The sequence below is a fragment of the Tiliqua scincoides genome, chromosome 1, assembly GCF_035046505.1.
Source record: "Tiliqua scincoides isolate rTilSci1 chromosome 1, rTilSci1.hap2, whole genome shotgun sequence".
Taxonomy (NCBI): Eukaryota; Metazoa; Chordata; class Lepidosauria; order Squamata; family Scincidae; genus Tiliqua; species Tiliqua scincoides.
In genome coordinates this window covers 163,452,346-163,596,524 of record NC_089821.1, presented here as the reverse complement: position 1 = coordinate 163,596,524, position 144,179 = coordinate 163,452,346, and the positions used below count along the sequence as shown (strand labels likewise).

The window sequence follows — 144,179 nt, the reverse complement described above, 5'->3', positions numbered from 1 at the left end:
CCTGTCTAGTGGAATAATTAATCTGACAATCACAAGACCAGGCACCCCCCCTCCCCCTGCAAATGTCAGCTAGTTGATAACAGTCAGGAAGACTGATCCAAGGGGTAATGCGTTTGGCATGTGTGGTTTCAGAATGTCGGGATGAGTATTTGGTATAATCTCTGCCTTCACACTCCGAGAACCTGCCAGTTGGCAGAGCATGGCAGTAGTCTGTTGCTCATTCTGTTACACCTTCTGCAGTCTGCCACCTTATTTCCTTTAAGCTTGCTTGCAGCAATAGTTTTGCAGCCCCGGGATTTATTCTTAAAAAAAAAAAAATCATTATTTTCTGTGGAGGAGCTATAGATAAACTACTTGCATTGGGCAGCACCACCAAAAACGTGATTTTTCTGCTCCTCTGTCTTGGCTAGAAACACATTTCACCACTTCAGAAACAGTTTAGTACTAGAAAGCCAGTGCTCAGTACTGGGTTAAGAAGATGACGTAATGGTCTGATAGCACCCTTTCAGATACCAAATGGAAATATCCTGCACTGGGAAATTCATGTTTTCTTCATTTTAGCTGCTTACCTTTTCTGAAGAAGGCATTGCATGGTTTTGAGGTGAGGGGCAACCCAATCCTAACCTGCACTGGAACAGGCAGTATCCTGTATCCAGCACAGGGTTTGAGGGGATCCCACACAACTTGGAGTTAGGGGAATTATTTTCCCTTACCCCTTGTCACGCAGCAGCCACCTCAATGAGTCTACTTGGATCTGCACCAGCTAAATCGCTGGCACAGATCTGAGCAGTTGGTATACGCCTACCTGGAATACACCCCAAACACTCTCCTCCAAACCACCACGAACCCCCGCACTGGCCTCCCCAGGCCAGTGCTTCCTTATCCCCTCCACCACTGGATCTGGAGGGAGCAGGCTGGCACGCATCCTTCTGCTGGTGTGGCCTGCTCCCAAGTCATCACAGACATGCCTTACAGCACATCTGCAACACTCCCAGGCCAGCATAAGGTACTTACACTGGTCCAGCACAATCTTAGGAATGCGCTCTTAGTGCAACAGTGTTTGTCAGTTTGTGTGTTTGTACTCCATGAGTGGCGTTCTGTCTAGAGCATCCACCATCAGAAAGCTCCCTCCAAGGACAAGGTCCTGGAGTGCTCCTTCCATTCACCAATGAAGCCTCTGTTTGCAGAGTGAGAACTTTTGATGGCAGAAGTTCTAGTCAGAATGTCACCCACAGGGAAATTCATGTCAATGTAACAAATCTCTCATTTGGAAGCAGCAGACCTATATCTTCCAATGGTCCTGCCCCAGTCATGTGCAAAGTGTGTTTAAGAGAGTTCAGTGTGCACATGTACTTTTAGTTTATGTGGATGCTATTTTTCTCTTCTGTAAATCATTCCTTCAGGCAACTTTACACTAGCTCAAATTTCTCCTTTGACAATTTTGATGTTGAATATTCCCCAGATAGCCTATGAATATTCAATTATTTTCTGAATATTTTAATCCAATATTATATATCTGTATTTGACTTGGAATGATATTTTGAAATCAAATATTTATTTGATATACTGGTCATGGTATTTAGCATGTGACAGATATTGCTAATTGACATGCAATAATGTTTGGTACAAGAAGCCCCCATATCTGCAGATCCCAGTACCTGTGGATTCAGTTACCTGTGGATCGGGTCCACCCTGCATGCCCCTCTGCTCCCCTCGCCTCTGGAGGGGCTTCTGAGCTCAACAGAAGCAGGAGCTTCTGAGCTCAGCAGAGGCCGTGGACATTTGGCTTTGACTGAGCTTTAGAGCTCAAATCCTGTCTTTTGGTTTCACACAGAAACTGGAAGTCACATTTTTAATGCCTTACAAGCTCCCCTCACCTCCGGGAAGGCCAGACCGTTGAGACGGGCATTCACCTATATCCATTATTTCAGCTGTTGCTATTATTTCAACTCTCTGCAGGGGGTTCTACAACAGAACACCTGTGGATAAGGGGGCACACCGGTATTGAAACAAACTGACAACTTATGAACGTTCATATTTGGTACTTGCCAAAATCGAAGCAAGAGATACCAAGAAGGCTAATGCATGTGGATTTTGAAATGGAAGGAATTACCTTAAATTTTAATTTTAAATTCAAAATCTGACCTTCAAATTGAAATGTTCGGGAAAGGTGCAATTTTCGTTCCATTTCTGAAAATCAGAGAGCAAGTTTGCTGAGCTCAAGTGCTTTTCAGCCCAAAGGCTGTGACCCTGGGATGACATGTCTGTAAAGTGAACTCAAGCGTCATCGTGAAGCTCCTTGTTCTATCACCGACAATGAGATCACTGTGCTATACACGGCTCTCTATCTTAGCTTAGAGTCTCTTCTTTGGGGCACTGCAAGTGACAGCTGTTTTTCAGTGAAGAGCAAAATAAAGATGTACTGCATGTATAGGATAATATTTAATGTCGTTACGAGTTCAATGCTGTTGAACTCTTTTTCCAGCTAAAGATGGAAAGAGAAGCCATATTGGATTAGAATCGTGTGGGTTTTTTTACCCTAATATTTCTTTTAAGTATTGTTTTTTCTCTGCTCATCAACTTTATTGAACTATAAAAACAGTGAAAAGAAAGATTAACAAAGAAACCCTTATATAAATTCTAGTATTAGGTAACAATTCTAGTATCATGTGGCAGTATATGCTCTCTAATTCCATTAGAGAAATCATTTGTAGCTGCAAAGAAAGAGGCCTGTGACCAGCTAACAGTGATGGCTTTTGCTCTCCTGGAAGGGACTGCTAGAACCAAGGATGGGCCAAGACTCGAGTCACAAAAACATGTGGGTTTTTTTAGACTCGTATAGACTTGAGTGATGTGTGTCAAAAATTTGGGCATTGATTCAGGACTCGGGGTTTTACCCTAAAAATGAAAGAAAACTTGAATAGACTTGAGTCAAAACTCATTTTTGTGTGAACTTGTGACACTGTTTTGTGTGTGTACTTGCTTACTTGTCCCCTTCTCCCCATTTCCAGGGCTTGACTCTCTCTTCAAAAAACCTTCGACTTGAGTCAAACAAGTCTTCTAAAAACATCTCTGGACAAGCTGCAATGGCTGCCGTTGTGACTTGTGAGCAACTTGAGTCAGGAGGGGTAGAGACTCAGAGCTTTCGCTCTGGCACATTCTTAGCTGAAACAGAGAGCTTATCTTGTCTCATTTCCTCAAGGGTTCTGATTGTCATCATCTATTTTCCTTCATAAATAACTTTGTTTCTGAGACAGAACTGAGTGTGCACTTTGCACTTATGGCAGCTCTCACATTGAAAGAGATGGTGTTGCTTATGTATTGCGAGATGTGAAATAGCCTCTGACAGTCATAGGACACCTCCAAAGTCTTGACAAACCCATTGTAGCAACCACATAGGAGCTTGGATTCCACTAGGTGCTGAACAAATTTGGAAGCAGAGTTCTTTGAGTGTATCTCACGTTGGATGGTGAATTTTGCACACAAGCATATGCTCCATGCGTATTTTCCTTCTTGATCCAACATCTTGTGTTTCATGCATGCAGTTCTTAAAGGTGACTAGCAATTGGCTGTTGGGAAGAAGGCAAGAACACTGGGTTTAATCTTTCTGCTTCCCCATTCCCATCAAACAGCTGGTCAATGGCATTTCAGCTATTTAAAAAACTCTACATTTAGTCCCATTGTCCCAGAGTCCCTTCACTCAGGTGGATCAGAATCCAAATCATAGCTAAGGTGTGTCTGGCAATGGAGGTGGTGGCTATGGTACCCTGGTGTTCAAGCTAAATCCTGGTGATGACATCATTGGCCACTCTTAGGTTTCATCTATGACCACATATGATGGCATAGTTAGGTAGTCTATAACTTGAATGAAAGCGCAATCCTATACTTACTGCAGGGAACTGGCCGATGCCAGTTTCCCCCTTGTAATGGTGCTGATGGCTGTAAAGCGTTTAGCGCCTATCACAAAAGGTGCTCCAACAGTGTATGATTCAGTGTTCTCTTGGGAGTGCTGGTACTGGGAATGCTGGCAGGAAGATCTGTTCCTTCCCATCCACACCATTCTCCCACTCACTAGAGCAGGTAAGATGAAGGGAGAGGTGGGAGGGAGTGGTGAAAGGGGTGGAACAGAGGCAGGGAGGGGCAAAACATGGTAGGAAAGGGTGGGGATGGGTGGATTGGGTCTCAGAGGGTGGGATTGGTGGTGCCAGCACTGCCAACATCCTAACCCTCATCCCTGGGCCTATCCTGTGGCACAGGTCAACATGCATCTACACCAGAAAAATAGCTGTCATAGGTCTGAGTAGACCCACCCGTGCTACAGAGGCTTACCACTGTGAAAGCAATGATTGTTCCATTACCAAGATGGCCCCCACCATCGTAGGATGCAGCAGTCACCCTTTCGGCACCACTGCATCAGCAGGTGGTGGAAGGGATAGGATTGGGCCCATAGATACTTTAAATAAGCATGTGCAATTTTTTATTTCATTATTCCATTCATTGTCAAGCTTCATTTGTTTAGTCCTTCATTGAACTCCCACTGATTGAAACAGAAAATGGTGCCCCCTGGCAGTAACAGTTCCCCCCTCCCTAAACTGGAACTATCTCTGCTGCTACCAGTAATAAGTATAGGAGCTATCTCAGGCACTCGTTTTGTAATGGAAGGATTGGGTCTTACTTAGTTCCTTTCTTCAGTCATTACAAATGGATGCATACCTTATCACTCCTATCATTTTGTTTCCAGGTATCTACTTTACAACAGGTAGTAGTAAGAAGTAACTTATATCATGGGTAAATAAATAAGGAAAGTGAAGAGCAAGTAGTTAGCTGGGTTGGTTTACCTTTGACCACACAAGATGTCGGTAGCAAACAGGGTAATAATGCCAGGGTCTCCTATATCAATTAGTCGTAAAGCGTCTAAGCAAATCAAATTACATTCTGGAACTATACCCAGCTCCATTTCAGATAGTATTGATTGACACTTTTCAGTATGCAACCTCAGAAAATAGAGGTTGCAAGAAATGGAGGGTATAAGAAATGGACTGAGGGGAAGTGTTTCCACAGCATGTCTCCTTGCATGCCCTTAGGATCTCCTGTAAAATAAAACCAAATATGTTTTGTTCGTTGCCCTGGATATTATCTGAAATACTATAACGGCAGTGTGACAGCTTTACAATTTGAATACATCACAGATAAACAAATATATACTTGCAACTGATTCACTGAAATGCAGTCTCCTAAAGCTGTGATTGTAAAGTGTAGCGCTGATTTGGTGCACCGGTTTGCTTGAAGGACTTGGCTGGAAATACTGAAGCATTTTGCCTGGGCAGATGGACAATGTGGCCATTTTTAAAATGGCAACACATATACGAATGTCATTTAAAAATGATTTGACAAGCACTTGTTCCATTGTTCAAATGATTCTGAAAAAAACAAAAACTGGAACAATAATTTGTGCTAGAAATAATGTTACTCTTAGCATTTCTTAAAAAAAATAACACAGAACTCATGTTTATATAATCTGATATGGAAAATAGTGCAAGGACCTAGTGCAGTCTGCATTAATTCTGTTTTCAGTTATTGATTTCTCTGATTAGTGTTCTACTTTTTGTTTCCCTTGAGTCAAAGTTAGGGCGCAATCCTAACTCCTTATGCCAGTGCTTTCTAGCACTGGCATAGCAGTGCCAATGGGACATGTGCTGCATCCTGCGGTTGGGTGTCACTCACAGATGCTTCCTCAAAGTAAGGGAATGTTTGTTCCCTTACCCCAGAGCTGCATTGCCCTTATGTCAGTGCTGGAAAGTACTGATATAAGGGGTTAGGATTGCGCCCTTAGTGCATCAAATAATTGTCCTAACTTTTCTTCAATTAGCTTGGACAAATGCAGTGTTCCTACTGCAGGTTGTTCTTACTTCATTATCAGAACCTATTTCCCCTAAAAAAATTAAGATAAATTTATGTATATACAGCCTCGCTCCATAGACAAGTTAGTGACTGTGATGGATTTTTGGTCCTAGCCTGTATTCCAGATGACTCAGTGTGTAGGTTAATCCATTTCAGGTCTTCTACTGCATTAGTAAGCAGAAGCTATGTTGAAGAAGCAGCAGAAAAACTTTAGGTATGTACCTGTCCTGATCTATACAGTTGAGGGGGAAAGAAAACAACAAAAACAATTGTTTAGTGTCTGTTGTTGGTTTGTACCATTTTATAGAATAGTGATGTCATGGGGTGCATGACATCATTACTGGCTTGCAACAATATAGTCACTGCACTGACATTCGCACCTTCCTGTAATGCAGATTGTATGGACTGAGTGGGGATCAAGCGGGCAACTGATCCACAGTACAGTGCAGACTGCATCGCTGAGTGGCACATCCCTTGTGCAGTCAGCCCCCAGGTTTATGTCCATGCAGAGCCAGTCAACGCCACAACAGACAGGGCTCTGCATTAAGATGCTTCCTGAGATGAAAGGAAGACTTCTCAAAGGCATTTAATTTCCACTGTTCATCTTTGCCCTGATCATGTTAGAACAAGGGCCAGATGGTCATGCATAGATTTGCTGCAAAAAGAAGTTGTGACTCACATTTTAATGAGGCAAATTTTTGTTTGGATTCATGTCTATTGAAACAAAAGGCACTGGACAGGTTTATTTACCAGTTTTAATAAACGAAACAGATAATTTTGAATAACAGACCTGTTTGCACATCACAAAGAACAGTAATAGTTTCTGCTTCTCAGTTCCTGCTCTGGTGAAGAAACTGTTATAGCTTTGAATTCATTGGTTCTTCAACATCAAGAGTTCAGTGATGCCAAGTATCCAACCACGTGGAAGAAAAACACATTAAGGGAACAATCTCCCTGAAATCCTGGAGAGTGAGGACTCCTAGGATACACAGTGGAATTCAACTCTGCCGTTAAAACCTGAAAATCTATCTACTTAGTATATACCTTCATATATACTTCATATACCTGAGAAAATTGTGAAGTTTATGAACACAGAGAACCTATTCCCATATACATGTACTGTATGTTTTTGCATCTGTAACAGTACAATCTTGATAGGCTTACTCAGAAATCCCATTGTGTACAATGGGATTTACTCACAGGGAAATGTGTATAGGATACCAACCTAAGAAAGGAAACAGAGAATAGCTGTTAAATATACTATTTAACTATATACACACATATAAACACATATGTACGTGTGTGCATGCAAATATAGGAGCTATCAATACACAGACTTTAGTTGATTAATCACATGCCTTTTAACCTATCATCAATCAGATTGAAATACACTTGCATATTACCAAGGAAGTGTGAGATAATTTGTGTTTTAATAAACATATTTAGTTGATTATCTGTTAAACCAAAACCATCTCCTTGTCCTGGGTAAAGCCTCAGCAGCCTGTATGGAGCTACTCAGATCCATGCCAGTGATATTGCTGCCGTGGATCTGAGCTGCCCTGTGTTGGATTTTCAGGCCCAGGTGGGTGAATAGGTTGCAGCAGTAGCCACGCCATCCCCATCCCCTCCCAAGTCTGAACCACATCTCACCCTCCCCCTGCCCAGCAGAAAGCCTACCTGCTTCAGAGGACACAGGCCACTGAGTGGCGGCAGCTGCCCTGCACCAGCCTTGCCACTAGTGCCACAGGCCTCACATTGCCACAACATGTCTTATTGCACATTTACGACAGTGGCTGTGCCCGTTCTGCTGGCACTAGCAAGCTTAGAATTGGGCTGTTAATCTTACATCTCCCACATGCCTATATAAACTTTCCTATGAGTAAGTCTCATTGAACACAATACGACTCACTTTTGAGTATACACGCATAGGTTTGTGCTGTTGGAGATGCATCCGGAACCTATAGTAAGTCACTCAAGAGATGTTCAGCATTCACTGGTATATCCAAAAGGTGAGGAAATAGATAACTATCTTGAGGCAGCATCAAAATTCATCTGGGATCTCAACACTCATTTGCAAATGTTGACATATTCTCTGTAATAGGACAGTATCGGCATGGAGTACATGCTATTACAATAATAGGATAAATGATATTATTTAATCAAGTACTTGGTTAATGGGCAGCATGAGAGATGTATGTCATGCACCTTTTGGAAAGACTGTTAATATGGGATTATTAGGTGAGCTAACAAGAAAAAAAACATTCTGGAGAAATAGGAGTCAGTGAAATGCTTCAGGAGTGACCTCATATGATGCAGGTCCCTGGTTTGCAAGCTGAACATGCATTTTACAAGTTCTGTTTTTGCTTTTGTTTTTTGGTCACACGTGCATGTTGCCCAGAATGTCATCAATGAAACATGAGACAAGGAGTTTGGATTATATGGCCCACAACTTGATTAAGATTAAACTGAATTACCCTGCACTGGGTCATCACTCCCCTCACACTCCACTCCCCATTCAGTGCAAGATCCTACCCTGGAAGACACACAAGTAACAGTCTATTTCCTCTTTCAGGCATTATCTCCCTGACTCAAAGCTGGAGAAATCCAGCTTATCCTATGACAACTCTATGCCGACTATTCAGATCTCTATGCTGACTATTCCAGGTTATCCATGACAACTCATGTCAAGGGATAAGGAAGCTTTGACTCGCATTTCCCACTCACCCCGACTTCTGTGATGGACTTGCTCATGGAGGTCCCAGCCAGCACCACTGGACCGAGAGCCTGATCCTGGACCTCCTTTGCCCAATCTGATGGCCTCAGGGCACACACCAATCCCTACTTTTAACCCCACAAACTGCAAACTGTAGCCAACTAACTAATACACTGCACCCATTCAACAAGCTGGGGTAGGCGGGGGAAAAAAACCCCACTAAATGCTGAGCAGGAGGACAGCAAGACATTCTTAACCACATCAACTGTAGCCAGCTTAACCTCAGGCTGTTTTCAAGGAAGGAGGGAGCAACTGCCTTTCCCTGTAAATGATGCACTGTCTCACATTAGTGGAGGAAAAACCCAACAGCTGCCAGGGCACTACCCCTCATACTATCCCACAAATCTGCTGTCATTTTGCTTCTGCCTTGTCTCTTGCAGGCATCTTGGCTGCCCACAATATCTTCGAAGGTGGTGGCCATATCCTTCCCTGCCCTGGCACTACAGAAATGGTGTCATCCAACCTTAGATGACAGAATAAAAGTTATTTATACCTGCAGTGCATGAAAATAACTTTGAGGAGGAAGAGGCGAATACAGTGCAGTAAAATACTCATTTAGTACTTTGACTTGCTCTGTCAGACCACCCTGATGTCTAAACATTGCTGTTTAACATAATAACTATGTTAAAGCAACACAGCATCCTTCTAAGACTGGTTTATAGGATAGTTTATCTTGTGCAAAATTTGGTGAGTCACCCCCCTTCCTAGAGAGAGAGAGAGAGAGAGAGAGAGAGAGAGAGAGAGAGAGAGAGACTCCTTTTAGCCATGTTCTTGAGAGGTGTGTTTTAGAGTATCTCTAGTAGCATCTATTTTCTATTTTTGAACTTAAGTAATTCTGTTTATGAAACCAAAAAGCCATTCCTGAAATTGCCATGCACATTTTTCCCCAATCACTCCTCACCCCCCCACCTCTCTTCATTTTGAAAGAAGCCATTTAAGTTAACTTGAGGCTCACCTGTCGGAGAACAGATTCTATCAGTAGTGCTACGTATATGTGAGAACACTGGAATGTATTAAGTTCGCCAGACTGAAAAAGAGAAGCTCTTGCACATATAATCCATTTTGGAGACACAGGTCTCCACCATTGTTTGACAGGAAAGCCCTCAGGCATTCAGAGCACAGAGCTCTCTGTTGTGCTTGATATCCTGCAAACAGTCTGTTGAACATGAAGCCCCAACCATGCTATCAGATTAAGAAGTGCTTTTCCCGTCGTCTGGAAGAAACATAAAATTGTCAGGTGATTCCAAGTTGGTCATTCCTCTGTGGAACCACCTGCATGATTCCTCTTCATTGTAGGTGGTTCCGAAGTAGACCTGGTACAGTAGCCTGGTCAGTCTTTTCAGCATATGGGCCACTAATTAGCCCCACAACATGAGGTAGTGCCACTCCCACATGCCCCATAAATCCTTTCCCATTCCACAAGGTGGCTGTCAAGAAACTGGTCCAATCCCTGCACTGGGTAAGAACCTCCAAACCCAGTCCATCTCTATTGAGATGGGGGAACAACTGCAGGAACAGGCAAAGACTCAGAGGGACTGAGGCATATCAATTCCACAGGGGCTTTAAGTAGCAGCACTGTTGTTCTCACATCTCATAAAAATAGGAAGTCACAGTGTATATTGTAGGGCAAGAAACATAAAATTTGCTAAATCAAAACCTCCAAAGGGGAAGTTGTTTCAATCCCCCACACAGGTCAGACATGTTTCATGTGTGGAATGAAATATATCAATGCTTTTTAAAATTGTCACGTTGATGTTTAGGTAGACTTTACTGCAAATAGTTAGCAGGTACCAAAACCAGGTCTTGCAAGTCTAGCCCTTTCCCCCCCATCTAGAAATTACCTTGTGTTGTAATGTTACCATATTCAGCTTTCCAAGTAGGCAGTGCAGGTAAGAAAAAGGGATGACAAAAAGGGGGACAAACAGAAGCTTTATGGAACTGCAGCCTGATAACCCATAGATGAACTAGACCTAGTTGTGTCATTGAGGTAGTAAATCTCTATGCCAGTTGTACAACTTTGGCCTGCAGGTGGGGCTATTATGATTGGATTTTCTTTCATACAATACATCTTTCTTTACAGGAAGCTAATATTCAGGAAAGAGTTGGCCTTGGGTTCTTTCTGATATGCCAGTGTTCTGGGTGCTGGGCTTGCAGTGGCTTTTTGTAGGTGTTTTAGTTTGGAAGTAATAGAAGGGTGTGAAGCTGCACAATCCCAATGAGCTAAATTATATCCTATCCCCTGCCAAAAAAGGTACATGCTGTATCCAACCAGAGGGGATCAGGAGGTTTTGGGTGTGGGTGGGGGGGGAAGCCTACTGCTTCACAATGGGTCTCCTCAGCCCTGCACCAGCCCTGTAGCTGGCACAAGTCCAAGGAAAGAAAGGGGTAGGGAGGCTTGAAAAAGAGGAGATCGGACCAGCACGTGCCATTGCCATCAGATCCACCCCTCCCCCGCCCCATTCCCTGCCCACCACTCTGCCCTCGCAGCTGCCTCACCTGGTCACATGGTTGCAGTGGGGTTCCACAGTGGAGTTGGAGCGGTGTCACATATTGTCACAGCGCTCGCAAAGAGAGCATTTTATGACAGTGGAATACTCTTCCGTGGTCATAAAGTCCTGCTCCCAACAGCCCAATCGATAGGATTGGCTTGTAAGTCTGACATGTGAAAACCCTACTTAAGGTATGATTTAGCACAAGCCCACCATTCTTTATGCAAGTTAACACCTGATTTGCATATGGAAAGCTATGGCAATCTTGAGTGAGTCTTGTTGCATCTAAAACTTGTGAATTTAGAGAAAACATGCAAATTTAAGTGTACTCATATCTACTATACTCCACTTATAGGTGTAAGTGTATTCAATTCTAGTTATTATTGCCCTGGCAGTGATGTCATGTCACATGTCACTTCTGGGTTCTCTCAGAGGAGGAGGCGCTTGTTGCAGCCACTATGCGTGCCCTGTTGCTTCTCCTAGGAAGGCTCCCAACCTCACCGGTAGAGGGAATGAGGGTCATGAAGTCTCCTCCATAAGTAGGGTGGAGCCTGGGATTGGTCATGTGCCCCTGCTTGGCAGAGCACCCAGGTGGGTACCCCTCAGGCTCCACCCTAATTATGGCTCTGATTACTGCACACTTTTATAAGCCTTTTTTATCACCACATTTTGAGTTGATGGCCACTGTGGCAGCCACAAATGTGCAGAGGAACCTCAGGTTAGAGGTAAACTAGGTGGTACATGAAGCACATGATTGGGGCTAGCATGCTTGTTTTTGATTCTGTGAATATCAGGTGGCTTGTCCCTCTCTCATGGGATAGAATTGTGGTATGGAAGTAAAGGGGTAAATCCTCTGTCCTCACTACAGTCCTGATCTCATTCAGCCTCCCCCCCCCCCACAGTTGCCTTGCTGTGGGGCAAAAAGCTGCTGTCAGCCCTCAACAGGAAATGGAAGTTGAAAACTAACCCAATCAGTACCACTGGGAGAGCCAATCCCTCTCCCCACACTGTGATCCTACTCTACGGAGGCTCCTGATTTTTTTTTTTTAAATCGTATTGGCTCAAATCATGCACTTAAAATGCTGCCTTGATTGATTCTAGCTACAGAACCTTTGCTAAAAGAATAAACAGGATCAACAGAAGACAACCACTTTTGGAGGCAAATAAGAGGCAATGAAACAATTTACAGATTTAAAAAATGGTTACAGCTTTATTGAAATGCATCAATAAACTAAAGACCAGTGCAGAGGCTATTTCCTCCACATTTCACATTTTCACACAAGAGCTATTGCACTTGTATGCTGAAGGGGGCACTGACCTGACACACTAGCCACAAATGCCCCATCTTCTCCCAACCCAGCTCATCTGAACTACCTTTCTTGCCAATGATCAACCATGACTATTGGGCTTAGCTCTGCTCTTAGCAACTGCACCAGTCTGTTGTAAACCCTCCCTCCCTCCGATCGTGTAGCTGCCAATTCTCCAAGTCGAACTCAACATGGAGGCATTAAATCATTAAGGGCACAATCCGAACCAGGTCTGCTCAGAAGTCCTATTTTGTTCAATGGGGCTTACTCTCAGGAAAGTGTGGTTAGGATTGCAGCCAATTACTCCTATCCCAATTTACCTTTCACACTGATAAAAAACCATGCAAGTGTGATAATTAACAGATAAAATGACACCAATCAATAGCCCAATGATAAAGTTAGGAAACACAGAAACCAGTTATCCAGATGGCTGTACCAAAGTTCTTCCGTGATTTCCAGAGCAAGGTGAGCAAATTAAAGTGCCACTATCACACTTCAATGGTGGGAGAGCAGGGCATTGGACAACCCTCAAATAATTGTTGCCCCTTTTGAATCCCAATATACAGTATATCCTGTTTTCCTGCCTCTTACAACTTCAGATGAAATCTGAGGAAAACCCTAACCATTTTTCTATAAAACACCCAAGTCAACAAGCTGATCACTCACCCCTACTGAATCTATTCCATGTCTCAGCTTAACTTGCTTCAACTCACCCTGCAAAACAAACAAACAAAAAAACAAAAACAAAAAACAAACAAACAAAACACACACACACACACACACACACACACACACACACACACACACACCAAAAAACAACCCCAACCCACCATTAGCCATGAGAGAGTCTGGTCTTTATTCTTTGACCATCACTGGAATGAATTGCCTCACTGGTTGCCTTTTCTATGAAGCACAATTGTGAGAGTTGGTCCCAAAACCAAGAACCAACAATGGTATCTTCTTGTTTATCTTTGCATTGACTTCAGGAGTGCTGAAGTAGCATGCTAAGTATTTTTGCTCAATGGGTCCAAGTGTAGTTTTAGTAGCACTGGCTCCTGAAATAGCGATTAAAATTGAAATCCTGTAGAATGTTATAATTGCTTTGGACCTTTGTGTCATCAGCAGAAATATTTTTTAATGATCAATAGAGCATAAAGCACAGTACTTTCATTTGATGTCCCTCATCAACAAATTGATTTTGCATTTCCATATGATTAAAGAAACAGGGTCTTCCCATCAGGGGAATTGTTTTAAATCTTAGGGAAAAAGAGAGTGGGCAAGCGAAAGAGAGATCACAATTGTTATGGAAAAACAGCTTGAACTGGAGGTATAAGGAGAGTACAAGCACCTTGCTTTGTTGATACATTACATACAACAGAAAAAACTACCCCACTACCTTGTCACAAGCACTCTTGCTCCAGTTACTGTTTCCGTTAAAGTTTGACTGAGAAGAGATAGAAGATGGTAAAGGCAATGATGACACAAGCTCCATCTCAATGCTTTCTAGAGGAGGGTAAGAAATCATGGTTTGTTTTGTTGTATTTGTTATTTTAAAAAAATCTACATTTGTTAAGGTTCCTTTCATTCTGCAATTTGTTTTGTAATGGGGTAAGTGTCTGTCCTGTTCAAATATTCCAACTCCCTTCTAATGCCCACTTTTTGGCTAATTAACACCCTCTTTTTATCTCTAGAAAAAACAGCTGTGGGGTACAAAGGAATGAACACAGAACACTTATCTATAGCAATTAACCAAATTTATTGCTACACATACTCCCTGCAAGTCCTCTTGTCCAGAGGCTTTCCCTCCCCAGAATTCCACTTAACTTAGTGCGTAAAGGACCAAAGCCTCCAGTCCAACTCCAATGCAGTCTCCGAAGCACAGTCCAGTCTTCCCAGCCCAGTCTTCTGCAGCAGAGTTCCTCCTCTGTATTCTCCCCAGTAGAGTGTCTCCTCCAGCAGGGTCCTGGCAGTCCTCTCTTATGTGTCCTCCAGCAGGGTCCTGGCAGTCCCCTTCTCCCATAGGTCTTGGTCTGTTCGTGTCCTGTAGGTCTGGATCAGGGCATAGCTCTTTGTGTCAGGTAGCTCTGTTGGGCAGATCTGGGGCTGCCTTTTATTCCTGTATGTCACATTATCCAAATGCAGCTCAGCTGTGAGCTAGCTTGTTAGCCCATTCAAAGTCCCATCAAGGTCAAATGAAGCTCAGGTGTCCATCCAGGTCTCCATTGGCCTTGATTGATTACAGCTGTGGAGCCAGCCCTGCCCTTCCCAGAGCTGTCAACCAGCTGTCAAAACATGGGATCACTGTCAACACCACATCATCCACCTAATGATGTTCTTATCTTCCATTACAGTGTCACCATGGGCTTCACCCAGGGATGTGCAGTGTGAGGGCAGCAGGTGAGGCAGAACTGCTCCGACATTGTCTGTAGAGCACCACAGCTGCCCTGCCTGCTTACACCTGAGGAGGTTCTCCTTATACCTGAGGAAGTTCTTGCTCCTGCTTTCTTGGGTATAAGGAGAGACTCCCTGAGTATAAGTGGGCAGAGAGGCTGCAGTGCTTTTACATGGATTATGACAGGGTGGTTCTACCTCACCTGCTGCCCCTACACTGCATGTCCCTGGCTCCACCCAATCCTAGGGCGTAGTTCCATGTCACAAGGGCCCAGAAGTTCACCTCACAAAGTGAAGTTCTAGTCAAGTATAATGCAGGTATATTTATTTTTCAATATACTAGAGGGGCAAGATAGGAGGGTGTCCCCTCTCCCATGTCACTTTGGTCACAGTATCCCTGGATCCCAGATGAGTTTGTCTTGTGTTTTATAAAGGCCGTCCAGCTATCTCTATCCCCCAGATGGAGTCTACATAGATATCTAAGTGCCCAAGCAAGCTCCCATTGCAAGGTTAATCAGTGGCATAGCTAAGGGGGTGCAGGGGGCAGCCGTTGCACTGGACATCAAGCTTTAGGGTGGCAACAAGCTGAGCTTGACACAAGTGACCAAAATTGTGAAAAACTTGGTATGTATGAATAATATCATCATGTTATGTATCATTGGAAAGGCAATTTAATGCAGAATGCAATGAAACAAACCGCACTGGAATATCTATTTACTGTCAAAAGTTATGGCCAATTAACTAGAAAATGAAAACACAACTGCCTTATGGAACAAAAAGTGGATTTTATTAATTCAAAACTGACCTATGAGTCTGATTGTTCTGAGAGCCAATGACATGTTATTATGTTATTGACATGTTGCGATGACATGTTATCATGACAGTGTCTTGAACCAATCAGGGGCACACTTTTTATTTATTTACTTAATTAAATTTGATTTTGTATGGGGGGGCTACAAATCTTCTTTGACCCCCAGGTAGCAGATAGATGCCTTAGCTATGCCACTAACTGGGGGGAGGCAGCAGAGCAAGTGCGTGGCAAATTGCTGGGGATAAGAGGTGGGTTCCTCCCAATTTTCACTTTTTTAAAAGCCTAGGCATGACGTCACTTCCGGTTGTGACATCACTTCCAGGGCAATGTTTTGAGCTTGGCACCGGGCTACACGATCATTAGCTACACCACTGGGGTTAATCCTTCTTCCCACTTCTTAGGGGAAGGTGAGGTTCATCCCAGCCTCTCCTGCTACTGGAGATACTGGAGGGCCTTCTCTCTCTGTTGGATGTCACTCTGGGGGGTCCATTTGCAGTTTCCTCTCTCCTTCTCTTCCCCTTTGTCCTTTCTCCACCCTCTTCCTCCACTCACTCTTTCCCCTTTGCCTCCACTTGCCGACCTGTAATAAGCTGACCCTGCTTCCTGCAACTGGATTCACCCTTCGCTGTGTTGTCTCTCTTTCATCAAAAACAGACATGCTTCACTGTCTAATTGAAGTGAATGATTTCACTGATGAGGGGGTGCTGTGGCTTAGTGGTACAACTCATGCTTTGCATATGGACAATCCCACGTTCAATCTCTGACGTCCTCCAGGTAGGGCAGAGAAATGTTCCTGCCTGAAACTCTGGAGATCCAGTACCTGTTGGTGGTGACCATACTGAGCTGGCTGGACCAGCGGTCTGACTCTGAGAAGAGCAGCTTCCGAGGTTTTAAGTGCTCAATGTTATCAGAACTGTGCCCTGTGTTCTAATGCACACCTGCATTTGAATGCCGCATGCATAAGAGACTCAAGTACGTGCCACGCTATTAATAATAGTTATGATGAATAATAATTCCAGCAGGGCTCCCAGGAGAGTACTCTGAAATAAGTGGCTTCTGACTGCTGCCAATGCTCACCCAACGTTGTCTAACACCAGGGATACAGACTATATATAATTATAATTCAGAAACAACATTCATTTCTTAAAATAACTGGCAAAGTGAGCGGCAACACTTGTGCCTGCCTTCCTGACCTGCCGGGGATAAGTATGCCGGTCTCCATGCATGTAATTTCGCTACCTGATTCATTAACATTTAAACAGACTGTTAGGCTATGACCACCAATTAGATGGTTTGACGGAGCCTCCGCAGAAGTGTGTTTAACAGCGACTGACATCGTAGCACCTTGTCAGGGAGAATAATATCACCAATGTTCGGGTTTAGGGTATTTACAATTTGCATTCATGAAGGGATGCCATCAAAATTTACCGGTGCTTGCACTACAGCACTACTCAGATGTGCGGCTTCTAAGAATCACAAACAGATTGTTAGCAAATAAAGCAGCATTGTTAACAGTGGAAGTGGACATTAACTATGGGCTTAAAATTGAGCCAGCATGATTGTGCTAACTAAGCATATTTCCAGGCATTGGTATTACACAGGAGACACCCAAGACAACTTGAAGTGGGTGCCTGATGAAGCAATTGGATGTCCAGTTCAATAGTCATTACGAACCGTCTTGCCACCTTAAAAGTATCAGGGGAAGAAGGGAAGATGAAAGATGTGTAAACGAAAGTGGACACCTCTGCATTTAAAGATTTGATATCTTCTCTAAGAACCAAGAATATAGTGACAGGAAGATTGACTCAAGGGGGCAAGTATTCTCAACTGACTGAGGAACAAGATGGAACTGTGGTTTTTTCCCAATTAAATAAGGAAGTAAACAACAGCTGAGAAGACCAACAAGGAAGAAATTAAAACTGCACTCCTGTATGCATTTTTCCTGGGAGCATGTTCTATTGACCTCAGTGGCACTTAATTCTGAGCAGGCATGCTTAAGGTTATGTTGTAAGTGACATATGCACTTCATTGTCTTGATACACTAGTTCAAGTGTTTACATTTGTAGTAAGGGTGGTTAGACAATTAGACAGTGTAATTGGGGGGAGAGGACAAATAATGTTGGCTAGATCATGGACAACTGGTACCTCAATAGTTAGTCTCAAATGAGTTATGCTTAGACTTCTTGCCCAATTCTATGGGCCGGTTATGACAGCGGATATTGTCTTCCTCTGTCATAAATGCAGCAGCGACACTCCAAAAGGCAGCGTGGGAAAAGACAACAGACGCTCCTGGCACTCGCCAAAAGATTGCCCATACATCACTAAGGTAAGTACAATGGCAAGGAGGGAGCATTCCTTGGCAGACTGGGGGAGGAAGGAGGCTTGTCACGGAGAGAAGGGGCATATCCTGGCACAAGTGATTTTTGCTGGGCTTCTATGCCCCTTTTCTCTCCTCAGGTTTGAAGAGACCCATAAGCGATCAGGGACCTTACAGAGAGGTAAGGGAAAATAGTTCCCCTTCCCTCTCCTAAGCCTCCCCCCATCATACCACACAGAGCTGCCTGTTTTGGTTTGCCTGCATGCTATGGCATGGAGGACGATAGGATTGGGCAGTCTTCAATACATTTATATCCTTCCTTTCTTCCATCATGGAACTCAAAGCACCATACATGGTGTTCCCAGGCAGGAACATACCTAGGCATTGACCAGAACTTAGCTTCAGAAAAAGGGCTGTACTATCTACTCACAGACCAAACCCGCATCCCATTAAACCATGAATGGTTTATGGAATGGGAAACATATGGCTATTAGGTAGGAAACATAGTCCCACTTCACCTTCCATGTGTTGTTTATACTTGTATAGACAAATATGAGGAGATGCTACCGAGGGCCCAATCCTATCCAATTTTCCAGTGCGGGTGCAGGAGTGACAATGGGATGTGCACTGCATCCTGTGGTGGGGAGGCATTCACAGAGGCCTCCTCAAGGTATGGGAACATTTGTTCCCTTACCTCGAGGCTGCATTGCAGTTGCACTGGTGCTGGAAATTTGGATAGGATTGAGCCCTAAGTCCACAAGCTATATTGGTATGCCAAGAATGTTCTTTAGCACCAGATTAGGTGGATCCTAAATAATCCATGTTATACTCCAGAAATTGTTATTGGTCCATACAAAGATATACATGTTTTCTGTCACAACTTGATGTTTTGGTTTTGAATCAAATGGCTCAGACTTTGATTTGCGTGTTTGATTTGTTGTGTCATTTGTGTATTCTAAATCTGGAATGATTAGTTATCATTATTAACTAATGACTTCTCCCTTTCCCATGCTATATTAATTTGTGGGTGTGCCAAAGACTTGGTTCAAACTTTTTCAGATTCTTGTGTGAAAACCTTTATAGTGAGCAGGGAAGGGAGGAAGAGTCACCATTACTTTCCTAAGTGCTCAAGAGTGGCAAAAACAAGTTTAAACTAAATTATTAGGATTTCCGATACCTCTTCTATATTGTAATTACAATATTGATTACTGCTTTAAAATTAGTTCATGACCAAATGAATGTAACCCATTTTGACTGGTTAAATCAGCGAACGAGAACACCATATTGATTGCTAGCATTTTGTACCAATTAGTAATTAGGAACTAACCTACAGAAAGATCCCTGAGTACTTCTGGATTTATGAGTACTGTGTTCAGATACTGATTCTCACCTCCTCAAGAGTAATTCTTATACAGTATTTTCAAAGGAGAATGAATTTGATTCTTCTGACAATTGAAGAATCTAATAGAGAGGTGATAAATCAGAAAGAAGATTCTCATTTAAGCTGCTTTGGATGTGCCATGTTATTCCAAATCTGGAATGATTAATTATTATTATAAATGAATGACTTGTAGTGCAATCCTCACTTGCACTGGAACAGGCAGGCCAGCGTGCCCAAGTTTCAGGCGACCAGAGGCTTGCCCCATGCAAGGGGAAACATTTTCTCTTACACTGGGGAGAGCCACTGCAGTCCCAATGGGGCTATTCAGATCTGTGCCACTTCAATTGGCAGCACAAATCTGAGCAGCCCGGGACTGCCCAGGCTGCCCGGAAGCGGGGCTAGGATCTGGCATAGCTGCCAGGTCCCGGTCCCACATCCTGCTCCCCATCCGCCCACCCCTGGAAACACACGCTGCCCTCCTATCCCCTGCCCTGAAACACCTCCCTACCTCCCACCTCCTCCCTGTCCTCCCCATGCCACCTACAGATCGCACCTCCCTGGGTCCCACGTTGGTGCGGGGAGGCCAGTGCAAGTCCCTTGTGCCAGCTGAAGTGCAGTTGTGATGGCACGAAAGAGCTTTATGGGACTTGCGCTGGCCCAGCTGCACCTTAAATATTAATTTGCACTGTTATTTGACCATTAGGAACGATTCTTAGAGACAGCTCAGTTGAATTGTATTTAAGGGCGCAATCCTAACCTTGTGTTAGGCTGGCACAAGTCCCTTGCACCAGCCTTAGATGGTCATAAACATGCCACAAAGCACATTTGTGCCTCCTTGGGAGCAAGCTGTTCCAGCGCATGAAGGTGTGCTGGAACATGGAGGCTGCATCCAGCCTCCGTGGCGGCTTGTGCCAGGAAGGCTGTGTTGGCCGAGCTCAGTAGACGCAGGGGTCTGGGAAGGGCGGGGAGGCGGCAGGATCTGGGAGGCATTCTGGGGCAGAGGGCAGGCGGGCGGAGGGTGTTCCGGGCAGAGGGTGTTCCAGGGGGAGGGTGTTCCAGGGGGAGGGTGGGTGGGGACCCGGAGGTGGGGTTGGGTTCCAGCAGTTATGTTGGATCCCAACCCCATTCACTGAGCAGCACAGAGTGGCTCCAAGCTGCTCCTGAGATGGCGCAGGTCTGAGGAGACCAATTGGGGCTTTAGTGGCTTACCCCGGGCTAAGGGGAAGTTTCTCCCCTTGCCTCTGGCTGAGCCAATTCTGGTTCCAATCTTGCACTGGATACAGCACAGGCCTCCTGGCCTGCCTATTTCAGTGCAAGATAGGATTGGGCTGTAAGTCAGTTCATGTTGACCTCACAGTGTTTACAGCCGGGCACAGGGGTAGTGATCTGGATGTAGAGGAGGTTAAGATCACTCCATTGTCATGGACAGATCACTTCTTGGTAAGGTTTAGGCTTGTTGCAGCTTCTTACCTTCGCAGAGGCAGGGGACCACATTCTATGGTCCACCCTCAGAGGCTAATGGATCCTGAAGGTTTCCTGAGGGCTCTGGGGGACTTTCCCACTGCCAAGACTGGCGTCTCACCTGAGGCCTTGGTTGACCTCTGGAATGGGGAAATGACCAGGGCAATGGATGAGATTGCTCCGGAGCGACCTCTGCCACGTTGCAGACTCAGAGCAGCTCCTTGGTTCACTGAGGAGCTGCGAATGATGAAGCGGCAGGGCAGGCGTCTAGTGATGGTGGCAGAAAACTTGTGATGAATTCGATCGGACACGGACTAGAGCTCATTACAGAGCCTATTCTGTGGCGGTGGTAGCAGTGAAGAGATCTTTCTTCTCCGCTACCATTGTGTCTGCTGAGAACCGTCTGGCAGAGCTGTTCCATGTGGTGTGGGGCCTCCTCCATCAGGCCCCTCCAGTAGACCAGGAGGAACACACGGTCAGCCGCTGTGACATGTTTGCACAACATTTCGCAGATAAAATCGATCATATTCATCACGACTTGGATGCCACATTGACAATGTCTGATGATGTCCCCTTGGCAACTGCTTGTCCAGTGTTGTGGGATTCTTTTCAGCTTGTACAGCTTGAAGATGTGGACAGACTCCTTTGGAGTCTGTGTGGAGTATATCTGCCTGCCTGCTTGACCCTTGCCTAGCTTGGCTGATAAGAGCTGCCCGGGGTGGACTGTCTGAGCAGGGTGGTCAACTCTTCCTTGATGGAGGGGACATTACCACATGCTTTGAAACAGGCGGTGGTTCACCCCCTCCTGAAGAGGCCCTCCCTGGATTCCACTGTATTAGACAACTACCGGCCAGTCTCCAACATCCCGTTTCTGGGCAAGGTAATTGAGTGGGTGGTGGCGTCTCAACTCCAGAGGGTCTTGGATGAAGCGGATTATCTGGATCCTTTTCAATCTGGTTTGAGGCCGGGCTTTGGGACAGAAACCACCGTAGTTGCCTTGGTGGATGACCTACGCTGGGGACTAGACAGGGGGAGTGCGTCCCTGTTGGTCCTGCTGGACCTCTCAGCGGCTTTCGATACCATCGACCATGGTATCCTTCTGGGCCGATTGGCTGAGTTGGGAGTTGGAGGCACTGTTTTGGGGTGGTTCCCCCCTACTTGGAGGATCGGTCCTAGATGATGGTGCTGGGGGATGCCTGTTCGACACCCTGGCCCTTGAGGTGCAGGGTGCCACAGGGTTCAATTCTGTCCCCCATGCTATTTCACATCTACATGAAACCGCTGGGAGAGGTCATCCGGGGGTTTGGAGTGGGGTACCATCAATATGCTGACAGCACCCAGCTCTATCTCTCCTTTCCTCCAGACTCCAGGGTGGCGGTTGAGGTCCTGGAGCGCTGTCTGGAGGCAGTGAGGATCTGGATGGGGGCTAACAAGCTGAAATTAAATCCGGATAAGACAGAGGCTCTCCTGGTTCGGAAATCCTCGATGCAGGTGCTGGAGTATTGACTTGCACTGAATGGGGCTGCACTCTCCCTGAAGGAGCAGGTCTGCAACTTGGGGGTCCACCTGGACTTGCAGCTGCTCCTGGATTCCCAGGTGGCGGCTGTGGCTAGGTGGCCCTTTGCTCAGCTTCGGCTGGTGTGCCAGCTGCAGCCATACTTGGATCGTGCAGACCTGGCCACGGTGATCCATGCCACGGTGACATCGAGGCTAGATTATTGTAACGCACTCTATGTGGGGCTGCCCTTGAAGATGGTTCGGAAACTGCAACTAGTGCAGAATGCGGCGGCCCGTGTAGTTACTGGAGGTAGGCGGTTTGACTCTGTCAGTCCGTTTCTCCAGCGGCTGCACTGGCTGCCTATTTGTTTCCGGGCCCAATTCAAAGTGCTGGTTTTGACCTTTAAAGCCCTATACTGCTCTGGGCCAGGGTATCTTAGAGACCGCCTACTCCCGTACAATCCAGCTTGTCTTCTTAGGTCATCAGAGAAGGCCTTTTTACAAGTGCCGCCGCCTAGGGCGGTATGTGGGGCGGCGGCTAGAAATAGGGCCTTCTCAGTAGTGGCACCAACGCTATGTAATTCCCTTCCCCTTAAGAACGGCTCCCTCTCTTGAAACTTTTCGGTGAAGCCTGAAGACCCTTCTGTTTAGACAAGCCGTCTGTGTTCCTGGCCTTTTAAACATCTTTTTAACATCTTTTAATATCTTTTTTAACATCTGGTTACAGGCCTGATCCTTTTATAATTTGCTGCGCTATGCTCTTTTTACCTGACTACTTTTTTATCTGACTACTGTTTTTATGATATCTCGTTATGTTTTTATCTGTTTTTAAATTATGTTTTTTTAATTTGTTTTAACCTTGTTTGTAAGCCGCCTTGAGTCCCTCCGGGGAGAAAGTCGGGAGATCACAAATCACAAGAAGACTTGTGGAGATCTTTTACCACTTACCTGTACCCAATCAAACATTCAGTTGGTTGGGCCTTCATTTCAGGTTTCAGTTGCTGGGTGGCACATCTCTGTGTGCATTGATTAGATAGTCATAACAGAATTCAAGAGCTGGGAGGGGTTATATCTCAGTGAGAGAGGACTTGCAATACATGTAAAGGTTCCAGGTTCAATCCCTGTTATCACTAGGTAGGGGTAGGGCTGCAAAGGACCTCCCATCTGCTCCCTTGGGGAGCAGCTAAACACTTACTGTAGACCAGTGGTTCTCAATGGGGACAGTATACTGCAGTACACTGGTGGAGTGTGGGATTACCTAGGGTGGTGCTAAGAGGCAAGGGGGACAGCAGGGCAACAGCTGGAGATGGTGGGATGATGGCACCATCCTGGGAAATGGCACTCTAGTTTCTGCCACTGCATAGTGCTAAAAGTTGGTAGAAATTATTGGTTTTAGTAATTTTTAGTAAATATGCCTCCAGATTTCCAATCACAAAGAGGATTTACAATCAGGACGAGGAGTTGACCACTATTGTGGTATTACCGCAGCCTACTGTTATAACCCTGCCTAACTCGATAGCTGGCAGTCCTTGGTGCTGGTTATAATACCAATTGCAGATGACTGAAAACTGGAGATGCTCAACATGCATAGCTTAACGTGAGTATTCTGCAGAAGTGCCAATTGAAGTGTTGAAGCTGGACACACCAGGCATGTTTCTTCCTCCATGTAGCATCATCAGACTTCAGTCACTTGCACTGGATTTTGGTGATTGAGAATTAAATGGAAGACCTCATAAGTGGCAATGGAGAGAGAGAAAGAGAGAGAGAAGGCACAGTACACTGGCTGTCAGCTTGTTTTCTTCAAGGTATTGGTTTTGACCTATAGTATGCTAAAAAGCTTAGGACCAGCATACCTTAGGACAGTGGTTCTCAAACTTTTAAACTCAGGACCCGCTTTTTAGAATGATAATCTGTTGGGACCCACTGGAAGTGATGTCATTAAGCTGGAAATGATGTCATGGCTGGAAGTGACATCATCAAGCAGGAAATTTTTTTTTAACAATCTTAAGGCCAAATCCTATCCAACTTTCCAGCCCTGGTGTAGCCATGCCAATGGGGTGTGCGCTGCATCCTTTGGTGAGAGGGTAGTTATGGAGGCCTCCACAAGGTAAGGGAACATTTGTTCCCTTGCCTCAGGGCTGCATTGCAGCTGCACCAGTGCTGGAAAGTTGGATAGGATTGGGACCTTAGGCTGCAATTCAATCCACACTTACCCAGGAGTAAGCCCCATTGATTATCATTGTTTAAAGCGTATACATTATAGCCTGTTAAAAGTACAGATCTCCCCAAATGCAGTCACATACCATGCTGGCATCAAGTCTAATATACTAAAAATACAATATTGAAATGAATGGGGATCCACCTGAAATTGTCTCGTGACCCACCTAGTGGGTCCTGATCCACAGTTTGAGAAATACTTCCTTAGGGAGCTCCTTGTTTATGATCTTTCTCAAGCTTTTCAGAAGAGACTGCTCCTAGTCCCATCTGTAATCGCATTGTGAGTCATGGGAGTGCAAAGCTGGGCACTTTGCTTTGATGGCACCATCATTCTCTAATGCTGTGCCATGTATTGTCTTCGCTCAAAGAGGTTAGTTTAAAAAAAAATAACCTGTTTTTCAAGCATCTGAGAACATGTGAAAGAATCTGAAGCTGCTGCTGGTTTGAAGTTGGTTTTAGTTGTTATATGGACTTGGTTTTAATTGTAATATTGACTTGGTTTTAATTTGATAATTTAATTATTGGATTGGAATTTGTAATTTTAGACAGGGTGGTTATCACTTTAATTGTTAGTGGACAAACAACTCATCAACAAAATAAATATGTTTAGTCTACTGATTATGGTCCTGCTATTTTTGAATTTCCTACTGAATATATAGGAATAAGGGTAAGAATTTTTTTTAAAAAAACCCTCCTCGAGTGGACAGTGAAATGAAATGTCCTAAGGAGGTGAACCTAATTTTTCTTTTTCAGTCCGTCTCTGCAAAGATGACCTGACAATCGGGAACCAGGAAGGAAAGACCAGCTGTTACATTTGAAAATAGAGGGATAAATAATAAATCAAGACACTAAGGTGATGTGAATACCATTTAGAAAACAAATAGCTGCCAGTAGTGAATTTAGAATGAAGAAAGATGGAAACCAGAGCCAGTGTCTCTCTGCTGCAGCCAATGTAGCCCAAGGGGCCTGGGGAAAAGATAGGACTGAACTTGTCCCACACTGGGGAGCAAATCAAATTGCGGTGCATTTTCATCAGCTGTCAGTAGCAGACGGATATTTCTACAGTCCAGGCAGGAAATTAGGCTATTAAATTACAGGTTTTATTTCTCTCTCTCTCTCCCTCTCTCTCTCTCTCTGAGCTCTTGTCATTCTCTTCCTTTACTACAGATGTTCTATCAAAGCAAGTCATTGTAACCATTTATCTTTCCAAACTTAAAATACCTTCTCCAGAACTAATTTTTTTCCCCTCAGCACTTGAGGTCTTTGTACTCTTTGTCTTGCTTCCCTGATCTTGTATGGATCTAAGATTAATTTGCACCAGCTTGGAGTTCAACAACAAAATCAATTTCAATTGGGTCAGGTGGGGTCACCAGCAGCTCAGTAGTGTGAGAAGAGAAATAGATTATTATCATTCTGGGAACATACTACTGTGCTTCAGTATGTGTGTGTGTGTACACACAAGGATGGGTAAAAATAAGGATAGGAAATGCTCATAGTGGGATTAATAATTATTTGTGGAAAAACTGGACAACATGGTTGTTACCAGTAATATTCACATAAACTCCAACAATCAGCTTTCATGTTCCCAGAAAATGATGGAATAGGATTTGTTATTGGACTGGTAGCATTTCTCTAGTAAAAACATGGCACTGTCAAACCGATATAGCAGTACCTTTGATATATCCTTTTTATACTCTTGGCACGTAGCAGGTGTAAATTAAACAGCATTCTGTCTGTTAGATATTCCATGTCACAGAAGGATGGTTAGAACTGGAATTAAAGGGGCAGTGGCCCTAGAAAAGCACTAAAATGCATAACAGTTAGGTGGGAAAGTTTTAGAATTAAAATATTGAGTTGCTTGTTGCGGTGTTAGAAGAAATGTCAGCAATTATCGACAGCTTTAGGTATGTGCATCCTTTCAGACTCTCCAGACCAAAAGGCATGATATTTATTTATGTTTATCAGCACAGAGCTTTTTTAATGCATTTGTTGGCACATTCCTGGCTTCTTCCTTGGCTGGCACAATGGTCACTGCGCCAGCTGAAGGTTTCGTAAATGTGCCGTAAAGCATGTTTGTGACGTCACAGAAATAAGCAGTGCCGGTGGAGCAGTTTGTGCTGCCCTGCTGATGCCGAACTGCATTGACTGGCCAGAGGGTGCAGGTTAAGTTTGCACCGTGCAGCCCATGGGTGTGGGGAGGGTGGCAGGGAGGGGGCATTTCTGGGTGGGGAAGGGTCAAACAGGGGCATATTGGGCCTGGGAGGGAGCAGGATCAGCAGAGCAGGCCTCTACCATATACAAACACACACACACCCCGGCCCACCCAGCGTTGCACTGGGATTCCTTGATTTGCAGCAGCTAGCTGGTGTAGATCTAAGAAGCCCCATAGGGCTGGCTTTATTTGGGGGTAAGGGGAAATAAATCCCCTTAGCCTGAGGAGACCTGCAGTTGCCTCCTGAATGGCATTGGATGCAGCATAGGCCATGTGGCCTTGCTGTGCCAGAGCAGCTTAGGGTTTGGCTGTCCATTTGTTCCTTATGTCCTGGTTTTCCTAACAATTCATTTCATGATATATACTTAACTGTCAAATAGGGAGGGGGAGAAAAGGATGGCTATGATGCTAGGCTATGATGCTACTGAGAGAGCACGTGAGGAGAATAAACTAATGTAGCATAGTACATGGATTTAAGCTGCAGGATCATGGATTTAAGCTGCATGGATTTAAGCCCCAAAACATATTGTTCTATGAATTAGGCTGCAATCCTATACTCACTTTCCTGGGAGTAAGTCCTATTGAACACAATGGGACATACTTCTGAGTAGGATTGTGCTCTTACTCAAGTAAGATTGTCTGGCTAGGTTCCTCCCTTAAACTTCAGACAGCTCAGATTTCCATGCAATTGGATAGGAGAGCAATTCTGTGCATAAAGGGCTGTGTTGTTTAAGTTGGAAACTGCAGTCTGGTTTCTATGCATAAATACACTTCAGAATTTAAAGGTGCAAATTCTTTAATGAAAACAGAAACTAGTTAGAGAAGCTTGTTTTCCTTGAAAAAAAAAATTGCAGACATATCTGAAATAAAATGAGTCAAGTCCCCTCCCTAGTCTGATGCTGGGAGTGAATTTGGTTGATTAATTAGCAGTGACTTTGCTATGCTTCAGCAAAATCAGAATATTACAATATTCTGGGCCACTTTAAATCCCTAAATCATCTTTCTGTGAACTACAGAAAGAATTGCTTTGGCCCAGTGAACTTCCATTACCCCAGCAGATAATCTTGACTGTAGGATCCAAATGTGCTAAATTAGATAATCCAAGCAGTCATTTCTTATTTCTTGGAGAAATCATGCTACATATTCTGTGGTATGGATACATTTATGTTCACATTTAATTAAAGATTTAGAAGATGTTAATTAGCTCAAGTACACATCCAGGTTTGTGCTGTCTACCTGGTTTTTGCCCCCCCCCCCCCACAAGAGTACTTAAAATATGTTCCTAAACAACAGCCACAGATACTGTAATTTTTATAAAACTGCTACTATAGAACAGTTAATCCTCTCAATCCTTTAGTCAAACCTTCTTTTACTGCATAATATTAAATAAATCCCTCTTCCCATTTCAGTTGGACTTTCTACAACATGGATAAAGTTCAATACTTAACCCTTTGGTGGCAGTACACCCACTGTTTTGTGACTGAGTTAGATTTTTCATTACAATGAACAAAACAATAAATATAGCAGACTATTAATGCCTGCTATATTTTATGCGTGTGCGTGCACACACACTTTTGTTCCCTTACCCCAGCGTAAGCCCCTGCCAGCCTGGTGGGTCTACTTGGACTTGTGGCAGCAATATCTCTGGTACAAATCCACGTGGATTCGTAAAGGTGGATCATGCCTGGGAAGGGGGTCAGGTTTTGGCATGCATCGCTGCTGTTGAAATCAGCAGGCCCGATTTGCCAGTCAAACCACCCCCCCCTGCTCATCCTAGCTCCCTTCCGCTTAGCTCCTGCTCCATGACATAGCTAGTTCATTAGACACCAAAGGTCCAGAAATTTTTGATATCCCCCGTACAACAAAATCAATCAATCAATCTTTTCTACATTTTTATGCCACCCTTCCTCTAAGGAGCTCAGAGTGATGTGCATGGTTCCTCCCTTTCTTTTGTTCTCACAACAACCCTGTGCGTTAGGCGAGGCTGAGAGATAGTAATAATCATGACATGAAATGAATAATAATAATAATAGCCAGAAAATAAATGCAGTGAGTGTTTCCCCAAAGCAATGGATGAACACCAGTGCCCTCCCCTGCTATTGCTCCCCTGCGCATAGTACTCAGTGACATGCTGCCCCTGCTTCTGGAGGTTTCATGTAGCCATCATGGTTAATAACCACTGATATACTATAGTCCAACATGAATGTTGGATTATAGAGTCCACTTTAGAAGTCATCTAAGCCAGTGACCAACAACACTCAGCTTTCCCACCAGTGGCATCAGTATGGTAATTCATGGTGTCACGCCCATTAACTTTATTATTTATTTTACATAGAATAGTACATGTTATCAAACCAACCAGTAGTCAAAAAAAAAAAAAAAAAAGTGACCAGCATGATGACACTCACACAACTGAACAGGAGTTTGAGTTTTAGCTCTGATACATGGAAAAGGACGCTGACTCATAATAATATCTTATTGGTTCAGTGCTGTGTCATAATTATGTCTTGTTAGCTCTCAGAACACTCAGACTCATCAGTCAGTTTTGAGTTAAGAAAATCTACTTTTTGATACATAAGTCGGTTGTGTTTTCTTTTTCTGATTATTTGGCTATAGCTTTTGATTGAACAGAGATGTCAATGTGATTTATTTCATTGCATTCTGCATTAAATAACACATTGAATGATATATGACATGTTGATATTATTCTGAACAATTGTGATTTCTACTATTTTTGTCACTAGTGGTGTCACCCCCCCAGGGGTGTCACCTTACTAACACCTTATTGGTGCCATGCTGTGTCATAATAACATATCATTGGCTCTTCAAACAATCAGTCTCATTGGTTCATTTTGAGTTAAGAAAATCCACTTTTCGTATTGTATTTTTTCTGGTTTTTTGGCCATAATGTTTGATAGAATTGAGATATTTCACTCTGACTTGTTTCATTGTATTCTGCTGTAAATTACACATTCAATGATGTGTAATGTGTACACCATCAATGACATGATGGTATTATTCCTAACAACCACAATTTTGGTCACTAGTGGTGTCACCCCCCCAAGGGTGGCACTTGGAGTGGCCTGCCCCCGCCAGCTATTGCTTCTCTCCCACCCCCTATGCACTCTTACTTGAGATGGCAGGCAGCAAATGTCCATTGCTATGCAAAGCCAGTCACTTGCTGCTCCCAGTGGCAACCAGCCTGCATGCTCCACTGGGGACACTCGTTCCAGCAGCACAGTTTGCTAATAGGATTGGGTTGTCCATCTTGTATGTATACAAACAGATACCTTGACATTTGAAATCTCCCATTACTATCAAACATCTGCCTCTTGAAAGTTTGGCCGTTTGCTTCCAGAAAGCATTCTACAGGTCATGCTTCTGGCTAGGCGACCTGTAACAGATCCCCACCATTATCTTACTGTAACTTCCTTTCCCTTTTATTTTTACCCAAGTATTTTCATCTAGCCTATTTTATATGTTCTTCTTGAACAAGTTTTATCCTATGATTAACCCATTCCTCTTGTGGGTTTCATCCCACCAGGTTTCAGTAATGCCTACAAGATCATACTCAACTTCATGTGGCAAACATGGTAGTTCATCTTGTTTGTTCCCCATGCATTGTGCATTGCTTTGCACATCGGTGTAGTGGAAGCTATGGGCAAAATCCCCAATCTACTTCTCCCTGTTGTCCCTCATATTTGCATTTCTTGTTTCCACAGACCCAGTGGTCTCTGTATCACCTGGGTTCCTTTTTTCAGCTTTCAACACTGTACTCACAATTAAGTCCTCTCCCTCTAGCATGCAACTTTCTTTCAAGCCCTGCTGATTAGACTCACAAGCTTCTTGCCAAGTACATTTTTTGTATGGCAGTATGCCATACAAGTTGGCATACACAATTACTGAATATCTTCAATTATTTGACATGTCTCTGCTTTAATCTGGTCATATAGCTTATGGCACACATCACCTTGCACATTGAACAGAATTTCCATAGTGTACACCTATGAGAAAACCCATATACTCGATTCAATAATACCATAGACATAGTGGGGCATGGGCCTCCGTGGGCATTATTCATTGTGCATAGATGTGCTTTAGCTGCTATGTGCTTATTTTGAAATGTGTATCTAATACTGATGTTGTAGGAACTGGGCATACACACATACAAATGTATGTGCAAACAGTTGCTCATCTGTATCCATGGGAGGTCCGTTCCCAGACCCCCCCCCCCATGGATACTGAAACCCTCTGATAATCGACTCCATGGGTTGGGGCCGAGGACCTCTGGGGACATCAGAGACCAGAAGTGCCTTCTGGTTGCATCCGGAGGTGTTCTGAGATGTGGGGAGACTGCATGTGGCCTGCCACAGCCTTCTGAGATGCACTTCCAGTTTTTCATTAAACCTGAAGTGTGTACCGGAAGGCTTCAGCCGGCCTTCTGAGTAACATGGAGGCTGCACACACCCTTCCCACAGCTCAAAAGGCCTGCTGGAGACTTCTAAACAGCATGACCAGGAGGTCTTCTGAAGTCTTCCAATGCTGGCTTGTGATCCGCATTGAATAAATTCTGTGAATTGCAAACAATGGGTGACAAGGACCCACCTGTACTATCTAATGCTTACACTTTTGCTATGCAAACCATTTTGTGGTTGTGTTTTTTTTGTTGTTGAAAAGCAGTATATAAATATTCATCATCATCATCATCATAGCACAGCACCCAACCATCAGGGCTTCTGAGAGGAATTTTATCTGGGGGTACAAAGTTTCTTTTGGGCCCCTTTTCAAAGGGGGAGGGGTGAAACAGAGCGGGGGAGGGTGGAGACAGGTAAGCAGAATAGGAGTGGGGAGGGACGAAGCAGGGTGAGGGGAGTGTAGAGACAGCCGGCAAAGTCTTAGGAGCCCAGGTCTACCCACCCATGTGGCATCAGTAGTGTTCCCAGCATCCCGTACGGGCAACAAGTCTGAGTAGATAGGAAAATGTCAGATCCCAGGAAATTTCTGGGACCCTGGGCCTGGGTTCAAATTACCCCCTTTACCCCCCTCTCCTCGGCCCTGCCAACCATCCATCCATCCATTTGGTGTTCCCATATAAGGACTGTGTGAACTGGTCAGTCCATCAGTTTTGAGGTTTCCAAAGGTTTAGAAGTCTGCTGATCCTGGAGTCAGTAACATTCAATTCAGTTCATTTGTGTAGATTTCAATCTGCTCCAGACCGAACCTGAGATTTGGTAGCTATCTAGGATTGAGTTCATTCAAATGGCTCTCAGCCAATTCTCGCATAATACAGGTTACTGTTCAAAGGACTGACGGAAGCTATATTTCAAGGATTGTAACCGTTTTGCAAATGTAACAAGAGTTTCCATAAAACCCTGAAGCATGCACAAGATGCATTTACTTTATTCTTTACTTTTGAAATGATTTGCAGAGTGCTTTTTCTTAGAGGAACATGTTAACTTTAGAAAAGTTATCAAGACTCCTTTGTTGCCACTTAACAAGGATGATCTTCAGAGGTTTTGCTGTTGAAAGAAAAGGTTTCTCCCTGTGGTTTTGATTTTCTTCTAAATTTGCACTACATCTTTTTAACCATATCTCCACTGGTTTACTTGGGCAAGTGTGATTTATAGCCAAGATCAAAGGCAGGCCTATTGTGCTTCCTGGTGGAACAAATTATTTCAGGGGCAGATCCTCAGCTTGAGTAAATCAGTTTAGCCTCACTGGATCCTGTAACTCAGATATCTGATTCCTTACATATTAAGTATCCCTTGTTTATACAAGAAGAAAGAACTTTCCAATTAGCGTAGCCGTTTGATCTAGCTCTCAAATTTATTTAATCAGTATTAATATTTTATGGTGATATATTGTTTCCTGCTTTGCTGGCCTTATGTTGACTACTTCAGACTTCTGTGGAAAGCCACAGTTATATAACAGGTATAGAGGATAACATTCAGAAAAAAAGAAAAATAACAGCTCAATCCTGAGCTTTCCAGTGCCCACCAAAGCAGCCACCACTGCATCCAACAGGCACCAGGAAGCAGCCAGATGTCTCCTCGGGAGAAGAGGAGTTTCATCCCCTTCCCCTGGGAAAGTTCCAAGCCCTGCAATGGGGTTTCTCAAGTCTGCGCTGGCTATTTTGCTGGTGTAGACTTGAGAGACTCTGTGTCAGGCCTTGTGGCCTGACAAGGAGTTCAGGATTCAGTGGTGCAGGATCCCACCCACCTCCTGCCCTGGGATGAAAACTATGCATTAATAAATTTAATAAGCTATTCCCACATGCAATCATTTTCTAAAAATAATTCAGATAATTACGCATACATATAACATGAAAAAGACCCTGTATGTATTTATATGCACTCATAGCACATACAAAAACTCATGCAGAAAAAGTCACTTCTAACAACAAAAACAGCTGAGAATGCCTATAACTTCAGGATATCTCTAGGATATCCTAATGTACCTAGAAAAACCAAGATGTCATTCCACATAGGACAATGTGGTAACTGTGGTACTGGCCCAAACCCTGAAGAATGAATATTCCTGTTCTGGTCAGTAAGTGATACTAGTTTCAAAGTATGCAAAATGTTGATCATTATTCACAAATTCAGGATAGTCCAGGACACCCAGAGCCCAATCCTATCCAACTTTCCAGCTCTGATGCAGCTGTACCAATAGGGCATGCACTGCATCCTGTGGTAGACAGGGAAGCTTCCTCAAGGTAAAGGAACATTTGCTCCTTTGACTTGGGGCTGCATTGCAGCTGCATTAGTGCTGAAAAGTTGGGTAGGACTGGGCCCTCAATGTATCCCCACCATGAAATATATGATGGTGCATTACAGAACATTAAAGAGCCAGGATGGTGCGCTGGTTCCGGAGTTAGACTTAGACCCAGAAGATCCATGTTTGAATCCACATTCAGCAATGAATGGGTGACCTTCTTGGGTGACCTTGGGCTACTCGCTATTTCTCAGTCTCACCTACCTCATAAGTTTGTTGTGATAACCAAGGGAGGGAAGGAACCATGTGCATAATCCTGAACTACTTGGACAAACGGCAGTATAAAAATGTGAAAAATAAAATATACATGTACACATGAATACATGTTCATGCTCACTGCCCATCCCACATGTGACCCAATATTCATTGGCAAATGCATGCATATGTCCACACTCCATTACATGCTTTGGATTATTACTCTGAGGACTATGTGAACAGACACTTTAAAAAAATGTAGCTAATATACAACTAACAGCCGAATCCTAACCAGCCCTGAAGCAGGCAGGCTGGCAGGCTGCTTCGCATCCGGAGCAGGGTTTGTGCTGAAAGCGGCTCAGTCCGGGGCAAGGAATTGCTTCCCCTTACCCCAGGTAAAGTTACAGCAGTTGTGATGGGGCTACCTAAAGAGGTGGCGCACATCCAAGTAGCCCAGAGCTGCCTTGGGCTGCCTGGGACTGGAGTTAGGACCCTGGCTCCGCCCCTGCTCACCTGCCTCCCACCTATGGGCTTGCCTGCTGCTGCACCCCTGTCCTGAAACACCTCCTCCCCACCCTCCCCATGCCCAGACCTCCAAGCTGGCTTGACTTGGCTGTATTGGCTTACCTCATCCTCCGGCCCAACGGGGCTTGGACTGGCATCTGGAGACTGGCACACATCCATGCGCCGGCCTCCATCCTCAGATGCTGGCACAAAAGTGCTTTATGGCACTTTTGTGACACTGTTTGGCCGGCGCAAGTGACTTGCGCCAGTTGACGGTGCCCTCTGGATTGTGCCCTAAGAGCCCAATTCTGTACTTAACGTGCAATGTTGGTGCTTCCACTGGTGCTGACTGCCATAAAGCTGTCAGTGCCAGTTGTAAAAGGCACTCTGGCAGTGCATGAAGCTGAGCGCTACTGAGGCACTAGTGGGAAGGCCTACGCCTTCCCACCCACACCTTTGCTTCACCTGCCACTCACCAGAGCAGGTAAATCAGCAGGTGGCAATAGAGTGGGGGAGGGAAGAACAGGGGCAGGGAGGGGATGGATCCTAACCCCCTTCCCAGACCTAATCCCGCAGCATGAGTCCATGCAGACCTGCACCAGCTATTTAGCTAGCTCAGGTCTGAGTAAACTCCCCTCCCCCTATGCCATGAAGGTGATTGTTCCCTTGCCCAAAAGAGACCTCCACAACTGCCCCTACCATTAGATGCAGTGGTAGCCATTTTGGTGGCCTAAAGCCACCAGGGCATTTGCTGGCACTGGTAAGTCAGCACCCGAGGCAGGGTAGAGGCATAATGGGGTGGGGAGGGGAGGAGGTGGGGATGGAGTCAAGGATGGATTGAGTTTGGGAAGGGGCCGGTATCAGCAGCAGTTGCACCACCAATATCCTTTCCCCCATCTTAGTCTCAGTCCCCTGACTCAGGCCCATGAAGACTTGCACCAGTGAAATTGCTGACAGTGGGGACTTGAACCAGTGAAACTGAGTAGACCCAGAGGGCCAGCAAGGGAACCAAGTTCCTTTACCCCAAGGAGAACTTCAGGGACTGAAACTCTCCTGTGGGATACAGAAGGCGCCCCATGGTGCAGTTGCATCGCCAAGCAGTGAGTTACAGAGGATTGGACTGCCCCACTGTGTACCATTTCATTTGGTGGACACAACATAGTGATAGCCTTATTCAGGCATTTAGCAAACAAATCAAAACCACGATTGCTTCTGAAGGCTTTGACTGTTTCCTATTAAAGAGATAGTGTACATAAAAAACGAAAATAGCCTTAAAAGGAGAAACATTCAGTGCAAGATTCTCCTTCCATTTGTCTCAGCTTTTCAGAGTAGCAGCTGTCACTGGGTTGCAAGCACGATCTGTTGGCTGCTCCTTGGACAAAAGCCAGGTTGAATTCTCCCTGGAAATCACGGCCTTCTATCCCAACACAACTTCTGATGCCCTTTCAGCTGCTAAAGAAAACCAGAGTCCTCGTTCACTCAGGTCCGTGTGAAAGGGGCACAGTGGGGATTGCTAAGCCTCCTTGCTCCCTCCAGCTTTGCATTCCTGAATATTTAAAGCAGGCCTTGGGTTTTGTTTGGGAGAAAAGCCTGAGGTTCCTGCTGGCTTGTTAAGTTTTCCAACTTGCTTGTCTATCTATGCCAAAAATGTATTTCTGCAGTTGCAGTTGCTGGCTACCATGTGGCTGCACTCGCATTTCTCCTGCCTTCATTAAAGTGGTTGAGCCGCAGCCAAGAAATGGTCTATTTTAGAACTATGCAAGATTTCAGGAAGTAGGAACATCATCTGTCTCTGCAATGCAGAAGGAAAAAGAATCCTCTCATCTGAGAAGAATGTTAAGCTTTCTTTCCCCTTGGCTACTTATTGGGACCACCACTGAAGGAAACAGGAGAAAGTCTGGAGAAGAGATGGTCAGTGTGATTTTCATGGCTTATGGAACACTTTTATCTCATGTCTCACAAGTGTATCCTGTGTCCACATACTTCATTTTGTTTTGGGCCAATGGGATTATCGTTACAAAGGAGCAGCAGGTCATATGACCCCCTATTCAGGTGTTATAAAGCTAGATGCAGTGTAGCCATGGTGGGGGAAAAGGGGATTTTGTCCTCTAGCTCAGCACTCAGGATTCCAAAACACAGGGAGAAACTCCTCCAATGGGGCATTCAAACCCTGTAAAGATTGTATCCAGCTACAGTGACTATGGAAAGTGGATGCCTAAAAAGAACTCAAGTTTCACAAGCACTGAACATTAGGATACCCAAGGTCTAAGGAGCAGATCCACATGGAGAGGAGCTAACTGCCTTGCCCCTTTTCCCCAATGGGCACACTGTGCTCAGTTTATAACACCTGAGTAGGATGTTTTAGTTTAGTTGCATTTTCACGGACATCAGGATTGGCCAGAAAGAGCTGTAAGCTGTGGGAAATGCTGCCAATAGCAGCAGTGGAGCAAGGCTTCTGGCTATCTCTCTCGGTGATGATGTCATTGCTGGACTGGGAAGGCTCGTGGGAACAGGCTGGCAATGTCCCCGATTTGGTAATTGGGGTAGTGTCAGGAGGGCAGGAGCTTTAAAACAGAGGGAGAGCCAGGCAAAAGGGGTGGCGGAGATGAAGGCAGAGGAGGAGGAGTGGGGTGACAAGGGATGGAAGGACAAAAGTAGGGCAAGTCCAAGGAGAGTGTGGGAAGTGAAGGATCAGCAGGAGGAGGGAAGCAACAGATTTAAGGGGTGAAGAACAGCAGCAGTGGGGCAAGGGAATGTGACAGGCAGGAAAACAGAGCCCAGAGGAAACAAACAACAGGAAGTGAAGGTTAGAAGGAAAAGACAGGGAAAGGGGAGACCTTTGGGGGAACGGAGAAGCAGAACTAAGACCCAGGGCAATTCAGACAGGCCTCGGAGACCAGGAGCCAAACCAATCCTCCAAGCCCACACCAGCTCTCACCTGGATCCCAACCCCTTGGGTCAGCAGCCAGTATCCCAGAAAGGCCTCTAGTCCCCACATCGGGATTGATCCGAAGCTCAAGTGGGAACTGTATCCCCTGAACCAATTAGCAAACCTTGGTGCCTCTGCACCCCACGTTTGTGAAATGATTTCCTTAATAAACGCCTAATAGCAGCAACCCTTGCCCTCTCCACGTCTGTCTCCTTTCATATGTCCTTTCTGTCGCCCTACGATGTGGAGCTTCTCCCCTGGGATGGGGCAGAGGAGGGTCAGGCCCTTACAGAGTGTCTTAACAGACAGGGTGTGGCTTGCTCAAACCTATCCCTTCTGCGGCTGCAGACTTGGGCACACTTTTGTGGGAGTAAGCCCCACTGAAGACAGCAGGACTGATATATAAAACTGAACTAATACATTCTACATGTAAAACCAGAGTTTTTAAATAGATTGTTATAAATAGAGTTGAGATGAATTTCCAGGTTTCTGTTCAGAAAAGAAAGCTCCGTAAGTATTCCGTTAAATTTATAAAATATCTCAGGATAGTCACTCCTCTCATAAATGCATGTTGTCATTAGGTAGAACCCTGTTTCTGATCAAAGGTAGTCATACAGCTTTTGAATTGAAAGTTCTTTTTCCCACCAAAAGTGATATTCTCAACAGCTACCCTTTGGCTGAGAACACGTTCCCTTCAAAGAAGAAATACTGCAATTACTCAGAAATAAGTTCTGCTGTATTCAGTGGAGCTTTCTCTCAGGTAAGTAAGCACTGGATTGCAGCTGAAATTTCATAGGTGACTGCCTTAGAAGTTATGTAGTACTTGTGCCTTGAGAAATAAATGAAAGTTGTGAATTGAGTAGAGCTACAGACCTGAGCACTTGTGCCTTTCCTGATCCCAACTGGGAGGAGGTGGAAATCAACTGTCCTGTCTTGCAGCTGTCAGCCTTTTCCACAGTCTTTTCAAGTAGTGGACCTGCTGGGCTGCTTCATTGTTTGTTTCCCGGGCTGCTTCTCAACTGTCAAGAACCCACCTTAATATATTCCCTGCAAATGCCTCTGATTTGATAGATGGCCACCCCAATTAACATGAGATGTGGCAACAGAGACGTGCCAGACTGCAGGCTGCAGTTCCCCTGGTGAAGATGGATACCTACAGAATAATTCCAAAGGTGCTTTTCCAAAGCTTCAGTCTGAGCCAAGCAAAAGTACAATGTTGTTGGCATCCTTCAGTCTCGGAAGACTATGGTAACGCGCTCTGAATAGTGGTTCTGGAACAGAGTGTCCTCTCCAGTGCGCGAAGCCTGGGTAAAGTAGATATGGAGGATAGACTGTTTCCCATGCAGCAAATCCCCCCTCTCCACGTTGCTGAAATGGTCCAATGGAAAGGCAGATGCCAATACGCCTGGTTCCAGCGGCGTTGCAGGAGTTGCCAGAACATGACTGTGTTCAGCCATGAACTGCCTCAGGGACTCCGGCTCCAGATTTTGCCTTGAGGTTGACTCCTGAAGCCTTTTCCATTTGGACTGGTTCTTGGGTAGAATCATGGCTATGAAGCACCCTTCTCAGAGTTTGTCCCAATACACCGTGATGGTTTGTTTTCCCAGTAACCTTAAACATAGGCAGCCAAGGTCTGCTTGGTTTATCGAGTCCAATCCAGTGGATGCTGACCCTGCTATGTAACCTTTGTAACTTTGACCGAGGTCGGATGACTGGAGCTGGGCAATAAAGTTTCCAATGCTTTTTATATGGATGTTTGTGTGTCAGGCCTCTATTACCGTTGCCTTTGCTTGAGGCTTCAGCTCGGCAATAGACACTGATCTGAGTAATCCCCCTGTAACGTGAAGTAAATTGGCAGTTACTGAGAAGGAAGCACGCAGCCCGCTGTACACATTCTGTTAATGCTGAGGATTCTGGAGTGACTAGCAAGCATTGCCACCCCTCCCCACACACCCCATCTCCCCCTCCTCATACAAAAATCTGTTTCTTTCCAGTGTCACAAAATGGTTGACTACCTGTATCCTCATCCATTTATTTTAGGGTACAACCATGGTCTTTTATGACCCAAGAAGTGATCGACTAATTGTAACCCTGTATATACATCTTTCCCCCTTCTTTAAACATTCCTGCCTTTTCTGTAATTCAGCTCTCTCTCTCTCTCTCTCTCTCTCTCTCTCTCTCTCTCTCTCTCTCTCTCTCTGTGTGTGTGTGTGTGTGTGTGTGTGATATAAATTCAGTTTTCATAAACAGGAAATATTTTTCTTTCTTTCTGCTAGAGCATGAACCTTTCAAGGAGAAAGAGAGAGAGAGAGAGAGAGAGAGAGAGAGAGAGAGAGAGAGAGAGAAGGGCTTGTTCAGTGTGAGAGTTCAACTGAAGGCCAATAATCCAATATATATATGTTTTGCAGGGTTGGGAGTTGGGGGGAAGGGCATTAGAAATCCGACCGTTTGCAGGAAGAGAAATAAAAATAGCAATGAATGTTATTGCTTTCAAATGGTTCCTAGGCATGAGGAGACGTGATCCAAATAACAAGCGACAAGCTACATGCCTACATTGGTGCAAGATAAAGACCCCACATAGGAATTTGATTAAGTATTATCAGGCACCGTATAACAAATGGCAAGCAGCCAAGGGAGCATTCCTTTTCCTGTCCATCTGCATGCCTCTGGCTGCCTGCTTATGCAGGTTGTCATAAAAAACTAATCTGCGGGCCCCGTCGCATATCAGGTAGTGGAGTGAGGCTCTCTCCATACGAGGTTGTCTTAAACATTATTTTCATTGTCGCTGGGGGATGAGGCAGGGAATCCCATTGTTGCTTCCACGGCCTCCGCGGGCTGACTTTTTAATTGTATGCTGACAATCTAAGAAATGTTGATGTTGGCCTTTTATGGCAGTAAAAATATTTCCAGCTTGCATGACTGCACTTGTATCTGCCATGTAAAATTGTCAAGCGGGGGGGGGGGGGGCTGTAATATTATCAACTGCACTGTAAAAACAAATAAAGAAAAGCTTTCTTCTTTCTTTTTTTTATTCTGAAATGTGCTTATTGCTGATTGAAAAGGTGATGTTGTGGCATGATGTGACTTATACAGCTGGAATCTCCAGGCAGGGCCAGCCCTCAGGTGTTAGATGTGATTGCCTGCTTCAACCACTTACCATGAATTCTTCACCCCTCCCTTTAGCACACTAATGGTCCAATACTATCCAGGGCTGGCCCAGAGCATGCAATGCCACTGATGGAGAGTACAGGGCACGCAGGATAGGTAAATGAAGATGAATTTTACTTACCTCTCTATAGGCTGTCTGGTTCCCAATGGGTCTCCTCAGACGTATGCCAGCTCTTTTGCTGCCATAAGTCTGAAGTCCGGGCATGGGTATAGGCCAAGAAGGGGGGAACAGCTCTGGTGTGCGTGGCTGCTGCCAAAATCCACCCACTTGCTCCTGAACTGCCTTTATCCACCCCCACTGTCATCTTTCCTGCTCTGCAGAAGGTTCTGCAGCCAGCTGTTGCTGGCTCAGGGCTTACCAGCTCCTGTGTCATCTCTATCCAGACACAAGATGATGGGGTGGCTGTGGCCCCAGAGGCCCCAGCTTTGCACCATTGCATCATGAGAACCGCCAGCATAAGGCCCAGATAGGATTGGGCCATAAGTGTGTCTGGACAGCCCTCCCCCCCCATGCATTCCAGCAAATTTCTCTCCTTCCCTGGCCTCCCCAGCAGCTTCCTCTGAACTTATGCTCCTCCTACCAGCGTCTTCTCCAGTCCAACTTGTCCCCTTCCCTACCTCCTCCTTCTTGCACTGCTGCCTAAAATCTTCTGATTCTCCTCTTCCACCACCTCTTTGTTGTCCCACACAGTAGGGTAGCTACAGGGGGGGGGCAGTGTGATAATTCCTGCAGGCACCACAACTCACTGTTGCCAGGAATGTTGCCATCACTGCCTGGAATGGCTCCGATGGCAAGTGGGAGGGGCATATTACATAATGCATCGCAGTGCCTGCAATATGTTCCACACTGCCCCCTGTAGCTACACCACTGGTCCCACACAATTGTAGGACATGGATCAGATAAAGGGTGCCAAAGAACAGAGCAGTGGTTATGCTTGCTACAGCAAGTGCCATCTCCCCACTTCCTTTTTCCAGTCCCTGTCCTGCCAGTTTGCCTTTTCAAAAGGCAAAATGGCAGCAGCATTGGGAGAAGGAAGAGAAGGAAGGGAGGTGCAGAGGGCCTTGACACCACCTGAGGCAGTAGTGGAGCCACAGGGAGGTGGAGCTGTAAGCCCTGCCTGGCTCCGAAACTCGCCATGTAAACTGCCTCGCCTCCTCACTCTCGGAACCTGTCTGAAGGTGAAAACAACGCAGAGGAGATGCCTCCATGATGCTTTCGCTCCTTGGCATGGCCCCAAGAGTGAGGGGGAGGGCAGCTTACACGGCAGGTTTCAAAGCCGTGTGGGAGCTCAGCCTTTACAACTCTGCCCCCTCTCTGGCTCCGCTACTGACCTAAGGCACCCACCTGAATGGGTGACCTTGGACAAGTCACTATCTCTCAGTTTAATTGATCTAACAGTGTTATAAGAATGGGGGAGAAGCAGCTGGGGGAGGGGACGATCCATGTACACACCCTGAGCTTCTAGAAAGAAGTGGAGGGTAGAAACACAGCCATACAGTCAAGTGTGGGGGTTTGGGGGACGGGCTGTGGAACATTCAGACATTCAATTCTTGGCCAGCATAACAGTGCCCTGGAAATGTTAACCTGTCTTGCCAACCTTTGTTCTTTCCAGTTGAATTTAGTGGTACTGACCATTTCTATACACGTTCTTCCACAATTGCATTCTGTCGCCATGGAATGTCAATTTTCAAAAATTACTGCACGGCTGATGGCTCTGTGAAATTCCTCTGCACCCGCCACCATTTTTTCACAATATGAAACATTTAACAAATCTGAAAGAATGTAATAGTGTTGAGGGCATTGTTACCTCGGCTATTCTGAGATTACAACCAACGCTGTGGTAAGAGCAATTTACCAGGTTTCCTTCCACATAACACTGAAGAAATAATGAACTCAGTTTCATGACATGAAAGCCAGTTTGCTGCAGAAGGGATTTCTGGTCCACTGCTGCCATCTGCCACTGAGTACAAAGTAATCCTGGTCTCCATCTATTGGTTCTTCATTTGTAAGTTACCCACTGGCAGTGCAATCCTATGCATATCCAGAAATAAGTCCCGTTGTGTTCTATCAGACCATTGTGTTCCTGGAAAGTGTGCATAGGATTGCAGCCTGATAGTCTGAAAACGTATCAGGCAGTGCAATCCTAAACTGAACTCTGTCTCCAGTGCAAGTTTGGGGCTGATTGCAGGCCAGCCCGGGGTAAGGGGAAAAAATAAAGAGCCTGGCCGCCACAGGAAGAGGTCGCTCTTCCCCAGGCTCCTTCCCTGGGGCACCCGGAGTGACCCTTGGGAGATAGCCCTGCCTGTCCTGGTCTGGGAGGGGTGCAAGGAGCCAGGCTTCAGCTCCCCGGGAGCAAGGGGGAAGCCCCCAAGACCACCAGCAGAGGGCCCCCTGACCTACCAGTTCTTAAGGAGCAGCCACATGTCAGCCCCTTCGGCCACAAGCTGGCCCTCTGGGTATCTCGGCCCCAGCAATTCAGCCTACTCCAAGGTAGTATCAATGGCTCTTACCAGCACTGCCAAACCTGTATTTTCATGAACTCCCTGACATGTGAATGTCAACAGGCAGGTTCTTGTTAAAGACTCTTGGAGGCTTGGGAAGGAGTCAACACCAGTGGTTTATTCTTGTCAGATTCTTGACACACATCAAGCCCTGTTCCTTCACGTGGTTCAAGTGGTACGAGACTCCTTCGTGGGTCTGGTAATGCTAGAATCCCTCACACCTTCACCGCTGACAACCCACCTCTGGGACCTACCAAGTGGGAAGGGGGGCCCAATGGATGTGACATCCCTGATATAATTCCCCTCAGAGACTCTGCTGGCCACTACCAATGGAACCAATTGGTACACTGATCCTCCTCTTGCTTGCTGGGAATGAGCAGGATAAGGACTGGGACAATCACAGCCCACCTCTTCCTCCAGTACTGCTGGATGAAGAGAGAAACAAAAAGAAAAGCACCACCTGACTACCTAGAAAAGCAGTCAACTAGGCAAGCAATCCCAAGGAAGGAGGAGCTGTTGGCCAGTGTTCTCTGTTATTCGTTTCTGGTTATCTCTTTTCTTATCAGCTAATTTAACCTAGCCAAATTTGGGAGGTCAGGAAAGGAAAAGCAAATCAGAGATCAATCAGCGACAGAAAAACCCTGGAAGCAGCTTTTCGTTCTTCATTTGTAACTGTGATCCCTTCCATCTTTCTTTGCCTGTTGATATTCAAAGTTTCCAAAGGCAGAGCTAGACTGCGAATCATGTGAAGAGTACAGTGTGTAGCCTGGTTCCGACTCTCAAGGAATCCAGAATCACATCAAACAGTGGCATTTTGTTCCTTCAACAACAGCTGTTAGAAGACTTTCTGTTATGTGTGGTTTTTAAAAACCAAACAAATTAACATTTAATGATTTAGTAGCCTATAATATGGTAGCAATATGTGAATTACCCTGATTGCGTTTTTGCACTCAGTGACATCTGGTGTATAGCTGTGTCTATGCCAAACTTCTAAAAATGTCTCTGAAGTGAAGGTCTGAGGACATGAAGACATCTAATCAACAGTGGATGATACATGATATCAAAAACAGAACAGTGACATTCCACCAACTTATTTTAAATCTGCATTTTTCAGTTTTTCAGTGTACTGGCGTAGCTAATAAACATGTAGCCTGGTGCAGAGCTCAAAATGATGCCCCAGAAGTGATGTCATAACCAGAAGTGATGTCACCCAGGCTTTTTTAAAAGTGCAAATTGGGGGACAACCTGCCTCCTCCCCCCAGCGGTTCACCACACACTTGATCTGCCACCTCTCCCCAGCCAAGTGGCATAGCTAAAACATCTATATGCTGGAATCAAAGAAGATTTTGTAGCCCACTCCATGACAAAATCAAATTTAATTAAGTAAATAAATAGAAAGTGTGCCCCTTATTGGTTAGAGACATTGTGTTGGGGGTGAAGAGGGATGGTTATTCTCCCCCTGCTAAATATAAGAGGAGCACCACTTGAAAAAGTGCCTCTTTACCAGTTAGCAGGAGTAGCTGTATTATGATAAATGGAAATGAGAGCTGACTCATATTAACACATTAGTGGTTCCATGCTGTATCATAACAACATCTCATTGGCACTCAGAACAAACAGTCTCATGGGTCAGTTTTGAGTTAAAGAAATCCACTTTTTGTTCCAATAGGCAGTTGCGTTTTTTGTTTTCTGGTTAATTGGCCATAACTTTTTATAGAATATGGATATTCAAATGGGGTTTGTTTCATTGCACTCTGCTTTAAATTACCTTTCCAATGTTGTATAACATGATGGTATTATTCATACATACCATTTTTCTTTCCACAATTTTGGCCACTGGTGTCAAGCTCAGCTTGTTGCCCCCCTAAAGCTTGTTGCCCAGTGCGACTGCTACCCCCTGCACCTCCTTAGCTATGCCACTGTTTCAGTGCATTTGGGATGTGTATTACATTAGATTTGGTTAGTGTTGCTTATGTTTGGTCCTAATCCAGTTTATTCATGTCTGAACCCAATGAAACCAATTTAACAAATTTGTTGCAAATAGCTTTGTTGCTTTGCTTTCAGTGGGACTGAAAGTGCCATCTTATCATCTGCCTGAGCTGGTATAGCTGTCCCTGCGCTGGCTCAGAGTGAAGCATTTTGTGACTACTTGTGAGCTGGAAGTACCAGGCGAACAGTCTGCGCCAGCCAGCAAGCTGGCACAAATAAGATTGTGCCGAGTGGCCCAGGGGCAGAGGGAGAGAGGTGGGGAGACGGAAAGGGTGGAACAAGAGGTAGATTGGGCCCAGGAAGGGAATGGAATTGGTGGAGACCTCCTCTGCCATATCCTAACCCCTTTCCCAGGCCAGGCTACAGGGGGTTCCCAGATTTTTACCAGCTATATAGCTGGCACAGAAGACTCATGGGGTAGCTGGGGAATTACTGGGGGTGAAACATATCTCCTTACCCCAAGGAGACCTCCAGCCACATCACAACCTGGATACAGCACAGACCATGTAGCCTTTCTGTGATAGAGCAAGTTAGGATTCGGCTGCCTGTTATAGATAACTTCAGCTGGTTTGGGTTTCTAGGATGTATTTGTTCAGTTATATAGGTCACATAATTTCACTATTCAAAATTTCATAGTTTTTTTGGCCCTTTGATGAAGCTCCTTGGATCCCTCTGATACTTTCACCTGCTTCCCTGCTTTAATGATTTTGGCTGTTGCTACATATGTCAGAATGGTGACATTCATTGTCATCAAGACCCTGCTCCTAGTGGATACCAATGTACCTCAGAAGACAAAGTCACTAGTAGCAGGGCAACTGAAGCATCTGGGAAAGCATATACAGTACTCTGTGGATGCAAAACAGATGCTTTTACACTGAGATATGGCCCTCTTTTAACTCAGAAACAAATTCATAGCCATTGGTATTCCTGGAGGGGGGCCTAAATGCTAAGTTTTTCAGGTGCCTGAACACCAGTGTAAAGTGGCCTCGTATTTCCACCTCGTATTCAGAGCCATTTAGAGCAGCAACAGCAAAGCAGAGGACACGCCACTTTGAAGAGAACCAGAGCATGGATTACTTTAAGTAGGTGAGAACTCTCCAGCAAAGGCCAAGCTTGCAAATCAGTTGAAGCTGATTAAAGGCACTCCTTATCCTTGAAGGCATGTCAACTTCCATGTAATATTCTATATAGTAGATTCCATATATATTCCAATAATATTCCATATTAATATTTAAATAATTCTATTGTGTTCAACATTTTTCTTTGCTATAATTCAAGGTGTTGAAACTGTAAAATGGGAAAAAAATCAGATCTGAAAAAAAAACCAGAAAATTAGGAAAAAAAAATGTTCACAGGAATGTCTGTTGCTGAAAAGAGGCTATGCTCACAGAAGGACCCCTTCCACGAACAGAACTCTCCTTTCATGAACAGAAATTGCTTCTGTTTACAGAGTGGAAACTCTGGATGCGACCAATTAGAAATGAAAGACATGAACCAGTCACAACTTAAAATCTCATTGATTTTCAATGGAAGACTGTTATACACGTGTAATTTCTTCAGTTAAAATGAATGTGGCTCAAGCATACTTACCTTTGGTTGTAACATGCTTAATGTGATTTTTGATTTTAAGTGTTTTGAATCATGCTCATGCCTGAATCATGTAGTAGTTTTGCTATATGGTACATTAAGTAATTTTTTTTTTTTTTTTTAATATGGGATGGGAGGAAGTATGCTTGAAGCACAGCACCTGCAAATCTAGGATTGTTGCCAGATGAAGGTTGAATTATCCAAACTAGGCTTTTACCTTGTTGCTTTATCAATCAAAGATGACAAAACTGACCTAATAAGGTTCTGATGCAGTGAACTCAAACAATCTTGAAAGGACTTTCGTGGAATGCTTCCCTTCATTCATTTAACAAAAGGGAGGATATGCTAGTGAGCTGTTGCCTGTCCAGTTCAAAAAAATAGTTAATGTACCCCAGATGGTTAAATAACTGTAAGCCCCTGTAATTGCAGGGGATGGCAAATTTTCTATCGTCAATCACCAATCTGACCTGGTAAACCATTTCTGCTTAGCACGAGATGTGACTATCATGGTGTAATTTAAGGTTTCACAAGGCAGGGGTGGGGGCAAGTTTCTCAACAATGTTCACATCTCTGCACAAACAGAAGATTAAATTACAAAAAAAATGCGCATTTTAAGAGCATTTGTTGTTACTTTTTTCAGCATTTCTTAATAATCCATATTGGTGCTCCTGATGAAAGATCACATCTCTTCTGGAACACCGAGGAGGCAAGACGACCACCCAGTCTAGGGATATCACAGCAATCTGCTAACCAGGTTCATTATACAATATGGATATTGTTGCTATCCTGAATGTTCCTGTGTTCAGTCCTAACCAATTTACTTTCTATCCGGAAAAAATAATCTAGACATAACAGAAGAGGGAATAGACTGAATGAATGGAGGCATCCAAATGTCTATTAGGACTATGTTACTCTGAATCAGATGAGCATTCCAATGCACATTAGAATGGGTGTTCTCATCTACCACTACTGAAACTTGTCACTTGTAATTACGTGTGATGTGGGATGCATCAGGGCTTATATGCAAAAAGCCTGCTGTGCAACATCAACAAGCAAAACAATAATTATGTAGAGCATATAGCTGCCACTTTCCAGGATGATGTATATCCATGTGCTTAGAGAAACAGTGTTGCTTTTCTCAAATTGTGCATGAGCATCAAGGCAAGGCAAGAGAATGAAATGGAAATGGAAGCACAACTGGAAATATTGTGTATACATTGTTGTTGTCCAGCATTAAGTCATGTCCGCCTCTTCGTGACCCCATGGACCACAGCATGCCAGGCCCCCCTGTCTACCACTAACTTCCAGAGTTTGTCCAAATTCATGTTCATTGTCTCCATGACACTATCTAACCATCTCATCCTCTGCTGTCCCCTTTAGACACCCCCCCCCCCCGGGCATACATGTGCACAAGTAAAATGTCAGTGCACCTGTTCTGACCTACTGCTGCCATCCACAGCTGTTTGTGCAACACTTCTTTCAGGAAAAGAAATAAGTTTCATATGTTCAGAAAAGCAATCTATCTGAGATACTCTGTGGACTTTCAATGCACATTTGAGAGTGTAAATATTTGCAAAGGATACAAAGTAGAAAACTCAATGGAAAGAATAGGATAGGTTTCCCCCACCACCTGTAACCCACCCTATCCTTCCTAAATAACACTCCTGGTAGTGATCCATTAGGTAAGAAGCTCCCACAGTCCTGCCTGCCACCAAGCCTTTCCAAGGGAAGAGATTGCTTGAGCTTGTCCTCTAATTCCATTCTCTAATCAAGGAAGGGGAAAAGTCCTATGATAATGGATGGGGTAAACACCACTTTTGGATACCAGCATGCCCCCAGGCAAGCATCTGCTGAAAGCTGTAAAAGAATCACTTACTTTGGCTCCAGGAATTGCTCAACAATATAGTAGTGAACTATACAATCAACATTTTAAAATCTTGTTAAGGGGAAATGGCTGTCATACGCCAATGCCATTAACATGTCAGAGCCAGCTTTTTGATAGATGAGAATAAAACAGAGTTCTGATTAGCAGATGTCATGCTGTATCCATGGACAGCCGGTTTCCTGCTAATGACAGACAAATAAACATCCAGAACTACTTTTGGTTTGACAAAATACTCATTTTACTTAAGAAGCCTTCAACAAATGTGCTGTGTGAAACGTGGCCAAGAAATTTATGGAAAAGTTTGATGGATAGATGGATGGACTTTCTGATGGCTGACAAGCAGTGTTCATCATTAATGACCAAAGGCTGTGAATAAGTTATAGATGGACAACACCCAACCAACATCTGCTGTAGACTGAGGTGAAACATAAAGTGTGTATAGCTTAGTACTGTTTACTAGGAGACTAGGTTTCCAAGAGCTGGCTCAGACAGCTTTTCCAGCTTTGCAATTCTATGCTTGGGATCATTAGAAAAGGTATTGAGAACAAAACGGTTAATATTATAATGCCGTTGTACAAATTGATGGTAAGGCCACACCTGGAGTATTGTGTCCAGGTTTATTCTGGTCGCTGCATCTCAAAAAAGACATAGTGGAAATGGAAAAGGTGCAAAAGAGAGCGACTAAGATGATTACGGAGCTGGGGCACCTTCCTTATGAGGAAAGGCTACAGCATTTGGGCCTCTTCAGCCTAGAAAAGAGGCGCCTGAAGGGGGACATGATTGAGACATACAAAATTATGCAGGGGATGGACAGAGTGGATAGAGAGATGCTCTTTACACTCTCACATAACACCAGAACCAGGGGACATCCACTAAAATTGAGTGTTGGGAGAGTTAGAACAGACAAGAGGAAATATTTCTTTACTCAGCGTGTGGTTAGTCTGTGGAACTCCTTGCCACAGGATGTGGTGATGGCGTCTGGCCTGGATGCCTTTAAAAGGGGATTGGACAAGTTTCTGGAGGAAAAATCCATTATGGGTTATGGGCCATGATGTTTATGCGCAACCTCCTGATTTTAGAAATGGGCTATGTCAGAAGGCCAGATGAAAGGGAGGGCACTAGAATGAGGTCTCTTGTTATCTGGTGTGCTCCCTGGGGCATTTGGTGGGCCGCTGTGAGATACAGGAAGCTGGACTAGATGGGCCTATGGCCTGATCCAGTGGGGCTGTTCTTATGTTCTTATGAAATCCTTTCAACTGGAGGTGCTTGGAATTGAATTTATGCCTTGTGCATGCAAAACATTTTTCTAGTATGGTCCCTCCCACTTTATAGTGTTTCCTATGATATAAACTATTCTTATAAATCAAGCAGTTTGAAAGCAGGTCAGTTTCTAACCACCCATTTCTGGGGAAGGTAAGTCAGCAGATGCTGGCATCTCAGCTCCAGAGCTTCCTAGATGAGACAGATTTTTAGACACTTTTCAATCTAATATCAGGGACTGCTTTGAAACAGAAATAGTCTTGGAAGCCCTGGTGAATGTCATATGCCTGTTACTAGACAGGGGGAGTGCATCTCTGTTAGTCCTGATGAACCTCTCAATGACTTTTGACATCTATCAATAAGGGTCTTTCTGGGATGGTTGGTTGGGTTGGGAGTTAAGCATTTTATAGTGCTTTCCATTTCAGTCATTGCTGGTCGACAAATTGCTGGTCGACAAATCCAGAGGGTTGTTTTGGGAGACTCCCACTCAGCGCTCTGGCTTGTGGTGTGCCACAGGGATTGATCCTTTTTCCTATGTTAAACATCTACATGAAACTGCTAGGGTACATAATCTGGGGTCTTGGAGTTGGGTGCCACTAATCTATAACATCTAATCCCACAGAGGTTGTGGATGAGTACTGGATGAGTGCTGGATGAGTCCCATACTGCCCCTATGGGACTTGCGCTACATCTTGAGGTGGCGCAAGTCCAAGAAGAGCAAAGTGGCTTCATGTTGCTCCGATCTCCCTGGGAACAGGGGTTGGGATGTGGCATAACTGCCAGATCCCAGCCCCGCATCCCACACCCGCCCGCCCACCTGCCTGCTCCTGGGGCTGCCCACCGCTCCCCCTCCCCCTCCCTCCTTTCGTCGGCCCTGGCAGGCTTGTTCCAGCCTCCGCAGGCTTGTTCCAGTCTCTGCGCTCCAGCCTAGCCAACTTCTGAGGAGATGCAAATGTGCTGTCCTGGGCCGGTGCAAGAGACTTGCATCAGTCCAAGTGGAGGGCAGGATTGCACCCTAAATCTGTTAAATCTGGACTCAACAGAGATCCTCTTGAGACAAACAATTATAAATTCAAATATTAAACTATCAGCCTATTCGGAGTTGCATTCCGTCTGAAAAACCAGGTTCACTATCTGGGTGTCCTCCTGGATTCTTCTCTGCTATGGATAATAAGCACTATGCCATACTGCTATGGAAATTGTGGCCAGAAAGGGCCAGAGCAGTAATGTGCCACTTAGAAGGACTTTTGGCATGAGACCACAGATCCTCTGGCAAGGAAAGTCACACTTTGAATGAAAAAGTGAGGAAGTCCACATTTCTAATATAGAGCCATGAAGTCAACCTCCTTCCTTTGCTAAGGCTTGAATTCAGCACTCCAGATTGGGAAGGATCTTATTTACTTCTTAATTGCTAATGCAGTTTTCACACTTCCAAAATGGAGATGAAGCTTTCCAGCTCTAATTCCCACTGGAACAGCAGAATTAATGCTCTATGACCCTAGCCACTTCCCTGGAGTTGGGAAAAGCACCTTCTGAAAGACAAAGGACAAGTTTCACACTTCCAATGGTCCTTGCCACCATATTGATGAAAGTTAATTTAGGACAGGATCCAACGGTTGTCCACCTAAGCACTGCACCCTCAACTGTGTGCCTCCCCTCTCCTTCCTTTTTGGATATCTAGCTCCCCTCAAGGTTATTGCCTCCTATACATGTGAAGTGCTTACTTCAGAGCCTTCTTTTTGTTCTGTGACCTCTTTTGCCCAGGGAGGTTTACTTGATCTGCCACTGCAACACCACAGTCTCATACTATGCAGAAAGGACATCTTAGTACAAGGTATACCCAATTGCAAGGACCCACCAAAACCTCTCTGTCTTTTGTTATTTTTGTCTTGTGCAGTCATGCTGGCTGTACACAACAGTGTGATAATTCAGAGAGTAAAGCCCCCTGTTTGGTTTTCTCAGTAAAGATTTGAATCCGTTTTAATTTGGCTTCAGTCATCTCCTCACCCCCAAATTACATAGATGTGCCATTAGCTTTGAAAAAGGGTTATATGTTTTATGTATTTTTAACAAAAAACAAACAACAAACACAAAACACCACCATTTTCTGTTTAAAATATCCAAATAAAAATGCAAAACACCAAAATATGGTGTTTTAAGTTATTTTCCAGAAATTAAAATAGATTACTTTTCCAGCTAGAAATAATACTGTGGTTGCAACTACTGACGCTATATCACCAGTATCACCTACCTAGTACACTTGCAAAGTGTTTAAAATTAATGAAAACTTGGAAAGAGAACTTGGAGTAAAAACACATAGCACCGCTTTCTGCCTTTAAATTCACAAAATATGTGAAAACTATTTTCAAACACTCCTTGTTATATGTGCTTTAAGGGGCATTGCTTGAAACACAAAGCAACATGGGGTAGTGTGCTTGCTTCTGTCAGAGGACCATGAACAGCAGACCATAAATGGGGTCATGAACAGGGGACCAAAGATAAGGGCAGTAGGGATCCTGAACACTTTGGCTTCCACAAAGCCTTCCTTTCAAGACACAAAAAGTTCACTAGAAGAGTCTATTTTAAATGCTCATTTGTGTTTATTTCACCTTTGCAATAATGATCAGACAAATTGTGTGTGTGTGAGTGCATGGGGTGGGGGGGGGGAGAGAGAAAGAGATGGAAGGGTTTTTTCCCCCCAAATCTCAGATGAAAACCAATAGAACAGCTGTGATTTTCTCTTAATTTACATAATGCTGTACATAATGATAGGTCATTAAACGGCATTGTCTTCGATGGAAATGCTGCTCATTTCAGACAATCTGATCACTTGTATGTGGTTTAGATCATGCCTTTTTTTGGGCCATGGCTGATTATTTCTGCTTAATTTGTTTTATGTTTTTGCCTTTGTGGATGTTTGATAAGAATTATGTGATTTTTGTACTCCTTTGCAATGTGTGTTGCTTGTAATCATATAATTGGACCAGAACTGTTATGCTGTACCAGAAATTTAAAAATGATGGAACAACAACAACTTTAATGACTTTTTTAAATCCATGAATAGCTGTCAAGTTGGATTATGTGGGGAAAAGAAATAGGGAAAAATAATCCAGATTTTCTGCTGTACAGAAAAAGTATATGATCACAACGTGCAGATCTTCCTATTCACACACGACTGAAACTTGACAGCATTCCAGCCTTCTCATATTTTCATAGTCCTCTTCTGCCTTCATTGTTGCTGTTGTAACGACTATCAACATGTGTCCAAGCCCCTTTCCCCCTTCCTCTACCTGCTACTCTGAAGAATCTTCAGCAAAAGTCTTGAAACAAGCTAGGATGGTTGACAATCTTAAAGGCCCAGGAAGTGGACTTGAACCAGAATTTTCTCCAAGCGCAAGGCCTTTCAGAGTAAAGCTACCATTTGTGGTTAGAGTACTTCAATGCCTGACACTTGATCCTATGGATTAGTTTTAAGCCACAGCAGTGCCTCTACTGCTTCTGCAGAGCAGAGCTTGGCCTATAGGAAGGAGCCGTTATATTTTGTGGTGGCCCTTAGCGACTGCTTTTTGAAGGCTAGGAAGCATGATGTGGATAAAAATGTGAAGCCTTATAGGAAGTAAGGACTGTGAATGTAATTAACAGGCCAGTCCTAACCTGTATTGGAACAGGGAGTGGGGTTCAGAGTGGGGTTGGAGCTGCCTACGGCACAGACTGGGGCAAGGGGAATGAATTCCCCTTTTCCCAGGTAATGTGGCAGCAGCCCCAGTGGGGCTACTGAGATCTCTGCCAACTAAAGAGGTGGCGCAGATCCAAGCAGCCCAGAGCTGTGCCGGGTTGCCCAAGACTGGGGTTAGGATCTGGCACTCGGCCCCACCTCCCGATCGGCCATGGACCACCCACAGGCCCATTCAGAGGCCTGCAGCGGCTCAACACAGCCAGCACAAACTTACCTGTCCCCGTCGGCACAGAGGCTGGATCTGGCCTTCATGGGCAGCGCATGTCCATGCACTGGCTCAGCTGACTCAGAAGAAAGCACAGACGTGCCTTACAGCTTGTTCGTGACATTCCTGGGCCAGGATTTATGCCAGCCCAGAGCAATCTCTAGATTGTGCTCTAAGATTCCCCTATCTTTCCCCTCTTGAGTACTGCTGGGGGTCAAGCAGCCTATTATTGTATTTCCTTTCTACAAACACACTATACTTTCCAGGCAGGGATGACCCAAGACCTCTTGATGCCTGAGGTGGCATACCAAATGTTGCTCCCCATATCCAATGATGTCCCAGCCTCTGTTCCTCTCACTCCCCAGTGTTCGAATTCCACACTCTCCTCCCCTTCACATTTCTTCTCTGTTCCCCTCTTCCTTTTCCAATCCAGGGAGTAGGAGGAGGAGAAGTGGAGGCAGGTAGCGGAATACATAAGGGTGCCTTCCACTACAGAGGAGACTGCTTCAACTGGATTGGCCCTCCCTGTTTCCTGATCACTAGGAGATCACACACCCTCTTCTCCAATGCTAAAGACATGCACTAGGCCTTGGATGGCACAAATGTACTTATATCTTATTTTCTTTCCATGTTAGTTCCCAAGGCACTGTACAGTGTTCCCAGACAGTTTCCCATCTAAGCACTGACCAGACCCAGACCTGCTTAGCTTCAGCATGATGACTACTAGTCTATGCACTTTCAAACCATGTCCTAAGATAATTGAAGCAAACAACACTGCAAGTCTTTGATGCTAGGTTCCTTACATCTGTTAAAAGGAATCTAGCAGATCTGACTGTAAAATGAACACTCAGATTTCAGTGTAAACTGACAGCCCAATCCTATCCACACTTTCCTGGGTGTAAGCCCCATGGACTCAAATGGGACTGACTTCTGAGTAGACATGCATAGGATTGGGCTGTGAGTTGGGACCAATCTGTAAGCAGAAGTTGTGTCAAGAGTTAGATAAATAATTCCAAATATGAGCATCCCAAAAAGAATTTTTTTTTTTTTTAAATTGTATGATGAGTGATGGAGAGGTTGGTTGAATGGAAAATGAGATGGAGAGGTTAAAACAACAAAGGAAAAAGGTTTATTCCACATTTAATAGAAAAGTAATATGTTTTCTAGAAGGACTGAAATAAGCGAGGTATCCTCATGTTTTGGTGAACCCCAATCATGATGAGGTGGAAGGACAATTATATTAGAAAAGTGATTTCTACAGGAGTAAATTTTCCTCAAGTTGTTTGTGTGAAACTTTTAATGCAGATTACAGAAACTCAAGCAAGCCTCACTTAGCAACAGTTATTTTATGAATATTTAGTATAGTTTGGGATGCCTTTTCTATGCTGTCTAGGGTTTTGGAAATTTCATTTCCTGCTATGCTAACAATCCCAATGAATTTCATTAATCCTGTGTGTACTCTGTATGAAGACTGAAAATGATCTTAGTTTTGTTATTAAAGTTGTACCTGTAGCCTAAAAGCAAGCCAGGAGATGACGCATTTGCAGTTATCCAACATCCTTAAGGCACTGAAGGCAACAAATTGGCTCAGACGTTTGAGCAACTGGTGTGGGAACTGAATGTGGGAATGGGAGCATAGTTAACAATTGATCTGGGAACTGGAGAACTATTGGCAACAATAGAATATATATCCAGCAAGCCAAAATTGAGGCATACTGAATATGCTTCCATCATTAGTGAATTAGAAGCCTTTCCATTTGGAAAACTTGCTTCATCCCATATACTATATAATGGACAGGCCTAGCAAAGAGGAGACTTCAAAGTCCATGATGCAGAGTTCATGCTGTCTGCACCTGGTTCATGGTACTGTGGTCCAAACTTCCTTACCTCTTACTAGGCTGACCAGATGACCAAGCCAATTTGAGAGAGAGAGTTTTCCCAGGAGTATTATAATCAGGGATAAGCACCACCATGTTGCATGATGGACACTGCAAAAATAACCAGACTGGCAGCCCAATCCTATCTCCCACCAGCCCATGAGGCACCACTAAGGGAGCGTATGTTGCCTGCTATGATGTGGGCAACCTGATGGCCCAGGAAGGAAAACAAAAATCTTTTTACTTACTTCCCTGTAATCAGCCTGACCTCCAATGGGTCTCCTCGGATGTAGGCCAGCTCTGTTGCTTGTGAAAGTCAGAGGAGGCCAAGTATGGACCTGGGACCAGACGGGGGATAGGATCTCAGCACGCATGGCTGCCACTGATATCCTGCCCATCCTGCCCTTGGCACAGTCCACTCCCAGCTCACACCCATGATCTTCCTCCAAACCGCCTCCCACCAATTCACTGGTGGCAATGGAGAATGGTAGTGGTTTGATGATCCAGTGACACCTACACGGAGCCTCCAGTTGTTTGCAGTGATAGCGACAGCCCACCAAAAGGCAGAGCAACTGCAACACCACCCACCTGAGACTTATGGTGGAGGATCATGAAATCCGCCACCATAAAACCATCATAGGACAGGGCTGTTAATGATAGACACTGGTGGGAGGCGATTATGTCTATTCATCCACCCCCCTTGCAAAATTATCGGTTTTCTTTCCCAGCAAAAATCTATCAATCTTCCATTCACCCACCCCTTTGGCTGGCATATCTTTGGCCAATGTCATCTTAGAGTTTAGGCCTCCACCGCTAAGGACTGCCCCTTCTTCCTTCCAGGTCCTCATGCTGCTCATGTGTGTGCACAGATGTCTGGGTCTTTCCTTGCCAGAGAGTGTTCCCCAAAGCCTTGCAAGCATGTCTAGTTTGCCATGGAGTCTTTAAAGGTGCTGTGGTAACGCATGGATGTTTGGAGATCCCAGCCTGTGAGACTTTTGGGGGTGTTCTCTGAAGATGGAGGACCCAGCAGTCTGTGCACCTGGTGGGGCCACCCCAACTTCATCTTCTACTTGAATGGTTTGAGCATGATCTTCCTGCCAAGCTGTAGGCCTAAACATGCTTACTATGGACCCTTGTGACCATGTACAGACATATTGTCTACGCCTGAGCACAGCCAATTTTAAAAATACATATTCTAAGCCAGATATGACACTTGCATCCAAATTAGCTGCCATCTTCATTTCAACTTATGGGGGGTGGGGGCTGTACTGTTCAGTACAAGCACCAGCTTGCTGGAGGGGAGGACTTTGGGCTAAGCCCTGCACTGGGTCCTCAATGGCTCCCCCCAGCATCCCCTGGAACATTGGGTTCTGTCTCTGTCATTAGTACTGAATACTGCCCTCCCAGATAGTAGGCCCTCCAGATAGTACCGCCCCCCCTACCCGAGTAGAATTGCTTTCCAAAATGCAGGATCTCCCACTCATTGCCAAGAACTATGGGACACCTGGAATATTTTTCCAAGTGTGGAGCATGCAGTAGAAGAAAGCAGGTGTGGCTAAAACTCAGAGGACTGGTGTGGTGGTGGGGGCCTCGAGGAGACAGTGATTGTTTAAGCTTTAAAGGAGAAGTAATTGTCTCTGAAGTAATGATACTTCTGGCACAGCCATCCTTAAAGTTGTTTTACTTTGAACTGTGCCTTTCACCCTGTAATGGACTAGTCTTTCCAATGACCCTATAAAGCAAATCAAAAATTTATGGGCCCCGGATGTCAAATGACCTAGCTATGCCACTACTTGTGTACGTTTATAATTCTGTATAGAAGATGGAATTTTGTCAAGTGCCGTTTATGTTCCAGGGCTGTGCAAAGCCACATCTGCTGAAATGCCCTCTACTGCACAACCATCCAGTGCAGTTCAGGTAGAGAAGCCCTGTTTTCTTTTGCATCCAGCCACTTTATGTGGCAGGTCTGGCAGTTTGAAAAATGACACACAAACTTATTGTCAAATGGAGAGGTAAAAATGACAGCGGTTTTTAGAGCTAGTTTAAAGAGCTAGTCTAAGGCACTGGGGCAGAGAAGGCAAGAATGCTTGTTGGGGAGGCCCTAAGGGTCTAGTGGTGAGAACCCACTCCCATTTTATAGCTGGACAATATCTGCACCACACAAGCTAATTTTTATACACTCTCTCTGTTCCCTTCTTAATTACTGTAACTGATCAGCAAGAATTGGTATAAGCATTTGATTTGAAGTTTAAAAAAATCTAGAAAAAAACATTCTAAAGTATTCAGTAGTTGCTCTGAAGCTCTCTCTGTGTGTGTTCCTTAAAGGGATTGTGCAAGGAAGGAGCAAGCCAAACAGGTGGTAGAGAAGTTAATTACTCCTCATGTGCCTGAAAAAAGGCAGCAATGATCCACTACACTCACTCAGGATGACCAGATCCAATGGGGGACAGAGTGGCTATACCTTTAACCATTGTATAAGAGAGGGAAATTTAGCAGGTGCAGCTTTTTAAACCCTTCCATGTTGAGCTGCACCTGCCCAAATTCCCTCCTCTATACAATAGTTAAAGGTATCAGCACTCTGTCCTCCATTGGATCTGGTCATCCTGCACTCACCTCACTTCTTTAACCTGAAAGGGACTGTTCAAAGAAGGAGTGAGGGTAGGGAAACAGCCACTTACCTTGCTCTTTTCTGGTGTCTCTTTACATGAACCAGAAACTGTGGGCAATGCTAGGACCTGTACAGGTCTCCCAGCATGACCTGTACTTCCTATTTTGTCAAACAGCATTGTGTAGGAAAGAGCAAAGTAAGTGGTTGCTTTTTCTTGCTTGGCCTTTTAGAGGGGGGCAAGCTGTGGGGACATTAGACAGCTGATCTGGTTGGGTTGAGCAAGAGAGGGAAGGTGGGGGATTGGACCTACTTAGAAGCTCATGAACTGACCCTGAACTGCTCAGGAAGCAAGAGTAGAGGCTACCACATGTGCACACACAACATTTGATGGGGGGGGGGCAAACTGGACAAAGAAAATAGTGCCTGAACCAACCTGCTTTGGTTAATTTGGGGCAGATTGCTCATTTCCTACATGTGTTCTAAGGGTGCAATGCTATCTTGTGCTGGAACAGGCTTGCGCTATATCCAGTGCAGGATAGATGCCCAAAGTGGGTCAGCCAGAGGTAAGGGAAAACTTTCCCCCTTACCTCTGGGTAAGTCACCCAGGCCCAATGGGTCTCCTGAAGTGGTACAAGTCCAAGGAGAGCAGAGCAGCTTGAAGGTGCTCTGTGCTTCTTGGGAAGGGAGATTGGGATCTGGCATAACTGCTGGGTCCCAGACCCACCCCCAAATCCCCACCCTGGGGCTGCCCACCACCCTCCCTCACCCTGCCCCAGAACACTTCCCTCCTGCTCCTCCCCACCCACCCCAGAACCTTGTGTCAGCAAGGCTTGGTGCCTCTGCAGGCCTAACCAACTCACAAGGAGGTGCAAACGTGCCTTAAAGTTCCTTGCACTGGCCCAAGGCACAGTTTGGATTTTGCTGCACATTGCTGTATTATAGATGGTTGCTGTAATGTGGCTATTATTGCTCGACTATTGCTTACTGATTAGTTCTGTTGCTATATATGGTGAAGATTTCCATTCTATGTATATTTCCATGCAGTGTTTTCCCGCTGTTTTTTTATTCACTGCTTAAGAGCAAATGGTTCAATATGTTGCCGTAATGTTAAAATATGTTAAAACTGAAAAGGGAGTTGGTTGTAAAATTTACGTGGGCATGGGTTAAAAAATATGTCATGTTTGGAATAAAATATTTTTGTGACATTTGTTTTGCAGAGTCTGTCTTTTTCAAATAAGCTCATTAAGTTTTTTCAGCTCTTATTTGAATGGTTGGTAGTTTTCTTTCTATTTCAAATAAACTGCATCTTTAAGTTGGCTTGCTCTGAATCACCCCCCCCCCTTTGCTGGTTCAAATGTAAAAATATTGTATAAATTAGACATTTTAGTTTACATTTAAAAAATGTCACAATAGCTTTTTACATGTGCATTCACACTTCAGTGCATTAACAGATTTTCTATCCTTTTAAAAAATTTAGTTGGATGAATGTGCAGTAAAACCCTGATGTTTAATTTTAAAAATCTAGAAAATTAAGGACCCAGTCCTATCCAACTTTCTAGCACTGGTGCAGCCACAATGCAGCCCTGAGATAAGGGAACAAATGTTCCCATACCTTGAGGAGGCCTCCGTGACTGCCTCCCCACCACAGGATGCAATGCACACCCCATTGGCACAGCTGCACTGGCACTGGAAAATTGGATAGGACTGGGCCCTAAAACAGTTATGAACTATACCAACAGTTCTCAAACTCTCGTGTAGAGTCTGAGCCGCTCTGACTGTTTGTGGGGGCAGGGGGATGGTGGTGACATGATCCCCGGGATCATGCCACACTCGGGGACAAAGGAGCTTTTTTAAAAACTTGCCTCCAGGGCATGCCTCCAGGGCATGCAGGGTGCTTCATAGAGCACCCTATGTCTAAAAATAGCGATCATGACCCACTTCCTCCAGGGCATGCAGGGCATGCACCTCTGTATTGGAATTGCGGAAGATATTATCGAGGAGATAGGGTGTGGTGTCCACAGTGCCCCTTGCTCTAAGTGAATGCAGGATTAAGGCCCAGGTGGTAGCTGGAGGTGTGCTGCACAGCTGCAGCCACTAGAGGCTAAAGGAGATCCCTCAGGATATAAGGAGCACCTGAGATAGAAAGGACGGTGGGTTGTAGGAGGAGTGAATGTGGTGAGGTGACTTGGTTTATGGAATTGGGAAAGACTGGATTGTGATTGGACTTTGGCTTTGGACTTTGATTTGGATACCCTGACGGATTGGACTGACCTACCTGGAACCTGACCATTGGACTGGAACTTGGCTTATTGGCAACTCTGATTGGACTGGCTTGCAAGGCCCAGTGGATTGGGATTTGGCAAAACAACCTCCAGGGCATGCAGGGTGCTTCATAGAGCACCCTATGTCTAAAAATAGCGATCATGACCCACTTCCTTAAAATTTTGAACTGGTATGGCCCAGATAAATGCATTTGCACTCTGTAATTACATCTGTGGGTCACATGAAATCTTTCATGTATGCATGTAAAATTATTACTGTTTTCCCCATTGTATTGGCATTGTATGAATAATATTAGAATTTTGTTTTTGAAATATGCCTCAGTATAACCCATTAAACCATGCCAAATCACACTGCATTTATTAAATGTTCATCAACGTTGGGGTTCATGCTGACATTCATTAGGTGATTTTTGACACTGCATGGTTTTGCTTTATCAATGATCTGATTTGATTAATACTTGTGGCCCAGTTGTAGCTACAGTATTATTTAACACACAAGACAGTTATTTGTCAGAGCTGTGGAACTTGGCAAAAACTTAATCGATACAGAGAGAGAGAGAGAGAGAGAGAGAGAGAGAGAGAGAGAGAGACTATGAGTAGGTGGAGGCCATCTCTTTGATTAAAGAAGGCAGAAAGGAAAACATACATTGGCCACATGGAATTAAAATTGAGGTTCCAGCTTTGTAAATTGGCAAGATGGGAGACCTGAGCCCCATACAGTTGTTCCTTCTCTGTGCAGAGGGAATGTGTAGTAGCAGGAGTGTGCTGGAAAGCTGTGCCCCCACCCATCAGCCCCAGCATCAACACACACCAAAGCCCTCCCCATGTTCACAGTGTTAGCCTGAAGAGAGTTTCTCCCTGTGATTGATGCTGGGCACCCAGTGGGACTGTAGAGTAGTCACGAATGCCTTACTGAATGTATTCCAGGAAATAGAACTCCCTTCTTCAACAAGCTGTATCCCAGCGGTCTCCTCTTGTTTAGCACACCACATTTGCCAAAAATAGTTTGAAGGTGGTTTGGCTGCAGGCACAGAGAAATACTGATCTGATGTAATAAGGTTACAAATGAAAGCACCCTTGGAATACACCAGATCCTCCCACAGGCAGCCTCTTTGTCTAGAGGTCGCCGGTGAGTACGGAAGCTGTTCTTTCGTTCTACGACTCTATTGGTTAAATTAAATAATCACAATCTTGCAACAATAAAAAAAACTGGCTAAAACTAGAAAAAGCACAGAGTGAAGGGGAGGCACTTCCATTTTGACTTTACTATTCAAAGTCTGCCTGTTTGGGTTAGTCTGTCAACTTGCGCTCTGCTCACTTCAGCCACAGACCTCCACAGCCCCACGCCCTGGCAAAGCTCCGCAATGGCACCCCCATGGGCTATTGCCACCCTCCCCTGCCCCCCTACTCACCAGAGGCTCATCGAGCCTTGCACAACCTCCTCCCATGCTGGGGAAACCTCTGTGAGGCTATAAATAATATTAATAATTATTATAATAATTATAATATATATAATAATAATTAAATTAATTAATTAATTAATTAATTAATTATATAATAATAATTAATAATAATAAACTGTGCTTCTGGCAAATCGGAAGCACAGTTTCTGCTCCCGTCAGGAGCCTCAGAGAGGCTCACTTTACTGCAAGTTCAATGACATACAGATAAATGAACATGTTTCTGTGTCTTCCTGAATAATCTTATTCAGAAACTGTTCCCTTTAAAATCTGTCACAATGTTCGGGAGGATTCTAACTCATGGAACCTCAGTGTCCACCTTTCTTTTAAATCCAGACTCCTGATGCTTTGAGCTGTAGCCTGGTATTAAAGCAAAATTAAAGGAATAAGTTTTTGCTATGAATCAGGTTGCAGTAGCAAGCATTTATAAATTTTCTCTCTCTTGAACTGTGCAGTGAGTGAAGTGACTCGTGTCACTGAGTGAAGTGACTCAAACTTAGTGAGTCATGAGTATTTCCGTATTCCTAGATGAAGATGGGGTTGATAGGAGCCAAAGCCACTCTGGATTTGAACAGAGGTCTCTGAAGCCCTGACTAGACTAGTTGTGGGGGCAAATTTCAGTTAGTTATATTTTAGTAGTCCTTGGAAGATTCATAAACATATTTCTAAATAACCATGGGCACAAACCTAACCCGGTCTACTCAGAAGTAAGTCCTATTTTGTTCAATGGGACTTACACTCAGGAAAGTGAGGTTAGGATTGCAGCCCATGGCTCTGCAAAAATGAAGTCAGTTTTAGGAGTGCCAGGGTGTGTGTGTGTGTGTGTGTGTGTGTGTGTGTGAGAGAGAGAGAGAGAGAGAGAGAGAGAGAGAGAGAGAGAGAGAGAGAGAATTTGCCACCCATTTTCCACACATGTGCATCTGACACATGGTAAAAGTCCCCTTATTGCTTGATATGTTGATAGGCATTTCTGGGGTGAGAAAGATTGTCCTGAATAGTTTGTATGGATTGTATGGACTCTATGAGTGGAAGCCCAACTAGCACTTTCACTGTTGGTAGCTCAATTTGCTAATGGAAGCTTTCTGTGTAGAGGAGTCTTCCATTCACGTAACAGGTTCATGAGTGGACTGTTCATGGAGGAAGTTTCCAGTTGTGGAGTGAGTTCCTGATGGCAGAAGCACTCATCAGGATGCCACCCTATGTCTTTACAGCTCAGTGAGACACATGGCCAAACAACTCTGGAGTAAAAGGACCCACCTTTGAATAGTGGGGCATTTTCATGGTCTCTATATATCCAAAAGCTTCCTTTGCTTTGCTTCATTTGAAACTAATACAATACAGAGTAAGCCCAGATGAGATTATGCTGTGGTCCTTATCGGTTTTAAGTCTTCAACCAGCATTTCTTCTTGACTATTCAGTTATCCTGCCAAAGTTGAATCCCCTTCATCTTTGGAAGTCTTGATGCATTTTGATGTTGATTTTGTTTGCATTTGTCAGGGATTGACAGGCAGCCAACTTCAAAATGCATGGCCATATGACAGCTGCAACACAATGCCGAACAAGGGAATAAAAGAGATTTCTTTTTAAATTAAAAAAGAAAAAAAAAGAAAACAGGGAGAAAAGACTCTCAGCCAGAGCTCAAAGGCTGCTTAACATGTCTATACTTTAATAAGAGGTAGTGGAGCTGGTGAAAAGACTTTCTGTGGTGCACACAATTGATTATGCCTTTCAATTTTGTCTGACCATCTGCAAGTAAACTGTGTGAATCTGATACATTATTTATCTGTTTGTTTTTACATACAGAACCATCAATGTGCAATTATTTCAGCCCGATGTGCTTCGGGATTCAGAGGCAGCTGGGATTTTTGTTCATGCTGGGGGGAAAATGACATGGGAAGGCATTTACAGGGGCGAAAGAGTGGCCCAGGGAAAGTGGTTACACAACCACCCATCCTTCCAATTCTCCTTTGCAAATGCCATCATCATGCACACATACACAGCTTCACACACATGAGGGAAACATAGGTTTGGGATCATCATATTGCCCTGTACTGACAGTGTAATTATACAACATTGCCTACTTCTGAATTGTGTGTTACATATATAATCAATTTTGTCTTTTCTTAAATTAGTATCCTTTCCTAAAAACTGTTGAGCTGAAATTAAGCTTGGGATCAATAATAGATGTACTAAGGAAGGTGACCACTGAAAGTAATAGTTCATTATTAGAAAGCTCAAAGAAAACAAAAGAAATGTACATAAGAGCAATAAAATTTCCCCCCTAGATATTGTTTGATAATTTCTATGGTGTCTGGAGCATTATGTTTCTGAATATTTTATTATTCTGTACCTGATTGTTTGCTAAATTTTTACCCTGAATTAATATGAGGAGATGCGTGTTGCATTTATTACCCCAAAGGCCACACTCATTTGTTTATTATTTACCTATCCTTCCTCATACTCTGGGCCAATGGGGCTGATCTGGACTGCTCATACGGTGAGATGATCAGTTGCCAGCCATTCAGTCAATTGGACTGGGTTCCAGAGCCAGCTTCTCTAAGGAGCCAATTAATGCTAATTTAATAGTGTTTTATGTTGTACAGGCATCTGTTCAGTGAGAGGCAAGTTGAGACCCACCAAAACAGTGGAGTAAAATGTTAACGGGCAGCCCAATCCTATTTAAACTTCCCCGCACCGATGCAGCAGTGCCAGCACAAACTACACTGCATCCTGTGGGGTAGTTTAGCAGCTGGAAAGTCTCCTTGGGTTAAGAGGCCTTTGGGTAAAATCCAGCCTGTGCAGCAGATCCACTCATCATCCCACATACAGAACTGTTTGCGATGAAACAGAGGAGCCTGCAGGAGGATGGAGTAATCACTGAAATTTGACGGGCCAGCTTGCATGAGTAGAAATGCCTCTCTATTTGCACCAGCAACTTTTGGATCTCACACTACTTCTGATTGCTTCTGAAGAAAAATCTAGTGGGTGAAAAGAGAAGAACCATCAATGAAGGCTAGGAGCCTCTCCTTTGATGCCCCATTGGATCAGATTGAATGGTTAGTCACATCTGTAAGGGTCTTCCCTTACAGGTTATGGTTGCCAGCTTGTTTACTGGCCTTTTACACTTCACATTGGCCTGATGTGTAGATACTAAGCAGGTGAAGTGCTTCCCACCATTTTATTTCCAGGCTAGAAAATGTGTCACCTGCTATATTTCTCTGCATGTCAAGCACATAAAAACCAACAGCAGACAAGATGGCAGCTGTAGAACACGGGATGTTTTACGATTCCAGGAGTATGCTCAGAACTGCAAAGTGAACTTGTAATTCTCTGGATTGGGAAGAATATCTAGATTTATACATTATACAGATGAATTTAATTGTCATCACATTAAAACTCTTTCAGCATCCCTACCTGACAACGCCAACTTTCTCTGCATGCATCCCAACATTGCCCTGTTAGCTTTTGTATGGGACTGTGTGTTTTCCATTCTGGTGTCATTAAAAGCGCCAAATGATTTTGGCTCAATTTAAAAATAGCATGACATTTCAGCATTTTCTTTTATCAGCCAATATTTCTGAGGATGTTTCAACTCCCTGTTCTGATTTAGGTTTCATGCAAATATTGAAAGGTCAGAACTTCTCATGTGACAGAAATTCTGTTTTGAGCAGTTGCAATTAGTTGACTCTTTCCTTTGTACCTGGGAGTAAGAAATATTATATTTCTCCCTGGCTTGAACTATAGTAGTCTCTGTTCTCACAACAGGAAGACAAGTTTGGCTATCCTTCCTTCCATCCAAGCTCTTACACACATTTGCCTGCTTTTGTCCTGCTCTGTTGAATTAATATTTAAAAATACTTGTCCAAATGCTAGTTTTGGCTGGCAGTGAGCTGCATATGAATATTTCTCATTTGCAAACATGTGTAGCTGCAGGATTCCCAGATGGACTTTATAATTGGACCTGTTTCCTTTAAAGGGGAAATATGTAAGATTGGTGCTACACCTAGTGGCAGACAAATGGGGTCCTGGGGTGTGGACCCTGGGTGCCAAGCTGCAGGGGGAATGACAGAGGCCACCTCCCAATTTTTTAAATCTTGGTATTTTCAAATAATACCATCATGTTATATATCTTTCTATGTGTAATTTCATGCATAATGCAGTGAAATAAACCACATTGAAATATCTCTTTCTATGAAATGTTATAGCAAAAAAAACACAAAAAACAAAAAACAAAAAAAAAACCAGAAAAAGGAAAACACACACACAGTGCCTTATGTAACAAAAAGTGTATTACACTGGGAATCCTGTAACAAAAAGTGTATACTGTAACAAAAAGTGGATTACACTGGGATTACTACTGGGAATAAATAGCTTGTTACAAGCATTCCAGAAAACCAAATGTATTCCTCATAAATGTATGTATGTTTTGCCTCTTTTCTATATTACGAAACTGCTATTGTATGTATGATGGACTACAAGCCCACTGCATATTATCTTGATGGGCTTTCCTTCCCTGTTTTGATTTGGGTTATGATCTCTAATGTTCACTACATTCTCTTAGGGTCTCCCAGCCCTTGATAGGAGAGTTTTTTACACCTGCTCCAGATTGACTAAGAGGGTTCAGGTGATGCTTGTCTTTAGGCAAGTGATTGCAACTTCAGGTATGGTGAGTGCAGGTAGGATTAAGCTCAGGAACTGGCTTGTATCCTGGGGAGGTGGACTGGGCAGTGGGTTCAGCCACTCCCAAGAGGCTTCTTGACTCAAGGATGCTGGCTGGGATTGTAAAGTCAACCTCAAAGGCTTCTCAGCTTGGGGCAGGAAGTGATGATTCACAACCCACTTCTTTCCCAATCCTCTAGGTTGAAGTTTGGATTGTTGTAGACTACAGTCAGCTTAGAGCCAGTATGTGAATATTAATGGGGGTGCAGACAATAGCTGGCTGTCTTCCCCAAAGAAGGGCATCTACTGTAAAGGAAGCAGAGTTGTACCATAGTTAGGGCTGCTGCAAGTTTTCCTCTGTATATATTTTTATTAGATTGTGGCCCCATTTAAACTCAAAATCTGTCTTGGCTTCCACTGTATAAAAGATGTATAAAAAGCAAACTAGTTTATCATTGTATTATCTTCAGTAGATGCCTAACCAATTAATATTACTGCTATACATTAGTCCATAGGCTAATTGTACTACAGGTGGAGCCTGTTTATCTGTGGATTTTGCTTGAGCCAGACTAAGCCCCACCTGAACCCTCCGAAGGCAACCAGAGCTGTGCTCTGGTCATCTTCAGACCTCTGGCCCGCAGAGGTTGTATGCATCCGCCCAAAGCCTTTGAAGGCTTCAGAATGACCCTTACAGCAAAAAACAAAAACAAAAAACAAACAGAAAACAAAAACAAAAAAACCCACACTACTTCAGGAAGCATCTTTCTCTTTCTGTTCTGTAACTGACAACAAAATGTGCAAATTGTCCTCTGTCTGGTTTAAAAAACTATTGTGAAATATTTTCTTTAAAAAATAGAAGTTTTTGACAGATAGAATAACCAGCCTCATAACATCCGACTTTAAAAATGTTACATGAAACTGTCTCCTTGTTTAATATTGAAATCAACAGTTATGGCACTTTTAATTAAGGCTAAGAATCATGAAGGATCCTTTATATTATTCCTGTCTCATCTACTTTCATATTTTCCTCATTGAAGTGTGTTGTTATTAGTGCTGCAGAAAGACCGGCATGAGAACTTTGTAGATCTTCTAATGACTCTTGAGCCAGTTTCCTTTCATGATCGATCAAGAATTCTCAGGCTTTAAGACATGCTATTCAAAGTCCTTTGCCTCCTTTAACAAGGGTAATGCTAGAAATGAATGCTACAGCTCCTTTTTGTACATGCATTTTATAAGCAGTTAGTAGTAGTATAGTCATACTGAAAACAAACACAATAATGTTATGATCAGTTTGTATACATCTTTTGAAACCATCTGAAATAAACATATTTGGAAAGGGGCCATGTATAGCTCATATGGTATGCAGAAGCTTCTGGGTCCAACTCATGACATCTCCAGTTAAAAAGATCTCAGGTGGCAGAATGAGAGCAGAGGTGCTCTTGGACAGCTCCTGCCAATCTGGGCAGACCAGTGTTTCTCAAACTGAGAAACTGGAAATGGGGGAGGGCTGTGTGGTTGGATAAGGATTGAAGTCTGTGTTCCACTTTGATTTCAAGCTGGAATGCTTGAATTCCAAGCTATGCAACATAACAGCATGAGCGTGCTGTGTAATGAGACTTTTGGCTGATTGTGGCTTGAAGCTTAGATTGATGATGTCACTTCCAGCCATGACATCACTTCCATGTTAATAACATCATTTCTGGCAGGTCCCAACAGATTGTCATTCTAAAAAGTGGGTCCTGGTTCTAAAAAGTTTGAGAACCACTGGGGTAGACAAGAGTAGGCCAGATGATCCAGTGACTCAGTATAAGCCAACGTCCTATGTTTTTCCTCTTTCGCTGTTGGTTGTTGTAAAAGAATACACATTGAAAACTGGTCATTTTATTGGGGAGAGGGATCAATTTCTCACTGTGAAGATTAACTCTTTTACTAGTGACTTTGTGGAAATATATGTGCTATCAACAGTTGACAGATTAGGAATAAATATGTCAAACCTAATCTGAGATCCATTATTCCTCCCTGGCACCATAAGGTTGCATCTATCAATATGTCTCATTGCAATTCTTGCTTAAGTCATTGACATTACTCTGCTACCAAGAATGGTAGCACTACTTTCAGAGTGTCCCTCACAACTACTTGTTAAGACACGTATGTGTAATTCTTTCTGGATATGAATAGCATTTGAAAGAAGTGCTGTTCTTTCCTTTCACTAATGCGCTATTATTTAGTTGCTTCTGTGAATAAGGTTACAACATAATTTTGGCAATCTGACATCCATGTTTTGTTAAAATCCTGTTTATATATTTTTCAATGCATTCTTCATAAATATTATTTAACATTGTTTCAGTAAAACAGCTCGATGCCTGGTTTGTATAATCTTTTAATCTAATATATCCTTTTGTTAGTCTTTTAGAAATGTGTATGGGAACGCTTTCATAACTTATGTGTGTGGGGTGTGTGTGTGTGTGTGTTTGAAATAAAAATTTTACTTAGTAAATAAAATACTGTGTCAATAGCAGCCGAGCAATTGTATGCCTTCTTGGTGGATGTCATCTTGAACACCCAACTGCCTGGGACAGCACTGCATTATTATTACAAGCACACGCACAAATGCAAAGGGGTCTGAAACAAACTGCGACTTTCCAAATGAGTCTTGAAATGCAACCTAAATGATCCAAAAACAATGGAAATAGTAAGTCATAACAATGGGTGTGGCTCTGAAATGAATTTATTTTACTCCCCTAGTGGCCAATGTGTGAATCACAGTTGAATATCACTTTTCTGTTGTATGTAAGATTGTCTCTTCGTAAGCTTTCAACTGGCCTAAATGGACTTCAGCTATGATTTTTGACTGGGTAGTATTTTTAAGAGCTCTGTTTCACCACTCAGCAATACCGAATTGAAAATCTAGATGAGTATCACCTCTGCCAATGGCCCTAGCCGCACCCTCCAGCAGTTGGGGCAAGGGTGGGCAGGGACACTGCAAGGAGGGGCAAAACTGGGCAAAGAGTTGAGAGAAATGGGCTGGTTGGCTGTGGGTTGGGGAGAATCTGGTGGTGATGGTGCACACTGGATCCTATCCCCTCTTTTGCAAGTCTCCCCACCCCCTTCTCTGCTTGAACTGGTGCCAGCTACACAGCTGGCACAGAACTGAAAAGACCCATTGCAGAGTGGGAGGCTTACAGAAGAGCAAGAGAATATAATTTCCCTTTCTCTGATCACTGCCTCCTTGCTGGATGCAGTGTACTCGTTTTTGGAGTGGCTGCATTGGCAGAGGAGGGGTGGTGGTGGGCAGGATTGGGCTCTTAGTGACTTAGGGCCCAATCCCACCCAACTTTCCCACATTGTTTCAGCTGTGCCAATGGGGTGTGTGCTGCTTCCTGTGGTGAGAAGGCAGTCACGGAGGCCTCCTCAAGGTAAGTGAATGTTCCCTTACTTTGGGGCTGCATTGAGCTGCATCCACACTGGGAACTTGGATAGGACTGGACCCTGGTAGCCAATCCTGAGGTGCACGGACGTTGGGCTGCTGCGGTGGCAAAAATGGCTGCTGTGGCATCCAGCATGCTCCGGACAGCTGCTGCTGCCTCCTAGGGAGAAGGGGGCTTTCTCCCCTTCCCCTGAGTAAAGGAATTAGCCCCGCAATGGAGCTACTTAATTCTACGGCAGCTCTGGAGCTGCTGCAGAATCAAAGAGTTCCATGTCAGGTCACACGACCTGACACGGAACTCAGGATCTGGTGAAGCTTTGCCCTCCTCCCACTCTGCTCCCTCCCCCTGGAACACCTCCTCCCCACCCCACCCTCCCCCCACCTTCCACCACCCCAGAATGCTCCTCCCCACCTCCCCCACACACCTCTCTGCCGTCTTGTGGTTTGAGCAACCACTGAGTAGTGGAGCACTGGCTTTCCACTGGCTGACTGGTGCTGGACTAGCTGCTGCATTGGGCTGGTGCTAAGCCTTGAAAATGTGCCTTATGGCACATTTGCAACAGTGTACACCAGTGGTAAGCCGGCATGCATAGTTCAGGATTGGGCTCTTATTCTACTGACCTTTGCATAACCCTAATTCAGTGACAGAACAGTGGTCTCTTCTTGTCTGTTAACTTCCATTACACATGGATATTATCAAGAGACAAGCTCTACTCTGCTAGCCATAAATACACATGCAAATATGCAAAATCTTTCCACAAATTAGAAATATTTTGCCTTGAGCTTCTTATTTAACAACTTTTAAGTATTTATAACCTCCAGCAATTAAAAATGATGGCTCATCCATATTTAAATCTACAGCAACATCTTAATTATCTTCTTACATGGACAGAACTCACATGCTGTGCAACACAGTATCCGCATTTGATACCTCGAAATCCCTGTGTGATATAGGGTGTCCATCTGTTCTCTGATTTGCAATGGACTTGTAGATCACTGTTACGCAGAGTGTTCACATTCACCATGAAGGCACCGAAGCACTCTTGACTTCAGGGTGGCAGTGAAGGATGAAGAGGAAAGAGGACGCATATGATTTTCCTTCCATAGTTATGAGCATATTCAAATGGGTGAAATTTTATGAAAGATCTGCAAAGAAAACATTTGGGAAACAATTAGGTAGACTACTCTTATGTTAAGAAAGATTGCTTTGGGAATGTAGCTTCTGCTTTGTATACTGGAAGTATTTTGATATAGGATATATTCAATGTATCCTATGCAGCTGGGTTCTAGGATAAGTTAGGGATGGGTCCTAGTAAGACTAAGTGCCCAATCCTATGCTCTGGTGCATCTGCATGGTGCAGCAGTGCCGAAACATCTAGAGCAGGGGTCTCCAAACTTTTTGGCCAGAGGGCTGCATCAAATATCTGGCACAGTGTAGAGGGCCAGAAAAATATTTAAATATAAAATTTACATGAATAAATTAGAGATGGAACTTAGATGAGTGAATAAATGAATGAAGGGACTCATTCACTCAATCTCTCTGGCCCTTAGAACACCCTCCAGATACAACCAGAGCACAGCTCCAATCACATTCGGTCAAGTGGGCCAGAGGGGACAAGAGGCTGGCCGCGGGCCAGATAGAGGTTGGCTGCGGGCCACATCTGGCCCCCGGTCTGGGGTTTGGAGACCCCTGATCTAGAGAAGCAGGGCTATGGGGCTAGATAAGCGGCTGGAGGTCTCCTTTGAGTAAGGGAACATTGATTCCCTTACCCCATGTAGAGGCCCCAATGCTTCTACTCAGAGTTATGCCAGCTATTTAGGAGCAAAACCAAGGAGACCCATGTTGGGCTCTGAGGTTTGGGGAAGAAATAGGATTTGGCAGCATCCTCTGCTGCCATCCTGTCCCCTCCTGGGCCGACACCATTGTCCATCCCGCCCCTCCCTCCCAGTTTTGTCCCTTCCCCACCTTCCCCTAGCCTTCCCCCCACTCCAAAACACCCACTGCTCAGTGCGCAACTTACCATGATGCACTCCTCTCACTCCTCCCTGCTGGCTCCTCTCCCTGCCTGGCCATCGCAACATGCCTTACAGCACCTTTGCGACCACCACTGCAAGGACAGTTCTTGGACTGCTGGTGTTGCCCCAGCGTAGTGTCAGGCCGCCTATCACTCAGATGACAGAAAGTGATTGTGGTTAACAATATTCAGGCCTGGCCACTTACTTCTGAGTTTTCATACATGGGACTCAAAGCAGTGATGGCTTCAGTTGATTTGTAATGTAAAAGTAAAACACATCTAGATTAGAATGCCCATGTGCATTACAGATCCATCTTGTCCAGTAACAGCCCAATCCTGAGCTGCCCAACATGTGGGGCTTCTGCAGAGCCAAAAATGGCTGCCACGGTATTCTGAGCACAACCAGGCAGCTGCCAACATTTGTCCCCTTCCCCTGAGTAAGGGAAGTAGCCCTGCAATGGGGCTACCCGACTCTGCAGCAGCTCTTTAGCTGGCGCAGAATCAAGAACACTCGTGTTGAGCCACGTGGCCTGACATAAGGTTCTGGATCCAGCAGAGCTGAGCTCCACCGTTCCAGTTCCCCCCTTCTGCCCTGCTCCCTCCCTCTGCCATGCCTCCTCCGCACCCTCTGCCCACCCCCTAATGCCTCCTTCCACACCCCGACTTACCTCTCTGCTGCCAGGCGCTTTGCACAGAGCAACTGGCGGTGGATTGTAGCCTACAACCTGCGCGGTCCCAGCATGGGTTTGCATTGTGCAGCTCTGGCACCGGATCAGCGCTAACCTCCAAAAATGTGTCTTACTGCATGTTTGCAAGAGTGCGTGCCAGCAGTGAGCTGGTGTGCACTGCATAGGATTGGGTCCTTATTCTTTTGCATTAACAATTATTAAACACTAATATAAAGCACACAAAAGAGGGTCAATGGCATTTTGACAAAAAACTTTACAAAAATCCCCAAAGTCAAGATAATACTGTTGCTTATAGGATGTTAGATGCTTTTATTTTTAAAACAAAATCCAAAAACAACTAGGAAAATGGGTGTTTTTTTCTTGAACTACAACTTGGCAAATTTAAGCATGTGAATATGTTCTGAAACTTCATAATGTTGCCCCTCTCAAATGCTTGCTGGGTGACAATCTTGGAAAAGGACCCCACTGTTAAGTTTAATTTCCACAATGCCCACTTACTCTCTCATATTACTTGTAGATTCAAAATAAAGTGGGACGGGAACTGAAAAGAAGATGAAGGCAACTGGAATTTTCAAACTAATATTGGTTCAATAAGCAGCTATTAAAATTAATAAGACTTATTCAATTTGGAGATCAATTAGGAATCCTGTTGAAATGGTACTGAAAAAGGAGCTCTTTGAACTACTCTGTGGGGAAGCATGTAGGTGGCAGATGCTTATGAAGCCTGTGGTTCTGTGATGCTGTCTGAGATCAAACTCAAAGCCCCACACTTATGCTGATACATGGCTGTTTTGATATTATTCTGTCTTTGATAAGTGCGAAATGAGATTCCTAAGACAAGAAACAGCACCACATTAAAACAGAAATCCAAGTAACAGGAATGAGAGGCAAGATGGAAAAATTTGAAACCTTGCAGTACTGCTAGAAGCATCTTGAACATTTTGAAGGGACCCAACTACAGCCACCAGCCAGCCATTACCTCTAGCCCATAGAGGTAATGTGTGGCTTGGGGTTTTGGGAGCATGCTGGCAAGCTGGCTGCTGCCACATGCCAATGCCCAACCCCACAAATACAGCATTGACTTTCATAGACAGATGTTGCGTTGGGGAGCTATCAACCCTGTGATTAGGGATGTTGAGCGCTTTGGTCAAAAGCTGTAAGTGTGGTGGATGGTGAAGGCTATAAGGCACACTGGCCGCAAGAGAGGGCTCACTGCTGCCCCAAATCACTTGTTACCTCTACTCACTAGAAGTAACAAGTGAACAGGTCTTCCTTGAAACTAAATGTGTAATTTGCCCCCTGTTACTTTTTGTTTTAGTACAACAGCAGCTGTAGGGAGACTGTGTAGGTGGATCAGGAGTGCACTTTGCACAACAGGAAGAGGTTTTTAATCCTTTCTTGCTGCACTATGGCCCCAACAAAAATGATGTCCTTGAAGCTGTTATTAGCCCCAGGGGGGAAGTGTGAATGGTGTTTCCTGAGACTAATGGCATATCTGAGGATATGATTTTCATCCAGACTGCCACATGGTAGGAAAGCATTAAGTGCCCTTCTCAGCATGCCTCAGTGCCAATCTTTAGACAAGCTACATATTCACAATTTATCTGATGATTGGTGGGGTGGTGAGCCCGTAGCATATTGCCACTGTTCTATCAAAATAGTTCCATGTATCCTACCACAGGATGACTGCAAAAGCCAATACCTAAATGGGGGAAAACTGCTTGTCTGAATCCATCAAGTATGATCAAGCAGGGAGGGGGTAGCTGTTAGTATTGCAGGAATTCCTATGCATAGTTTAGGCTATAGACTAGAAACTGCATGCTCTTTACCCGTTTATAAAGTGGGTATTTCTCATCTTAAATTTAAATGTCTTAAATATCCATTTCTGCCTTCGGATGCATGCACAAAAGACTGTTCCTGTGCATGTATAGTACCTCTCAAGAGGATTGGTGTGATATATTTTACTGACAACTTGAGAATTTCCAAACAAGAAATGAATTTCACAAGGGAATTTCAGAGCAGTCTTCACTCAAAGAACACTGTTGGCAGCCACTAGTTTCAGATTCTAGTGAGTGTTAAAACACTTCTCCTGCACTATTTTTGCCTGTTATTTACTGAGAGTACAATCCTGCTTAAGAAAATTCATTCAGTTATAAGGATTCTGTTTAACCCTTCCAAATGCTCATCTGGAAACCAGAGGCACCGCTAGGAAGTGCAGGGGGTGCGGGCCGCACTGGGTGACGCGCCGGGGGTGGTGGTGCGCTAAAATCACGCCGTTAGAAGCTACCACATTGTCCTGTTTGCTGCGGAATATCTAGCGGAACACAATGTAAAAAAAAAACCCGTTGAGATCACTCCTTTTCTTCAAAAGTTATGGCCAAAAAACCAAAAGGAAAAAAATGCATGGAGCCGTATGGAAAGTGAAAGTGAGCCGTATCACATGTTTACTTGCGAGTAGGTGCACTTGCCTTAGTCTGTTGAAAAGGGCAGGCTGAGAGGACTCCAACTCAGAATGGTCCTGATCCAATGAATGCAGCCCCCAAAAACACCTGAGGAGGAGGTCCCTCCCCCCACTAGAAAGGACCAACAAAGAGGCTTGAACTGGTAAGGGGAAAGTTTTCTATTTTGCAGTTTCCCTCACAGCCCAATCCTACCCACACTTTCCTGGGAGTAAGCCCAACTGACTCTAATGGAACTTACTTCTGAGTAGACATGCATAGAATTGGGCTCTGAGGCTGGACTCCTATCCCCACTTTCCTGGGAGTCAGCCCCATTGACTCTAATGGGACTTACTTCTGAGTAGACACGCATAGGATTGGACTCTCAGACTTGTAAAGCCAGGTGGGTCTTTGTATTGATGTGCTTGAAATAGAAGGACTTTAAACTGGGCAATGGGGAGGGCTGAAGATCTCACTGATTCTTTGGGGGGGGGATTATTGCAGGCAGACTACAGAGAAAACTCACTTGGTGGAACAGGACTGGCTTCCCCCTTATTTAATTATTTCTTTCATTTTAATTTAATTATTTATAATTATTTATTTTAATTTGCTTGATGATGTCACTTCTGACCATGACATCACTTCCAATGGGTCCTGGTCAGATTGTCATTCTAAAAAGTGGGTCCAGGTGCTAAAAGTTTGAGAACTGCTGCAATAAGGTGTTGGTAAGTTGACACAGGTGTGTGTGTGTGATCCGACAAGTTTTCAAAATCACTAAAATCAGAGTCTGGAGGAATAATCCCATCATGTTGTATATCAATCAATGCATAATTTCATGCAGAATGCAATGAAACAAACCACATTGAAATATCTGTGTTCTATCAAAAGGTACAGCCAAAAAAACCAGTGGGGGCGGGGCGATGGTATATCACCACGCCCACAACCTGAGGTGTTACCCCGCCCACTGCATGGGGTGACGCACAGGCCTCCCGCACCGGGTGACGTGAATCCTAGTGACGTCACTGCTGGTAACCAATCCATCTTACAAAATCAGCAGTGAAACGTGGAATGAAATTAATTGTAGTTATATTTTTCTAGTTGTATTTTTCCTTCTGGTGGAAAAGGATCTGGAAAAAGGCATATGAACATAGTTTCTTTTTGTCATTATTTAGATACAATTATTTCCTTTTCACTAGATCAGGGGTCTCCAAATCCTGACCTTCAGCCGGATACAGCCATCTAGAGGATTTTATTCTTCAATCCTTTTTTAATATCCATTCCCCACTCTTCCTGTGCATGTCAATTTTGCCCCCTATTCCCGTACTCCTACCACTCCCACCCACTGATTGTATTCAGTCAAACTCTCAGCACATCGTTTCTCCATGTATTTATCTTCATGTATTTATTTTCTGGCCCTCAACACCATGTCAGATATATGATGAGGCCCTTGTGCTGAAAAGTTTGGAGACCCCTGCACTGGATGCACATCTGATCGGAAAGCCATTCTTTACAATGAATGCAATGTGTGATCTGCAGCTTTTATACTTTTGGCAGGGATCAGAGAAGAAAGGAACTATTTTGGTTTAATCTAATTTATAAGTTTTCATCACATACTGCAGGGTTCTGAAGTGCACATGGCAGACTGAGTAATTACGGGGGGGGGGGAATAAAAAATATGCAAACTGAAAGTGTATGAATGACCTTGTTTACCTTTAAAAACTAGTCTGGGGGAAAAATCTTGTTTTCCCTACAATGTAAGAGGCTCCCATTCATAACCTTCCTCGAGTCATTTCTAATTGTTGTAAACTGCCATGTGGCTTCTGCCCTTAAGCCAAGGGTTAATAACTAGGATAATGTGTTTACAAGTGTAATTCAGTTGTAATTCAGATCATAATTAAATATGCATTATGATCCCTATAAATATTATATAATTTTTTTCAAGTAAAATCTAAGTGGGTCCTGCAGCAACCAATTCCACAGGTTAATTATGCATAGTATTAAAATGTTTTTACATTTAGATTTGATGACCTACAGTGTTACTGGATAAGTCTTGCTCTAGTAAAAGAAAGAAGTGTGATTGATTTAGCTCAGGGGTAAATAGTAGAAGGCCCATGGGTTCTGTCCAGTCAACCAAGACTCCCAAAATAGTTTCCACTTCTCTTTTGGAACTGTGAGTTGCCACCTGGGAGCAATGGTGGGGCAGCTCAATGGAGGTACGTATGTAGATATCTGTTGGTCAAATAAGTTTTCCTTATTTTGCAGTTCAGCAGACAACTATGGGAAGTTAGTTTTCCCATTATGGAGGAAGTGCTAAACTGGGTTAATGGATTGGCCTTCCATTAGGAATCAGATTGTCAGTCTAAATCCTATCTAACTCCCTGGCGCTGATGCCAGAAGGGCACGCTCTGTACCCTATGGAGGAGTTTTGGATCCTGGAGGCCTTCTTGAGGTAAGGGGACATGTGTTCTCTTGCCCCAGGGCAAGCATCTGCTATCCTAATGGGTCTATTCGGATCTGCGCCAGTTATTTTTCTGGCACAAGTCTGAGTAGACCTGAGTCAGGGGATCTAGGTTGGGAAAGGGAATCGGATACTGGAAGAGCTGCTGCCACCAATATTATTATTATTGTTGTTGTTGTTGTTGTTGTCAGTATTTATATACCACTTTTCAACAAAAGTTCACAAAGCGGTTTACAGAGAAAAATCAAATAACTAATGGCTCCCTGTCCCAAAAGGGCTCACAATCTAAAAAATACCATCTCATGCCCAGTCTACTCCCTGTTCCTCTCACTATTTTTCCCATTCCATCTAACCCCATTCACCACCCAACCCCCACGCTGACTCGGTGCGCTGCTGTGACCACTTGCCACTTGTGACAGCAACCTGGCTGTGCAAAATGGTGGACTGAATTTTGCGGCTGCTGTTCAGCATACTGAACCGCTGGAACACATGTCCTGGTGGCACGAAGGCCAAAAAGGATTGGGCCCTGTGACCGATAGTGCCACACAGCTCTTTTCCAATTGCAGCTGATCTGAGTGGAACCTTTGAGCTCATGCAGGGCTGCTTCAGATCACACTTGCCCATCCCAATGGCTTAACTTGGTAAAAGACGTGCGCATTCAGAGTGTGCACATTCTGGCCCCTTGCCTCGCACATGAGATGTGTAAGAGGCAGATCTGTAACTATGAAAATGATTCATAGTTTCTGAATAGCCCTGCTTTAAGAGACGCCAGGTTTTTAAACAAATCTCCTGAGAAAATATTAAAGATTCAGCAGGTTGTTCCTTAGTGCATAATGCATTGTAAACTGAATGTTAACATTGCAATGCACCTTAACGCAGAATATTGTCCCTGTTTGCTGTGGATTCCTTCCTGAATTTATTATAAGTCAAAACAAGCCTAGAATTTAATTAATGCAACCATAGCAATTAATAATGGAGGACCACAAAAATAATAAATAAAAATTCTGACCAGTCAAAAAGGCCCCTGTGTACAAACAACACAGCAGAAGTGAATAAACAATTTTGCTAATGAACCAAATGGTATATTTAAAAAGATCAAGGTGGTGCTAAACCACAACAGAACAGTGGTCTACCACGGCTAATAACCTTCTTATGTCAAAGGGTTTAGAGGATTGATGGGTTTGAAGAAGGTTAAAATTTCCCTAACTGTTCATTCTGGGTTTTAAGTTAATTAAAAACACTTAGTGAAGCGACTCATAAATAGCTGCATTATAACAGTAGAAAACTTCAAAGTCCCAAACTTCTTATAGGTATAATTCAGTGTTTTCCAAACTGTTGGTCACAACTCGATATGCAGTGGATTGCAACCCAATGTTCCCTGCCATGTCCTCTGCTGTAGTTCGTGACCCAGTGCTCCCTGCCATGCCACAAAGCCTTACTGGGAACCTACAGAGGCTGCATCAAGGTTGTGTAGAGCCTGCAACTCATTCCGTTGGCCTCCACAGGTCTCAGAATGCCTTAAGGAAGCAACCGGAAGTGACTTCTGGTTTGTGCCTGCAACTTCTGGTTTACTCCCGGGTTATTTTGCAGGCATCCTGAGGTCCATGGGGGCCAGTGGAGTGGGTTTTGGACCTCACAGCAGCGATCGCGCTCCACTTCCGCTTTAGCAGAGGCAGGGTGCGATTGCTCCACTTTTACATTCACTGCTGCAGGGAGCTCTAACAAAGGTTTGCACCGGGCTCCCTGCACCCTGGGGAGGCTGCAGGAGGCTTGGGTAAGTGCTCCCAAGCCCCTGCAGCCCCCTGAGCGGCATGATCTTGGGGATTGTGCCGCTGCCTTCCACCCACCCCCGCTGCCTCCACCCTGCCCCTGCAAGAACTTACAGTGGCTCAAACGCTCCTGGAGAGTTTGAAAACTACTGCCCTACCCTATTAGAATTAAAGGACTCTACCTTCTCAGGTTCAAACAACCATAGCTCTCTGCATTAAAGCAAACAAAAAAATACACCAAACAGCAGCCAGTTCAAACAAAGACACCACCCACCACGACAGCATCAATGGGAATGTGTCAGCAAGCCATATCCCTGCCACATTCAGAGTCCCACCCACCTGTCTCTGAGGACAGCTTTTGTCTGAAGGTCTTCTTCACAGGAACAGCTGAAAGAGGGGTTACATGGCATCAGTGGCAGGACTGAGGTTTGTACTATAGCTGATGCTGTAACCATGGTCTCCATCCACAGCATCCAGATTGACAATTTGACTGAATAGAGCTACAATGACAGAAATAGCTAAATTACTCAGGAAGTCCTCACAGAAACCTGACACTGGACATGATAGGTGTAGCTAGATACATCTATGGGAAATAACAGCCAGTACGATTTTGACGCACTGTCAAAAACTTGACGCATACTGAAATCACAGAGGAAACGGACATACATAAAAACAGGTTCATATCAAAATCATAAAAACCCCTAAGACACTCAAAACATAAGTTGTCATCATAACACCCATAGAATCCCTTATAATTGGATTTTGGTCGCATTTTGTAGCTATCCATCTACATTGTTGACTCCTCTTGTTCTTGGGGGAAGAAACCAGAACCCACAATCCTTTCAAATGAATGATTCCCCCATGGAAGCAGCATGTTTATATAATCCCCCAGTGGTCTGCATTGCAGCCTGAGTTACTTAGGTCTGTGATAAGACATATATTTACAGAATCTTTTTAAACTTTTTTTTTTCCAGTGAGGGTTGCACCTACACAAAGCAGAGTGGAACTGATATAATAAAATTCTGGTTTTATTGGTCAAATTAACTTATTTTAAAGTGGGCTAAGAAAGTGTGGATGCTGAAACTGTCTTCCATGTACAGAAATTACACAGGCCTACAAAATTAAGGGTCAGAAAAGTTTTTCCCAAAATTTATGGTGGTTTGATATGAATGGTGTAGGCCATGGTGTAGGCTTCCTCATGAGGAAGTTGCTTGAACCATTCACTAATGAAACTATGCCGTATCTCCAAAACTAGACGTGATAGGGCAAAACGGATGCCATTTTTGGAATCAGCACCCCAAATATACCCAGGAATTGGTGTAACGTTTAAGGAAGCAAAAGTGTTGCTTTTAAAAGTGTTAAGGAAGTGTGTTGGCCTGTGTTATTTGCTCTCATCCTAGTTGGTTTTTGGAATTTTTTTTCTCTGAAACTCAGATGAGTGTTTTTCTTTTTCCTTTCTCTCAACTCCCCTAAGTATCTCCTGAATCCAATGAGGCATTTAGGTAACTGCATCATGAAATATGGCTAAATAAATACAGCCGTATGTAAAACGTGTTCAAAAGATTTTCTGTTGGATGTCTTCACAGAAGTGCAAGTCTATTGGAAATATAAAATTCATCTAGAGCTTTATCATTAAGGTACCGGGGCTTAGCTAGAACACAGAATACATAGACAGAAAATCTCGAGAGGGCTTTTGAAGCAATTGATGTTAAATTAGGCTGTTAGACATGAAAGTGCCTGACAACTGAAGTAGCACATTGCAATATCTTAAAAAGCCAATAAAATAAAGTTCTTTATTTTGTGAGTTTACCGGCTGACTTAGAGCCCAAGCTGATCCTTTCCCTGTCATTCCAATGCAGCTGCACCAAAATCAGGCTGCAATGTATGCTATAGTGGGAGGGAGAAAACCAGAAGGCTTGGGAGGGAAAAAGAAATTTTTTCTTACACTTCTAGACAGCAACTGTTACCCTGCACATGCCTGATCTTGTCTGATCTCGGAAGCTAAGCAGGGTCAGGCCTGGTTAGTACTTGGATGGGAGACCGTCTGGGAATACCGGGTGCTGTAGGCTTCTACCATAGTCTTTCGAGACTGAAGGTTGCCAACCAATCACGCTTACACTTCTATAAGCCTCCTGATCACTAATGGATCACCAACCTGTGCCACCTCTAGGAGGCAAAGGGGGCATGTCAGCAGCATGTCACTGCTGCTGAAGGAAAGAGCAACCAGGGTGAGTTGGCCATGCCAGGTGCCACCTTCTCCCACCTCCAACACACCACCCACTTACTGCTGCAGCAGTGGCAGCTCCCTTCCTCCACTAGTGCTGCTGCAGAGAAAAAGGGAAGGGGGAAAAAAGGTTGCGACAGCTCCAAACAGCTCCAAATGCTCCCACCAGGTGCATATGAAGCTTCAGATGAGCAGGGAGAGCCCCCCTTCCTCTCCTTTCCCTTTACAACTCCCCTTCCACTCTGTGCCACTTCTGCTTCCAATGAACAGCTTCTTTCATTTGTAACAGAAGTGGTGAAGAGAGGCTGTATGCCATGTCTTGGTAAGTAAAAGGAAAGTGGTGGGGTACACCTGCTTGCTTGCTTGTCCGCTTGCTTACTGGAAGAGGGGATTAATATTAACTTTTCTCACCACACTTTGTGTTCCTGGGTTAAATCAGGTTTGCTCTGTGGTTGTTTGGGGGCTTCAGAGGACCACTTCAGGTCCACCTCTTGCTTTAGACCTGCCTGTAAAAGAGTCATTTGCAGCCTCGAGGGGCTTCCCATCAGCTCTTCCCACATAGTTCTTCTGGACTGTTGCCATCTTGTCGCGTGCCTCACAGCTGTCTCTTCACTGATTCTATTCTGAATCTGCTCATATGAAGCTGCTTTAAACTGGTTCAAATGAATACTATCTATTCTGATAGGCAGCAGTTCTCCATGGGCCCAGGCAGAAATCTTCCTCAGCCTTGCCACCGGAAAGCAGGTCTGGCGCAGGGGAAAATGGCATCTAAGGTAATCTCCTGCTACGGATGCCCCTGCCCTCGTGAGGGGAGGGGGAACACATGTCCCATCCTCCTTCTCCACTCAGCAGAGTAGCAGCAGTGTGTCTTTTTTTCCTGCCTTCCCTTTTGATCTTGTATCCATTTGCATTCTCTGCTGCCACCTTATTTAAACCAGACATGGGCTGAGTGAGGAGATGGGGAGGGGGACTCTGTACTTCGCTTCAGTTTCATCTGCCTGCTGCTTCCCAGCCTCTTCTTAAGGTGGGAAGAGAGCATGCAGGAAGTGGGAAATGACCTTGTTCCCAGCATGCGCCGCACAGCCTGTGTACCTGACGAAACTGCAAAGAAGGCAGAGCTTGAGATAAGGAGTGCAAAGGTGTTGCTCTGCCCTGGGCACTGGGGCAGTGGCGTCATGATGTCACACCATGTTGTGCCACATGACATCACTTCCAGGTCTTCCTGAAGGAGGAGGTGCTTGCTGTGACAACTTTGCACCCCCCTTTCCTTCTCCTGTAGAGGCTTCCCTTGAAGGAGAAAAAACAGGGTGTGTGAAGCCACCTGTGCCTCCTTTGTAACTAGGACGGAGCCTGAGGGGCAGTCATCCCCCCCTTGGTGTAGCATCTGAAGCAGTGCCCCGCCTCCTTACAGTCCTCTTGGGAAAGAAGGAGGCCAGAGGAGGTGAAGCAAACCTGTTCTGATTGCTCATGGACGTGAGCGATGAAGAAAGAGGACTGTTGTGCTGCTTCAGTTTTAGCACCACCACTGTGATGGCTCACAGTGACAGCACCACTAGTGGAAAAGGTGGGCTGCACTCCTCTTGCACTTTCTTGCACGCCTCTTGCCAGGAGCTTGACTTGTGTCAAGTTGTGGGGTTATCACATCCGCGACTTGACACAAAACGAGTCATAACGGGGGCACTTTCCAAGTCACTGAGTTGCCCTCTAGTAACTCTAAAAGACTCTGGTTGAGACGCCACCTTCCTTTTAAAAGCTCACCATGGCTCTGTGGAAAAAATGGGGCTCTCTCTCTGTGTGGGAGTGTGTTTACTTTAAAGAATCCCCTGCTGCCCCATCCCATCTGTAAACAGGGTGGAAGAGACTGCAAGGGAGTGGAGTCAGAAGCAGCAAGAGGGAGGAGGATCACGCGCAGCAGCTGAGGGCTTAGCAGGACGACCTGATCCTTGGTAGCTCTTCTTAGAAGTAGTCCCATTTGCAGCCAGCCATTCAATGAGCCTACTGGAGCCATCCCATGAATATCTCTGGGATGGCTAGGAACTGACTCACCTCATCTGCTCCCCTCATTCATCCAGGGAAAAAACCGCCTCCCGCCTCCCTGGGCTTCTCCAGCCAGTCCTAAGGCAAGAACCTTCCTCCTGCCCTGCCTCAGCCAATGATCATCCATTCCTTCCTTTCTATCAGAGACAGAAAAGAGAACCCAATCACTACTCTCCCCATTCATTGCAAACATTAACCCTTTCCTGCCTCCCAGCTGGAACTAGGGAAAAAGAGCTCACTTCCGCCTCCCCCCTCCTAATTCATTGACTCTTTCCTGCCTTCCGACTGGAACTCCCTGCTGTTAGCCATTGGAATGCTGGCCGCACAAGGTTTTTCACATAGTGAAAACAGTAAGCAAGCACACCCAAAGTCAGCATGCGTGGGGGATGAGAGCCGGGTCAGGGGAGCCGTGACTCAAGTCTTTTTCAGAGTCTCCACACGCGCGACTCACGAGCCTCCGAGTCAGTGAAAAATGTGCATTTTTGTGACTCGAGTCGGAGACACTGACTTGAGTTCTCATCCCTGCCTCTTGCAGTCTGTCAGCAAGCAAGAAGAATATTGGATAGCCAACTGAAGTGGTTTGGTGGGCAGCAGGCTAGAGGGGGCTGGTGGGAGGAGGTGAATGCCAGGTGCCTCTTGTCTGTTCGCTGCTTCCTCCAGCCCACCACATGAAGTAGATGCTTCAGTCAGCCTCTTAGGTCAGTTGGCCTGTCCTTTAACTGGAGATGCCAGGGATGCACAAAATCAAAATTTGTTGTGCATTGCAAATTATCTGCTGTACCACTGAGCTGTTCCTCCTCCCTAACTAATGGTACATCTGTTTAGAATTTTAGAGCCCAAAACAACAGTGTAGCCATGGGTCTGTTACCTAACAGGGAGACATTGAAATTCAGTTCTCAATGTGCTTCTGTATTTGTGTAGCCCCACAAACCTTCTCCCTTGGAACCAGCAGAGCTGATTTAGGTGAACATAATAATTGAAACAGCCCTGAGTCAAAAAATAAATGGCCTGGAAGGGATGTTGAGTAATTACCATTTTCAATTACTGTTGACATTTCTACCACATGTATTGAATGCCCAGTGGCTTATAATAATTCAGTGTGTGTGTGTGTGCGTGTGTGCGTGCGTGCGTGAGCGTGCACGCACACACACACACACACACACACACACACACACACGGAAAGCTTCATACAGAAAACTTAGATTTTGTTCCATAGCCTTCCAGTGCTCTCTTGATAGATTCAGTGGCAGTGTTAATAATTTCCTGTTTTGTGAATTGCATGTGGAGCTTCACTCCCATTGTTTGAACTAGAACACACAAGCACACACAAAGATATATGTTAATATGATGGTTACTTTGTGGAGAGACTGCATTTGCCATTCTTTTTGCACATTCAAAGCTGTCTGAAAGTGAACTAAAGACTGTATTGCCAGGAGAAAAAAAAATCCCCCATGTAATGTGCTGATAATTAAACTCCTCTGACAATTACATCATGCACTATCAGGCTTAGCCAGATCCATTACTCATGATCGGTGCCTTGGACAAAACAAAGCTGGTTCACTAGGGACTGTCAGCTGAGCAGATGCTCCTATAGAAGAAGGCAGCCAAGCCATGTTTATGTAATACGAGAGACCCAGTATGTGAAGCAGAGATACAGCTTCAGCTTGTGGAGTATTTGGGCAGGATACGAAATAAGAGGGGGAAAAATGATAGGAAAGCACCATATTGAGTATAGAACACATGAAGGCTGTTTGGTGCAAGTGGTTTGTAAGCCTGCTGCTACTACATATCTGTGGCAAATTCCCCTTTGAAAATCTTTTAAATAAATTTATAACTCAACCTTGTACTGCCATCAGCATTTTTTAAAAAAACTGCTGGCAGTTTAAGGCCACCAAGAAAAAACTGATATGGTATTTCTTCTTCTTTTTTTTAACGATGTGATTTTATAAATTGCCCTTTGGTGGTTCATGGTCTATTTGACTTAGATTGCAAACTGCACTGCATGATTATACATGGTTTGCTACCTTCCCATGATGCTGGGCTAAATTTGCAACCAGATAATTAAATTGCTGGATGTATGCAGACAGCCAGACACACTATACTGAACACTATCTCCTGATCTTGTCTGATCTCAGAAGCTAAGCAGGGTCAGGCCTGGTTAGTACTTGGATGGGAGACCGCCTGGGAATACGTGGTGCTGTAGGCTGATACCATAGTCTTTCGAGACTGAAGGTGGCCAACCAGACACACTATCCAGTTCTCTTTCATAATCCTGATGAACTGTGAATGTTAGGTATACTATAATGCAGGCATGTCCAACAGGTAGATCGCAATCTACCTGTAGATCATGGAGGGGTCAGAGGTAGATCGCCAGCCCCACTTGGCTCCATCTCTCCAGCACCTCACCCCATCGCTAGGAGAGAGCTCGTGCTGGCAGGTCGTCTGCCGAGGGCTTGCCGCCGCTGCTGATCCTTTGCCTGTCTTTTTCCCCTGCCTGCGGGGATCTTGCCTGCGGGTGTATTGGGGGTGCTTGTTGTTTTCATGCCAATAGTCTGTGGGTACCCCAGGGGGCCGCCGCCCATACCCCGCGACGAGATGCCACAGGCCCGGTGTCATACCTGGTCTCCTACCTCTCAGAATCACCCATTCCTGCCCCCACCCCAACACCCCTTAGAAGTGTGTTATTTACCGGGCGATATCCATTCACTCAGGCTTTAACTGAATACACTTACCGTATTAGTTTGTCGTGTGCTGGTCGTTGGTCGCTTTATAGTTTGCTTTCATTAAACGTTTTTGGGCAGACACAACAAAGTGTCAAGAATTTGGTGATTCTGGCGGGCTTTTCCAATTTTGTTCTAACTTGCCTATAACTTGCCTTTGAATTGGTTCAAACCATTTTATTTTGCCTAGCCTTTGCGTTGATTCTACACTGCAATTTTATTTCACCTTGCCTTTGTGTTGATTCTACACTGGCAGAATTTATTAAATCGTGTGTGGTGGTATTTGAACTTGTTTGGCGGTATTTGATTTTATCTGCTTTGCTGGACAGGTGTTTGAGTTTTTTTGATGATTGTTTGGTGGTATTTGATTATTGGTGCCAGTATGATGAATTCTTATTTTTACTTTTAGAACTGCATGTGTGGTTTTGGCATCTCCAGTCCTTGTATTGCACATCATCCAGAGGTCTTCAGTTCCTGTTGATCTTTAGTACTTTGGGACAGTGACAGTTTTGGACCAGATTCAGCCAGTGTTTATACTAACTTAGATTTGGCTTTCTTGCATCCAGCCACCCCAGTATAACGAAGATGAGTGTTCCAAAGAAGAGCAAAACCTACCACTTTCATGATGAATGGGAAATGGACTACTTCTTCATCATGGTGAAAGACAAGTGTAGTTGTCTAATTTGTAACACCCCAGTATCCTTGTCCAAAAAGGGTAATCTGGAACATCATTATATGGCTCTGCTTAGCAATAAGTTTGATGCTGATTTTCCACCCAAAAGTGAAATTCGTAAACTGAAGGTCAAAGAACTAAAATCGAAATTGGCTACTCAGCAACAGTTGATGGCGAAGCCAAGGTCACATTCGGTCAATGCAACCATAGCATCCTTTAAGGTCAGCAACCTGATTGCAAAGAAATGCAAACCTTTCACTGAAGTGGAATTTGTAAAAGATTGTTTCCTTGAAGCAGCTGACAATCTTTTTGAAAGTTTTAAAAATAAGAAAGAGATCATAGCTGCACATAGCTGTACAATTGTCAAGAAACACCATCGTGCAGCGAATAGAAAAGATGTGTGGAGACACAACTGAACAACTGTTGGAGGATGTTTCAAATTGTGTTGCTTTCTCACTCCAACTGGATGAATCTACAGACATAACCCAGTTACTAGTCTTTATCCGGATGGTTTTTGAAGACTTCAGTGTCACAGAAGAACTACTTGGAATGATTTCTTTAAAAGGGAGAACTACCAGTCAGGAAATATTCAGTTCCTTCCATTCTTTTGTGACAAAGTGTAATCTTCCATTGCATAGACTTGTTTCCATCACTACTGATGGAGCAAGAGCAATGACAGGTGAGCTTAACGGTTTCATAGCCCTTTGTAGACAGCATGACGACTTCCCAGATTTCCTTTTTTACCACTGCATCATTCACCAGCAAGTTTTGGCAAGCAAGAGACTCAATACAAAGACTGTCATGGACATCACTTTCAAAATTGTAAATTCAGTTTGTGGAAGATCACTTCAAAGATGGCTTTTCAATCTTACTCTTGATGAAGGGGCAGCGGAAATCATTTTGCACACAGATTTAAGGTGGCTAAGTAGGCACAAATTTCTGCAAAAAGTTTGTGATTTGTTGAATGAAATATGAAGTTTTTTGAAGGGGAGGGGAGATGTCCAAGCAGAGTTGGATGATGAAGAGTGGTTATGTAATCTGGCATTTCTCACTGACTTTACAGGCGAACTAAGTGATATGAAACTTGAACTACAAGGTAAAAACAAATGCATTGGCGAGATGCTGAGTACAGTTGCATCCAACAAGAGCAAATTTGAACTAATGATGACTGACCTTGCGAACAACACTTTTGATCATTTTCCTAATAAGCAGGACCATCTGGGACAATATCCAAATTTTGTTTTTCAGAATGAGAAGTATGTGACAGAAATCTGTTCTGTTATCCAGGAATTCAAAAATAGATTCTGTGACTTCCAAAAAATTGGAACAGTTGTGGAGTACTTGTCATACCCATTCAAAGTAGATGTGGACGTTAAAGAAACTGCAGCTGCTATCAGTAAAAATTACTCATTGAACAAGCCATCTCTTGAAAACGAAATATTAACCCTTAAAAATGACATTTTTCTCAAGACCCGTGCTGAGCAAGAATCGTTTTGGAAGCTAGTGCCTAGAGACAAATTTCCCAACTTGAGAAGATGCAGTGAAGCTGTACACTCCTGTTTCGGTTCAACTTATTTGTGTGAATCTGCATTTTCCCATCTGAAAATGACAAAGAGTTCACAACGTTCCAACATGACAGATGAACATCTCCAGGATTCCCTGAGACTGGCCCTAATGCAATATTCACCCAACTTCAAAAAGCTGGTGGATGAAATGCAGGCTCAGATGTCTCACTAATGAACAAGAACGAAATATTAAAGATTGTGCAAGATCAGCCTGGATAAATACTCGACCTAAATTTAACACAAATTACTCAATAAAACTTAAAGAAAGTTATTAAGACAGTTAAAGCAAGTTATTACACAATAATAACTTGTACTTTCCATTTCCCCTCGCAGTTCTTACTGGATCTTCATCTCTCTGTTTTGTTTTTGCTTAATTTGCTTAACAGCTGATCACATCCAAGTAAATGACAGAAGGTTCATTAAAAATGGGGGGGGGGAATCCTCCAACTTTATTGGGTTAAAATTTAATTTGAAACTAATTTGAAACTTAGTTTTCATGGTGGTAGATCACCGGCACTTTTGGCCGGAAAAAGTAGATCATGACCTGTTCGAAGTTGGACATGCCTGCTATAATGTTATGTTATGAATGTTATGTATACCCCCCCCCGTTACCTGTAGACCATTTAATGGGAACTGAGCCCTGTGTGATCTGTCCACTCCTCTTCTGCAATGCATGAATCACTTGAACATTACTTATGCCTTTGTATGACTCCTTCACTAAAGGCCCAATTCTATCCTTGAGGTACACCAGTATATCTCCACAAATGCTAGGGCAATGAGAGCCTCACCAGTGTAGAAGCTCACCTGCCAACGGATGCTCCACAGACACTTGTGCAGACTTGGAAAAGTCCTGTGCCAACATAGCTTGGATGTTACTTGAATGCCCATGCAACTCCGTTGGCAGTGAAAACAGGAAGGTGATTGGGCATGATATGGGAGGATGCAGGAGGGACAAGGAGGTGTTAATGTACACCATATCCTAACCCCTCTTCAGACAATGGACATGACCCCAATGACAGAAAAACTCTGCCAATTAAAGAGCTGGTGTAGGTAGGAGTAACCCCATATTGATCAATGGGCCAGGTTAAAATGGCAGAATATTGTACTTTCTGCCACCTTCTCCCCTGCCCACTTTCCTAAAATAGAGCACAGGATACAGACTACATTTGGCAGCCAGTCACACCACACCAACACCAGTACTAAAGCCCCTGCCAGAGTGACAGCATCTCAGATGATCAGATACATGGCATGGGGCTATAGCTCTATAGCCTCTCAAAGGTGAATTATGAATGTTGTTTTGAATGCTGTGAGGGAGATAAAGCCAGGTATAAATTTGGAAATAAATAAATAAATTTTGGTGATGGAAACAGTGGTGAAAGAGCACTTGATGCACAAAGAGAGCACTTTGCAGTAACAACCTCTTGCCACTCACAACATGCACGGCAAGATATTTGTTTACTCTTGTCTTCTGATTCGAGGTACTCTGCCCCAGGAGGACTCCACAGGCAGAGAGCACTAGTGTGGAAGCACTAGCGTGGCACTAGTGTGGAATCACCTTACCTTGTCAGAGTTTTCACAGGCTGCGGACGTCTCTTGCAATAGATCTTTGGTACATAGTTTAAATGCAAGCTCAGACTCGTGTACACTTCCACGATGTCCCTGTTCTTGCATGTTCTGCAAAGCAGAGAGCAGCAGTTAACTCTTTTGTCTTCCTGTCACTTCCCTGCCCTTTTATCCGAGTGTGTTTCTTATGCTTATTTTATACCTGACACACAATTTATATGACTGGTAGAGCAGAGTCAGAGGCCTTTATGGGATTTGCACCCTTCTAAACCAGGGTTGCCTTGGTTCCCTGGTGTTCATCTGCTGTGGGTCCCGCTGGCCATGATGTCAGTTCCCCCTGCATTCATCACGAATCCTTCAGATGATGTCACACTGTTTGGGGCAATTTTCATTTTATTGTGGTCCCTTAATTAAACAGAGAATGATAAATTGTTTGTGTCAATTGTGCAGTCTACGAATGGGCACTTCCTGGTTCATTATCATTATCTTATGACACATGAAAAGAATAAGAAGGGCTAGATTAATGGAGCTGCGTACTGATCACAGACTCTGCTGGGAAGCCCCAGATAGCTGTAATCTGGAAGCCATTCATAAGCTCTGCGCCCGGGCTAATCAGATGAGCTGGAGCTACTGAGCTATGACCAGAAAACGAAAGGGTGTTTGATTGCATCAGCGCATCTTTCAAAATTACCTGTTAAAAGAGATTATTGGTTATTGTCATGTAAAAATGTAATAAATAATTAACAGGCTTTGTTGTTAGAATGCTGGGGGAAGCCAAGCCTTTAGAAACCCCTAAAGAAAAGAAAGATGCATCTAACAATTAAAAACCACTGTTGTTTTGCTTGTGGGATTTTACCAGATTCCTTAGCAGGAGGCTTGGAAAACATTGGGGGTTAAATGATGATTAACAAATAAGAAAGATTATTACCCAAGTAATGTCCTTTAGTAAAAGGTCTGGGAGCCACAAGGTTTGATCACAAGAATTATAAATGAACACCAGGTTACATGTGCTCTGTAGCTGAAGTTAAAAAGTTATTGCTTTAGTTGGTTTTTTCCGCTTGGAAAAAAGGACTTGGTGGCTATAAAGCAGAGGTACAAAAAAGGCAATAATTCTGCATCCACACTGATTTTTCTCTTTTTTGATAGCAGTAGCTTTATTTATTCTGTCACTGAACCTGCTCCCTGTTTATGAACAATCCATGATGTCACATGGAATGGTTAGATAAGGGGCTTCCCAAGTGGCACAATATGGCCAGTATGTATAACTTTGGGGTACCTAAGATCTAGGTTAGTGTTCTTCAACCTGTGGGTCACAAACCCATTGGAATTGCAAAGGCTCATGGGGGGGGGGGAGGTTACAGCAACCTTTGAAAGCCTGTGCAAAAGAGGGCTTGCATCCAGTCCAGTCATGGTAGTGCCTTATCAAAAGTGAGTTCTTGGTAGAATCCTGCACTGCCTCTTCTCGCAGTCTTGCCCTACAGTTCCTAAGGCTGATCCTGCTCAGGTTGCTACCTCACAGGGCTGTTGTGAAGACACAAGAGGTAGGGGAAATGAGGTAATTAGAGGTGGGGGTGGGTGAACTTGGTCCTGGGAGGCGGGTGGCATCCACAGTGTGTCCGCTATTTCAAGCTTCATTTATTTATTGGGGTTGTGGCACAAAACAGTTGGAATTTCACTGACTTAGGACAAGTGATGTGATGTTGGCTGAGGCTGTGAAAAGTCTGACAAAGGAGCAATGATTCCATACTAGTGTTTTTCTCCAATCCCAACACTATTTGCTCACTAATTCAGAAATTTTTAACCTTTTAGAGCTCACAACACACTGAGAAAGTACTAAATTGTCAAGGCACACCATCGGTTTTTTGACAATTGACAAGGTACGCCATGCGCTGCCAGGGGGCTCACATCCACCAGTGATCCTACTCATAAGAGACTCTACCCAAATTCCCTTGGAACATCTGCGGTCCATCCATGGCACACCAATGTGCCGTGGCACGGTGGTTGAAAATTATACCTATGAATAGTGATACATTCTCCCTTAATGCCGCATCCTTTAGTGCTGATTTGTTACACTGTGATTGACAGTCATTCCAGCCATTGGGGACAGTTCATCTGGGGGTTCCTAGTTCCTGCCTGTTAGAATAACAATGTATTCTATAGCACTTTTTGTGCAGCATCTAACTTTTTGAGAATGCATCCCTCATGCAATTGTAGATATCGCAGTACTATCATCATATTAGCAGAAGATAGCTGAACTCAGCCAACCCTTTGGACTGTTAAGAACTGTGTGTGGGAGAAGATGGGCTTAAGCAGCCAGGTCAGGTAGAACTCACTAGCACTCCTTTATGTGGTTGTTTAAATAACACCATGAGGCCCTTTGAAAATCTCACTTGCTTTTACCAGTGCAAAAAAAAAAAAAAATTTTTTTAATGGTAATGGGGGAGTGATTCTTCCAAAAAACTTTTTCATTTCTTCCCCACTATAGGCTCCATTCCTATCTACCTGCTGCTGCCTTCTGTTACAAACCTTTCCCCTGGTATCCTGGTAAGGAGTCAGTGTAGGAGTAATCACATAACATTATATCAAATTGTACCAATGAAACAAACTTTATTTATTTAACTATTAAGCAGGTTACTATTTGCTTAGCTGTTCCATTGCTGATGGTACCCTACAGTGTTAACCTGAGACTCTACGAACAGTGTTGCTTCTGAAGCCTGTTTCCTCACAGGAAGCCATTTACCTACTGTGCTGGATAGTTTCTCCTTTCTTTTTCTATAACTGCTTGGCTTAAACTGTTCTCAATACAGAACAAAGTCCGTTATGTCTTCCCTTACAGAAGTGTTTGTTTCCAATAAGTAAGATAGGATTACAGCCTCAGTTTTGCTGAACACAATGAACTTACTTCCTATTAAACTAAATATTGTTTTCAATGGTTTCAAACTCATCTACAGATTGTGAATTATTGCTGAACCTCTCTTATCTGAAATTATCTGCAGAAATTAATGTCTCTAATCCAGTAGAGGGGAAGCAGAGCAGCTGGACCATATACATATAGTCCCTTTCTGTGAAAAGCTGAAAACCTACTTACCAGTCTCTTGCCAGGGAAGGGGGAGTGTAGGAGGCCTGATCAAGTTCCCTACTTCCCTCTGGACAGTCTATCAGCAGAATTTCAGTTCTGTTAAAATGATCCAAAAGGGGAAATGTCTTCACAGCACTCATTCCCCATCCAGCTCGGGATGTATATAGGGAAGCTTGCCTCTATGTATGCATAAGCCATAGATTCGTATGATAGTGAATGAGGTAAGTGTAGCTCACATAACATCACGTGAGTATAAAAGCAAGCCAAGGTAACATATGAACCAGGTCTTACCTATCTGGATTCATGATGTGTTCTCCACACAGCCCAAGGTCAATACCACTCCTGTTTATTTAAATAATGTTCATGTCCCCAGGTTCTTCAAATAAATGAGAATGCACTCTGTTGGCAGTTACACTCATTGTAGCCATTATGCCTTTCCTCAGGTGTAGAAAGTTTATCATGTTTTGCAAAAAAAGATAAGTGTGTTTTTTTATTAAATAGCTTTTCTTCTCCTGCCTTTGCCCTTGTCTCCCCCTTCTTTCAGTAGCCAGACCAGTTATTTCATTGTGAGGAGTCCATCCTCATCTCTCAGTATGTTCTATGCATTTGATAATCAGCAGACTATAAAAGCAATGGTATCAGAATTTAGCTGAGAAAACACTATGCAAACAAGTTCTGATCGGAGCATGTCAATCTAGCTTCACCATAGAAGGGTAAGTTACTCATTATGGCATTTGATGTTTTCAATATATTCCTGATGTCAATAATTTTAGAGGAAATTTAAGTGAATTGGACTGCAATTGGATGGACCCAAGAGAACTGGAACTATCATTGTAGCAAATTGTCTATATCTGTGTGGCTGATTTTAAGATAATGGAGGCAATACAAAATGATTCATTCTCGTCTGGTTATCTAACAATATGTGTTCACTCTGTAACACTTATTTACTGCAGCGTGTATTATTGCCACATTAGCATTTTGCTAAATTATGTTGACATGCAAATGTATATAACATCTGTAAAGGCTGCCAAAAAACTTGACACATCATTGCCATCAATGCACAGCCTATAGCAGTGTAGTCACACAAACAGTGTGAAGGCATTATACATTACTCAAATACCTCCCCCCCCCCCCAATGAGGAACAGCTAGTTGCAGCTCCCTTGAAAATAAAAATCCAACTCTGTTGAGACATCATAAAAGTCCTACTGTATCAGGCCAAAGGCCCATATAGTTGGGCATGCTATTTCTTAGGGCGCAATCCTAACCCCTTATGTCAGTGCTTTCCAGCACTGACATTAGGGCAATGCAGCTCTGAGGTAAGGGAGCAAACATTCCCTTACTTTGAGGAGGCCTCCGTGAGTGACACCCAACTGCAGGATGCAGCACATGTCCCATTGGACTGCTATGCCAGTGCTGGAAAGCACTGACGTAAGAGGTTAGGATTGCGCCCTTAGTGGCCCATCCTGTGGCCTATGGGAGCCCTTCAAGTAGGAGAAAAAGACACACTTCCCTTCCACCACTGCTGTCTTGTAACTAGTATTCAGAGACTTAGGGCACAATCCTAGCCCCTTATGTCAGTGCTTTCCAGCACTGGCATAGCAGTGCCAATGGGACGTGTGCTGCATCCTGCAGTTGGGTGTCGCTCACAGAAGCCTCCTCAAAGTAAGGGAATGTTTGTTCCCTTACCTCAGAGCTGCATTGTCCTTATGTCAGTACTGGAAAGCAGTGACATAAGGGGTTAGGATTGCGCCCTTTCTGTCACTTAGAGCCCAATCCTATGCCTATCCTATGTCTACTCAGAAATACATCCCATTATAGTCAATGGGACTTACTCCCAGGAAAGTGTGGTTAGGATTGTCGCTTGAACCAGAAAAATGTAGCCATCATTATGTCTGACACTGGACTCACTGGGAAGTGACAAAGAGGGCAGAGGAGCAAGCCCAATGTCAACCCATCAGCAACAATGGATGCAGGTAGGGATGTATAAAGCACTGACTCATCCCTTGGCTCTTGGAGCCAACATAAGGCATGTGGTGCTCGGTTAGAGCAGGAGGAGGAAGGTGCTTGTTGAGTAATCGTGTTGCTGGAGGCTGCCTCCCACAGCATCAAGGAGGAGCCTGGAGCAGTGTGCAGGGGGGGGGCAGAAGTTGGGGTGCAATGAGGGAAACTTGCAGACAGTAAAACTGAGGAGGGAAGGGAGTGAATTGATGGGGGCATGAAGGAGGTGGGATCAGAAGGTTTGGGGCCTACTTGGACTAGGATAAAGGAGGCCCAGCGGATGATGGGATTACAAATTTTACTTGCACAAATTCAAGTATACATGCTCACCCCCCCCCCCAAAGATAGACAAAAACAGGTTTAAAAGTGCAGGTGATTCCGTTTGCCACTTCACTTAATATATGCATTGGTGGGCAGCTGGAATTCATTATTAATTATTAACAGTATTTATATACCTCTTTTCAACAAAAAGTTCACAAAGCAGTTTACAGAGAAAATCAAATAACCAATGACTCCCTGTCCCAAACTGGCTCACAATCTAAAAAGATGCAAAAGAACACCAGCAGACAGCCACTAGAAAAGACACTGCTGGGATAAGGAGGGCCAGTTACTCTCCCCCTGCTAAATAAAAGAGGAGTGCCCACTTGAAAAAGTGGCTCTTAACCAGTTAGCAGGGATTAGCAGGGAATGGGGGAATGAAGTAGCTGCTCCCTCAGTCTTCTCAGTTTCAGCATGTCTCTTATCATGTGCCTTTGGTTCTTAAAGCGAATATATTTTTCAGATTTAAAGTAGTTTTGATTATACATAATTTTTGCTTTATTTGCTGACCTGAGAACATAACTTTCATGTAAGATGTGGACCAACTTTACCTCCTTTTGTCCATACTAAACTTCCCACCAATAAGTTTCATCTAGACCAGGGGTGTCCAAACTTTTTGACAGGAGGGCTACATCATCTCTCTGACAATGTGTCGTAAGCTGGGGAAAAAAATAATTAATTTACATTTCAAATTTGAATAAATTTACATAAATGAATATATTGGAGATGGAACTTATATGAATGAAGGTCTTGCAATAGCTCAAGGCCTATAAAAGGCCTTGCACTAACCAAGACCAGCCTTTCCTTTGTTGCTGCTGCTGCATCACAGACATGAAACAGCAAGCAGTTGAGGGAGCCCTCGTCCCACAGCTCGCAAGAGGTCGAACAGTTGGCCGTCATGCTGAGAACAGTTGCATCAGGCCAGCCCAGGCTCCAGCAAGTCTCTGGAGGGCCAGAGGCTCATTGGAGACTGGGGGCTCCCTGAGGTCTGGTTTGGGAGTCCTTGAGGGCTACAAGTGGCCCCAGGGCCGGGGTTTGGGCACCCCTGATCTAGACCCTTGATTCTAGTATTGTGAAAGGGAAAAAAAATTATCTCTCTCCATGCCATGTATAATTTAATATGTCTCAATCATGCTCCCTTTTAATGGCCTTTTTTCCAACCTAAGAAGCCCCAGTGTAGCCTTTCCTTGTAAAGAAGGTGTCCTGATAATTTTGGTTGCCTTCCTTTATACCTTATGCAGCTCTACAATGCTCTAGACCAGGGGTGTCCAAAGTTTTTGGCAGGAGGGCCACATCATCTCTCTGGCACTGTGCTGGGGGCTGGGGGAAAAAAGAATTAATTTCTATTTAAAATTTGAATAAATTTACATAAGTTTACATAAATGAATATATTAAAGATGAACTTATAAGAATGAATGAAGGTCTTGAAATAGCTCAAAGCCTATAAAAGTCCTTGCACAATGCAAGGCTGGCCTTTCCTTTGCTGCTGCTAGTGCATTACAGACCTGAAACAGCAAGCAGTGGAGGAAGCCCTCATCCCATAGCTCACGCGAGAGGTCAAACAGTTGCTCTCATGCTGAGAGCAGTTGCGTCGGACCAGTGCAGGCTCCAGCAGATCTCCGGAGGGCCAGAGGCTCATTGGAGACTGGAGGCTCCCTGAGGGCAGCATTGAAAGGCCTCGAGGGCCGCAAGTGGCCCCAGGGCCGGGGTTTGGGCACCCCTGCTCTAGACCATACAGTTACCCAGATGCTTACCAAGTAACAGGATGACAAACCTCTCAGGTGCCTAACATGCTACTACTGTTAGTTTTCTAAGGGGCAACCTAACTGAATTTTTGGGGCTGTCTGTTCATCAAGGAAGGGGCTCCCCAAAGTGACCCTCATCTGTCTGGGCTTCCTAGCCTTAGTGGTGGCAGCAGGAGGCTACCAATTTCCTTGTAAATCTTGGTCTGGTAAGAAAAGTGAAGCAAGGGAGAAAGAGCCATGGCTAATTTCTAGGCATTGTGCCCATTTTGCCCTTCACCCTTCTTTCTTCACAACTATTGTTACCACGCAATGCAAATATCAGCATGCAAATTACAAGTGGTGAGTTCTACTGGATTTATTACTTTTTGAGTTCCGTATCTGTTGTTAAGGATGCAGGTTTTGATGACTGCAATCCAGAAGTAATGACTTTGTGTTTACCTGGAAACCTCTGTGTAAAAAAAGACAAAACTATAACATGCAAATGAATTCACTTTGACATTCACTTCAAAGTATTCACCTAGAAGGGTAGCATGACAATGCCTATCTGTCCATCCAGCCATCTGTTGTGTGATTCAACTGCGTGGAAATAAGAATAAAGTGGACAAATGCTCAAAATCAAGATTTGTCGTCCTGAATCCAATCAGGAAAGTTATAAATTGATCCTCACCGATCTCATGGCGTTGGCCATTGCTGCTGATCTTGAATGACAGCAAGAAGAGCCATCACTGCAGTATGTTTAATTATACATGGTGCCAGTGAACAAAGTCTGGAGAAAGAGATTATGTGTTTAAAAAAGGCGCCTGCTGTTCTTTTCTGCTATAGTTCACAATGTTATAGCACTGAATGTTTAATCTTTTGTATGTACCACTTCATACTGTGACCTGGCAATTGCCCAGAGGGTACTGGTATAACAAAGCAAATTCAAATGAAACACAGAATTAGTCATGAGCCGTTATGATCATGGTCGCAAAAGCAAGCCCCATGCTCCTCCTTTGGCAAAAACCAGTTTTGCTCCTTGCCACATTTCGGCAGCTGCTTTTCCATTGCTCTTAATTGCTGCCACCCATAGACAGCTATGCTGGTGACATTTAAAGAAAAAGGGGAGCCCCTTTCAATTCTAACCTCTTTAAGTGTGCCTCACGCAATGACAATTCTCTATACAAGAGACCTATGCTGCTTTGCCTGTATATATTCTGAAGTATGATCTGAATTTATGTGAGGCAGCACCTCTTTGAAGCTAATCAGTGCTTGGGTTGGACAGCGCATGGATGGGAGGCTGCTGTGGAGCCCTAGCTAACTGCCTTGACTTCCAACATGGAAGAAAGTGGGGCTATAAATGGTGTGGAAAATACACCATCCATATTATGATTTCCATGTTTCCCAATAGCATGTGTCCAGTATGACAATAGGAGTTAAGAATGCAATTAGCATTTTTTTTTAGTGAAATGTGTTTTAAGTTTCCAGCTGAAGGTAGTAATCAGTGTTGATAATTGAGTTAGCTATAACAACTTAGAAAACTAATTAATAGTGAATTGAATAAGTGCACCCCCCCCCATTCCAATGCATATGGCATGTCTACTCTGGGAGAACAATGCCAAATAAAAGCACCATGAAGAAAAGGTGTGACACTTGAGACAATACACAAATCCTTTGGACTAAAGGGAGAGTTGATCTGGAGGTAGACTGTATTATCCAGGTTTCGGTGCCCAAGTCCCACTAGGATTTATGTCACCTGGTGCAGGAGGCCTGCGCGTTACCCCATGCAGTGGGCAGGGCAACGCTCCAGGTGGTGGCCATGGTGATGTACCATTGCCCCGCCCCCACTGGTTTTTTGGCTGTACCTTTTGATATAACACAGATATTTCAATGTGGTTTGCTTCATTGCATTCTGCATTAAATTATGCATTGATTGATATATAACATGATGGGATTATTCCTCCAAACTCTGATTTTAGTGATTTTGAAAACTTGTAGAGTCTCACACACAAACTTGTAAAGTTGACACACACGTGTCAACTTACTAACAACTTATTACAGCAGTTCTCAAACTTTAAGCACTGGGACCCACTTTTTAGAATGACAGTCTGTCCAGGACCCATTGGAAGTGATGTCATGGCCAGAAGTGACATCATCAAGCAAATTAAAATAAATAATTATAAATAATTAAATTAAAATAAAAGAAATAATTAAATGAGGGGGAGCCAGTCCTGTTCTACCAAGTGAATCTACTCTGAAGTAAGTCCTATTTTGGTGAATGGGGCTTACTCTCAGGAAAATGTGGGTAGAATTGCAGCCTGTGAGCTCAAGCCTATGCATGTCTACTCTGAAGTAAGTCCATAGTGGTCAATGGAGCTTATTCTGTAGTCTGCCTGCAATAGCCCCCCCCCCCCAAAAAAAAAAGAATCAGTGAGATTTCCAGCCCTTCCAGTGCCCAGTTTAAAGTTCTTCTATTTCAGGCACATCAAGATAAAGACCCTCCTGGCTTTGCCAATAGAAAACTTTTCCCTTACCAGCTCAAGCCTCTTTTTTGTCCTTTTTAGTGGGGGAAAGGGGGGGGGGAGGCTGACTTCTGAAGTATCTCCAGCTCCATCGGATCAGACCCTTCTGGTGTCCTCACATTCCCCTTTGCCTGGGCTGACCAGCAGCCAAGGCACATCTGCCTACTTGCAAGGAAATGCTCTGTGAGGCTGCTTGGCTTTCCATAGGACTCAATAGACTGCAGCTGGGAGGGAGGAAGGGAGCTCCTTATCCCTTTTGTGTTTTGGGGGGCTGCATTCATTGGATCAGGACCATTGTGACCTCCTTGGAGTCCTCTCAGCTGCCCTTTCCGATGGACTACTTGTGAGTAAACGCGACCACGTGGCTTCACTCAGACTCACAGCTGGGAGGGATGGGACATTCTCCGGTGTTTTTTGGAGGCTGCATTCATTGGATCAGGACCATTCAGGTGTTGTTGGATTCTTCTCAGCCTGCCCTTTCCGACGGACTATGGCATGTTCACCTACTCACAAGTAAATGGGCGTTATGGCTCACTTTCACTTTCCATATGGCTCCATGCATTTTTTCCTTCTGGTTTTTTGGCCATAACTTTTGAACAAAAGGAGCTATTTTGATTCTTTGTTTTGCATTACAATCCGCTGGGAATTCCGCATCCAACGGTGCATGGCACGACATGGTAGCTCCTAAAGCCGCAAAGTTAGCACGTCCTCCCCAGGGCATGTCACTCCCCCAGCACGTCACCTGGTGCGACCTGCACCCCCCGCACCCTCTTAGCGACGCCAGTGCCAAGTCCCTCCCTATGTGAGGAAGAAACTAAGAAGTATAAGAGAAAGCAAGCCAGAAGTATAAGCTCTTTCTTACAAAATGCTATACAAAATTTCCAGAAGCTTGATAGTTATTGTTTCTAGGTTAGTAAAGATGTTCTGTTTATTCTGGAAAATAAATTCACAGAATAGCCGAGTGGGGGGATTTTAAATACAAAATCTTATTTAGTAGCCCTTACCAAATAGCATTTACATGCAAAAATCCCTTTGTTTCAATTTATACCAGCTGTAATGAAAGTAATACCTTAAAACATATAAACCATAGAAATGTCAATATAAATTACTCTAGGAAGACAGCAACACCATTAGCCACGTAAATGATGCTAATGCTAAATCTTGTTTTCTATTCATAACAGCATAGTGGGGGCACAATCCTAGAATATACAATCCTGCAATCTCTTTATATGACATAATTTATAGTGAGGTGGCCTTCTGAGGACTTCCAAGGTTGACCCTTGGCTTCCTATTAATTACAACATCCACTTTGATGGCTGCGGATCCATCACATAAAGGGCCAAATTCTGCATCCCTTTAATTATATTCATTAGTATAAAGGGTTGGTAGAATGTTCTCTAATGTCACATCTTATAAGATGAAGAATCATGGAGCCCTTTTGTCCTCTCCAAAAGCATCTGACATAGCTTCGGCAAACATGATCCCAAACTGATTTACCATCTTCCATGAACACCTAAAGAGTTGATTTACAAATTACATAGCAAAGACAGATTTTCTATCAAGTGCAACTCAACAATTGCAGCTAATTCTGGTTCTTGGGTGGCTGTACTTATATTTGATTTTCTGGGTGGGGGGAGGGTGGGGGGAGGGTGGGCAGAGGTGGGGGGTTGGTGATGTGGGGGGAGGGTGGGCAGCCCTGGAGGTGGGCAAAGGGAGCGGGAGGCGTTCCCAGGGAGTTTGGAGTGGCGTGAAGCCGCTCCGCTCTCCTTAGACTTGTGCCACCTAAGGAGGTGGCACAAGTCCAAGGAGATCCATTGGGGCAAAGGTGCCCTAGCCAGAGATAAGGGGAAAATTTTCCCCTTGGCTCTGGTTGAGCTGCCTTGGGCCCCTATCCTGCACTGGATACAGCACAAGCCTCTTGACTTGCCTGCTCCATCACAGGGTAGGATTGCGCCTTAAGTCGGTGAGACCAGTCTTGCTTTAATACACAGCATCCCTGAGCGACAGAACTCTGATCCTGCTGCGGAATTTGGGGGGGTCTTGTCCTGAGTTGGACACCATCCCTGTATTAAAGCAGTAGAGGCTCTGCTTAAGCCCCTTCAACAATCAATGCCACTGGGCCTGGTCAGTGTTTAGCTCTTAATCACAGTGTTTAGCTCTTAATGGCCTTCTTCACCTATCTGATAGAGTTCACCTCAGGTCCCTGGCACAAATTCACATTCAGTCTCCAATTCTGTTTTTATGCTTACTACTGCTCTGTAGTTTTAAATACTTTTTGTTGACTCTGTTATTTTTAATTGCCTTAAGTTGTTCTGGAAGCCCTCAGATGACAGAGCAAATTATTGTGATAGGTAAATAAATAAAAAAGGTAGTGAATGGAACATATTTCCACCTTTGACCTGACCAGCAATCCAGGCCCAGTTTACTGGCCAGTTCTTCAATATTTTGCACCCTGGTGTAACAATTGAAGTACGAAGTGCACATGTGACAAGTCAAATATGAACCATGTGTATATTAAACTCTCTTCCTTCTTAAAATACAGGGGCCTCCTTGACTACCTTTTAAGGAGAAGTGGGGCTAAGAGTACATGTGGTTCATATTTGATTCACTCTGTGTATTTTGTAGTCAGGTATTCCCATTAAAATCCCCCCCCCCCAAATCTTGTAAGAATTTAAGTTTTAGATTTGCATAGAGGCCCTCTCACTAGCCATCAATAGCACTAAAAATAAATTGGTAAACAAAAATATTAATGTTTTCCATCCATAAAGTTCTCCATCTGGCTCTTCTACTGGGAGATTTTGAACTATAAGCTTGTAGCGGAGAAAGAGATCTTGTAAAACAGCACATACAACGATGTCGGTAGCATGATAAAAGGCAAAAGCTTCTGCAGCAGACACTTTTAGTGCGGCAACTGAGCCCCATTCCCACATAAGTCAAAGATTTTGGCATTCTTTCAAGTAAGCCCTTCATTATTAAAATGTACATGAATGCTTTTTCAGAGATATGAAAGTCAAATATTTAGGCAGAAAGTAAGAGGTTTCTAAATTATCCAGCTTGTGAGACACTCCTGACTTCCAAATGCTTCAACCTTCCAAACTAGCTGGTTTATATAATATTTTAATTAAAAGTTGTTTTAGGAAAGATTTTAACCAGGAAGGGGGGAAAAAACCAGAATATTTTCACACCTCATCCAGGGATTAGTGATTTATATTGCTCTGAGCATCTCACAAAGGCATTTTATGAGGAAATCTAGTGTTTGTTTTTTATTCCCTTTGAAATGCAGCTTTGATCATCATTATTAAAGCACTGTACAGCTTAATGGCTTAGCAGTTAAAATAACAGTACAGTGGAGAGAGAAGAAAGAGATTTATTGGAACTGTAGTACAAATAAACAGATTATTACAATATTAGGCTATTGTAAAGTTAAATATGATCCCTACAGCCTAAGGATAAATAGACCCTATCCTGGATATAAACTCAAATCCTCTGGTGCTTAACCTGTCTGTGGAAGAATGTGAATTTAAGGACAATATATAAGGTAACAATATATGTAATCTAAAAGATGACTTTAAGAGAAAACAGAACATCATCATATCCAAATGGAAAACAAATGAGGCTTGAAGAGTTTTCACTTACACTGTGACTTCTGCATAACATTCTTTTCTCATGAAGGATCTTTAAAACAGATATGAATGTACAGACATAGAATTGCCAGCTCCCTTTTTGGAGTTCTTGGGCTACTAATAACTGCATGGCATTGAGAAACCAAGGTGAACAACCTGATTCAGAGAGTCTGATACACATAGAAAGATTTTGTACATACCCATTGTTAAATAGTGGGTCCATGCAAAAAAAGAAAGCCATAGAGATAACACATTTATTTAATCTTCAGAACAGAACCTGGCAATGAAAACACAAGGCAAACACCCCTGGCTTTATACCCCTTAGCTCCGCCCAGATTCCCCACTATTGGTGCTGTTGAAACTCTAAACTAGAGGGCCAATCGGACAGTAGGATTTCGATCTACCACCCAATTGGCCAGCCATAAGACTGGGCCAATAGGTTATGCAGGATTTTGATCCTGCATAACTTGCATACATAGCACTCAGGACAACCTTATGGTCAGTACTGTTGGAATCAAGAATTGCCTGTATTCACAGCTCAATCCAATGCATACCTACCCAGAAGAGATCCCCACTGTGTTCAGTGGAACTTACTCCCAGGTAAATGTGTATAGGATTGCAGCTTCAGTAACTCCCAAAAGGTGACCAATCCTGTCAAGCCTGGGAAGGTCAGACTATAGTCCCAACATGATGAGAGCCAGGATGGTGTAGTGGTTTGGGAGGTGGACTTAGACCTGGATGATCCAGATTCAAATCTCCCCTCAGTCACAAAGCTTCCTGGGCGACCTTGGGCCAGTCACTTTCTCTCAGACTCACCTACCTCACAGGGTTGTTGTGAGGACAAGAAGGAGGGGAGGAGCAGCTGTGTAAACCGCTCTGAGCTCTTTGGAGGAAGGGCGGTAAAAAAATGTGGAAAAAAAAATAAATAAAAAAAATAAAAAATGATGACCAGACATTGAATAATCCATACAGCTCTGAGAGCTAGAAGTAGGCGATAGCTGTAGGAATTGTGCATGCAGTTCTACTAATACAATTTAGTTGTGTGCATAATTTCAGTGCACTTTCAGTACACAGCCATGGTGTAGGCTTCCTTATGAGGAAGCTGCTTGAACCATTCACTAAAGAGGCTATACTATATTTCCAAAACTAGACGTGATAGGGCAAAACAGATGCCATTTTTGGAATCGGCACCCCAAATATACCCAGGAATTGGTGTAACATTTAAGGAAGCAAAATGTGTGTTGGCCTATGTTTTTAGCCCTGCATGCCAAGGGAATGAAAATGCATGCAATTTACATATGTGGTCCTGATCCAGTATATTAAGTCTTTTGGAATGCTCTGAAAGGGCTAAAGGATATGACAGACACATTATATTTTAAAGAGGGAAGGGTCACATCTACCCACTGAACCTCACAACTGCATGTTAAGCATCTCATCCGTACCTCTGAAAAGTACACCAAACCAAAAGTATCTTAGTTTGCAAGGCGTGTAACGAAAACATTGTGAACAGAAAATATGAAGGTTATAAGGCCAAAAAAAGCCATTCCAGAATCTGCAAGAAGATATATTAACATGATTTTATATAGTTAAGAAAATTAAAATACTTAAAAAAAAACAACTAAATTATTTTAGAAATTTCAGAAATGAAAATTGAAACAGTTAAAAAATAATTGCTGGCAATTAAAATGCTGGGCTGCAAATGGTTTTCTGGCAATTCACTTTTCTAGCTGACACAGACAGAAACATTAAACTCTCTAACTCTTTTGTTTGTCTTTGACCTGTTTATTTTATTTCTTTCAGAAGAGGAAGTAGCAAAGGCCTTAATGGATGTTGCCCAGTTTTCACTCCATCCTTCCTATTTAACCAAACTGGCCACTGAGTAGCTTCTGAGAGATAACGAGTAACATAATATGTTGGCCTTCCATTGCGCTGATGTCAGTTGTGCCAAAAAGAAGGATCTGCTGACCCTAATTCTATAAACTGTTCTCATATTGTCAGATCTCATTGGTAGAAACAGAGGGCCTGTGTCTGTTCAATGTCACAAAACGACAACTGCATGACAGATGTTAGTTGTGAAAACTAGTTGGGGAAGAAAACCCATTTCTTGCCCCTTAAAGTAGACTCCATCATTTCCAACAGCTTTGATTATTTTGGCCATTCATTCTAAGGGAATATAAACACAGAGGTGGTGCTCCTTTAGATGTGATCTTTGCACAGGATATCTGGCTAGAATCCTACCAAATGATCAGGAATTTCATTTTCACAATCAGCTCATGGTGACAAATATTGACAACTGATGCCAATTCACTTCCTAAAGAAAGGGAAATTCTGCCAATGCTTAGGGTAACTCTGCTCTTGGCACCAGAATTTTTGAAATCAAAAGGTGGCAAGATACTAGTGTAGGAAGATAGACTGTAGTAATAATGCTTCCTGAGTGTGCAAAGCATCGTATGTGTACTACATCAGTTCCACCAACTCCATAAAGTTAACTTCGCTATCCCGTGTGAGGGAGTGGATCACCTAAGGGGCCCAAGACAAAGGCAAGAAATGATTCAGGCAAGCCCTGACTTGCAGCCTCTTAGGCTGTAATCCTAAACACATCTCCATTGATCAAAATGGGACTTACTTTCAAGTAAACTGTAAAGGAGGGTGCTGTAAGCTATTGTGCTACAGCTGCAGACTGCACTGGACTGGTTTGCACAGGTAACAGGAAAACATTATATTATTTACATTTTGGATTTTTATATTGTGAGGCAGCATTGCTGTATGTAATACACTGATTGATATTTATCGGCTCAGGACTGATAAAACTAAAGAAGGAATTCAAGAATACCAATAAATAATGTTCATTTAATAACAATGTAACATGCTAAAATGCTGCCTAGAATGCAAATAAACTCATCCTTGCTTAGTCCGAGCCATTAAAGGACCCAATCCTTACCATCTTTCTAGCACTGATGCAGCCACAATGCTGCCCCAAGTTAAGGGAACAATTGTTCCTTAGGGAACAATTGTGACTGCCCCCCTCCCCACTGCAGGATACAGCACATGCCCCTTTGGCATGGCTGCATCAGTGCTGGAAAGTTGGATAGGACTGGGCCCAAAGTCTGCTTAAGTAAGTCTTGCAGTGCTTCTGGAAAATAGTCATCACATTTGGTGAAGGGGGGGGGGGTTAACCGTATCAACCATACAGCTGGCCCATAATCCACCACAGACGTAGGCATCCTTTTGCTGTCAACTCTATCTTAGACTGTGGTCTCAATACTTAGAACAGTATAATGGAAGGATGTGGTGTTAAGGCACTGCTGTAAGCCTAGCTGTGATACCTAAATTTGTGCTTCCTACACTTTTGAGAAGAGGTTTGAACGACCTTTTCAGCCTTTGAACGATTGTGTGTTGCTGTGCACAACTGTTACAGTGTAGACCACTTTCCCATAAGATTCTGAGGCTGCAATCCTAATCACACACACTTGGGGGAAAAAATCAAGCTCCATAGGGTTCGGTGAGACTTGTTTTTGAGTAAGCACGCATTGGATTGTTTGATTGCTGGTTTGGACATGCTGATTGTTTTGTTTGGTGGACTTCATTCTGTATACCGCTGGGTTCCGGAATACCAGTTCAGCAAAGCACTTGAGTGCCATGTATGTATCAGAAGTACTATTCAGAATTGGCGGGTAAGCCGAGTACTTTGCCGATTCAGTACTGGAGTGCTCAGCGCCGTACAGGTTTGAGCCAACAAACTAAAGAGAAGTCTAAATCACAAGAAATGATGAAAGAAGCCCCTGTGAAACTTATGGCAATTTTATATAAACAACATACAGATGACATTACTAGACTGAACATCCTCAATTACTTCGTACACCTACAACAGCCTTTTCCCAAACCCATTTTGCTAACGGAGAAATTATTTAACATTATTCTGAATCATAATGTTTAACTAATTACTTATCATAATTACTTTAGGCAATGAAAGATATTTATACCTTTTAAATATCTAATTCTTAATTAGCATATTTTCATTAATCAGGAGAAAAAAATGAATAATTTAAAAATAGAGTAACAGATGAATTATGCCGGAAAGGCTTTGTCTGGAAAGAACACTTTATCCAGGCTCAGTGTTGAAACTTGCTTTGCTTAATCCCAGGAGCTCTGTTATCTTTACTTCTCTAAAAAGATACAGGATTCCCCCCGTCTTGCTTATGAGTAATCAATAATTAGTATTATGAGTATAGCCATTGTTTAGTGTTCTCCAGTTGATTAATACGCAGAAGACTTTTTTTAAGAACCAAATTCTTAGGTTTTCTTACTATTATATTGGTATTCTAACAGCCCAATCCTAAACAGCATCACGAATGCTGCTTCAGAAGCATGTAGATGCATGCTTCTGGATCTTCACCATGCATTGCACTCTGCAGCAGGGAAGAGAAGGCACATCACTTAGGCAAGTTGACAACAGGGCGGGCATAGTGGAATGGGGGTGGATGGATTGAGGCAGAACGGGGGGAAGGGCAAGGGTTACATCAGAGGTGGGGGTGGCTCTGGATGCTATCCCTTCTGCAGGGAGCCAACATGCCCCCTTTGTCTCCTTGGACTTGCACCGGCTAAAGAGCTGGTAGCAGGTCCAAGGAGCTGCCACACTGGTGCTCAAGGAGCTTATGGAGGATAAGGGAAAATATTTTTCTTTCCCCTCCCCAAACCTCCCAATCACACCCTCCCAGCATGCAATGCGACCTGTTTTGGCAAGGCACAGCCTATCATAGCAGCCTGCATACTATGGTGGAGGAAGGATAAGATTGGGTCCTAAGAATGCTAGTGTTATTCTATGCATGTGTACTCAGAAGTAAACTCCAGTGAATTCAGTGGGACCTAGCCCCAAGTATGTGTGCATGTGCTTGCAGCCATAGATTTGTCCAGCTTGAACAGTACGCAGGAAGAAAGACAGCTAATTACAACATAAAATAAGCCTTTGGCCCAATTAAGGGCACCTAAAGCTTGCCCTGAAAAGGTTGGTTTTTGTGCTGTACCAATACTGTGGTTACGCTTTCCTCCAGCCTTGACAGCTCTGGTAAGAACAAACAACCAGGGATTGTTTGTTCCTGAGTCTCGAGTCTAGTCCTGCTCCCAACCTTCCTTGACGCAAGTAGAAATGAGTCGTAATGGGTTGCCTTCGAGACTTGTTCAGAGGTGTTTTTAGAGTTAATTTGACTCGAGTTAGGAAAAGCGGGTCAACACGCAAGTCAGTCGCAGACCCAGAGAAAAAAGGAGGTGCTGGGGTGTGGGTATTGCAGAGTTCTCATTTAACACCTGCTGTCAGCAATGTCTGTGTTAAGTCCTTCACTTCAATGAACCAACTCCTGCATTTTTCATCATTTCATTTATCATGTGAACAAAAGCTTTGCTGTTTTGTTCAAGTGAATGCAGCTGTGCAGAAAAGCTATCAGTTCCGTATGGACCCCAGCGACGACCCCCATTTCACATCACGACTTCTGATTCTGCCCTCAGACGGAGTGGCGAACAACATGCCATGAACTGACCAACAGGGAGGGAGTGAGGGAGGGATGGTTACTGAACCCACTCTGGCTGCCCCCGCCTTCTTCTGGCTCCTTTCCCCATCCTCGACCACCCCTTCCTGCCCTCAGCCCCTGCTTCCTGGAGCCAACCTAACTGTACTCTCCTCCTCCCAAGCCTGCCGCCTATGCTGGTTCAGATGCCAGCTTCCGAATCGTGCCGCAAGGTCTTTTGTGGCACAAAAGTGGAAAAAGGCCAAAAAAAAAAAAAAAAGTAAGCAGGTGCATGGAGACACACAGTGTGGTGGGCCAAACATTTGAATTAAGAAACTTGAGTCTACAAGTCAAAACTACATGAGTCAAGAGTCACGTCTTGGTTCAAAGACACACCGAACAAGTGTGTCAGTAAAAACATGTATTTTGGTGACTCAAGTCTGAGTCATCTGAGTGTTGGCCCATCCTTGCAAACAGCTCAGAAAGGTGTAATCAAGAAGAGGAACAGTAACAGTGACAACTCTGATCTGGCCTTTGATGGTCTGTCCACCTAATCTCCACCTAAAGTGGAGACTGCTGCATGCCCACAAAGGTTTCCCGAGCGCAGACGGTAGTTACCATTCTGCAGGGAATCCTTGACAAAGTGTCTCCATTTGCTTCTGTTCCTTCTCGCATCCAGTCACTTCTGGTCTCCAACACCCTAGGCTTCTTGCCTAGATTTTTGGGCAGAAGTGGCTGAACGCAAGGAGGAATGGGGGCAAATGGAGGTGCTTTGTCAAGGCTCCCCCACACAATGGTAAGCACCGGTCACACAGGGGAGGGCTTTGGAAGGCACCAGATCCGGCCTGCGGGCCAAGGTCTGAAGGGCCCTGTCTTACAGAACAGAGATGGTGACCCATGTTTCCCAAGGTTTCTTGCATCTATGATACTGCTATGTCAGCTTTTAGGAGCCCAGCAGAGACTATATTCCATTTGCTCCTTGCAATCTTTTCCAACAAAGATTCACAGGCTTTTATTTTTTAACTTGGTGTATACAATAACAACGATACTTATTATTACTCATTTTGTTTTCATTATTTAAAACATTGTTCATTTTGTTATTCATTTATGTTTTGTTTTTAATTTAATAGTAATTCATTTTCCTGAGTTTTTTGTTTCATCACACACATTTCATTTTATGCATCTTCCCTTTTTTCTGTGTGTGTTTTTTTAAAAAAAATAGGTATTTGCCACCAACAGCAGCTGCAGCAAGCAGTGGAGAGCCCCTGTGCAGCCACTCTTAAAATTTCCCATTATGCCCCAGTTGCAGGCTGTCTAGGGCATTGTGGGATGGGGGAATGATGGCTGCCTGTGGGCTGATATAGATTATATTTTAGTTGACCTTTTAACACTGATTGTGTGATCAGCAAAAGCATTCTGATTATTAGAGCAATAAACCCCTGCTGTCCAAATTACAAAGTCCTAAGTAAAATCACAAATGCTAACCTTCCCACACACATCCCTATTTGAAATATTGAATACAAACCATAGGGTGGGATTTCATGATACAGGAAACTATGACGAAGGACAAGGCTCAGATTCTCAAAGAACAGTAACTTTAAAGACCTTGTAAAGGGGCTCATTTGGTTTCCAATACGGGAAAATAAAATAATTTATAGAACATAAGGACAATACACTTTTTGGCATAACTGCAGAGAACCACATCTGTCCAACATGCATTATATTTTGTGACAGAATGGATAAGCTGTATGCTGCTTCTAGCAAGAAATTGAGAGCCAAAAAATTTGGTCTGTTGACCTTTCACCCATAATTGAATGAACAAAATTAGGGTTTAAAAAAATGTGATTACCATTTCCCAACGTTTCGTAAGAGCTTCCAAAATATCATCATCACTGTTTGGCACATCAAACACCAGATGATATTAACAAACATTTTTAGTCAACCTTTAACTTGATTGTAATGCAAATTGTAAAAAAAGTGGTTTTTTGGTGGCGTTATCTTTAAGTTCTTATATAGGAATAACAATAGCCCAGTACCCTTCAGTGCTATCCATTCTTAACTTGGAAGAGGGAGGGACATAAGAAATTTTTCCTAAGAATATTGTGGATTATGGAGCATTAGGCTTTGAGCCCAGTTCTTCTTTCCATCAAGACTTGTGGGGATTTATCTATTGGTAGGAAATATGGAGTTGCTTACAAGTCTGGAATAATAATCTAATTTATGTATTTTTGATGCATTTCTCTCTGGCGTCCTTCAGTAGTGTTCATGGCAACAAAACCTAAGTTTGATGGGGAGACACAAAGTTGCTCTGCTCCTTAACCATGGTATGCTGCAACAACCTTACATTTACTGCCACATGAAGCTGCTTGTCCCCAGAGATCATTGAAGGAGGCTCTTTTGCCTGTGCCATCATTTGTGGTTGCACAGCTGACATATGGGAGGACCTTTTCTGTTATGACACCACCTTGTGAAACTCCCTGCTAGAGGATATCTGGATAGAACCCATGCTGTTTGCTGTTAACAGGAATGCAAGCATGTTGTTGTCTCGTATTTGACAGCCCAATCTTGAGCAGCCCGATGCAAAGGACAGCCATGGCACCAAAATGGCTGCCACAGGATTCTGCATGCAACCAGACAGCCTGTGGCAGCTCCTCAGGAGAAGGGGACTTTTGTCCCCTGCCCCCGGGTAAGAGAAGTAGCCCCGCTATGGGGCTACTTGATTCTACGGCAGCTCTGGAGCTGCAGCAGAAAGAGGGAGTTCCGTGTCAGACTGCCCTCCTCCTGCCCTGTTCCCTCCCTCTGCTAGGCCTCCTCCCCGCCCTCTGCCTGCCTTCCCCTGCCTTCCTCCGCCCTGGAATGCCTCCTCCCTGCCTCCCCCCACACTCCTCCTCACCTCTCTGATGCCAGGCAGTCTGGGCGATTGCCTGGTGGCAGAACACAGGCCCAGCGCCGCAGCTGGCCCAGCAGGGGCTTACACTGGGCTAGCTCCTGTGCTGGGCCGGTGGTAAGGGCTTGCAAACATGCCTTATGGCACGTTTGCGACAGTGCGCACCGGTGGTGACATACGGTTCTGGGTCTGACCCTGAATGAAGGTGATTTGCTTCTCCACTGTTGTCTTTAGCTGTACTGTGGTTTTGTTTACAGATTTTTTAATGTTGTTGCTTGTTTTTATTCTGCCCCCCCCCACGCAAAGCTTCCCCACCATCTGATGGGAGAACTCACTGCCCGATGCCCTCATCCATGTCCTTCTGGTGTGGAGGCCCAGTGCCAACTGGAGCTGGCCTCTCCACTGGCACTGGGTGTCTCCTACAAGCATCAGAGTGTCTTACAGCACTTATATATATATAACAGGCTGGCTATTTTCATACACTCATTTTTAACTCAAGATGAAATATTATCTTTAAAAGAAGAAAAGGCATGACCTGAGCAGATATGTAGGTTGCCCATTTCTTTCTTCTATTTATGTTCTAGTGTATAGATATTTAATTTCATTATTTAACATAATGTAGGATTTATGCTGAGTGTAGAATATAAACAGTAAAAGTGAGGCACTTAATTCCAAATGGATAAGAACAAATTCTTTCCCTTCGTTCGTTCTTCCTTCCAGGAGGCCTTCAACCCTGGAATTAAATTGTTCAGTGGTGAGTAGCGCAGGCCATCAGGAAGGGCAGAGTATAAATACAACTTACCATATAGGATATGACAAAAGAGTATGACTATTTTTAGAGAAGTTATTTCCTGTACATTCTACATATGTTATTCTAGTTGCATATGGAACTTACTTGGAGCCAGAAAATTAAAATGCATTTTATCATAAATAGCGTTCTTGGGTTCCTTGCCATGTTCACATAATAAATCTGTAAAACAAAGATGATGAGAAGGAAAATGTGCTTTTTTTTAAATTTCCCGTTTTAAAAATAGAACACAAGATGTGCAAAAACTGAAATTCCTTGCTTATATTTCTTTTAAATAAAATGTTTCACAAGCTTCATAAGGCTGTGAATTCATTAGTTAGGTTTATTGTAAAAAAAATATTATAACTAGATGAGGTCAATGCAACTATTTATTATAGAGTTCGATGGCTTATTGAAATGGCTGCAGGCTGTGTTGGTCATTCCAGTGACTTTGATATTTGTGAACATGCCCCCAATTTGTTATCTTTTGGAAAGAAATAATAGTTATAATCAAAGAAGTAGCAGGGCAAGAACTTCCTAGGAAACAGAGAATAGGTGCCTAATATGTTAATTGTGGCAAAAACTTGAAATTTTTCCCCTGGGAGATTGGCTAATGTGGGCATGAAATTCTCTGCTCATGTGAAATTGGTTTGGTAAGATTTAGGAAGGGAGAGAAAGAGGGGATATATTTATGAGTAATAGAATTTGTCATTTTGGTTTAGAAGATGCCATCAAAGTATATTCTTCTTCCAAAAATATTGACCTGTTTGAACTTTTTTGCAAAAGGAAACCAATAACATTGCATTTTTTGTGTGTATTTCATCGTTTTGTTATATTTTTGACTAGTTCCCCAAGTATCTCTCTCTCTCTCTCTCTCTCTCTCTCGCACACACACCCACATCTCTGAATGATGTGAACTGGTACATTAGGGAGAAAAGTTTAACATAGCATAGCAAGTTTACTACATGCAAAGAATGGACAATTCCAAAATGTGACACAGGCACCTCACCAGTAGACTCATGGTATGGTCCAGAATTGCCTCACTTCAGGTGTGTGTAGAAAAGACCTTGCACTGTGATGACATGGCTCAGGGTGATGCACTTCTCTTGCCAGCACAGACATCAGTCATTTAAACGTCGTTAGCACAGTGCTGTCCTCTGACAATGGCTAATGTAATGGATGAAGAGGGTTAAAGAGAGCAGAGCAGGGGATGGGATAAGGCAACATCCAAGAGCATTTGCAGTTAGGGTTATGGGGTGAAGGTGGAGGCAGGTAGAATTTGGAAATTCTCTCTTATTTGTGCTTCCCATTGTATATGAAGTAGTACAATGGGAAGCGCAAATAAGAGAATTTCCAAATCTGCAGTTTGTTCATATTGCAGCACCATAGTTCCTTGTTGCTGCAAACACGGAGATAAAATGGATGGAAGATGCCTAATGCAGCCCCATCCTTAAGCCATCATGGCCTTACCAGTCATATAATGGAGACTTCTTGTCTTTTACCCTGGATTCTGCAGGAAAGGGTGGGCTACAGATGTAACTAGCAATTACACCCACCATTCCTTCCCTAATTTTGACTCTACATTTGACTGCCTTTACACTGGATGCAAATTGACTTTCAGATAGCAGTATTGGTGTTTGAGGCTCTGAGTGGTGAAAACTAATATTCAATACCAGTTTCAGAAAACTCCTACCTATCTGCAGTCAGGCACCATCCACTGTTTGGAGATTCTACCATTGAGACTTAAGCTGATGAAGACATAGCTGTTTCCTTTGCAGAGATGTCCCTTTTTCTTCTTCACCCTTAAAAATTAACCAGAGATTTAAGGTCATTTTGTAGGGTGCATGAGTAAAAGGATGCTCCTTTAAGTGAGCTTCTACCTCATAGGAGCAGCCCTGCACCTGTAAAAATCCATTTTCTCCCCTGAATTGGATAGTATGGGGCACAGAGGAGGAAGGAAAACTGCCAAATCTCTCTCTCTCACACACACACATGCATGCACCCCTTGAGCAAATGAAAGTGGATTCCATCTGCACATGTGCCACAATGTGTGTACTATTGATTCCACTTAGAAAATCTGATTTTGAAATGAACTTTATTTTTTTTTTAAATAATATATTGAGTATTGGCAACCTTCAGTCTTGAAAGACTATGGTATCGCGCTCTGAAAGGTGGTTCTGACACAGCGTCTAGTGTGGCTGAAGAGGCCAATCCGGGAGTGACAATCCCTTCCACACCGGGAGCAAGTGCAGTCTGTCGCTGGTCTGTCTCCCTGGCTATGGGCCTTCCTTCTTTGCCTCTTTGCCTCAGACTGTTGGCAAAGTGTCTCTTCAAACTGGGAAAGGCCATGCTGCACAGCCTGCCTCCAAGCGGGCCGCTCAGAGGCCAGGGTTTCCCACTTGTTGAGGTCCATCCCTAAGGCCTTCAGATCCCTCTTGCAGATGTCCTTGTATCGCAGCTGTGGTCTACCTGTAGGGCGCTTTCCTTGCACGAGTTCTCCATAGAGGAGATTCTTTGGGATCCGGCTATCATCCATTCTCACGACATGACCAAGCCAACGCAGGCGTCTCTGTTTCAGCAGTGAATACATGCTAGGGATTCCAGCACGTTCCAGGACTGTGTTGTTTAGAACTTTGTCCTGCCAGGTGATGCCGAGGATGCGTCGGAGGCAGCGCATGTGGAAAGCGCTCAGTTTCCTCTCCTGTTGTGAGCGAAGAGTCCATGACTCGCTGCAGTACAGAAGTGTACTCAGGACGCAAGCTCTGTAGACCTGGATCTTGGTATGTTCCGTCAGCTTCTTGTTGGACCAGACTCTCTTTGTGAGTCTGGAAAACATGGTAGCTGCTTTACCGATGCGCTTGTTTAGCTCGGTATCGAGAGAAAGAGTGTCGGAGATCGTTGAGCCAAGGTACACAAAGTCATGGACAACCTCCAGTTCATGCTCAGAGATTGTAATGCAGGGAGGTGAATCCACATCCTGAACCATGACCTGTGTTTTCTTCAGGCTGATTGTCAGTCCAAAATCTTGGCAGGCTTTGCTAAAACGATTCATGAGCTGCTGGAGATCTTTGGCAGAGTGGGTAGTGACAGCTGCATCGTCGGCAAAGAGGAAGTCACGCAGACATTTCAGCTGGACTTTGGACTTTGCTCTCAACCTGGAGAGGTTGAAGAGCTTTCCGTCTGATCTGGTCCGGAGATAGATGCCTTCTGTTGCAGTTCCAAAGGCCTGCTTCAGCAGGACAGCGAAGAAAATCCCAAACAAGGTTGGTGCAAGAACACAGCCCTGCTTCACTCCGCTTCGGATGTCAAAAGGGTCTGATGTGGAGCCATCGAAGACAACAGTGCCCTTCATGTCCTTGTGGAAAGATCTGATGATGCTGAGGAGCCTGGGTGGACATCCAATCTTGGGGAGAATCTTGAAGAGGCCGTCTCTGCTGACCAGGTCGAAAGCCTTTGTGAGATCTATGAAGGCTATAAAGAGTGGCTGTCGTTGTTCCCTGCATTTCTCCTGCAGTTGTCTAAGGGAGAATACCATATCAGTGGTGGACCTGTTGGCTCGGAATCCACACTGCGATTCTGGATAGACGCTCTCTGCAAGTACCTGGAGCCTCTTTAGTACAACTCGGGCAAACAACTTTCCTACAACGCTAAGGAGAGAGATGCCGCGGTAGTTGTTGCAGTCACCCCTGTCACCTTTGTTCTTGTACAGCGTGATGATGTTTGCATCCCTCATGTCTTGAGGTACTCCACCTTCTCTCCAGCAGAGACAGAGGATTTCATGCAGCTCAGTGACAATGATCTCTTTGCAGCATTTTAGGACTTCAGCAGGGATGCTGTCTTTTCCAGGTGCCTTGCCAAAGGCAAGGGAGTCCAGGGCCACGTGAAGTTCTTCTAGGGTTGGTTCACTGTCAAGCTCTTCCAGCACAGGCAGGCACTCAATGTTGTTCAGTGCTTCTTCGGTGACTACATTTTCTCTGGAATATAGCTCAGAGTAGTGCTGCACCCAGCGTTCCATCTGCTGCGCCCGATCCTGGATGACCTCGCCTGTGGCAGACTTCAGAGGGGCAATTTTCCTCTGTGTTGGACCTAGGGCCAGCTTGATACCATCATACATCCCCTTGATGTTGCCCGTGTCAGCTGCTATCTGTATCTCGGAACAGAGCTGGAGCCAGTAGTCGTTAGCACATCTCCTGGCAGTCTGTTGGACTTTGCTGCGAGCAGTTCGGAGGACCTGCAGGTTGCGCTCACTGGGACAGGCCTTGTATGCTGCTTGAGCTCTCCTCTTTTCCTCAATGACTGGTGTCAACTCCTCAGAGTGGGCTTCAAACCAGTCTTTGTTCTCTTAATAGCCTTGGGAGGCAGAGGTGTGTGTGTGTGTGTGTGTGTGTGTGTGTGTGTGTGTGTGGTATGATACAGTGATGGGACTGTGCATTGGATGGCAGAAGAAAATACCAGAATGGTTATTTGAGCTTCGATGCCCTTACCAAATGTCTGGGTTTCCTGCAGCCAACAAGAAGTCTATGCATTTTTTTGGTGTGCTTTTCTTGTGTTCTATTGCTTGGGCAATATGGTTTCACTCTCAGCCTGGAAGCCTTTTGAGAGAGATTCATAAACAAACGGTGGTCCCAGAGGACAGGAATGCAAGGCATGCAGACTTGTCTCTAAGAGGTAACAGCCAAATAACATACATCTCAGAAGTCAGGTTGCCATTGCTGAGGCGGAATGGTGACATGTTTGAGGCATTGCTGCTGACACTGCACGCTGCTAATGAATGACAGTGCCAAAATGCCAGCACTTACCTTGTCACTGCCAAAGAGTTACAATTAAATTGCCTCTTAAAAAACTGACAAGTGACGAAAGAGGTTTCAATGAAGGTCATGAGTATCTGGGATTTCTATTCCCTTTGAGCATGGCTGTAATTTCTGATTTCCCACAAAAGGAATTGCAAGACAAATGTCCTCTCATAATCTAGAAGGTTTTCAAGAGAAGTATTAGATTACAGAGGCAGAGTTAGCATTAGATGTGTAGCCCAGAGATATGCTGCATTGTGAGGCACATGCCAAGGCTGGGACAGCTCTCCTTTTCCGTAGCTTTAAGCCATGTTCCACATGTGCAACAGACCACTGTGAGTGTTGTGGCCCTAAGGATGTGGCCCTAATTGGTCCTTAGTTAGGTCCTAATTATGTCCTTTGGGCCAAACTACACACAATTTCCAAAGCTTCATTTGGCCCTGTATAATTTTCCTCTCTTGCTAAATAGCAGTTGCTGGAGGGGGAGGAGTGATATGCATCAAGACCTAGAGTGGGGAGAGAAGGGATAACTCTTTGTCTTTGCACCCACCATACCTCCAATCCACATTGGGTATCCCCAGTGGTTGCTATTTAGCAAGAGAGACAGACATGGATGATCAAATGATGTGTTGAAAGTCACATTTAGTTCAGTCCTTAACGTTTAGTTTTTGAAAGTGAAAAATGAATTTTTTCTTTTCTTTTTTAGGAATTCTTATTATCTCTCAAAGGAGCATTTGTGAACTCCTTCAGGATTGTATGTAAGCTTGGCCCAGAAGAAGCTTATACCCTTACAAATGGAAAAGAAACAAATGTGCATAAATATTTTTTATTCATATGGCAAAGGCTAGAAAGCTTTGCACTGTTCTGGCATAGGCAAAAAAAAAAAAAAAAAAAAAAAAACCATATTGCCAGGATCCATACACAGTAATAACAGAAACTATTAGGTTGATGCTACTAGCATAGTCTTTCTTTAGGGGAAAAAAAGGCATTGTACCTTCAAGTCAATTTTAGCTTGTGCTAACTTAAACATCTATGTACCAATAGTGATCCCCAGTGGTTATGTACTGTCATCTTTGTTTGTCCCTACTCTTCATAGTTGCTCTGGTGGTGGTAACAGCCGTGCAAGATTCAGTGTAACAACAAACTGTGATATGATTCAGACCTCCGTCCGATTCAATAAGTAGTCATTAGCCTTGGGCTCATATGTTCCATAGTTTTACTATCCATCCAGGATTAACTTGGAGTCTCCAGGAATCAGCATCAATCTCCAAGTGATGACTGAAAGCAATCCTGAAGATTTTAACAGTGCTTCCCCAGAATTTCCAACATTACATCATGATATCCAAGAATATCTTCATCCAGTGTTGGCAACTATAATGCTCCCTTTTTCTCCTTTCCTCAGAAGTCTGGGGAAGGATCATATATTATTAGGGCCATTGGGGGTGTTTAAAGTGTCCGTGGCAACCATTTCAAACTGCCCCTTGGCTTGTAATACTCAGGTTCATTTCCTAAGCTTCTGTACATGTAACGTCAGTAGTTGTTGAAATGCTCATTGAAAGCAGGCACTGCTTGTGCTTAAAACAAAAAATGAATTGAGCCTTTCTGTCCAGTTTGTCGAGTAATTTACAGGGAGATCCTAAGGGCCACCTCAGCAGTGAACTAGGCCTTGCCTCTGGAGTCATTTATTCTGAAAGCTTAGTATGTGTAAAAAGTGATGCATGTCTCCAAATGTGACTACCCTTAATTCTAAAAATCTTACTCATTAATTTACAATAATGAGATGTAATGAATATTTATAGATGATTTTATCTATACCTATTAATTTGCCAAGACATGCTACTGGTATCCCTTCTTTCAGAATTAATGACATGGTGGGGGGGGGGGGAGTGGGGAAGAAGATGGAATGAAAAGCTGATTAAAATAAAGTCTTGCATTTTCTGCTTAAAAGAGTAATATGTTCTGTACAAATGGAGGTTTACTGGAAAATTCATTGAACCTCCCACAGGGAGCTAAGCGATTCTCTATGCATATATCCATTATTGCTTGCCCAGATCATCATTTCCACCCACCCCATTTCTTCAGCAGTTGCTCCTGTCCCCACAACCGTCTTTCTTCACTTTCTGGAAACCAAATGTCTGCACTTCTCTTGGTTGCAGTGAGACCCTCCCTTGGATTAAAGATCAAAAGAAGAGCTGTGGCTGCAGCTTGTCTTTATTTTCTCCAGAGTACTCAAGGAATGTTTTGCTCTCAGATACCGAATATTACTTTTTTGTTGTTTTAATGACATGAGGTTGTATTTCTAAACAGAACTCTTGCCTAGCTAATTTTTATACATCCTTATTACTTGCAGCCTGATCCAAAACATGTTTCCTGAGAAGGAAGTCCCACTAAGATCAGTAGGACTCACTTCCTGGTCAGGTGGAGTCTGTCTTTTCACATTTCAGTTCATGGTTGATGAAATGGCTCTATATGGCACATTTAGGACAGCCCAGTCCTAAACTGCACTGGCACAGCAGGGCTGCGTGGCCTCCACAGCATCCCACACAGCTTCAAAGGAGGCTAGAGGTCTCCGTGGGATAAGAGTATATTTTCCTTCTTACCCCACGTACCCCAGGGCACTTTTGCAGCACCCTCCACAGGAACAGGGACCACTGCGCTGGCAGTTCATCTAGATGGGATAGTGCTCTGAGTGGACTACAGCATCTGAAAGAAAAGCCTGGGATTTTTACTGCCAGAAATGTATTTATTTAAAATATTTATAACCTGCCCTTCAGAACAAGTCCTTTCAGGTCAGTCAACAACAATCAAAAGTTCCCACTGGTACCAGGGTAAAAAAGGCTTCTCCTCCCACAATCCACTTGCTATTGACTTAAAAAAATATTGAGCTTATCAAGGCCACTCATAGTTGGAGAATTAGAAGAGCTGAACTTTAGCTGGTTCGCGCTCATTATTTTATTCCTTTTAGGTTGATAGATGAAGACAGAAAAGTATTTGTGCATGGGCAGGACCTTCCTGCAGGTAGTTTGAAAGCCATACTCTGCTTTTCTCACAAGTGAAATGAAATGTAACGCCTTGTAACATCTAGCTTTAAATGGAGCTGATTTTGAGCATAAACAAATTATGTTTTCCCAACATGGATGTGTGTGTATAGAGTGTGAGAGAGAGATTTGAGACTTCAGCTGAACTGGAAAAATGCTAAACTGGACACATGCTATGAAGCAAGAGTTCAGGGACTTCTATGCTAAACAGTTCTTGGCTGGTCTCCATATTTTGTGTTTGTTTGCTAAGTCCATGTCAATGAGTATCAGTTCATGACAGGAAAGAAGAAATATGTTCTTACACACACAAAGATAATTTTGCACAAATGTCTTCTTGGTTTGTGTGCTCCAACTTGTGTGTTTTGTGTGGCTCACAGTATTCAAATAGAGCCAAAGTTTGTGTTAGGCATCAGAGGAGTCACTAGGGTTTGCATCACCCAGAGCAAGACCTCCCTGCATCACCCCCATGATGGACCTCCTTCCATACCAGACCACAGAGAATAAATTACAGTACCATATGCACAGCCTAGATGCAGTGGCATCACTAGGGTTGGTGCAACCCCCTTTAACTTTATTTATTTATTTTAATATACAATAGTGCAGGTCACCCAACAAATCAGTAACCACACCAGTGGCCAACTTGATGACACTTCACAACTGAGTAAGAGTTCTAATATTAGCTCTGATACAGGAAATGAATCACACTAGCACCTTTTTGGTTCTCTGCTGTGTCATAATAACACCTCAATGGCTCTCAGAAAATCAGTCTCATTGGTCAGTTTTAAGGACATCCACTTTTTGATACATAAGGCAGTTGTAATTTCCTTTTGTGGTTATTTGGCTTTAACGTTTGATAGAATATAGATATTTCAAAATGGTTTGTTTCATTGCATTCTACATTAAAGTATGCATCAAATGATATATAAAATGATGGTATTCGAAAATGCCAAGATTGTACCATTTTTGCTAGTAGTGATGTTACCCCCCCCCAAAAAAAAGCATCACCTGCCTCCTTCTGCACCCCCTTAGTGACGCCACTGCTAGGCTAGGCATATCTCCCTTCTGTGACAGAAAGGGCAATGTCATGCCTGTTCAGAATGTTTAAACCAATCACTTTATTCAGTTATTTTCAACCCTTTTCATCTCATGGCACACTGACAAGGCACTAAAATGGTCAAGGCACACCATCAGTTTTTGGACAATTGACAAGGCAGACTGCATTAATGGCTGGTGCTCCCATCACTCAATGGCCCTGCTAATATATGACTCTCCTCCATGACACCTCCTCCACAGGTATCTTGTGGCACACCTGCAGACCATTCGTGGCACACCAATGTGCCATGCCACAGTGGTTGAAAATAACTGCTTTAGATTCAGATATGGAACATACAGGTCTTGCAAGTGGCCAATCATGGAGTTGCATCTGAAGTTTCGAGGCAAGCGGAGGGGGGGGGGAATAGCAGAAGAAAAATGAGATTAATGGAGTTTTAAGGAAGAGTTTATTGTTGCCATCTAACTGGATTGGGAATGAGAGTGTTAGTTCTAGTGGAAACTGTGACTCTCGCTGACTCCAGTTATCAGAGACTTTGTCTGTCACTGCATATAAGTGCAAGTTAGTATAAGAATGATTTTGGTTATAACGCTTAGCTAATACTGAGAGTTACAGTAAAATAAAAAGTCCTCTGTAACAAGCAGATGTAAAATACATTCTTTTGATTGATAGTTCTCTAACAGCATTAGCCTATGCATGGGTATTCAGAAGTAAGTCCCATTTAATTCAGTGCTACTTGCTCCCAGGTAACTATGCATAAGATCGCAGCCTAACTTGCTTCCAACAGTTAGTTTGCAGTTCTTAAGCCAAAGCTGTTTGTGCCCAGCAAGAAGTTAAGTGTTAAGTTCAAATAAAATATGAAATATTTTCAAATAAGTCATCAATGCCACTCCTAGGGAGACAATAAACTCTTGTTATTGTTGCTAGAATTGGATTAACTCATGGGCTGTTAAGGGAAGAGCTGAACTTTAACCAGTCCACGCTCTTCATTTTCTTCCCCTTAGGTTGACATATTAAGTCAGTAACCTGATTTTGGTGGGTCGCCAAAGGGTGATGGAAAGATCAGATAACTAATTGCTTCAAGCCCTGAGGCTATTGAAAAATGAGATACTGTAACTGCTAATTACTCTGCAAAGAGATGAGCTCCTGCAGTCTGCAAGCATGTGTAAATATAGAGAGATAACTTGTTTGGTTGTTATTACTAAAAAATAAATATTTCTTTCTAGACTTCCTTTTTTTTTGAAAAGTTTGGTAAACCTAGGTGGGTCCTGATAGAGTGTTGTTTTAAAAGTGGGTCCTGGTACTAAAAAGTTTGGGAACCATTGCTCCAAAGAACAAGATACAAGACTGATTCTGAGTGCATTGTTTTCTGGTCCCTAATGCTGAGGAATTTTGAAATGTAAGCCAAGAATGCCTAATTAAGACATGGAAGTGCACCCTGAAGTTTATATGCTTCTCTGACTACCCTGTGTTTTAACATGCAATGCAGCATGGTGAATCAGGAGTTAAGGAGAAGGCACATGATGTGAAACCCCACTGCATGGAGTGCTGGCAATTATAAGCACATACTCACTCACCTCCATTAAAAAAAAATCTCTCAAAGATTGATTTGGAAATTAAAACCAAGTAATGAGTAAGAGAGGAAGGGGGGATATCCTGTTGCTTGCGAAATAGGGGCTGAAAAAAATCCTCTGCCTCAGCCCCTAAATGAAATTATTCAAGCAAAAGGCAGCAGCAGCCCTGTAATGAGGCATACATGCTATACAAAATAATGCTTCTGTAAATAATACTTTAATGAATGCTGCTGGTAGAAGGAAAACCATAATGACACAGCTGCAGGAAAGTAATGCAGTTAGAGGGAGCCTTCTAAAGAAACTCTCTTCAGCAATGCACGACTCCAGCAATTTTTATGCTTTCTCTCTGCTAATCTCCCATCACCAACATCAAGTCTGTCGTATTGATTTCTTGCAGGGAGGGGGGAATGGCAAGAGGGGGGGAAATAGTCAGGTGTCCTGCCTTTGTCAATCCAGACCACGGTTGCCAGGCAACACAATGACCTGACTCAGTGGGGATCGTTTTAGTGGCCTGACTCAATGCCCCACTAGTCACCTGAGGATTTTTAAAGAAAAGCATGGCCACTGTTGAATTATTAATGCAATAAACCAAGTGTGGTTGTGCTCCTTGGTTTGTTACTGATAGAAGACAGGGCCGGCCTGAATGGATGGTCTGATGCAGAAGGCAAAGCAAGTTTCTGCTTGCCAATTAAAAATAGCGCCGTGGGCCAGATGATGGACAGACAGCATTTCCTTCCTTAATGAAAGCTCTGGAAATGAATGTAGCATCCAGTGGAAGAGGCTGGCGCTGAACTCTGTTCTGCGGCAATGCATGGTGACCTCTCAAGCACAGCCTCCCAGCGCAGTGGCAGACTGTGCGAGGATAATATCACTTTTGATGGATGTTTACAGGCTGCATCCTACCATTTATAAGCATAGACAGGCGCTCCAGTTCAGACAGAAGGCCCACATCTTGTTTGCATTGGGGTTCATTTTGAATGCTGGCTGCAGAAGTGATTGTCTCATTCTCCCACATTAACATTTAGTGCAGACTAACAGTGTGCAGGGGGAATGTACTGAACAGAGAGCAGATGCAGTCCTTGCTCAGATTATCCTGTTACCTGATGAAAGAAGGGGAAACATTTGAGAAATTGCTAACCTGAATTTACTGCATGCCTCAAGCTTAATTCTTCAAGGGTCAGTTTCAAGCTTTATGAGAGGTTTGCTTAAAAACAGACACCGCAGTCCAGCAAGGGAGATTCGTGTTTGTAAGCATCCTTCTGTATACTGCCAATGCACATTTCTTCATCTGCGTTGCTGGGCTCATTGAAGCCTATTGACCTAGCTGGATTGGGATGTGAATGGAACCAGGGCCAACATCATTTTGCATTCATATTTCTCTTCCAAACACATTGCTTTTACAAAAGAGAATGATTCAAGAGCAAGGGTGGGTCCAGGGGCACCTCCAAATCACAAACTTGGCTTTTAAAAAGCATGGTGCCCATCCAAGAGAGCCTATCACTGGCCCAACCATCCTACCAATTAAGCATTTCTATATGAGTTAAATTTCAGTTTGTTGGCCTATATCCAGCTTATTACCAGATTTAGTGGCTCAGAATCTTCATAAGCCCTGCCTGTGTGTGTGTTTGTTTGTGTGTGTGTGTGTGTGTGTGTGAGAGAGAGAGAGAGAGAGAGAGAGAGAGATTTTTAATCATCATACCAGCGATAGTGAACTCTAAGCCCAGATAATCTTCCCTAACATTTTCCTGCAGATGTGCAATGATTGAGCATACCAGGTGGTTGCCCACACACCTCCAAGAATTTGGACCCCATCCTCAGGATGGACAAGCTGAAAAAAGGAAATATAAGTAGATGCTTAATACAGTTCTTGATGCAGTAAATCTTATGAATTGGTCATCAGACATTTAATAGCTCATTTCATATTTCCCTTTTAGTATACTAAACACATGATAAAAGATAAAATTAGGATTAAATCGTTAAAAGAACACTTACTATTCAATGCCTGTCTTGTCCCTTACTCAGTGATCTTGCTGTTCCTTTAAATCTCATTGGTGTCTGCATGTAGCTAAGGCTAGCTGCCAGTGGTTCATATTCCAAGATTTTCTATCCTATTATATATATAAAATTATTGTGACAGTCAGTCATGCACAATTGTCTCAGTAAGTGGTTCTGCTGTATACACCTGTTAATTCACCACACAATGCAAAATCTCAGTCCCTTTCATATTTATTCATCTAGCATGTCTGTCAATCAATTGAAGCATCTTTCACTCACCAACCTCCCCATTTTTCATGGAGAAATTAAAGCCAATTCAAAGGAAAAGCATTTTATAACAGGCACATCTCATTGAGGTGTATGAAATAAGACAGACTGATTTTTAAAGAGTGAAATAGTTGTATTGAATTTCTTTTTAAATGTCCAAATGTGGATTCAGCTCACCTCTTTTGTGTTGCGTAATTGGGACACAGGAGGTCATGTCTCAGCAAGGTTTATTTACATATTAAGGCTGCAATCCTATGTGCATTTTCCTGGAAGTAAGCTCCATTGAACGCAGTGAGACTAACCCAGCCTTGTTCCTACTTTCTAAAAGTGGAACATGGTATACTTGGGGGGGGGGGCAGAATCGAAGTGCATCAGCAAGCCATGCCACAGTGCTGATGCTGCTTGTGGCCTCATCCCCTGCTTTCCCCAGTACTGACCTCAAAGAAGCCATCTCTCTACATTCTGGAACCCTCTTTATTCAAGGTTCCAGAATTTAAGAAGTCTCTCTGAGTCTCACTTGCCTCTGTAGACAAACATTAACAGAGCTGCTCTCCGCATGGCACCTTTGCGCACATTAGAAAAAGGTGTGCATTAGAAGAAGGCTCCCCTTCTCCCCACTGGAAGTTATGTTCCATTGGCATCCTCCTCCTTCCAATGTGAATGGTGCCTTAAGTATGGCACCCTTGTGCAGTGCACAACCTGAACAACTATACATGGAAGGCCCTTAGCAACAAGAGAGAGAAAGAGCGAGAGCGAGATGATCAAGAAGCATGCCCCTGGACCCAAGTACATGGTACCCATTTTTATAACACATGAACAGTGCCCATGCGTTTATCTTGAAAGTGAATTATTTTGCAACCTTGTAGTATATAGGTGTACTTTTGGCTGTAGTTTCAGGCCCATATCCTATCCAACTTTCCAGCCCTGGTGTAGCCATGCCAATGGGATGTACGCTGCACCCTGTAGTGTGAGGGTAGTTATGGAGACATCTACAAAGTAAGAGAACATTTGTCCCCTTGCCTTGGGGCTGCATTGCAGTTGCTGCAATTGCAGGTGCTGGAAAGTTGGGTTGGATTGGGCCCTCAGTGCCTTAAAAAGATGAGAAGCATGTGCCTTTTTTTTTTAATCGTCACATTATCTGATACTGATGAGGGGAAAAATACTGCATGTTGGTGTGGGGAAAACTGCCCCTCCTTGCTTGTTTGAAGATGACTATGTGACAGTTTGTTGGGTGCTTAAAGTGAATTGCTCAGTAGAAAATTGGCAAGGAAAACTTGATTGCTGCTTAATGTGTGCGTGAATGCATTTTGAATGTGATCGTTATTAAGCATGCAAAATATGCTGACTGAAAAATGCTTGTTTATGCTAATATCGTCTTGTCGAAGATTCAGCAGTGAGATCACCAAATAAACGCTGTTTCATAGATGCACAAGTGGATATTCATATTTTGGGTGCATCACATACTTTGCTATCTTACAGGACTGCTTTGTACTTTTGAATGTTGATATAATATTATTTTTCTATACTGCAGCAAAGTAACTAATTGGCTGAACCTTGATCATATTGGTAATGTTGTTGATGAATATGCACATTGAGGGTTAGCAATAAGCATCATATTGTATCTATCTTTTTTTGGCCATGAGGCGAATAGTAGCTGGAGCACGAATCAGGGGGGAAGTATGGGAGAGAAGGTTGAACCCTTTGTCTCTAATCCTTTTCCAACCCACCCAACCCCATACCTGCTTTGAAGCTTAGAGAAAAGGCATTGAGAGATGCCTTGTTTAGTTTGCCCTCAGTTGTTTATTATTTTATTAATATCAGAATCATATAGAGGCAGCCTTTCTGTACTCAAGGTGATATACTCAACATTATAAAACAAAATAAGATTCATAAGAATGTTAAAATTCAAAATCATAAGCAGACCAATAAAACCAAGCAATGGGTTGCATCCAAAGAAAATTACAGCTCAATCCTAACCTGCACCGGAGCAGGCAAGCCAGCAGGCCTGCACTGCATCCAAGGTAGGATTGGGGCTAAAAGCAGTTCAGCTCAGGGCAAGGAGAATCACTTTCCCTTACCCGGGTAAAGCCACAGCAGCTCCAATAGGGCTACTCAGATCTGCGCCAGCTCAGGAGGTAGTAGAAATCCAGGCAGCCTGAGACTGCTCCGGGCTGCCCAGGAACGGGGTTAGGGTCCAGCATAACTACCGAATCCTGGCCCCACCTTCTGCTCCCCACCCACCCCCAGGAATGCCTGCCACCCGCTCTCCCCATGCCCCCAAACCCCTCCCTCCTGCCTCCTCCCCACCCTCCTCACGCCCCCCCAACCCCTGCGTTGGACGACTTAGCCAACACAACTCACCCATCCTCTGGGGCCCGCAGCAGTGCAGGGAGGCCAGTGCACTCCATTCTGAGTGGCGCAAAAGTGCTTTACAGCACTTCTGCAACACTCTTGAACTGGCACAAAGGGCCCCCTGCCCCTTAAGGGCAGTGCCCCAGTCTGAAAACCTCTACCTGAGATCACAGTGGGACTTTCTTCTAAGTAAACGTGCATAGGTTTGTGTTCTTGTTTAGATTAATCAAGCTGCATCAGAATGAAGTCTGAAGAGGAGCAGCACTAATGCCTCATGTCTTGCAGAATTCTCCATCTCTCTCTTACCCTCTTCAGATGTTCCTTTACATGAAGAGTGAATATGTGAAGTTCCCCTGGCATGATGTTACTTAGCCATGCCCCAACAATAACCATGTGAGCCAGCCACCCTCCACATTCAGTGTTTGTTTGCAGAGACCAATCATGGGGAGAGCCTCTCCCTGTGTAAGGATATGTCTCTTTAGACCAGCGATTTCCAACCAGTGTTCCCTGGCATATTGATGTGCCGCAAATGGTCCGCAGGTGTGCCACGGGAATTTGGAGGAGGGTTATTTATTAGTAGGGCCATTAGGGGGATGTGTGCCCCCCACTGGCAGTGTGGTGTGCCCTGTCAATTGTCAAAAAACGGATGGTGTGCCTTGACAATTTTAGCACCTTTTCAGAGCACCGTGAGATGAGAAAGGTTGAAAATGGCTGCTTTAGACAAATGCTGTACATTGGGGGGGGGGTAATTCTCACGTGTTGTCAGTGGGGCAAAGCTTAGCAACATGATACTGGGGAACCCTCACACAATTGCTCTCCATAGACAACTAAAGAGAAGAAGCTAAACCTAAAGAGAGCTTCTCGGATGATCTTATGCTGTTTTTACTGATTCAGGGCCCAATCCTATCCAGTTTTCGAGTGCTGGTGTAGCTGTACCAATGGAGTGTGCATTACATCCTTTGGTGGGGAGGCAGTCACAGAGGCCTCCTCAAGGTAAGGGAATGTTTGTTCCCTTACCTGGGGGCTGCATTGTGGCTGCGCCAGTGCTGGAAAGTTGGATAGGACTGGATCCTCATTTGGCAGTTCTGAAGCACTGTCAGATTCTAAAAGCTTGAGGAACTGTATACCTGTAAATATCTGGAAATCTAATAATAAGCATAACATTTATATCGTGCTTTCTGAAAGTTCAAAGCACTTCACATATATTATCTTAGCAATCTCAATGAGTTTTCAACTGGCAGTCCACTATCTGACAAGTTCACTTTTGGTAATAATAATACATTGTGCCTCACTAGAAATGAGGGACAAATCAAGGCCATTTCTTACTTTTTGTGGCCTATCAGAATGATACTATACACTCCCCAGAGGCAGATGAATACAATTGCTAAATAGGTTTGTATCTTTCTAAATGCCGAAATAATAAACGTATCTACTTTTGGATTAAAGGGACCCTGTTTAAGCAGCATCAGTAGATACATACATGTGAATTCTGATCCTGATAAGCTGCCGGCATGCTGAACACCATTTTTTTTTTATTACAGCCAGGGAACTATCATGTTTTGTGCCATTAAAAATAAATACAGTCCCCATAAATTTTAGTGCCAAGAGACATACTGCACAGTTCAACATAATACTTGCTGTAGATCTCTCCTGTAGTATAAGAAGCTATAAGAGCAAAAGAATGAGCTATGCAGAAAAAAAAATTGAGAAAATGTGCCTGGGCAGTTCTATTGGTATAATGAAACTATGCAAAGTCACTGATTTTTCCAAGGATGAAAAATCCAGCCATTATTCATTTGCCTGTATACATTAATTTAGGTGGGACAGATTAACATTGTCCACTACAGTGGTTATCACACATTTATTTATTTATTTATTTATTTATTTATTTATTTATACATACATACATACATACATACATACATACATACATACATACATACATACATACATACATACAGGTATTTATATACCGCCTTTCTTTGGTCATCAGATTTCTCCTCAGACTTTAATCCAAGGTGGTTTACATAGGCAGGGTGTTCTAAACCTCCGTAGGGATTTTTACAATTGAATAGTTCTAGTCTTTCATAGAACTCCTCGTTCCAGCTGGATTCCTTCCTGGTCTGGCCTCTCTCTGGCCCTTCGCCACCCACGCTCCACTTGAAGGCAACTCCTCTCTGCCAGCGAGAGTCACCTCATCAGGATATCAGTGTGTCGTCAGTTCTCAGGTACTTCTGGTTGTTTCGAACTAGCAGCCTCAGATCTTCAGGCATACAAGGTGGCAGCTCTACCAACTGAGCCAGACCTCCTGCCCAAATGCATTTCCCCAAATGCAGTCATCTACCATGGTAGCCTCAAGTCTAATATATTAAAAATAAAATATTGAAATGAATGGGGACCCACCTGAAAAGGGCTTGCGACCCACCTGGTGGGTCCTGACCCACAGTTTGAAACACACTGATCTAGGCTATATGAGGATTATAGTCTGTCTCATTGTTTTCTTCATATATAGTTCTCGTCTTTCATAGAACTCCTCGTTCCAGCTGGATTCCTTCCCGATCTGGCCTCTCTCTGGCCCTTCGCCTCCCACGCTCCACTTGACGGCAACTCCTCTCTGCCACTGAGGGTCAGCTCATCAGTATATCAGTGCATCATCAGTTCTCAGGTACTTCCAGTTGTTTCGAACTGGCAGCCTCAGATCTTCAGGCATATAAGGCGACAGCTCTGCCAACTAAGCCAGACCTCCTGCCCTGGAGGATTTAGCACTGGGACCCACTTTTTAGAATGAGAATTTGTCAGGACCCACTGGAAGTGATATCATAACCAGAAGTGACATTATCAAGCAGGAAAATTTTTAACAATCCTAGGCTACAATCCTATTCACGCTTAACCAGGAGTAGGTTTACTATCCATTTACACCCATTGACTATCATTGTTAAAAGAATGTGCATAGTAGCTTGTTAATAGTACAGGTCTGTAACATTTTCCCAAATGCAGTCACATTCCATTATAGCATCAAGTCTAATATATTTTAAAAAATATTTAAATGAGTGGGGACCCACCTGAAATTGGGTCTCGACCCACCTAATGGGTCCTGACCCACAGTTTTGAAAAACACTGGTCCACTGCATATAAAGTGAGCTGAAAAGAGGAACTAGCTACAAGGCATCAAATATCATCAATGAAAACATTAAACATGCTATCCCCTTTGCCTCCTCCAAAAATTCCAAATTTGTGTTAAGGAAACCTATTTGGTTTCCCATGAAAATTCTCCAAAGTTTTGCTTTAAGGGCAATGCTGAAATTCATATTGAATTTTACTTTTGCAAAATTTTACTCTCTCTTTCATTTAAGGATACCAGACGTGTGATGTAACATTACCATTCTTTGAGTTTTCCGGCATCCTCTCCCTTAATTGGATGTCACTTGTACGAATGGCGTAAGATCACGTTTTACATTACTAGATGTGACAGAGTAGGAATGACCAGGAAACACTAGGTTGTTGTTTTGGTGGCAATCCCATGCCTGCAATTCCATTATGCCTTACAGCCCGATCCCACCTAAATTCTCCTACACTGATGCAGCAGTGCCAGTGCCGTATACATTGCATCCCACAGGGAATTTAACAGGTGGGAGGTCTCCTTGGGGGTCGCTGCCACTGTGGGTCAACCCAGACTTGCACCAGCAATATCACTTGCACAAGTCTGTGTTGAACTGTGTTGGCAGATCAGGCTTGGGTAGGAGGATAGGATAGGATATGGTGTGCACCAGCGCCAATCGATCCTGCTCCCCTTCTGGACTCAATTTGCCTCTCCCTATCATATTGCCACCCTCCTTTGTCCCATTCCATTCCTTCCCTGCCCTCCCTCTGCCCCTATACTGCACAGTGCTGGACTTATCTGGAAGGTGTATTCACCAAGAGCTTCTGCATGAACCACAACAAATGCAGGAGTGGTTTGTGTGCACAGCGATCAGATATGATCAAATGTGGATTGCTGCAGGAATACCACCTCTTTGTTATCACACATTGAGAGGAAATTGAGAATTAAGCCCTTAATGTCTTTGAAGCCACTTGGCTAATCACCATGCAACATGCCATGAGGGCTTAGATGTGATATAGAAAACATGCAATGTATAAAAGATCAAAGACAAGGAATTTCTTTCAAATTGAAAAGGAAGAGGAATCATAATAATCATGGAAGTATCTATATATACTACATGCAATATTATATGAGATTATTTTAGTAGTGATTTTAGATGCAAAGAGCTTGATTCCATGGTTGTGTGTGCCTGGGACATTCTTTTGAAAGTTGTATACACATTTCTCCTCAGCAAGAGGAGGCAGAACCCAGAAATTTCGGATGGAGTAAGGAATGTTTTAACAAAAGGTAAGCACTTTTTAGTCCATTCAAGCTGAATGGGAAAATCAAGCACATACTTAAACTTTTCATGTTGAAATAAATTGTATTTAAACATATGTAATTTTGAGTAGCTTGCACCCCATATCTCCTTACATCAAATGAAGTTATTCCTCTCTTTGATTTTTTTTTTAATGTGAGATCATTCCACACAGAAAATACTAGCAGCTTGCTTTGATTCCATAAAAGTTATCCCCAGTTTGTATCATTTGCTTATCCTCTGATTCTAGTCATGTGTGATGTCTACCTGCTGTCAAAACATCCTGGGCTGCAGCACTGCAAGGTGCTTGGGTTTGTTGTCTCCCTGAGGCATTTATTTGCTGGCATGGCCAGTTTTAGAATGAAGGGATTAGGCCACTTCATAATCCGGCAAATCTATTTGACTCTGTTCCACAGGCACAGGTTTACTGTCTTCTGCAGACACAGTAATTATAGGGAGCTTGTACCACTTCAGAGAGAGGTCTTAACAAGGAGTAGTGGCTTGAGTCATTGCTGTTTTCTGCCGGCAGATACCACTGACAGTTCCACTTGTGTCAGTTGCCACAGCGAGCCTTTTCTATTTGTATTGTAGAACAGCAACTCATTATGAAGGATATGCGTTTTCTTTTCTTTTCTTTTACTCCATTTTTGTTTGCATTTTGTTGAAAAATGCATCTTTATCCTGCTCTCCAAAGTCATGCTCAGACTACCTAATGAGATTGGGCTAACAGCTGAAAGTGTTTGGGGATGCTTTCTTACAATATGACACGGGAATGTGGAATTAAGTTATATTCCCATTGTCAAAACTGAAGTTGACTTAATGACACTCATTTTTCTCTTACTCGAGTGAAATGAAGAGCTCGTTTCTTCTAAGGGCCACTTAACATGTTAAATTCCCTATCCTGAGGTAAGGTAATATGTGACGTGGGGTGTGCTTGTTTGTAGTATAAGAGCAACAATCAGGCAGGCAATTTATATACTCCAGGATGGTGTAGTGGTTTGGGAGGTGGACTTAGACCTGGAAGATTGAGGTTCAAATCCCTCCTTGGCCATGAAGCTTCCTGGGTGACCTTGGGCCAGACAGCCTCACCTACCTCACAGGGTTGTTGTGAAGACAAAAGGAGGGGAGCAGCTGTGTGCACCACCCTGAGCCATATAAACATGTGAAAAATAATAAGAATATGACACCAAATACATATTTACTACATAGGTTTTTCTGGGTAGGAAAAGTTGAGTATGTAGGGACAACATGAAACCAACGGAGGCAACATGAAGTCAATTGAGAACCCTGCCTTGTTCACCTGCCCACTTCTGTCACTTTTCTTGCCCCTTGGAATTGAAAAGGAAAAGGAGAACAGAGTGGAAGAATATGTATTGAGTAGAGAGGAGAGTGGTGGGATATAACAGCCCCCATTTTCGTCTTGTCCATTGTTCCCATTCTTCCATTTCCTCTCTTTCTTTTCAAATCTAGGGGAAGGTGTAGAAGATAAAGGGGGAGCATCAATAGACATATTGGCTGAGTGAGTGAACAAACCCATTCTGATAATTTTCAGGTGACAGTTTTTTTTTCAATACAAACATATTGGCTTTTAGTTTTTATTCTTCCCTCAGTGTACTGATCACAACATGTAAAAACATGTTTTGATATAGATTAGGGTGTGTAAGGGTTTGTAACACTAGTAGCAACATGTAACTCTTTTTTTCTTAACTCATGCTCTTACATTTATTACATTACCCTTAAGAACATGCTTTGCTTTTGTGTTCGGGAAAGCCGAGAGGCATTTGATTTATGTTTTAAGAAGTGTGCCTTCCTTGGACTGCTTGTAATTTTCAAAACATTGTGTCTGAAGAAAGACATGTTTGTTATGTACAGGATAAAATTAGATTGAATTCGGTCTCTGAGAATGAGAGATCAAGTCCCTAGAGTGACCTCAACTTGTATCTATTAGGGAGAACTGATGGCTTCATTTTAAGCATTTCCGACTCTGTATACTTCTAAAAAGTGATGCACTCCTTAAACATAACTGTAGACCTGTGGTCACCGTGATCACAAAGCAGGGCAAGCCTATGCTGGCGCTGAGCGAAGCCATAAGGAGTGATGGAGCTGTGCTCTCATGTCTACCGGGGTTGTGTGATTGACTTTTAAATCTATAAGATACTGTAGCAATGAGCTATTGCATTACATTTACAGAAACAAGCAGCTGATACAGGGTTCCCACATTCCATCCTAAGGAAGTGGTGGGATTCAACTGTCCCATCCACACCTGAACACAATTTTTATCAGCCCTGCTGTTATCTGAGAAAAGTCACATACTGCATTAGGACTAGCTTGTTTCCTAGTGTTTTGTCAGCACTGTTCAAAATGGTATTTTTTTTGTCCTATGAAGCCTGAGAGCGCAATCCTAACTTGTGCTGGCAAGAATCAGGCCAGTGAGCCTGTGTTGTAACCAGCGCAAGTTTGTGGCTGATGGCAGGCCAGCCTGGGGCAAGGGGAAAAGTTTCCCCTTACCCCATGTTATGCTGCAGCAGCCCCAATGGGTCTACTTGGATCTGTGCCACCTGATGAGGTGGCGCAAATCTGAGCAGCCCAGGACCCCCTGGGCTACCTGAATTCAACCTAACCACTGGGTCCTGGCCCTGCCTACCTCTGCCTACTTGCCTGCCCACAGTCCACCTGCCATCTGCCCTCCCCCGCCCCGAAATGCCTCCCTCCTGCCTCCTTCCCACCTTCCCTATACCCCCCAGTCCCCTGCGTTGGCCAGGTTTGGCAAACGCAACTCATTCTCTTCCCCAGGGCCCACAGTGGCGTGGGGAGGCTGGTGCACATCTGAAGAATGAGGGGAAGGAAGGAGGCAGCCAAGGCTCTTACAGAAGAATGGCACAAAAGTGCTTTACAGCACTTTTGCACTCCCAGGCCAACACAAGGAGCTTGTGTCAGCCCAAGTTCATTGTAGGATCGCTCCCTGAATGTCTTGGGCATGAGCTAGTGTTATGTATGTAAGTTACACAGGACCAAAATCCTGCATGACTGATTGGCCCAGACTTATGGCTGGCCAATTGGGTGATGGATCAAAATCCTACCATCCGATTGGCCCTCTAGTTAAGGTATCAGTTGCACCAATCATGGGAAGTCTGGGCGGAATTAAAGGCTATAAAAAGCCAGGGGTTTGCCTTGTATTTTGTAAGGTTCTGTTCTGAAGATGGAATAAATGTATTGAGCTGTTATCACGATGCCTTCCTTTATTCGCATGGACCCACTATATAACATCTAGCATACCTGTATGTCTGCTTCTGGTCTGCCTTTGAAAATGCCCTGTTTATGAGTCCCAGTAAAAGATGAATATACTAATCAACTAATAAAACAAAATTGTCAGCCCAGTCCTATCCAAGCTTCCAGCAGTGGCGTGCCCAGAGGCATGCAAGGGGGGCAAATGCTCAGGCACTGCACTTGGGGGTGGTGCTGTAACCCTCTTGCCCCCCCGGGTATGTCTACAACTGTGCCAACAGGGGCTACAGGAGTGCAGCCACTGTCAGCATGATTCTGGATCACTCTGAGGGCTGCCCCTCCCTTCCGCTTTCTTTAAAGGGGAGGAGAGGAGGGCGACCCTCCAATCAGCAGGACACTGTGCCAAGAGTGGTTGCACTCCTGCAGCCACTCTTGGTGTGATTTCTGGCAGCATCTGAGGCTGCCCCTTCCTCAAACCTTTAAAGAAAAGGGAGGGGAGGGGGTGGCACTCAGAGCGGCGATAATCAGCACATGGCTCCGCTGATTTTGGAGGAGACACACTTTGCTTCACTGGCTCTGACAGAGGCTTTTTTTAATTTAACTATAATAAACATAAAATACATAAAAATACATAAACAATACTCTAATGGTGTAGCAAGAGTGAAGCCAAAAAATTCCTACTACTTATATTTTAGATACATAAAGTCTAAACATTAACAAATGTTAGTCTATATTATTTATCTAATCCTTTAAAACCAATAATCCTTCAAATCCATAATACATTAAATTATTGTTTTCTCTCTGTTTCAAAAAATCAATAATTTGTTTCCAATTTTTCAAGAAGTTTTTTGTTGAGTTCTCCTTACATAAGAAAATAAGAACATAAGAACAGCCCCACTGGATCAGGCCATAGGCCCATCTAGTCCAGCTTCCTGTATCTCACAGCGGCCCACCAAATGCCCCAGGGAGCACACCAGATAACAAGAGACCTCATCCTGGTGCTCTCCCCTACATCTGGCATTCTGACTTAACCCATTTCTAAAATCAGGAGGTTGCGCATACACATCATGGCTTGTACCCCATAAAGGATTTTTCCTCCAGAAACTTGTCCAATCCCCTTTTAAAGGCGTCTAGGCTAGACGCCAGCACCACATCCTGTGGCAAGGAGTTCCACAGATCGACCACACGCTGAGTAAAGAAATATTTTCTTTTGTCTGTCCTAACCCGCCCAACACTCAATTTTAGTGGATGTCCCCTGGTTCTGGTATTATGTGAGAGTGTAAAGAGCAGCTCCCTATCCACTCTGTCCATTCCCTGCATAATTTTGTATGTCTCAATCATGTCCCCCCTCAAGTGTCTCTTTTCTAGGCTGAAGAGGCCCAAACGCCATAGCCTTTCCTCATAAGGAAGGTGCCCCAGCCCCGTAATCAGCTTAGTCGCTCTCTTTTGCACCTTCTCCATTTCCACTATGTCTTTTTTGAGATGTGGCGACCAGAACTGGACACAATACTCCAGGTGTGGCCTTACCATAGATTTGTACAACGGCATTATAATACTAGACGTTTTGTTCTCAATACCCTTCCTAATGATCCCAAGCATAGAATTGGCCTTCTTCACTGCCACCGCACATTGGGTCGACACTTTCATCGACCTGTCCACCACCACCCCAAGATCTCTCCTGATCTGTCACAGACAGCTCAGACCCCATCAGCCTATATTCAAAGTTTTGATTTTTTGCCCCAATGTGCATGACTTTACACTTACTGACATTGAAGTGCATCTGCCATTTTGCTGCCCATTCTGCCAGTCTGGAGAGATCCTTCTGGAGCTCCTCACAATCACTTCTGGTCTTTACCACTCGGAAAAGTTTGGTGTCATCTGCAAACTTAGCCACTTCACTGCTCAACCCTGTCTCCAGGTCATTTATGAAGAGGTTGAAAAGCACCGGTCCCAGGACAGATCCTTGGGGCACACCACTTTTCACCTCTCTCCATTGTGAAAATTGCCCATTGACACCCACTCTCTGTTTCCTGGCCTCCAACCAGTTCTCAATCCACGAGAGGACCTGTCCTCTAATTCCCTGATTGTGGAGTTTTTTCAGTAGCCTTTGGTGAGGGACCGTGTCAAACGCCTTCTGAAAGTCCAGATATATAATGTCCACGGGTTCTCCCACATCCACATGCCTGTTGACCTTTTCAAAGAATTCTATAAGGTTCGTGAGGCAAGACTTACCCTTACAGAAGCCATGCTGACTCTCCCTCAGCAAGGACTGTTCGTCTATGTGCTTTGAGATCCTATCTTTGATGAGGCATTCCACCATCTTACCCGGTATGGATGTTAGGCTGACCGGCCTATAGTTTCCCGGGTCCCCCCTCTTTCCTTTTTAAAAATAGGCGTGACATTTGCTATCTTCCAATCTTCTGGCACCGTGGCCGTTTTGAGGGACAAGTTGCATACCTTAGTCAAGAGATCTGCAACTTCATTCTTCAATTCCTTAATAACCCTTGGGTGGATGCCATCAGGGCCCGGTGACTTATTGATCTTTAATTTATCAATGAGGTCTGAAACTTCTTCTCTTTTAACCTCTATCTGACTTAACTCCTCGGTCAGGAGGGGCCGTTCGGGCAGCGGTATCTGCCCGAGGTCTTCTGCCGTGAAGACAGATGCAAAGAACTCATTTAATTTCTCTGCCATCTCTAAGTCTCCTTTTATCTCCCCTTTCCCTCCCTCACCATCCAGAGGGCCAACCGCTTCTCTGGCGGGTTTCCTGCTTCTAACATATTTGAAGAAGCTTTTATTATTCCCCTTAATGTTGCTGGCCATGCGTTCCTCATAGTCTCTCTTGGCCTCCCATATCACCTTCTTACATTTCTTTTGCCACAGTTTATGTTCCTTTTTATTCTCCTCATTAGGGCAAGACTTCCATTTACGGAAGGAAGCTTCCTTGCCCTTCACAACCTCTCTAACTTGGCTGGTTAGCCATGCGGGCACCCTCCTGGATTTAGTGGAACCCTTCTTTCTTTGCGGTATACACCTCTGCTGGGCCTCTATTACTGTTGTTTTAAGCAGCCTCCATGCACTCTGGAGAGATTGGACTCTTTTTACCCTCCCTTTCAACCTCCTTCTAACCAGCCTCCTCATTTGAGGGATGTCCGCCCGTCAGAAGTCAAGGGTTTTTGTTAGAGATTTGCCCGGTATTCTTCCCCCAACGTGCACGTCAAAACGGATCGCAGCATGATCACTGTTCCCCAATGGCTCAGTAACGTTTACATCTCTAACCAGGTCCTGCGTACCGCACAATATTAAATGCAGAGTCACCTGTCCTCTGGTGGGCTCCGTGACTAGTTGATCTAAGCCACAGTAATTTAGCACGTCAAGAAATCCGGTTTCCTTATCGTGACCAGAACACAAATTGACCCAGTCAATATGAGGATAATTGAAGTCCCCCATGATTACAACCCTGTCCCTCCTTGTCACCTGCCTGATCTGTTTCCTCATTTCAAGGTCCCCATCAGATTTCTGGTCTGGAGGACAATAGCACGCCCCCAGTATTACATTGCTGCACAAGCCTGGTAATTTAACCCACAGAGATTCTACGGTGGAGTCGGACCCACCTTCAATCTCTACTTTGCTGGATTCTATCCCTAGCTGGCCCTGCGCGTGGAACAGGTAGCACTTCAGAGAACGCTACCTTTGAGGTCCTGGCTTTCAGCTTCCTGCCTAAAAGCCTAAATTTGGCCTCCAGGACCTCCCAGCTGCACTTGCCCACGTCGTTGGTGCCGACATGCACCACAGCCGCTACCTCTCCCCCAGCACTGTCTACTAGCCTGTCTAGACGAGAAGTGATGTCTGCAACCTTCGCACCAGGCAGGCAAGTCACCATGCGGTCCTCACATCCGTCGCAAACCCCCCTCTCTATGTTTCTAATAATCGAATCCCCCACTACAAGAAGCCCCCGACCCCCCTCCCGCCGAGGAGTATCCCGAGTACACTCGGATACGGGCCCATCCCCTGGAGAAGGGATCCCCCCTAGGGGATTGTTTCCCTTCTCTCCAGGATGACGTCCTCCAGTCCCGAGACTTCCCACCCGGGCAGCCGAGGAGCTGCACGCCTGAGGTTGGGATGAAGCCTGATCGTCCCCGGAAGTCTCCCCACGGTCCTCCTCTGGCTGTCTGCGCTTCTCCAGGTCTGCCACCAAGGCTTCAAGGGAGCGGACGCGTTCCCTGAGACCCTGGAGCTCCTTGCACCGAGGACACACCCATGACTTATGCCCCAGAGGCATATAATCATACATGTGGCACTCGATGCAGAACACTGGATAGCCCCCACCCTGCTGCTGGCTGTCTGACTGCATAGCTTTTTTGTTGTTGTTGTTGTTTTATTTAGGGGTCCTTTTAAAAACCGTACACTGGATAGCAGCCCTTTTCTCAAGGGAAGAGGAAGGGCAGTGTATGGGGCCCTGGCCTCCTCGCCCTGCTGCTGAACTCGCCCAGATGCTAAACTCTCGTGCCTTACCTGGCACTTAGTTCCCGAGGCACTGGGTTCCCAGAGGCCACATGCGTCTGCAGAGAGCCTCATGCGATGGCCCGCCTAGCTTTATACTCCTGGCTGGCTCCTCCTCCCTCCTTCCTTCCTGATTGAAAGGGGGCTGGCCTTCCCAGGTGAGTTTACAAAAGCTCAGGAAGGCCAAAGGCTGCTGATGGGCGTGACCTACTCTGCAGGCTCCTGAATGGACTGCTTGGATTAGCCTAATGGGGCTCTTAATGGATTGGGAATTGGCCCTTCCTAGGTTCTTTCCCTCCTAGTTCTGTTCTCTTAGGCTGGACTGTTTTTGTAACCTCAAGCTAGTTTTTATTTGGGTTTGTTTAATTATTTATTGCTCTCTAGATCCTGTGTCCCAATTTACTGACCTGTTTAGGTTATGTTCTAACTTAGATTAAGTTTAACCTGGGTTAAGTATAGGTTTAATTTAAACAAGTAGAAAAACCTGCTTTCCACTTTATCCTCCTCCCTTCCTTAGATTAGGTGCTACCTTAGGTGCAGCTAACTTTCAACTTTGATTTAAATGCCTGACCCTTGGGCTCTTAAGAGTAGGACTCTGCTCTTACTCATGAGTAGACCTATGTACCTCCCTTAGTTGCTAACTTTCAATTTTGATTTAAGGTTGCTTTAAAGGTAAGGTTAAGGTTAGAAGACAGGGAGTTGGAAAGACAAAGCGTTAGAATGAGTACACTTACTTCCTCCTCCTGCTCCTCCTCCTCTCCTTCTCCAAAACTCAGAGGTCTCCTTGCCTTCTCCTCGCCCAGATGCTAAACTCTCGTGCCTTACCTGGCACTTAGTTCCCGAGGCACTTGGTTCCCAGAGGCCACACGCGTCTGCAGTAAAGTTAAGTAAAGTTAACGCATCCTTAAGTAAAGTTGTGAGTTTGTTCATCTCTGCAAAGTTCATAAGATTTTCCACCATTCTTCTATCGAAGGTATGTTTATAGTCTTCCAATTATGAGCATAAAGTATTCTGGCAGCGCTTATCATATACAAAAATAAAACCATTTTTTCTTTCCACATATTCATCTATCATAAAATACTTCTCATTTTAATAATAATAATACTAATAATATCATAAAATACTTCTTATTTTAATAATAATAATAATTATTATTATTTTAATAATAATTATATTATTCATAATAAAAATACTTCTGGCTTCAACTGTATATTTGTTTTTAAGATCAACTGTATCTGTACATGAATTTGTAACCAATATTTTTTTAACTTTTGAACACATCCACCACATGTGGTAAAAGGTTCCCTCTTGTTTCTTATATTTCCAACAACTATTGGACATACTTTCATACATTTTGGATAATTTACTTGGTGTCACATACCATCTATAAATCATCTTATATATATTTTCCTTAATGTTAACATTCAGAGTAAATTTTATCTGTTTTATCCATAGTTTCTCCCATCTGTCCATTGAGAGTTCATGGCCCACATTTTTTGCCCACTGGATCATGCATTCTTTGACCTGTTCATGTTCTGTTTCAAATTTCAAAAGCAATTTATATATTTTAGATATTACTTGCTCATCTGATCTTAGTTGTTTCTCCAATATTGACTCTCCCTCTTCAAAGTCATATAATTTTTTATCAGTTTTAAATCTTTCTAATAATTGTAAATACATAAACCATTGGCAGTCAAAACCCTCTGCAATCAATTCTTCTCTAGACTTCAACATACATTGACCTTGGTTAAATTTCAATATATTCTTATACAATAACCATTTGTCTCTTTGTGCTATTCCCAAACCAAAATGTGCTTCTTGTGGTGAGGTTGAGAGTGGAATTTTGTTATAAAACCTTTTCTTATAACAATTCCATATCTTCCACAGTGCATGTCTAACATAATGATTCTTGAATTCCATATTCACTTTCAACTTATCATACCAAAGATATGCATGCCAACCAAATCTTAAATCATATCCTTCTAATTTCAACAATTTTTTATTTTGCAGCAATATCCATTCTTTAAGCCACAGAAAACAACATGATGCATAATAAGTCTTCAGGTCTGGTAGTCCTAAACCTCCTCTTTCTTTTGCATCTTGCAAAATCTTAAATTTCACTCTCGGTTTTTTTCCCTTGCCATATAAAACAGCGTGAAAGCCTCCATTGGAGTACTTTGGAACTGCTGAAAGCGGCACCCAGGAGGTCAGCCTTGCTCACCTCCTGGAAGTGGAACTCACCTCTGTCCTGCGCACTGCTTCCAGTGGCTGCTGGAAAATGCTCTGATGGAGTCCTTTGCACTACTTAGAAGTGGCTTGAAAGGCTCTGTCAGAGCCTGGGTTGCCTCCTTCCTCGCCCCTTTTTTTCAAAGGTGGAACAGAGGAGGCAGCTGCGCAGAAGTAACTGCAGTGACGATGATGTCACCGCAATTACTTCTAGGGTGGGGGTGGCAAAGGCAGACCCTTCCAGTGATAATGCAGCCTTCCAGAAACAATGTATCCATGCAAACTGGGTGCAAGTGAGAAGGCCCACTTGGCTAGGCTGACCCATGATTCCTCAGTACTGGTGACAGTCATAGTGCCCCATGTACCATTAGAGGATTTGCAAGGACTGCTGGTGGGAGCAGTGCAGGGCTCTGCAACCTAGCAACCTGGCTCCAAGGTATAGAAAGGTGCATGTCTGGACCTGAAATGCACACGAATACACACACACACAAACAGAGAGGGGGGGGCCAAAATAAGCCCTGGTTGCAGTTGTGGATTTACTAAAGGAGCAAACAAAATGTCCGACTTGCAACCTGGCAAGTTTATATACCAGTGGTTCTCACACATTTAGCACCAGGACCCACTTTTTAGAATGAGAATCAGTCAGGACCCACTGGAAGTGATGTCATGACCGGAGGTGACAATCATCAAGCAGGAAAATGTTTAACAATCCTAGGCTGCAATCCTACCCCCACTTACCCAGGAGTAAGTCCCATTGACTATAATTGTTAAAAGCATATACATAGTAGCTTGTTAAAAGTACAGGTTTGTAACATTTCCCCAAATGCAGTCACATACTATGGTGGCATCAAATCTAATAGATTAAAAATAAAATACTGAAATAAATGGGGACCCACCTGAAATTGGCTCATGACCCACCTAGTGAGTCCCGACCCACAGTTTGAGAAACACTGCTATACAGATGGACTCAATAAAAGCAGGAATATTACTCTTAGAAGATCTCTCTGTAATATGCAATGGCTGAACTATGGTATATTTTGTTCTGTGGAAAGGAGTGTGCAATCTGCACATATGCAAAGAAACCCCCTCTTGGCATGTTTCAGGCATAAGCCCAGGTATTAAGAGAAGATTCTGTTTTTGAGGCATGGTAGGACATGACTTAAATTAAACCTTGTGTACTTATGACCTTGTGACACAGATGCCCATCTCTGTAATGGAATGGAATGGGTAGAACTGATAAGTGAGAATGGTTGAGATTGCTATCCTGAGCCTTGTACTCTGATGGATCAGAATGTGGTGATACATTTCTGCCAGATCAAATGTTCACTAATCAGTTTGAAATAGCTCCATAAGCTGAATTTATTCATGCCCTTGCACTTTTCGGTTGTGCACCTACATTTATTTATTTATTTATTTACACATTTTTATACTGCTCTTCTTCCAAGGAGCTCAGGGTAGTGTACATTGTTCTTCCCTCCTTTTATTCTCACAACAACCCTGTTCAGGTAGGCTGAGTTGAACCCAAGCTCACCCAGGAAGCTTCAAGGCTAAGCAGGGATTCAAACCTGGACCTTCCAGGTCTTAACACCACAACCACTACACCATCCTGGCTCCTCTTGGTATTTTGGACATGAAAATTAAGAGAGCTTATGTGGACCAAAATCACACCACAGATTTCCATCAGAATTTGACTGAAAGAATGGCATGCTGGGTGACACAAATTTGGGATTTTCCAAACTGCTGGCTCAGAAGCTTGGCTCAGAAGTTGTTAAAACAAATGTATAGCGAAGGAAAGAAGTACAGAGAAAGTGACTAACATTCTAAAAATAGCATATATTTGACATATGCCCTAACATTTTTGTTTAAAAAATAAACCCACTTTCCTTTGTAACTGAAGCCAAAGTACCATGTATATATTTTGAATGACTGGTCTGTAAGTTAATGTTCAGCACAGGGAAATTATCTATTCTCAACAAACTATTGACAGGTAAAACACAGAAGATAAAATATGACTTCAGAAGATTATTCAAAGGAAGCCACTCAAAGTCAGAATCCTCAAACTGGATTTAAAGCCAGAGGGGGAAGCAATTCTACACCAATAGCAGCAAATAAAAGGTACTTTAAAAGTGTAGGATTAAAAACAAGACATAAAAGGACCACAATGCCCTCTTTTCAAGTAGTAGAACAACCTCCATTATGAACAGCATTTTGAAGTACACATCAAACCGATTCCTCTCTCCTTTATCCTTTTTAATCTCTACCAGATGCACTTTCTTTAAATTCAGGTTTTACATTCCTAACCACAACTTGTCTGAACACACGGGAAAGAGCATTGAGAGAGACATTAGTGGTGTTTTCCCTTTTACTTT

At 43.8% G+C, this 144,179-nt stretch overlaps 1 pseudogene; it reads left to right on the top strand.

Annotated features, from left to right (window-relative positions):
- Positions 1-81,125: 81,125 nt before the first annotated feature.
- Positions 81,126-81,242, top strand: LOC136637270 (5S ribosomal RNA; annotated as a pseudogene).
- Positions 81,243-144,179: the final 62,937 nt, after the last annotated feature.